Source organism: Rhinichthys klamathensis, unplaced genomic scaffold (assembly GCF_029890125.1).
Source record: "Rhinichthys klamathensis goyatoka isolate OS25496 unplaced genomic scaffold, OSU_Roscu_1.1 h1tg000184l_1, whole genome shotgun sequence".
Taxonomy (NCBI): Eukaryota; Metazoa; Chordata; class Actinopteri; order Cypriniformes; family Leuciscidae; genus Rhinichthys; species Rhinichthys klamathensis.
In genome coordinates, this window is record NW_026606712.1 from 2,714,273 (window position 1) to 2,858,451 (window position 144,179).

At 38.7% G+C, this 144,179-nt stretch overlaps 4 protein-coding genes across 8 annotated transcripts; 3 read left to right on the plus strand and 1 right to left on the minus strand.

Moving 5' to 3' along the window:
* Positions 1–3,915: 3,915 nt before the first annotated feature.
* mafk (v-maf avian musculoaponeurotic fibrosarcoma oncogene homolog K) lies at positions 3,916–15,424 on the minus strand. The gene is made up of 3 exons (XM_056261676.1): positions 15,262–15,424; positions 5,505–5,579; positions 3,916–4,870 (listed from the first exon to the last, which is right to left on the minus strand). The coding sequence occupies exons 2-3, from the start codon at positions 5,547–5,549 to the stop codon at positions 4,436–4,438; spliced, it is 480 nt and encodes a 159-aa protein (XP_056117651.1). The 5' UTR covers positions 5,550–5,579; positions 15,262–15,424; the 3' UTR covers positions 3,916–4,435.
* Positions 15,425–21,383: 5,959 nt separating this feature from the next.
* Positions 21,384–55,128, plus strand: ints1 (integrator complex subunit 1). 5 transcript variants are annotated; one of them, XM_056261680.1, is made up of 49 exons: positions 21,384–21,485; positions 21,890–21,981; positions 22,080–22,358; positions 23,371–23,567; positions 23,653–23,790; positions 23,869–24,028; positions 24,106–24,211; positions 24,999–25,185; positions 25,279–25,424; positions 26,955–27,096; positions 27,316–27,492; positions 27,597–27,705; positions 27,952–28,002; positions 28,479–28,599; positions 28,933–29,010; positions 29,109–29,266; positions 29,352–29,448; positions 29,680–29,771; positions 29,857–29,917; positions 29,998–30,195; positions 30,274–30,403; positions 30,479–30,658; positions 32,369–32,518; positions 32,600–32,779; positions 32,863–32,967; positions 33,050–33,217; positions 33,301–33,412; positions 33,498–33,656; positions 34,267–34,413; positions 34,505–34,603; positions 34,700–34,824; positions 36,075–36,329; positions 36,418–36,577; positions 36,730–36,861; positions 38,272–38,452; positions 39,893–40,016; positions 41,026–41,156; positions 41,239–41,326; positions 41,923–42,170; positions 45,139–45,268; positions 45,373–45,506; positions 46,692–46,884; positions 47,131–47,252; positions 51,487–51,596; positions 51,689–51,802; positions 53,654–53,724; positions 53,818–53,909; positions 53,997–54,106; positions 54,785–55,128. In XM_056261680.1, the coding sequence occupies exons 2-49, from the start codon at positions 21,927–21,929 to the stop codon at positions 54,898–54,900; spliced, it is 6,618 nt and encodes a 2,205-aa protein (XP_056117655.1). In that variant the 5' UTR covers positions 21,384–21,485; positions 21,890–21,926; the 3' UTR covers positions 54,901–55,128. The 5 variants fall into 5 exon arrangements, with proteins under 5 accessions (XP_056117655.1, XP_056117653.1, XP_056117656.1 ...); XM_056261678.1 differs by having other exon boundaries at positions 21,385–21,485; positions 51,686–51,802; XM_056261679.1 differs by lacking the exon at positions 21,384–21,485 and adding an exon at positions 21,638–21,716 and having other exon boundaries at positions 51,686–51,802.
* Positions 55,129–65,565: 10,437 nt separating this feature from the next.
* Positions 65,566–68,750, plus strand: si:dkey-43p13.5 (paired mesoderm homeobox protein 2). Its single transcript, XM_056261704.1, has 3 exons — positions 65,566–65,909; positions 67,223–67,380; positions 68,248–68,750. The coding sequence occupies exons 1-3, from the start codon at positions 65,684–65,686 to the stop codon at positions 68,650–68,652; spliced, it is 789 nt and encodes a 262-aa protein (XP_056117679.1). The 5' UTR covers positions 65,566–65,683; the 3' UTR covers positions 68,653–68,750.
* A 4,041-nt stretch (positions 68,751–72,791) lies between these two features.
* Positions 72,792–85,152, plus strand: micall2a (mical-like 2a). Its single transcript, XM_056261683.1, has 18 exons — positions 72,792–73,169; positions 74,032–74,080; positions 75,729–75,870; positions 77,397–77,725; positions 77,880–78,010; positions 78,205–78,708; positions 79,796–80,004; positions 80,337–80,415; positions 80,825–80,997; positions 81,090–81,185; positions 81,261–81,347; positions 81,730–81,791; positions 81,881–82,004; positions 82,870–82,972; positions 83,147–83,220; positions 84,136–84,250; positions 84,367–84,413; positions 84,521–85,152. Exons 1-18 carry the CDS (start codon positions 73,027–73,029, stop codon positions 84,604–84,606), a joined length of 2,553 nt encoding a protein of 850 aa, XP_056117658.1. The 5' UTR covers positions 72,792–73,026; the 3' UTR covers positions 84,607–85,152.
* Positions 85,153–144,179: the final 59,027 nt, after the last annotated feature.

The window sequence follows — 144,179 nt, forward strand, 5'->3', positions numbered from 1 at the left end:
AGTGCTTTCTAAACAGAACTTAAAGTCTTCAAAGGCCTGACTTTTGAAGTTTCTGAGTGCATACCTTGTTTTGACTGGATACAGAATTGTTTTCCAGATGTTGAATAATACTTACTAATCTACCTTTTGTTAACCTGGTAGTTCAACTGATTGTGTTTTGAAAATAATATCATCAAGCTTATGGACTTCAAAATGTAACCATGTTATGTGATTCAGTTCTATTCACTTTGTAGACAAAATAAATTGACCTGTTTTGTCTATAAATTAGCCATATAAGTCCTTTGTTAAACAATGGTTAGGAGGCAGCATTATGAGAGTATGAGTTGTGCCAATGGTTGCTGCCTTTTAACAGTGGGTGAAGAAAGTGATGTGTATATTGTATGATATCTAGACCTAGTCATCTCTCTGATATTTTAGCTTCCTGTACAGTTTATTGACTATCTGTTCTCTTAGGAAATAAATGAAAGGGAGTGAGATTTGTTTTTATGAGTTTCTTTTTTGATGTAACACCAAACAAGGCTTCAGATTCAAACAAGGTTACATGAGAAAAGCTTTATTTAAAAGTACAAAACAAACACTGCAGACTTTGTACAGGAATAATTTACCACCTTAAATTTAGCCAGAATGGGAAAAAAAAACAAAAAAAAACAGAATGATTTCATTTGTACATGAGGGTAGTTAATTGAAAAGAAAACAAATGAATGTAAATAAAATAATTTAGATGATGAGAATAAAAAAAAACAAAATAAATATCAGAGATCAATGTGATACAAGCAGATTAATGAGAATCATGAATGTGATTAATCTAAGCCTAGTTTTTGCTGCCTTTCATGGTGTCCGTATTTACAATCGCTATTTTATATATATACCACGACAGTTACGCCCACGAGAACGATCAAAACAGGCAAATCTGTTCAACGTGGTTGCGTATGGAAATATGATTTTACAAAACAACCACACCCATTCATACAGTACTTAAATGATGACAAGCTCAATATTAAAGGCACTATTTTAACTACAAATAACAGGACTACTCCTAATACCTTACAGTTTCATCTTAACAATGACAAATATAAAGTAATAATTTGGAGCAGCATACTTTATATGTCATGGAGTTACTATAAGATTCTTATAGGCAAGTGTGTTTTAAAGAGCACTGGTTAAAATTCCTATGTGCGTTCATGGTAAATAGCTTTAAGGACTGATTGAGCACATATTATATACTTTGAAAAATAGATATATTCATATGTAAAATATAGAATAATTTATCCTATTCAGCCCAAAAGGCCACATACAGCATACATAGAATTAAAAAAACAAGTACCCATTTAGTTTAAAGACCATCTTCACCATCTAACTGTGTTAGGAGGAACGTTTACTGCACTAAACTGCTTCAAAACAGGGATATGTCCACAGGCCTCAGTCACAAGATGACCTGTAATGCCTCTGTCACTACTGATTTTGCTAACTGGCCAAAAAAACACTGGCAACCCTGTGAAATGACAGAATAGTTTTGTGACAGCATGTCCTGTTCTTATTAGTCTGAATTCGGGCATTGCGGTCTGGTTACTGGAGGGTGTAGTTTTGTTTAACTCACAATACAAAATCAAAGAATATGAAGTGTATTTTAAAGAAAGCACATAGATGGGTTATGGCTTTGGTGGCAGCTGAAATGAACACAAAGCAAAACAGCAATGCCTCAATAGTCCAAGAAATGAAAGAGCAGATCTTGGTGTCATCAGCATTCAATCACAGCATTTTGAAGAAGAAAAAAAGGAAATACAGATCACCACTAGATGTCAGTGTAAAGCACAGAAAAAGCTGTTTTGTCAAGTTCTCCTTTTGTCAAAAAAAGTATACTCTGCTGTCACTGTATAGTCTAATTCAATAAAGAAGAAGAAGTGACATGTAGCATTTCCTATCAAGGGAACTGAATTCTGATAAATTCTAATATTATGTAATGTATTAGGTAGCTTAGAGGGAACAAAAGTTGGCCACAACAATTTCTGGCCTTTTTTTTTTTCACCCTCTAAACGGATTTGTGGCCTGAAGGGAAAGCAGAGACAGCAATTTAAAATAAAAATAAAAACATACGACCAGAAAAGAGGACCTGCCAACCGGAACTGTGGTCACATTTAAAACAACTGCACAGGACAAAAAAAAAAAAAAAAAAAAAAAAAAAAAAAAAAATCACCAAACAATGGCAGATAAATGATGAATACTGAAATTACATGTTCCTAAAATATGCACTCTCAAAATAAAAATAGCATCTGAATGCAACCATTCACCATAAAAACGAATAGTGTGTTGAGTTCATAAACTGACATTATGTACATAAAAATGGAAAATGTCCTGGAAACGTTTAAACTATAGAGACGGTGGGAAACATCAGATCTAGATCATGTTTGGGCATAAGGAGACCTATATAAAAAAATGCTAAGAGCCCAACAGTAGCCCAGAGAGCTGGGGATATTAGTGGGCTTCCCAGTAGCACAACATCCCTCTAATGTCATAGCCACTTAGGTAAGAGACAATCCTGATTTCAGCCATCTTACATTTACGACAGATCAGTTTTACTGAATATGAATGCTAAGTTAATTTTTTTTGAACAGGTTTAAGGACACCAGGATTCTCCTTACCCAAGAGTGCGTCGAAATAACGAATATTTGCATTTTGTATACATTTTATCAGGGTTACCAACACCGGCAGTGGCACCTTTCGTGAGGAATGCTTTCTGAGCGGACGGAATTTCATATACACAGTTGGGAGCTTAAATTTGATGTTTGATTTTGATGTTAACTCAGTTCTGTAATATACAGGTTATTGTTAAACTTTTTTTTTTTTTTTTTTTTTTGCAAGACAGCTCCTGTTATCACTACATCCAATATGGATTACCTACCATTTTATGGTGTCGTATAGAGACAGGTCAGGGAAAACGGTGTATCTTTGTGATAACGGACAACACAGATGTGCCGGATAATCAACATTATACTGACTAACCTCGCATAAAACAAATATAATAACTTTTTTAATAAAACCCACCATGAAGTGCCCTTTTCTAGAAACTCAGTTAATCTGTAATTTCAGTCTTGAATATTTACATGTGTTAGTCTGCTTTGCAAGTGCTTCATACTAGTATTAGACTGTAATTCAACAGTAACAATAAGTGCAGTTTTCCCATTTGGGATTTGTATGTTTAAACTGCCGACTAAGAGAGGATTGGCTCGTTTCCAATTGGATAATTTTCTCTGTTTATCAGTAATGTAACGCTTCAGGATAAGGATTTTCCCTTGATGTCGATAACATCTACTGTGCTGGTCCAACACAGTCTCATGAAAGTGCGTATCTATACCACGAATGTTATTTCTTGTGTCATTTATACGCCAAAACTGTTTTTTTGCGTGCATATGCTACGCACTGAAAACCCTTGGGTAGGATTAGGGGGGTGGGGGATGCGTGCGTATTACACGCCATAAAGTGCGTATCATATGCACGCGAAAACTGCGTAGCATATGCACGCAAAAACCAGTTTTGGCGTATAAATGGCACGAGAAACGCCTGACTTTTGTCCAGGATCAGAAACACTGCTCTTTCACAATGACTGATATTATTTCATAGTGATGTATTATGAGATTATGCCAATGTATTTCATGATGCAAGATGACATCACATAATCTTTCTAAAAAAATTTTTTTTTTTTTTTAGTTTGTGGTCGGTAAGATTTTTTAATGTTTTTCAAAGAAGTCTCTTCTGCTCACCAAGGCTGCATTTATTTGATCAAAAATACAGTAAAAACTGTAATATTGTGAAATGTTCTCAACATTTTAAATAACTTTTCTACTGTAATATTTTTTTTTTCAGGATCCAGAATATAAAGTTCAAAAGAACAGCATTTATTTGAAATAGAAATATTTTGTAACATTATGGACGTCTTTAACTGTTACTTCCCATCAATTGAATGCATCCTTGCTGAATAAAAGTATTGATTTCTTCAAAAGAAAAAAATATATATCTTATAATGATACTAAATATTTATTTTAGTTTCTGATGCATTTGCAATATGTCACGGGGCATCAGTGCTGCCATGGCAGGTTAAGTCAAGTACTATCTCACACTTTAACAAGTGCTCATCTCTGCTAAATCTCAGCCTGTGTCGAAGTGGAAAGAGCGGTCAGTGCGCCCTGCCGGTGCCGGAGTTTATAGCACAGTGCACAGACAAAAAAAGAAATGTTTTTGTATGTATGTGTGTTCAGTGAGTGTGTAAAAGAGAGATATGAAAATAGATGCAGCCTGTTGTAGTCACGCAGATTAAGGCCTCCACCCTCCCCTCAGTCTTACCACTGAGCTTCCTCTCAGTGTGGGTCGAGCGGAGGCCGGCGGGTCAGTCAAGGTTCAGAGCCGATTGGACCAAAAGGAGCTGGGCAGGCGCTGTCAATCAGCACTGCGAGTGTGCCGAAAAGGGGGCGGAGCTGGGGCTGTGATTGGCTGACTTGACAATTGTGATGACGCTGGTGGTGGCCACCTTACCGTGAGGCCCGCGGGTGACAGTCCGGGCGAAGCACTGCAGGGCCTCGTACTTAGCACGAAGCGCATCCAGCTCCAGTCGCATGCTGGCGTTTTCACGAGCCAGCTTGTCCACTTCTTGTTGCAGCTCTGTTTTTTGCCGTTCAAGCTCCTCCTTCTGCGTGACGCGCTTGATGCGGCAGCTGGCAGCATAGCCGCGGTTCTTTAGCGTGCGCCGCCGCTGCTTCAGCCGGACCATGTCTTCCTTGGTCAGCCCGCGCAGGTGCTGGTTGAGCTCCCGCACCGACATGCCCACCAGCTCGTCATCACTGAGCGCCGGCGCATTCTCACCCGCTTCCTTCTTTACCTGGACCACAGAACAGAGAGACAACAGAAAGTTTAAGCAAAGTCAAACTTTTTTGCTGTCAGTTTTCAACTTGCAAGTTAACAGTAGTATATTTACTGATTTTTTTTTTTTTTTCTCTGTTCAAAATGTTGGGCAATGTAAGATTTGTTTTTCTTTTAAATTAAGAAATTAATACTTTTATTCATCAAGGATGCATTAAATTGAACAAAAGTGACAGTAGAGACATGTATAATGGTACAAAAGATTTCAAATAAATGCTGTTCTTTTGAACTCTCTTCATAAAATAATCCTGAAAACAAAACACAAATCACAGTTTCCAAATGTGTGTGTGTCTTGAGCAGTAAATCATCATATTAGAATAATTTCTGAAGGATCATGTGACACTGAATTCGATTCCACAATTCGGTTAATGATATAGTGACTAGAAATAAATATGATTATTGAAGTGACTACTGAAAAATATGGCGTGACAGATGTGCAATACATGGGGGCATCCATATAAGGGTGATGAGAAGAAATATTTCTTACATCTTATATGTTTAGATAATAACCATCCAGATAATAATAGTTGAAATAACGTCCTATAGAGATATAGATCTCATTAAACCTAAGAACCACAGGGAAATGTTCTTACCTTTAAAGCTTTGCCCTCTGTAAAATGAGTCGTCATGCCCTGCATACAAGCAGCTAATCAGAACTCCTCAAAAATCTAAAAGAAAACCATAAAAATAAATTAACAAATAGAAACGCATGAAAGGTTGAATATTCTTTTTCAGTCACAGCACAGGGCACCTGTCATCATGTAGCCTACATTGCATTAAACTGCCGAGTTAAATGAAGTTACCAAGAGCGAGCAGCAGAGGTCAGTATAGAACTGTGTGCTGCAATATCATTCAGACAAGGGTTACCCTGTTTACTTGCTGATCTCGCGTTCTCACGATGTAGCTCACTAGAGCGTTGCAAGAGTGCAATAATAGAAGCAGGTCAGCTCTCTGCATGAGGCTTTGTCTGATCTCTCTGCTTAGCCGTTCATGCAAGACTACTTTGGCCACTGAGCTATTTTTAAAAAGGCCACTCTGTGAGTCGAGCTCACGGCCTCGAGACACCCACCACAGCCAAATTAGAAAAAGAAAAAACCGCGTGAAACACGCGCTCAACGGGTTCCATTTCAGGAGCATCAGAATCTGGTCAGAATACGTGAACTCTGTTCAAGACTGATGGAGTGGGAGAGTGTCACGTGACCAGAAAAATGGTAAACAAGCTTCATTCATGAGCTCGACGCACTGGAGGACCACTCTAAAAAAAAAAAAACTCAAGTGGCCCGTTTACAAAATTAGATAACTTTTAAAACACCTGAGACACTAAATAGACCAAATTAACAGGTATGGCGCATATATATATTTATATAAGTTACTAAAGCATTAAAAAGTGCTTGCTACTGATGCTACGTACCTACCTAATTATCTATCAGCTTGGATGTTTAAGCCATTTCAACTTAAATTACATTAAACTGACTTAAATTAGTTGAATCTTGTACAACTTATAAAAAAGTTGAAAATTGCTTAACTTATTTTGATGAGTTAAGGCAATGTAAAAACATGTTGTCATAACTTATTGGCCATATTTTTTTTTTAAAGTGTATGCATCTCTATTTATCAATCTATCCGTATGTCGGTCTATCTATTCGTCTGTCTGTCTGTCTGTCAGTCTCGCTGTCTGTCAAATTATTATGATTCCTTTTAAATATAAAAAAGTGGTAAAGACCACGAATGGAAACCTTTTTGAATGTAATGTTGAGTTTTAATCAAGTTAAGTCAGTCCTTTGCTCTTCGGTAAATGGAACATTCCAGGAGGCCAACAGTCACATGGGAATAGTTTCCCTTATACAGCCACTGTTATATTTGTGCTTTTAGACAATGTTCTTTATCAGGTTTAGAACTGTGGCTGAAAGACTGGATCCTGTTACACTAGGCTTTCCTGGTCTGTTTCATGTCCTTATTTAACTGTGCTTGTTATATTTAGCCCAGCATGCTGACACAAAACTCCAGTTGCCAGTGACACAATTCTGAGTGGAAATATTATAAGCAAATCATTAAGAAGTGGAATCCTAAAGCTACACTTTCTCCTGCAACACTCTCATGAGAATTATTATTCCGTTGGGCTATACTCTATTATTCCACGATGAAACGTGCATTCCATTCAGAATGCATTTCTTTGGAGCACAGATTGCCCATGTTCCCACTTCCGCACTTTATTTCTCCGGTCCAGTCATCTGGCCTTCAACCCTCTGCATACCTCAACCATTTTAAGTGATCGTTTTCTCTTACTAAGAATTCTTTAGTAATTGTTACAATAAGTATCTTTGACCAGTGAGCAGATTCACTCCCTTTGGCATGTTTGGTAAACTGAGTCATTCTTTTGATTTGGTCATAGTAAACCACACCAGACGTGCATTAGTTGCATGTTTAAATGTTTCCGTTATGACAGAACAAAAGTGTATAGATTGGGTATGAACTGAACAGTTGAAACCAAATACCATGAAAAAAAAATTTCACTCAAGGCTTGATTCATACCATCTGGCCCTTGATGTGAGGGCTACATTAAGGGCCCCTCAAGTCACTTTGCTCCAGTCAAACTGGCAACAAGAAAACTATGCAATATTCCTTTTTTATATTTAAAAAATATATAAGTGAAGTGCAAGTGCACTCTTTAAAATATGAATTGAATCAGAATCAATTGAATATCAAATCCCCACTGTCCCGAGCGTACACATTTAAAACTGTGGCAAACAAGGTCATCTCTGACAAGATGAGCTTTCCTAGACAGCAAGTTGGCTCAGCATGGGTGATTTAAAAATGTCTCTGACAGGGGAGGCCCTGCCTTTCTTTCCAATGAGGACCATGAATCCCTTTTTTTTTTTTTTTTAAATGCTTCCCTCTCTTTTCACGGGGCCTCCAGCCTTTCAGGTCTTTCTCACACACACACATTTCCCTGAAATTCCTTCAGCACATGGTCCCCCTTTCCATTTGTGCTGAGAACTGGGGTGAACTGACAGGGGGCCCCTCTTTCCTGCTCAGCCCTCACAGAGAGGAAAAGCCCTAATGTCCCAAGGCCAGAGCCGGGTTTTCATAGTTTCCTGGACATAAATTATAGGACTGAACACCGCCTTTGATGCTGAAGTCCATCTGAACACAGTCGTCTTATCATAGATTCTGAAGCCAGTGGGGAAAAAAATGTATCCATGTTAGAGCACAAAGCCCTGTGAAGGAAGCCACAAAGAGTGTGAAGTGTAGATAACCGAATAACTTTTCTCACACACTGACATTGAGAAAAGCAAAGGGGCCCCACTTTCCATTCAGAGAACCGCATACTTAATACTATATGCGTAATGATCTTACTACATGACTACAACAATCATCTAAATATAACCAGATTTACTCCATGTTATATTTAGTTTTACTTGCTAGTGTACTCACAGCAACAACACTGAAATAATAAATTAAAATGTCATAAATGCATGCGATTGATTTTGAAACAATCGGTGAGTAGTCAACTCAGAATATATAATTTGTTTTTTGTTGTTGTTTTTTCGTGCAATATTTCAATATTTAGCATTCACTGCCAAAATATGAGCATTCATAATAGTGCTACTGTACAAAATTATGTAAAACAAATCTAAATAAATCAATGAGTAAGTGTTAAACACAATAGGAAAACACAAGTTGCACCTTTATATTCATACCTTTGAGTGCCATGTACCCTTTTTAGGGGTAAATAAGATAGAACGATCTCCTATTGTGGGCACTGTCCCAGTGGAAAGCCCTCCGTTTTTTCAATGTACATATTTTTGTTCTGACAGTGCACTAAAATTGTGTAAAACAAGTCTATTCATGTCACGTTTTACTAAATTGACTAGTAAATAATACTTGAGCAAGTTTACTTCATTTCTGCAAGCATAGCATTTATAAAGATGCTTGTTGCAGTGTGGTAAAGCTAGATTACCTCATCAGATGGATGTAAGGGACATACCTGGAAGCCCCAACATCCACATCCTTTAGTGAGTCAAACAATACTGTGCAAAAACCTGCAGACATCTCTGACAGAGGCCGGTTAACGTGGTAGAGTTGCCTTATTATTTCACATCAACCATATAACGTTTTATCAAATGAATACGGCTTGCCTTATAATGACGTGCCTGATATGCACTGCGCTGTGTAATATACAAGCACAAACAGAACTGAAACTATTCAGTAATCACAAGTTGAAGCTGTTCAGACATGTCACTGGCATCATGTGGATGCTGGTCACGGTATTAAGCCCGTCAACAACCTTTCTGTTGAACTTCAAGGGTCAGCCTCCTCCACTATACATAATGTTAACTCAACTCTCAGTTACAATGGAAAGGATTGCCTGTGTCAAGGAGCTCCGCCAAATAGCGCAATCATTTTCCATGAATTACAAACCGTGATGTGAACTACAACGGGCCTCTGCGTCACATAACTTACGTTTCAATTAATTGCTTACATGACATCTGATCCCAATAAACCAAACGAGGCGGATTAGAACTGACTAAACCTCTGGCCCGCACGGACAATATCTGCTAGAGTATTGCATGCTTTGGCTGCTACAGCGATGACGTTCTTTCAAGGCTCCCTGAGTAATATGGCTGGGTAACCGCATATTTGAGTCTTGAGATTGTGAACTTTCTCAGAAACAACTCACAAAGGACCTCCCCTTTTATGGAATTTGACGCCAGCGTTGCCATGTTAATGCATGTGAGAATCTGAGATTCTCTTGTTTTGACCACTTATGAAAGGTAGAGAATTGAGACAAGGCCTTAGGCTAAGCCAAACACCACTTCAAAGCCATGTGTGCTTGTGTTCCCATGATAAATGGAGGCCTGGCTTGTTTTTCCTTTTTTTTGTGTGTTATTGCTCCACTAGTTAAGCAGCGAATGGCCAGCTGCTGCGTTCCTGGGCGAGTGAGCCGGAGAAGGCTTTGCTTCGAGTCTCTGTTTTGGTGGAGAACTCTGTCTCTTTAGGTCCCGGCCCACTCGTTTCCACAGCGCAGCGGCGTGTTCGCAGGGATATTATGTAAAGGAAATGGAGAGCATAGCAGAGCCGTTAGTCATGCTGTTTACTGGTAAGAGCGAGGACGATCGGCAGGGAATCACACCCTCCTGAACTGACGTTTCCTGGAAAATCCTGTTGTTTCGCAGGGGTGGAAGGAAAAGTATACGTGGAACCTTGGAAACGGTTGGCGGGACCGCCGGAACTTTCTGCGGATTGGGAAGAGAGGTAGCGAGCGCAAAGCTCCTTTCCAACTGGGGACACAGGAATTCCAAGGAATGTCAAGTATGTGCTAACCAAAGACAAACCCGCCCCAGTATGTACAACAGAGAAGCCAGTGCAACGTGGTTAATAAGTAATGAACAACAAGCACAATTCTTCACAGGAAAATCATGACATAACCAAATTTGTTATTACCGTCAACACTCATCCGAACACATATATGACGTAACATCAGTTCTCCAGCCTACGCTTACTATGCTTAACTAATGGTCTTCGGCAATTAGGACAGGCTTGAGGATTGCATCAACACATCATAGACATATAAACATCCAGTTACTCAAGCTCTTGAGAAATAAGTCCCAGACAGCTCTTCCACAGACCTGACCACAGTGTGGTGGTGAGGTCAGTCCTGTCCGAAGCAGAAACTGGTAAAGGGCACCACGAAAAGGGCAGGGTGTTTCTTTGTGGTCCAGACATCCCATAGGCCAATAAAGTCTGACTCTGTAATACATGGATCAATAACATGACCCTATTTTTTTTTTTTTGTCCGGGTTTGTTAATTTATTCAACAATAAATTAAAAATGTGGCCAGCCATTGTTTCCTCTACTGCACAGTGCATTAAAGGTGAAAAAAAATACAACTTAAAAAAGTAATAAAAACATTAAAATTCCAATTCATGTATAAACATGCATTTAATTTCTGAAATAAAATGTATTTAGATATTTGTGGCAAAAAAAAAAAATCAGGATGCCTGATATAATGGGAAAAAAGCCTTATGAAAGAAAACAATTACTGAAAAGAAAATATTAATTTGGATTGATCTTTTTTTTTATTCTTACGAAACATATAATGAAACATTTATATAAAGTATATACAATATGTATAATATTGTTAATATATTTAAATATATATGTGTATATATATATGAAAATCTTGAAAAATCTTGGTCCGTCATAAAAGTCATGTGGTGGAACCAATATGCAGAAACATGCAGTGGAAACAAAATAGGAAATGATATCACAGAAAAGACCCCTCATGACTCTGTAAAATGTCAGTCAATAATGTATCTTTTTATGAGATGGCAATAATAATAAAAACATGGTATTATGATATTTCTATGTATAAAAACGTTTTTAAAATAATGATTAAGATGGGTACACTAATGTATCCTAGGTGTAAGCGATATACGTGACTACTTTTAACCTTTTAAAATGGCATTTTTAGAATCATTAAACATGGTGTTAAAGTCAAAACCACAACACTGTAAATTTAAATAAAAATATAAATAAAGTTAATTGCTGCCTTCATTTTTTAATTAAGTCATTTCAACTTAAAGGAACAGTTCACTTAAAAATGAAAATTCTGTCATCATTTACTCGCACTCAAGTTGTTTCAAACCTGTATGCATTTCTTTCGACTGCTTCTTTCAATATTTTGAAGAATGTTGGTAACCAGACGTATGATGTACCCCATTGACTTCCATGGTATTTTCTTCTCTACTATAAAAGTCAGTGGGGCACATCAACTGTTTGGTTACCGACATTCTTCAAAATATCTTCTTTTGCGTTCAGCAGAAGAAAGAGATTCATACAGGTTTGAAACAACTTGAGGGTGAGTAAATGACGACATCATTTTCATTTTTAAGCGAACTATTCCTTTAAATTACATTAAACTAACTTTTAAAAAAATTAGTTGAATCATGTATAACATAAAAAAAGTTGAAAATTGCTCAAAATATTTTGATAAGTTAAAGCAATGTAAAAACATATGTTGTTTTTACTTATTCATCATATTTTTTTACAGTGTACAAAGAGTACATTTCTAAGCATATGTATTTAAACATTGGTCCACATCACACCACACATTTCCAAATTCTGGAAACGGCCAGATCAAACACAGGCTTTTTATTTAACTGCAATATTTCAAGTGGCAATGCAGTGAAATTGCATTTGATTCACTATGACTGTTGATAATGTTGCAGCCTATAGGTCAAGACGTGGTGCTCAAACGCTTGACGTGAGAATTGGTTTTGGAGTTCCCCTGTGTTTCATTTTGAGTCATTAACTCACCAACTACCGCTGTCTCATTCACTTTCAAACCCCACTGTCCTAACCACAAAGACTACTGTAAGAGTTCCGGTTCTCCAAACGCGCACTCTAAACCACAGGAATTTTTTTTTATTGCTATTTGCGTACGCTGGCTTTAGATGTGTGAGATAATCAATACTACAACTAATCCTAAACCATATATAACTCAAAATTGGCATCATGTGATTACTATAATACTGATTGTAAACTGTTTACTCATGGAGCATTGCTTAGTGACAGGCCACGAGTGCCTGTGATCCCACGTGTGTGTCTCATGACAGTACAGTGTGCGCAGTGCACTTCCCCTGGGTTTCTAAATGCAGCGAGCAGACAACGTACAACATGTGGGAGGCCATCGCCACAGATACTTCAGCAACTCTGAGTCAGACGAGGTCACACAACCCCACATACAGTGAATAAGGAGACATGACAAGGTTGCCCTCCTCCATGATTTTCCACATTGATCAAGATGGGACAAGAGAACACAATATATGCTCTATTCTCTGCGCCTTCTCCCGCAATACGCTCTTAAACCGATGGAACATATGAGAACACAAACATAATCTGACCCCAGCAACTGTTTCAGTGTAATGGCAGGCACTCAATGCTCTCAAGACTCTTTCTGGGCAATGACCAGTGCTGAATTAGCAGCCTCAACAACTGATCTTCTGCTGACTCTGGAAAAACAAAGCCAAATTATCAGATTTGACCACAGCGGCCCCTCAAACATGGATGGTGGCCTTTTTTATATTCTCCAGGGAATGAAATGAACACCCGCCACCAGCCAAATGCAGATGCTTTTTTACACACTGGTGGATATTTCTGTGGCACATGCCGTGTAAAATGTCTCTGAGTGCTATCTTGTAAAAAAGAAGAAAAAAAAAGAAAATGCACACATTCGATTTTATCTTGAGGAACAGATGAAAGACATGCTGTGACCGTGCATGCCTGATTTGCTGTTCGTCATGCAAGCTGCACGAGTGCTTTTCAAATACCACATGTGAATTTTCTCCTTACAACCACAAGATTTTTCCTTATATGTAAACACTCTAAATGAACAATCTCAAGAGGTGCTCCACAATTTAAATCTATGGTGTGGTTGTTATCAATTGAAAAAAAGAAAACACTTACAAACTCATAATCCTCCATTTTGCAACAAACTCTAATTTATATATAGCTCCTATAAGTATATCCAATTTTACAACATAGGACACACAACAGGGCTTATATAAAACAAATCTCAACTGCGTGATTGTTTATATCGTCATCAAAAGTAATCTATACTGTCATCCAGCTCTAAACTGCTAAATGTGGACAATTAGGTATTAACATTATAAAGCTCTGCTTTGAAACAATGTGTATTATGAAAAGCGCTTTAAGTAAATTGACTTGACTTGCTTTACTTATATCATGTAAACGTAAAGCTCTCCAAACTAACACTGTAATTTTAAGTACAAAGCTGCAACACAACACCAATGGGGTTAAAGTGAATTGCAAAAACAGTGTGAATGTAGGCCTACTTAGACCCCAACTAATGTGGAACAGTGTGAATACATTTCTGGTCCACTTAAAGGAGTTTAATATCTGATTTGTAAGCTGCAAAAAGTTAATTTCCCACCATGGGTGTCCTTACATGGTAACGTTACATACCAAATTAAGTCCAACTTCATACTCTGTTTGACAATTCCTCTAACAATGGATGGACTTCACTTTAATATAGTTTTATCACATTAAATTGGTTCAGGACAGCTATTTTATCACCCAATGTGGAAATGAATCACATTATCCAGTTATGACTCATTTTTCCTTTGAGGGCGTTGCTTTAGAGCTAACCTGCCAGAAGAGTGGACACAATCATTCCTAAACAATGAGTTAATAAATATTTCCAATCACCTACACATCACAGACACACACACATATAGGCTATTCCATTTAATAAGTGAGCTTCATAAAGAATATTCGATCACTAAACTTAATGTCTTATTAAATGTCCTAGGGTTTGGTAGACATCAAGGTGGCTCATGCTGCTTCATGACGAAGTTATTTCATATAGGCTTATATTCATCAATCACAGGTTTCTTGCACTGCGCAACGATAAAAAGCCTCAAAATATAGCAAATCTTTTGCAAGTAAGCCTTTTACTGAAGGTACAAAGCATTATTTTGATTAAAAGTAATATCCACCACACTGTGCGCGTTCACGCCGCCGTGCACTGAGAATCTGACATAACGTCACCCTATTCTTGAATCCTCGTGTTGATTAAAGAGCGCGAGAAAACGGAATCTTTCCGCGCGGCTCAGCTGACTCGGTATCATCATATTCATAACAGTCTTTAGGTCGCTTGCCGTTACTCCCAAAAGGGCTCGCCACACAAATATGCCCTTTGTCCCAGAATTCCTAAATGCCAACCACGTGTTATTTCCTTATGGCGTAATATTAATTCTTTTGAAACATGCTCGCTGTTAAAAGCGACAAAAAAGTTGGAATAGTATCGCCAAACTGTTTTAAAAGTTACGAGACGTCGCTGTTTAGTTTGTCAAAGATGCACTGTCTACGATAAACTTAGCCTAACGTTACTTATTCCCTTTAAAATGTAGGAAGCAATCTTGGAAACTTCCAATTTACACAACATTAAAGATAGTCAGTGAGATAAGTATGTTTATAAATGTGATTGTTTATATAAAAGCAACAAAATAAAACTAAAAAAATCCGAAAAGGCATTAGTAGGCTAAATTCCAAGTTGCAACCTTTAACACGTGTCCAAACCAGACCGCTATTTGTTTTTATAATCAAATATTTCACCATTAAATAACTTATGTTCCATCTTTATAGTAGCCTAAATTAATCCTAATTCTTTATACAACTTTAGAATTTTAAGAGAAGAATTTATTAAGCTATGCGTCGACTACATAAATACTACGGATAGGCGGAATTCTTGTCCGTCATCGTGAGAACATCAGCAATTTCGAGAGGAATTTCAAAACATCTCCCAGAAAAGCTCGCACACTTTACCTTGTGAGCGCGGAATCTCTGTCGGGGATGCGGAAAATCTGTGAGAAGTGTCCTGGAATCAACAGGCTGAGCCTCCTCGCGTCCTGCAACCGAAGCGAAATGTTTCTCTGAACTAAATTAACTACAAAACAACAACAATGTATCAACATTCCACTCTGTGCTTCCGCAAGCACTGACGTCACCGATTCCTCGTGACCGCCCCCTCCATTCATGAAAATAACTTAATGCTGACGTCAGTCAGGCGGGAAACTAGTGGAGGCCAGAAATAGACGCAACTGAAAACTTTTGCAAAGTTTATTGTATTAATTGCTAGAAATTAGCGTTTAAGGGTTAGATTATGCATACATACAACGACGAGTTATTTCAATGATCTTGAGCTTGACATTGACAAAAGGTCGAAGTGGTGTTTCAGCCTCCCAGAATATATCTGTGTGGTATGACGTGACTGTTATCAGAGCTCATACACACATTTACTTCATTTTTGGTCTTTCCGTAACGTCTAATTGTTTGTCATACATTTCTGAATTGCACATAATATCAGTGAAGGGACTCGAAAGCGCCCTCTGTCTGTCACAAAACACTGTTTAAAGCAGTCGCAAACACCGTCTTTGTGGTCACACCTCATTTACTGTACTACTTCCACATGGCAGGCAACTGCTGTGTCAAGTGATATGAGCTATAGACACTTTAGTTTAGATGTTTTAATTAATTATATGTATGTAGATTTCACAACATTGTTTTCAGTGGAGTAAAGGCAAAGTAGGCTACAATATAACATAATAGTATATAATATAATATATAGAGCAGGATTTGACTTTGCCCATGGGGAATTGATATGATGGTTGTGGTTTGCTATTGGTCGATCTCATGTGAGTGACAAGTTGCCCCGCCCTTGCAGTAAACATGTCATCAAAGAAGAGAAGACATGTCTCTGCAAGAGGGAGGGGAAGTTATCGTTGTTATTTTTTTTTTAAAAAGTGATCTTGACTAAAGATTACCAGGGCATATGAATAAATTTAAAAAAACGATGTGCACGAATAAATCAATTATAACTGCAAAAAAAAAAGAAAAAAAGAATTGTCCATTTTGATTTCATAGTGACTTTGATATAGGCTATATAAAAAATACACAATATAAAAAAATACACACACGTGTGTGTATTTTTTTTCTACATAATTATGTGGACTTTTGTTTATAGTTTAGTCCTCCTTATAGCAGTCATTCTCTCAGTCTCTACCAGTGACTCAACACAAATGCATTTACTCTGAAAGCATATGGGTTTAATATCAATGTTTGGGCTTCTGGCTTCTTGATTCTTTCATGCCTAGAATTCTGGGTGGTGTTTAATAACTTTTCTCTGTCAATCTGTTTTACCAAGTTTTACTGTATGTCAACTGAAAACATGCTTTTTGTTTGCATGAAATCTTATATGCTGAGATACTCACTGAGTGTCTGCATGCAGTGTACTAAAATCACTTCTATTCTCACAACACATTTTTCTAAAAATCTTTAAGAAATCTTTAAAATAAAGTAAATTATCTTAAATATTTACCTAAATTAATAGTCAATAAAAGTTTGATGAAAAATGTTCTCTGTCCACAGGTGAAAAATATCACTTTACAAAAAAAAAAAAAAAAAAAATCACACACACCTGATCTTTGGACCATTCTTATACACACCTCAAAAGAGAAAAAGACAAATGCAGCTCAAATAACATAAAAGAAGTGATGACCTGCCATTCTGCTTTCCTGTGGGACTTGTGGGAAACCACCATGTGGAAGTGAAAAAAGAGGAGATTTTAAGTGGAAACACATCCTCATGTTCTTAAGATCATGCCGGCTTAAGCCAAACATTAGACAGACCTGCTTGAATCTTCCAAAACTAAAAATATGTTTAAACTATGTTGTCTTTATATAAGAATGACAGTTTATTCATATTATACTATAAAGAGCCCTGATCATTTATTTAATTATAAATAGCCTACCTAAAATACTGTTGAAAAATACAGCAAAAAAGTTATTATTTTTCCAGATTTCCCCTGTGACATTAGATTTTTATTTGGAATAGTGAGTGTGCCATTGACATCATAAAAATATGGTTAATATGAAAAACACTTTATATAACAAGTGGGTAGTTTGGCGTGGCTAATGGTTTTGTATATTGACTTAGCTAAAACATTAATTAGGGAAGATGCAGGGAAGATTCTTTTAAAAGTCCAATCATCTTTGAGTTGTCTGGGTTTATGGAAACACATGGAATATTTTGTTCCACTCGCTACATTTTAGAAGTGGTATGCATATTTCATATCTGGAAGGCTTTCAGAATTAAGCGGCCATTCATTGTTCCTGTCAGAGAAGTATTTTTCAACAATACTTACAGCAACTGTAACCAGGCACATATGTCTATTTTCTCCATAGAGGTCCGATTACAAGCACATGTTGTTTTTGCTGAGTACCTTACAGTGTGTGTTCTCTGTGGTGTTCTTTTCTGGGTGAAAGTTCTGTTTTCTTTTGTCTGGCAGGCACAGTAATGTCTGTTTCCATGTCTGACATCATTTTCAAAGTGAAGATTCTTGGAAACATTATTCCTTGTATAGTCCCTAAACGCTCCATAGCAACAGTGCCACCCAGAGACATCTAATCACCCTGAGTATATGTGGCTCCCTTTCGAGAACATCCACTTCGTATTGCGTAGCTATGCGCAGTGGGAAAACTCCTTTTCTCGAGAATACTGAAGCCATTATTTTAAAACGCAGTGCAGCTGCACAGCGAGCACAGAGCAGAGCGTCAAGCTCGCTCATTGGCTGTGCTGCGGCAACTGCACAAACCTATGGCGAGGCGGCTGAGACGCGCAAACCAATCGGGTCACTTCGCGCCCAGGGCACGTCAGAACCCGCCAGAATGGGCGTGGCTTATGCCTATATAAGCAGACCATTTCGCCAAAGAATCAGATTTAATCTCCTTCAGTGAACACCTTCTTCACTGACCTCCGAGCCTTCGCCATAGATGAGCCTCTGTAGCGGCATTAGCGACCTCATCAGCGGACACGGCACCTTCAACTCGGCGCCGCCTTCCCCTGAATCGCCGCTAACCTGCGGCCATCAGGCGAAAGAAGCCTTATATCCTTTCTGCTTACTTCTGTGTTTTCGCCGTCACAACACTCTAGAAGCTTAAAAAGAAAGAGCAAATTTTCAACTATCGGCGTTGTTGCAAATGCCGCGTTCCGGATGTGCTTCATGCAGAGCCCGAGGAGGAAAGTGGTTTGAACAGATGCCTCCAACCTCGGTTGGGGGGCACTGTGCGAGGGCAGGCCAATCTCTGGCCTCTGGTCGAGCCCGGAGAAGCGCCTACATATCAACTGCCTCGAAATGAGAGCGGTTCATTTAGCCCTGAAAACCTTCCCTCCAGATCTGGCGGGACACCACGTCCTGGTCCGTACGGTCAACATGTCAGTGGTGTCCTATATAAATCGCCAGGGCGGCCTCAGATCGGCCAGCCAGGACGCCTGGAAACCCAGAGCTGGCGGAGCTGCTGAGTGCAGCTCCCTCGCACATACCGCTGAGGAAGAACCTCCTCACGCAGGCGAATGGGACAATCTGGCACCTCCGCCCAGATCTGTGGGCCCTACATGTATGGCCCCTCAATGGGTACCCAGGGACATCCCAGAAGGAGTCCAGAATACCATGATTGAAGCTAGAGCACCGTCTACCAGACGCCTCTATGCTCTCAATTGGTCGGCGTTCGCAAGCTGGTGTGCAGCGCGAGACGTAGACCCGCACGTGTGTGAAGTACCTCTAGTACTTTCCTTTCTTCAGGAGCTGCTGGATGCGGGCAGGACCCCCTCCATGCTCAAAGTATTTGTGGCGGCCATAGCGGCTTTTCACGCCCCTGTGGCTGCCCATTCCTTGGGGAAAAGCGACCTGGTCATTCGTTTCCTCAAGGGGGCTAGGAGGCTCAACCCTCCTCGGCCCCCCTCTGTGCCCGCCTAGGACCTATCTACGGTCCTCAGGGCCCTTAAGGGTCCCCCGTTTGAACCACTTCAGGCAGCTGACCTTAAACCCCTTTCACATTTAAAACCGCACTCCTGCAAGCACTGGCGTCGGTTAAAAGAGTAAGAGACTTGCAAGGGCTTTCCATAAGCACAGTATGCCTTGAGTTTGGGCCTGGCGACTCAAGAGTCGTGCTCAGACCAAGGCACGGCTATGTTCCTAAGGTGCTCTCAACCCCGTTTAGAGCCCAGGTGATATCAGCTCTTCCCTCGTCAGAAGATGATAATAACTTGGATCTGGTCACGAAACAGACTATTTAGGTGGATAGTAGACACTATTTCTCTAGCCTACACCTCCATGGGCCTTCAATGCCCCATAGGTGTTAGAGCTCATTCAACTAGAGGCACGGCATCCTCATGGGCTTGGTCCAGTTGTGTACCAATCGAAGACATATGTGCGGTGGCAGGCTGGTCCTCACCGTCCACATTGACTTTAGCCTGGAAACCACCCCGGAAAACACTTTTCAGACTGGATGGAGATATCCAGCTTTATGAATGAATGAATGAATGAATGAATGAGGCATTTATATAGCGCTTTCATAGGCCTGTATAGCCTACTAGGCCTACATTCAAAGCACTTTACAATCATATCAGAGAATCTCTCCTCAACCATCATTAGTGGTTATTAAATCTGAGGAAATCACGGGATCCGGCCAAATGATTGGATACAGAATGATGCCCTTAAAATGTATCCAGAACGTATTTACGGTGAAGAGGGAGACAGAGCGGTTACTGTTGTGTTCTCGACCCAGATAGTTGCCTAGACGAGCACAAAAACACCTCAAAAACACTGCCACATAAAGTTTGGACCAGATTGTGATACCTACTCCGGCGGCGTCTGTGCGCTCGTCTATAACGTCATGGTAATTCTTGTTGGTAGATTAGCACCTGTGTAGAAATTTTGTTGAAAGCCCAGATAAAAGTAAAAAGCTACTATTTTGTGTTGATCCATGGCAGTTCGACTTCACAAGTGCATTTCTTTACACACACACACACACACACACGCGCGCGCGCGCTCTGAGCCAGTGGACGCGCACTGTTATGAATGCACACACTTCTATGGAAGATGTATTATCGTAATGTTTTGACTTTATTCTCGAAATGTTTCGACTTTAATCTCGAAATGTTTCGACTTTAATATCGAAATGTTTCGACTTTAATATCGAAATGTTTCGACTTTAATCTCGAAATATTTCGACTTTATAATCTCGAAATATTTAATCTCGAAATATTTCGACTTTAATCTCGAAATGCTCGATTTTTTTATTATTTTTTTATAGATTTTTTTTTACGTTGCGGTTCAGGGCTTCCGTAGCCTACACTTTATAACCAAATGTCAAAAGATTTACTCGAAATGAACAGCATTAATAAAGCCCCAGTCTTACAGATCATTAACTAAAAAAGTTGTTTAAGGGGTAAGTTACCCTTTTACGATTATTTTTTATTATGACTTTGTTTTGTTTTGTTTTGTTTTTGGAAGGGTCTCAAAATGTATTTTCTATTAAAGCTCATAAAAGCGTAAGCCTATTATGTTTTTTTTTTATTTAATTTAATTTAATTTAATTTAATTTTATTTAATTTTATTTTATTTTATTTTATTTTATTTTATTTTATTTTATTTTATTTTATTTTATTTTATTTTATTTTATTTTATTTTATTTTATTTTATTTTATTTTATTTTATTTTATTATTTGTTTTTGGAATAGTCCCAAAAGGTCTTTTCAATTTCCTCAAAGCTCATAAAAGCTTACGTTTATCATGTTTCATTGTGTTTATTTATTTATTTGTAGAAAAGTCCTAAATGTATTTTTAATTTCTTCAAAGCTCATGAAACTTATCATAGTGCTTTTCTGCTGGTTTTTCTTCAGTAACTGTATATTTTATTTGCACATGATAAGAGGCAATCCAACACAGTACCAATTACACAGTGATTGTTTATTGTACAAAATATCCTTAACATAACGGATGAAAGTTTACTGTTATTATACCCTACTACACATATATTTTGCTTAGGCCCTACTAATTTGTTTTCGGTTATCCCGAAATTGCCACTGAGTCAGACTCCAGTGCTGTAGGAGGCGCTGTCGTTCTTTCAGGAAACTCTCCTACTGCAGCAAGAAGAAGTAGGGACATTTGTACACGGCAAATCATGTAGCAGCGCATTTGAAAGACTGAGGTAGTTTATAAATAATCTTTTCATATTCTGCTCTTACTATGTCATTAGATTAAATATATTTTACTGTTAGCACTAAATGGTATTTCTAAAAAGTACATTGCGTTAAGTGTGATGTTTTTTGCTAAGACATTAACATTAACGTTACCTGCCTCTGTTGAAAGACTCACAGACCAGATGCAGCTTGTAAACAAACACAGAAGACAAGTCGAATTGAATTAAGAGCTCTTAAAGGTAATAAAAGGCGTTTTAAATTCATTTTAGTGTTGCAATATCAATGTTACCATCTCCGAATATGCCTTATCAACAACATATCAGCAAGTATAGTTTACCTGAATGCAGCTTTTGTATGAATGACAATATCATTGTAATTCCTCTAATGTTTTTCAAAGTTTGTTGTGTTTAAGTCTCTTACAGTTACAGTAAGTTGGAAATTGTGTAACAATGAATCGACCAAAGCCAACAAGCATTAGGCGTCCTAGTAACACCAAACCATCAGGTAAGAGTGTTTAGCTGTGATTATGACAAATATATTTCATGTCAATTTTCGGACATTTCATGACAATTTTCGGACATGTCTTTATCATCCTGTGACAGGTCACCCACCTCCAGGGGATTTCATTGCTCTTGGAGCAAAGAGTCAAGGCAGTGAGCCCAAAGCAAACCCAGCTCTCTTGAAGCCACCGTCCACCGTTTTGCCCCCAGACCGCAAGAGAGAGGCATCTTCATCCCTGCCCTCTTCCTCCAGCCTGTCCAAGCGGCCCAAGCTCTCTAGTACTCCACCCAGTGCCCTCTCACGCCTCGCTGAGGTGGCTGCCGTTGACAAAAGATCAATATCCCCTTCAATCAAAGAGCCATCTGTAGTTCCTATTGAAGGTGAGATTCAGAAAAACTTTAATCTAATTTAGGGTTTCACAATGTCAGTATTTTCTAGTTGATACCTAGCCTGGGTTTCCCCATACTACCTTGCCGCAGCACGATTTTATTCACGCTGCTAGGTAGTCTGGATACCATGGACCAAATTTTCGCCTCATCTAGGGAACCAGTCACAGAACGGGGAGGGAGCAGCAAGACGATGACGACGTCGACATTTATGCGACAACAAATATTATTATACAATAGAACAAGTGCTTATGTAGCAGGAGGAACAAGTATTCCCTTTTGAAAAAGAATTGCGCTTAATTATATTTGAAGTCGACATGAAATGAAAATTCACTTTATTTTCTGAATGCATCTTATAGATCTTATTATGAACAGTTAATTACATAAAAAAAATAAGTTTTGACCTTGTAATATTAATTCAAACCGGACCTTCGGGACTTCTCCAATCATTTAGTCCACTTTATGTTGATTAACAAACTAAAGCACATGTAAAAGTACGTGATTATAATTTTAACTCTAGTGTGTTATTTGATATTACATTTCATCATTAGAAATGTGTAATTATATATATATATATATATATATATATATATATATATATATATATATATATATATATATATATATATATATATTTAAAACGTGCAAGTTTAAATAGGAAAAATATTAAAGTTGGTTTTAGTTTACCATAAATGCGTATACTTTTGACATTATTGCACTTAAATCATATTTAAAAGACAATAGAATTAATATTGAAACTACATATAAAGATGTACTTCAGTCGTACTTAAGTGGGTCAAAAACACTTAAATTTCAACTAATTGCATTATAAATGAGACTGCCATTTTTACCTGTTTTAAGTGCTTTTGACCATTTTACAGTAAATATTGAAGTATTTATGTGTTACTTTAGACATCCGTATTCCAAATCCAGTTTTCATATTTCCATAGACATTGTTTTTACAATCAATGTGAATTCACACAACATGTGATTGCTTGTTTTTCAGTGTCCCCTGCTGTTCTTCTGGATGAGATCGAGGCAGCGGAGGGAGAGGGTAATGATGACCGCATTGAGGGTGTTCTCTGCGGGGCTGTCAAACAGCTGAAGATGAACAGAGCCAAGCCTGACATGACGCTGTACCTCAGCCTCATGTTTCTGGCCAAAATCAAGCCCAATGTATTTGCTACAGAGGGTGTGATAGAGGTAGATCTCATCTCCTGTGCTATAGTACCGGAATTTACTGTTGCTTCTGGTGACGTAGCTTATTGTGTTGAACGTCTTTGATCAGGCTCTCTGCAGTTTGCTCCGCCGTGATGCCTCAATTAACTTTAAGGCCAAGGGGAACAACCTGGTGTCCGTGCTGGCCTGTAACCTGTTGATGGCCGCCTATGAGGAGGATGAAAACTGGCCTGAGATATTCGTCAAAGTAAGCAGTCAATCTGACCAGCTTTCCTGTCTCACAGTAATCATAGTACTGATACACTGTCATTGTGGTGTTCCCCAGGTCTACATTGAGGATTCTCTCGGTGAGAGGATCTGGGTGGACAGCTCGCACTGTAAAACATTTGTGGATAACATCCAAACTGCCTTCACAACAAAGATGCCTCCTAAGAGTATGCTGCTCCAGACGGAAACAGGGCGGTCAGGAGGCGACCTCAGTGCAGGTTGGTGGTCCAAGACTATATTCAGTCATGTGTAGGTTAGTAACAAATAGTGTAATTGATTCAAACTACTGTTTTAGGGAACAGCCCTCATCCTTCCACTCCAGATGAAGATGAAGGTCAGACTGAGCTTCTAATCGCTGAAGAGAAACTCAGTCCAGAGGATGATGGACAGGCCATGCCAAGGTATGGAACTACAGATACTCAAGACAATGTAGTAGTCTTTAATTATAAAGAACTGCATTACATTGAATAATTATGTTGAGAGCTTGAAGTAATATTTACTAAATTGAGAATGCTACATTGCATTGTTTTGACTTCAAAAGTTTTGGGTTGGTAAGAATCCATGTATTCAGCAATGATTCATTAATATGTTGATAAATTAACAGTAAATACTTTTACATCGATAAACGCTGTTCTTTTAAACTTTCTATTTATCAAAAATTATAAATTTCCACAAAAATGTTTTCAACAAGCAGCCAACTTTTCATCATTGATAATAATCAGAAATGAAATCGTCATATTTGAATTATTTCTGAAGGATCATGTGACACATGAAGACTGTAGAAAATTCAGCTTTGCATCACAGGAATAAATTACATTTTAAAATATATATGGCAAAAAGTTATTTGAAATTTAAATAATATTTCACAATATTACTGTTTTTACTTTATTTTTCTTAAAATAAATGAAGGATTGGATAAGATTTAATTTTCCAAAACTTAAAAGAATCTGGCAGACTCCAAACTTTTAAACAGTAGTGTATATGTAACTAATATGTTGTATAAATATGTTGTTAAATATTTAACAGAAGATATATAATTTTACATATAAATTAGTGTCTTTAACTTGAAATTATGCCCGCAATATGCACAGGTATTACATATTGTAAAAAAAAAAAAAAAAAAGACAAATCTGTAACTTGTAACATGGTTATGTGGATGTGTGTAACCATTATCTGCTTTGCCTCCAGGTACGAAGAGCTGGCTGAAAGTGTGGAGGAGTACGTGTTGGATGTTTTGAGGGACCAGCTGAACCGTCGCCAGCCCATGGACAATGTGTCCAGGAACCTTTTGCGTCTTCTCACGGCCACCTGTGGTTATAAAGAGGTCCGACTGATGGCCGTGCAGAGACTCGAGATGTGGTTACAGAATCCCAAGGTACAACAAGGTGGACAAAAGAGAGGAAGTGTCTTTGTCTGAGAGTGTGAAACCACATATCTAAAGGTTTGTTCTTGTTTGATGCGTTTCCAGCTGACTCGGCCAGCGCAGGATCTTCTCATGTCTCTGTGCATGAACTGTAATACACACGGCTCAGACGACATGGAGGTCATCTCGAACCTCATCAAGATCCGCCTCAAACCTAAAGTTCTACTCAACCACTACATGCTGTGTGTCAGGTCTGCATTACACCTTCAAACCTGAACTCTTGGGTTATTCTCCACAAGATTATAAGTTAGTAATTAAAAGTCTAGGGGTGTAACGGTTAGGGTTGGGTACCGAAACTCGGTGCCAATAGGGAACCGGTTCCGACGTAAACGGTAGTAACCAGACCGAATAAGAACGACAATTTCGGTGCCTGATTTCGGTGCCTGACTTAATTAGGCACGCACGCACACACACACACACGCACAGTCTCTTCTGTCTCGCATGCGCGCTGTTGCTCGCAAGGTTTGGCTGCATTTCACGTGTAAAATTACGCGTCAGAACGCCCTCTGGGTGTGCCGATAGTCTGAATCCATATAGAATCAAGCCAATTCATTGGCTGATGGCGCGGGCGCTGCCTCGACGCACTTACGTCGTCATATTATGTTGGCGCGCGCGCGCCATCTGCTCCTCAGATTTCTTTGCCGAAAAAGGAAGCTGGTCGGCTGCGCAAGGAGCTTGGCAGCGTCTCGTTCCCTATTGAGAGAACATAGGTTACACCAGTAACCAGAGATGTCCTCTTTCATAGGTTCACTCAACGCTGCGTAGCTAAGAAGCAGTGGATTTGTATTTGTAGGCTGCTGTATCACGTGCCGTTTGAACTGACGCGCTACAGCGATCTGTCACATTTCAAAGAGCCAAAACGTTATTGTGTGAATCTCGTAAAAATATTGACAGAATCTGACAGCTGTGGATTTGTTCCATATCAAAAGTAGCCTTGTCTGTCGGTGTCAGTGTCCTCTTTGTCCGCGATTTTTCTCTGCGTGAGAAAATGGATGTGTGGCGTGCGTGAGGGCGTGTGAAGGGTCAATTGCGTCTCACGGTCAATGCGTGAGTGTTGGCAGCTCTGCCTGCTAGTAATCTCTATTAATCTCCAGTATTATTACATTGTTTGATACAATATTGTTTTATTTGATATTATGTAAATGTAAATTTTTATTTTATATTGGTTTTATTATTATTTGTATTTATATTGTTTAAAGATTTAAGTTAATATTGTGTCCAGTTTGGCCCTGTAAATAAAAGGGTATTATTTTTTGATAAAGTGTGTGCGGTTTCGTTTTCTTAAGTACCGTTTCAAGAACCGTTTAAGCACCGGAACCGTTTAAAAAATACTGAGTAGGTACTGGTATCGGATAAAACCCAACCGATACCCAACCCTAGTAACGGTACACACTAATGATGGTTCGGTACGTATGTACTTGGATTGTGCACTTCTCCAATAGCAGCTCACTCTGTCTTTTGCTATTTTTCAAGATATGTTTTCAACATCAAAGTATATTGATACAAATGATATTGTCCCATCCTAAGGGGGAATCTACTGAGTTTGAAATTACTTTCCACATCCAGAGAAGTTCCTCACATGCAGTGGTTAAAACAACACTGTGTTCATTGTGCACTGCACCAAAAATATTCAGTATGAGTACATGTACCGTTACACCCCGAGTAAAGTCTAAATGCTTTTTTAATTTTATGTACCTTTTTGTCTTTTTCATATTTTGCAGGGAACTTCTAAATGCCCACAGAGATAATCTGGGCACCATGGTGAAGTTTGTGATCTTTAATGAGTTGTCAAATGCCAGAAATCCCAATAATATGCAAGTCCTCCATACTGTTCTGCAACATAGCCCAGAGCAGGCGCCCAAGGTGACTTTTCAAACAACATTGGTGGCTTCATGCACAATAACTGTATTCAGTGTTGCTTCCCAAGGCGATTGTAACTGTTAGTATTGCTCATACTTGTTTTCAAGATCCCTAACTCTCAGTATCAAACTTTGACCTGTTCCAGTTGTGGCATTAACATGAAAAGTATGGACCCGAAAAGTGTAATAACATTTATTTTGAGCCTTTTTGTCTTGTCCCTAGTTTCTGGCAATGGTGTTCCAGGACTTGCTGACCAATAAGGATGACTACCTGCGGGCATCAAGGGCCTTGCTTAGGGAAATCATTAAACAGACCAAACATGAGATCAACTTCCAGTCCTTCTGTTTAGGCCTCATGCAAGAGAGGAAAGAGGCCACTTATGTGGACATGGAGTTTAAAGTGAGGACTATATAGATGTATTTATTATGTGTAGTTTCATAAAAGAAAATGTTTTGATGTATTGCCTGACTGTACATAATAATTTTTTTTTTTATCCATCTCAGGAGCGTTTTGTCATCCAAGTGACAGATCTCTTGACGGTGTCCATGATGTTGGGGATCACGGCTCAGGTCAAAGAGGCCGGCATTGCGTGGGACAAAGGAGAGAAGAAGAGTAAGATGTTTTATTCTCTTAGTGCCTTATATCCAAGGACCTGTTTACACCTGATCACTTCATGGGTTTTTACTGATCTGATAGCTATCTGATTTGTTAAAACGGTTCCATTTACACTTGGCCACATAAATGTGTCTCCGCCAAACGAATATATATCCGATCTTCAATTCCCGCGCTATATGCAAATTTAACGGAGTTCACGTCAATGAAAGCAACGAATATGAGCTGCATTTTATTTATCATCAGCTAATTTCAAGACCAAAGGCCGCAATAGGAGAGAGAGCGGCATCAGCACCGGTAAGCTCATTTTGTCTCTCACTACTTTTAATGAAGATGATTGTGTGTTAAGCATCTGAGACTTACTTTCAGTTTTATTTGCTGCAGTTTGCGCGTTGGCTTGCTGAAGAGATACTCAGCTACTCATCTGCGGCAATGCGTGTTGCAGTAGCACTGTCATATCTGGCTATAACATGTCATAAATCCTATAACACGCTCTTACACATTTATTTTTTGTAACATTTTGGGAGGAGTAAAGTTTACATATGTGGTTTCAACAACCAGATGCATTTACACTTGTCCAGTTTTGTTTGGAATTAGTCTCAGACCACCTCCTGAAGTGGTTTGAGTGATCGTGTTTAAATACGTCTCAGAAGCATTTCGGAGGGCATTTACACCTGGTCTTTTCATGATCGGAAATGACCAGGTGTAAACAGACCCCAACATTCAAAACTGTTTTTTGTGATAATGAGGTTGCGAATGTGTCTGTATTTCAGATCTGGAAGCACTGAGGTCCTTTCAGAACCAGATCGCTGCCATCCAGCGAGATGCTGTGTGGTGGCTACACTCCGTGGTTCCCACCATCAGTAAAGTGGGAGCTAAAGACTATGTGCACTGGTATGGATAAGAGGGATGTAGGACCAGTTTTGTTATTGTTATAGGCACAATATGTAAAATAATAATAAAAAAATATGAGAAGAACATTTTTAGCGGTGCGAAGACCTTTATATGTCAAATTTGTCTTATATTCTCATGCCATGACCCCTTTAAAATGTGAGTCAAGTTTTTTGCACCAAGAACATCATTTATTTAATATTTCATGACCATTTAACATCCTCTTTGGAAGCTTTAAATTAAACTGTCACTTGTAACGCTGCATGTAAGACTATGCAAATACCTTTGCCTACAGCAGATTGTTATTTTGCTGATTGTTTAGTTGTGTTTCAACAGTCTTCACAAGGTGCTTTTCACAGAGCAGCCCGAGACCTATTACAAATGGGACAACTGGCCACCTGAGAGCGACAGAAAGTGAGATATCATCTCTGATTGAACATCATAGAGAAAGAGTGTTTTTTTTTTGTGTCCTTTTTTTTTATAGATGCTAAAACATTTCTCCTTTTTGTTAGTTTCTTTCTCCGGCTGTGCTCTGAGGTTCCTCTGCTGGAGGACACACTGATGCGCATCTTGGTGATCGGTCTCTCTCGTGATTTGCCCCTTGGCCCTGCTGACGCCATGGAGCTGGCCGATCACCTGGTGAAGAGAGCTGCAGGAGTTCAGTCTGATGGTAAGACAATGCTTTAGTAGTGATCTGGTCTGTTTTTAAAGCTGGCCATGTGATTATGTTTGTCTTCCTACATCATCAACTGTAGACTTGGATGTGTTGCGAGTCGAGAGGATCCAGCTCATTGATGCTGTGCTGAACCTTTGCACCTACCATCACCCAGAGAACATCCAGCTTCCTGCAGGGTACGGCCTTTACCCTTCACCGAGTTTATTCCCTCCTGTTTTTTCACTTCTGTTTTATTAGGCAGTGATTCATCAGCTTTATATTGCTAGATAATTATTGGGTGTCATGGACTATTTGCATTGAAAGTTTAAGCTACACTGTGGTCTGTCCGCTCCTGGAATCTGTCACTCTATTTGTGGGCTGTTTATTCGTCTGAGAGGTGAAATTCTTTATTAAATGTTCCATTATAGGTATCAACCTCCTAATCTGGCCATATCAACTCTTTACTGGAAGGCCTGGCTCCTGCTGCTTGTGGTCGCAGCATTCAACCCACAGAAAATCGGTGAGGCCAGATATGATGCAATACTTGCATTTCATAATAACATCTCATTAGAACGCCATTACATCGCTGTCACTGACGGTTTCAGGTTTGGCAGCATGGGATGGTTACCCCAGTCTGAAAATGCTCATGGAGATGGTTATGACAAAGTAAGTGTTCTGCATATTGTGTGGAAATGTGGATTTATGGATATTTCAGCACTTCACTCTTTCTTTTGCTCTCTTCTCAGTAACTACTCCTACCCTCCGTGCACGGTGGCCGACGAGGAGACCAAAACAGAAATGATCAATCGAGAGCTGCAGATCTCTCAGAAGGAGCGGCAGGAGATCCTGGCCTTTGAGAGCCACCTGGCAGCCGCCTCCACCAAGCAGACCATAACAGAGAACAACAGCCTTCTGCTGTCCCAGCTCACCAGCCTGGACCCCAAGTATGACTTCCCGTTTGTCACTGCATTAATAATCCAGTGTGTTTTTAAAGAAACTGACCCTGTCTTTGGTTCACTTAGGGGACCCCCACGTAGGCCACCTCCTCTTGTCCTGGATCAAGTGAAAACTCTGAACCAGTCTTTGCGCCTGGGCCATTTGCTCTGCCGCAGCCGCAACCCTGACTTCCTGCTCAATATCATCCAGAGACAAGTAAACTCTTTGCTATGCTGTTCTTAATAGCCATGTTTAAGGGACTCGCTAAATTTCATATTTCCCCCCGTCCAGGCCTCCTCTCAGTCTATGCCGTGGCTGGCTGATCTCGTTCAGTCTAGTGAAGGGTCGTTGGATGTGCTGCCCGTTCAGTGCCTGTGCGAATTCCTCCTCCACGATGCTGCTGATGACTCATCTTCCATTGATGATGAGGAAGAAGGAGAGAGCAAAGAGCAGAGAGTGAAGAAAAGACAGGTAAAGTACAGTCTCCATCTCACATGTCTCTTGTCTTCTCAAGGGGCCATATTTTATTTTCCTATACTTTTTTCATAAAGTATGTCATACTTTTTATCCCCCTGAAGTCATCTTGTAATGTTGTCTTAAACCAAAGTTTAGTTTTACATGACCGTTATTCCAATCCCCACTGTAGGAAAATTGTTAGGGTGGGCAAAGATGCTGAATATATACACTACCATTAAAACGTTGTTTTTATAATCTTACAAAAGATTTCCATTTCAAATAAATGCTGTTCTTTGCATCAAAGAATCCTGAAAAAAGGCATCTCGGATTCCATAAAAATATTAAGCAGCCGTTTTTAACATTGTTAATAATAAGTAGGGATGGGAATCGAGAACCGGTTCTTCTTCAGAACCGGTGCCCAGTGAACCAATTCCTTGGAACCGTTAGCATGCCTGCTTAACGATTCCGCTTATCGGTTCCGCTCGTTGCAAATGTGTCATGACGTCACACAAGCGCTGCGTTGTTTTGGTTCAGAACGCAGCAAACACGGCATCGAGGCAGAAGCGCTCTACAGTTTGGTTATATTTCACGCGAAAAGACGACAATATATGAGGGGCCGTCTAGAGCTTAATCAAACTTCATTCATTCACACATATGAAACACTTGCATACACTACTAGTCAAACATACATGTATACTGCTGAATGCGCTAACAAATATATATGAAATGCACAACGACACATCTAAAGTCGCTCACGCACATACTCTACGCAAACTCCACACACACGAGATGCGCGGAACTCTCCAGGCACATACTCATATGACGCGCGCGCACACACAAACTCTCCACGCACATACTCATATGAGACGCGAGCACACACGCACATACTCAACGAGAGTATGACGGCGCCTCATAACAATACGGTCACTTGCAACACGTGTAAAATTTCCATTTCGTCAAAGGGGGGAACTAACTCCAATATGCAGAAACATTTGACCACACAGCAACACGTGTAACATTATACACTGATGAATGAGCACTGCTTTTAAATGAACATTTTTTTTTAAACAAAATTTATTTTACAGAATTTCATTTTCTTAATGGCATAAACAGACTTTAGTCCCATGAAACTTAAACTGGAACTGTTTCTGTCACTGCGACTTCCCGAACAGGCGAACACACACACACACGCGCACCCATGCACACATCAGTTTTGAAGTAAAATTGAAAATTGATTATGCAGTGCATGTAATGCATCGAGATATCGAATTGAACTGAATCGATGACATGATAATCGTAATCGAAACGATCCGAACCGTGAGACCAGTGTAGGTTCAAACCCCTAATACTCTGTGCTGTGTCTTCTGATCATCAGATATTAAAGCGAGTTAATACAAACAAACAATTTGTACTTATTCCCTCACCCAATAAGGAATCGATAAGAGAATCGATAAGGAATCGAATCGATAATGGAATCGTAATTGTTAAATTCTTATCAACTCCCATCCCTAATAATAAGAAATGCTTCTTTAGCAGCAAATCATCATATTAGAATGATTTCTGAAGGATCATGTGACACTGAAGACTGGATTAATGATGCTGAAAATTCAGCTTTGATCGCATGAATAAATTACATTTTAAAATGTATTCAAATAGAAAACGGTTATTTTAATATTTCACAATATTATTGTCACTGTATTTTTCCCTCCTCATCTTTCCCATCAGAGGCAGCAGAAACAGAGGCAGCTTCTTGGGCGGCTGCAGGACCTTCTGCTGGGTCCTAAGGCTGATGAACAGACCACATGCGAGGTCTTGGACTACTTCCTGCGCCGTCTCAGTTCTTCTCAGGTGGCCTCTAGAGTGCTGGCAATGAAGGTGCGCAGTTAATTAACCATCCACCAGTGCTTGGTTCATTTAGGACGCTTTAATAAGATTGTTGATTGTGATGTGTGTCAGGGTTTGTCTCTGGTGCTGACGGAGGGAGGATTAAGAGATGGAGAGGAGAGGGATCAGCTCATGGAGGAGGACTCGGGAGATGCAGAGTTATTGCCAGGCTACCAGTGGCTCCTTCAGGACCTCCCCAAACTGCCTCTGTTTGACAGCGTGAGAGGCTTGACGGCCAGCGCCTTACAGCAGGTCAGTTTACCTACACAGTTACAAGAATATCAATATCGGTAACTTGATCAGCTTATGTTTGTGTGGTTTTCCTTTTTTGTCAGGCCATTCACATGGAGACCGATCCTCAAACCATCAGTGCATACCTGATTTACCTATCCCAGCATGCACCAGTGGAGGAGCAGTCCCTACACAATGACCTGGCCTTGGTTAGTCTAAACCTACAGCATTTTATCAGTCTGAGAAAAGCTCTAGTCTAACCTGTTTCGTCTCTCCTCTCTGGCTTCTCAGGATGTAGCTCGCCTGATAGTGGAACGCTCCACTATAATGAACTGCCTGTTCTCCAAGCACTCCTGCAGACCCGAGTCTGACGCCGTCCTCTCCGCTCTGATCACCATCTTCTCTGCCTACATCCGCCGTATGAGGAAGACAAAAGAGGGAGAGGACCTCTACAGCTGGGTAAGGAACGATTAACTGAACTGGAAATTCAAATTACTGCTTGCTTGTTCACATGATTAAAGACCAAATTTTAAACATCACAGTCAGAGTCTCAGGATCAAGTGTTCCTGCGATGGACCACAGGAGAAACAGCCACCATGCACATTCTGGTAGTCCATGCTATGGTCATCCTGCTCACGCTGGGACCTCCCAAAGGTGAGTGTCTCCTCTGTCGCAGTGTGTGGGGATTGACTCTGCCTGTACTTGGAGTAACAGCTACTGTGATTGTTTTTTTTTTTAGGGGAAAGTGAGTTCTATATACTGCTGGATATCTGGTTTCCTGATAAAAAGCCCCTTCCTACTGCATTCCTGGTTGACACGTCTGAGGAGGCCCTTCTTTTGCCTGATTGGCTGAAATTACGAATGATCCGTTCTGAGGTCGCCCGATTGGTTGATGCAGGTATAGATATCTTGTATTTAGGAATATGGATTTCAAAATACCAAATTTGATACTAAGGAAATACCAAGGTAGCATTTATTTGATTAAAATACAGTAAAAACAGTAATATTGTGAAATATTAATGATATAGATATAATAAAATGTGGATAATATATTGTGTTCCTATAAAATTTTAATATTTAATCTTTTAAAATGTAATTTATTCCTGTGCTGCAAAGCTGAATTTTCAGCATCATTACTCCAGTCTTCAGTGTCACATATCTATTTCTATAGCACTTTATACAATACAGATTTTCAAAGGAGCTTCACAGTAATAATCAGTAAAATAACAGAATCAATGATGCAAACTTCATCAAATTTGAGACAAATTAAATTTCAGCTATGAGCAGCTCTAAAAAGACAATGGTATCATTATTCACCTCTATTCAGTTTAGTCTTCTTGAGTTCATATGACTGTCATTATTCAGCTCAGTTCAAGTTTTCTTCACATCCAACAGTGTCAGTGCAGTCAAATCAATAATATTACTGAATATTAAGTATCTTTTAAACCCCGACGTCACACCCCGAAAGTTTGTTTACAAGTCTGAATGGGTTTCTCTGTCATTTGCAGCCCTACAGGATCTGGAGCCCACGCAGCTGCTGTTGTTCGTCCAGTCCTTCGGGATCCCCGTCTCCAGCATGAGCAAACTGCTGCAGTATCTGGACCAGGCCGTGTCCCATGATCCCCAGACACTGGAGCAGAACATCATGGACAAGAGTGAGGATCTTTCATTTGGTGTACTCTTTTTCTTCTAGCATTCAGTGTGTGTGAAATGATGCTAACATCATGGATGTTTTTTATCTGTTAGACTACATGGCTCATCTTGTAGAAGTCCAGCATGAGAGAGGAGCCACGGGAGGACACACGTTTCACAGTTTGCTCAGTGCTTCACTTCCTTCACGCAGAGGTCGGGATCGAATGCCTTACATCAAGGGTTAAGACAGCAGTGAATAATGGTGCTGTTTTTCTCAGTTGACTCCTTTGCTAATCTGATGTGTTACAGACAGCTCAGAGGTGAACAGGGCTAAGGTTACCGTTGAAACACCTCATGGCTCTGTAAAGATGAGAGCAGTTAGTCAGGTGCCAGCGATCGGCCCAGAGGATGATCTCACTGGGATCCTACTACAGGTACGACACCTCACTTTGAACTACTAATGCTGCTTTTTAGAGGGGTTTTTTTTTCTCCTGCCAAGATTTAATTCTACCATGTTTTTAATAATACTATGATAATCTGACATGGTCAGTCTTAGTCCAGCACGCAGTCTGTCCTGTTCACATTTTCCCTTTCTCTCACCAATTTCTGGGTCACTCTCTTCTAAGGCTAAGTATTGCCAACTACGTCATAACATGATGTAGATTTTTTTAGATGAATCTAGATTTTGTTGATGCTTTAATGCTGCCTTCCCAATCCATGCGATCGGAATTATCGTAAATACGAGTTTCCTAGTAGAGAATTGGACATATAGCCCCTCTCAAGTCGTATTTACTACTTGGAAACTCAGAGATAATATTGATAACCGAGTTTCCGAGTTGGGCGTGCCATAAACTTTGAACATGGCGGAGGGGAGAATGATTGCTGCTGTGAATGGTTTTCTTTTTTTTCACTACAGCTACATCTGTTACGACCTTGTCTTGTTGTTTAAGTAGTGCATATTTACATATATGAAAAATCATTTGAAGCATATTGTAAGGTTTATACGCAGTGAAAGTACCCTGTATTAAATTCCAGAATCGTCAGAAAGCTGACTAGATAGCAGGTGAATGTTTATATTGTTGTCAATGAGTCAATGAATGGGATGCTAAAAATCATTTCTGCTTTAATACGCTTTCCCCAATAATGCAAGAATAAGCCTGGTGTCCTCCATGATTCCTGTTTTTTTTCTGACAACAAAACACTTGAATGCGACAAGCTCGTAATTACAACTTCAGAAGTGGGAAGTATTAGGAAATTTCCAATAGTATGTGAAGGCGTTATAATACATCACTATATCCTTATTGGATTGTGATTAAAACTGTCGAATGTTTAAGAAATACTGAATCAGTTTTAAAAAGATAGTAAAAAAAAAAGAAGAAGAAAATTCTCACTCTCATGTTGTTCCAAAACCAAAAGACTTTCGTTCATCTTCAGAACACAAATAATATTTGAATGAAACCTGAGAGATTTCTGTCACTCCATTGAAAGTCCATTCCACTAAAAATGTTTAAAAAGTACATAAATACATTTCTAAAGTAATCCATATGAATTGAGCTGTTTCATCCAAGTCTTCTGAAGAGACATGGTGACTTAATATGATGAAGAGTTTTAGACTTTTAATTTAGACTTTTATTCATATATAAACATTGATCAGTGATGGTGACGATTCTCTTTCCCCATCTAGCTCTTCCCCCTGAAGGTGGATCCTCGCTGGCCTCCTCCTCCGGTCCGACCACTGTCATTATCTCTGCAGCAGACCCTGGCCCAGGAGGTTCTGCAGGCACGGCAGGGTCACATCCAGCAGGGTGGCGCTGCCGGACGACTCCTACAAGCCTTAGCAGCCCTTCTAAACTCCGCCCACGCTGGAGCCCTGGTCATGGCAATGCACCACAGCCATACGATCTCCTGTCCTCTACTGCGCCAACTCCATCTTTACCAGGCACCTAACCTACTCATACCTGCATATTCAATATCCTCACTGGTGCTTCCTTTCGCTTGCTCACTCTACTTCTCTTTTTCTCCTCTAGCGGTTGGTGTCTCAAGACGTTGGCTTCTCATCGCTGTTCTTCAACGCCGTTGTGCAGATGTTGACGTGGTTGGAGAACTCCGCGGTAGAGACGGGGCCACTCCACAGCCTGCTGAAATCTCTGGCAGCTCAGTACTCTCACAAACATCGCATCACAGATGGTGAGTCACTACTATTCCTGAATTTTAGCTGTTGCAGGTCACATTTGCAAGCTTATATTCAAACTAGCTGAATCAGGTCAGAAAATACAGTCATTTGATAGTTGTTAGTCCTAGCATGCTCTCCTGGTGTTGACTGTGTCCTGTGTTATCAGTTCGTACAGGATTTCTGCACTTGGCTGAATCACTGGCGTATAGACGAGACTCTGAAGTGGCAGCGAGGGGCATTATTGCCTCTCTGAGAGCTGGAGAAAAATGCAATGCTGAACCTGAACTCATACGAAAAGGTATTTAAGCTGTTCAGGGTCCTCCATTACTCACTTAAAGGGTCATATCTCAATTAATCAAACTCTTTTAAAATTAGAGCGTTCATTGTACTGTGAAAACGTACTAAAATGTTTCGAAATCAAAGCTTCCTCCCGAATCCAAGAAGTGCATTTATTGAAACTAAGCTGCCAAAACTACTCTTTCCAAACTGAATACATGAACATATGACCGTCCACATTTACACAGATTTTTTGGTGTTCAGAGGAAGTAGATTAGATGTTATTATTTCTAAATATCTGAAGAACTGAAGGCCAAATGAGGGAGAGTTCAGATTCTGACCTCAGTGGACTGAACAGAAGAAATGAACTGGAGAAGAGCAAGGCAGAGCCTCAGAGCCACACCTATCTATTACATCGCCACAGACCAATGGTAGTTTAAGGTGTTTACCACCCTAGAATTTTCCCAAAACGAGCATCAAACAAACTTTGTTTTAGCCTGTTTTTGTTCCAAATGACATTGCACCAGATTGTTTTTCAATTTCGCTTGGAAGTATACCCGGGGCCTTTTAGCATTTACCCAACGTTTATTATAAATAAGTTCATAAACATTTTATGCGTCAACTGCCTAGTTTCATTGCAGCTAGACTTACTGCCTCATGCGAGAGGTGTGAAACAGGCCTGAGAGTTAGAGAGGGTGCGTAAAACGGTCTTAAGAAACTAAATCATGACTGTTTGTGGCCTAGAAAAAAACTTTACGAACATAAATGGACATCAGGGGGGAAAAATATGATATCTCTTGAATGTTTTGTGCGGCCTACATTACACAGCACTCATCTCTGTATGATGTTTTTAACTTAAATTATAGCTCCTCTGGGAACCACGTAGTGTACTCTTATAGAAATGCTTTGGAAAATGTTTTTGAACTGGTTTGTGGCAAACGTAAGGCTAACAGGCGAGGAGCGAAGGGTAAGTCAGCTCTACAGAGGCAGTTAAGTTTCTGTGTGTTGGTGTTGGTGTTGGAGTGGTTGCCAGCATTAGTCAGTCTCTCCGGAGGGCTGCGTTTGACTCATGCACCAGCATCTCCACTCACGCTGTCTTTAATGTTTCTCTTTATGATTTTAACTTTCTGCTCTGAAACCTCACCAAAACAAAAACAACCTCACACAGGGCCACACATCCACTCCAGGGCTTGTTTACGTCCAGCGACGGCTCCAAAGGCCGGGGTGTACTTTTGAAATACTTACTCATGAAAGTTAGTGTGGTGGGGCTGGAGTTCTAGAGAAGCAGGGTTACTTAGAAGCAAAGTGTGTGGTAGTTCTCATTTTTGCGATGTGGGATTGGCTGCGATGGGTTGTTTTTCATTTTTTTGGACCTGTGTGTGTGTTACACAAGAGTGCCGATATTATAAAACAAACACTTTTTGTGCCTTAGTGTTGCAGGGCCTCATGGAGGTGAAGTCTCCATATCTAGAGGAGCTGTTATCCCTGCTTATGACCATCGGTACGGAGAATGGGACCCCAGGAAACACAGCTGGTCCCGTTGCCATGGTGATCTCTCTGCTGCTACAGGAAACAGAGGAACGAGGGGTGAAAATAGAGGTGGATTCCAAAATGTAAGCGCACCATGAGTCACTCTACGCTGCCTCATCACATATTTCCTTCCTTGTATGCTGGGGATACTGTTTCTAGGTGGGGAAGGAACACAGTAAAATTGGGTTAACACTTTTTTTTTATTCTTTTTTTATGTCCCTGTCGAACTGCCAAAGTTACCATAGTAAGTCACAGTGAGACCAAATACGCATCATACGCAGTGTGACTCTGATGTAAACTAGTGTTTCACAACTTTGTTTGGCTTTTGTAAAGATTCAAGTACCCCTTCATCAACAGCAAACCAGAAATGTGTTCCTTTTTACCCATATTATACTGGATAAATCACCATTATTACAGTGATAACGGGAAAGTAACATGAATGGTGACCCATGTTCGGAGTTTGTCCTCTGCATTCAACCCATCCAAGTTAGTGGACACATTAGGAGCAGAGTAGTAAACACACACACACAGTGCAAACCATGGACACACACACACCCAAGTATCAAGTTCATAACATTTGTACACTACCGACCAAAAGTTTGGAATAATTATGTTTTTTTATGTTTTTGAAAAAAGCCTTTTATGCTCAGCAAGGCTGCATTTATTTTATCAACAAAACTGTAAACACGATAATATTGTGAAAATATTATTGCAATTTAAAATGTTTTTTAAATAGAAAAATGTTCTATTTAAAAATATTTTAAAATCTCTATTCTATTCTAATTGGCTGATTTGGTGCTCAATAATTATCAATAATTATTGGTGCTCAAATATTAATGATGGTTTCATTATTATTATCAATGTTGAAAACTGTTTTTGCTGCTTAATATTTTTTGTGGAAACAGTGACACATTCCTAAAGTTCAAAAGAACAGCATTTATGTGAAATTGAAATCCATAAAGCATAAATGTCCTTACTGGCACTTGATCAATTTAGTGCATCCTTGCTGAATAAAAGTATGATTTCTTTTTTAATGTTTTTTTTTTTTTTTTTTTTTTACTTAACCCAAACTTTTGAATGGTAGTGTATCAGGGTTGCCACAAAAAGATAAAGCAGCACAACTGTTTTTAACATTGATAATAATAAGAAATGTTTCTTGAGCATCAAATCAGCATATTACAATTATTTCTGAAGGACCATGTGACACTGAAAACTGGAGTAATGATGGTGACAATTCAGCTTTGACTAAAATATATTCAAATAGAAATATTTTAAATTGTAATAATATTTTAACAGTATTACTGTTTTTTTCTGTATTTTTTAATCAAATAAATGCATTATTGGTGAGCATAAGAGACTTCTTTACAAAACATTAAAAAAAAGATCTTACCAGCCGCAAACGTTTAAGTGGGTAGTACACATGCCAGTGGTTGGGAATCACTGACTTAATTAGTGTATTATTTATTTTCCTGAAACACTGTGTATTTTCTGGGTTGATAACGGGTGTGTGTCCTCCCCTGCAGCACTGAGTCAAAGAAGCCTGGCTCGTGTTCAGGGCTGTTGGTGGACTGGCTGGAGTTGCTCGACCCAGAGGTGACCTCCGTGTGCTCGGATCTTCAGCAGAAGCTGCTTTTTGCTCAAAACAAGGTGAAATAGTTTCTCTCTAAACTGATCATGTGGGTGTGGCTACAGATTTAAATATGTACATGTGAGGGTGCAAATGACACGTAAAACATGTAAACGTCTTCCTCTCTGTTAGAGAGATAAAAAAAATAAGAAGCGTACCGCTAATATTCCTCTTTTTTTCTTAAATATGAAATACAGGCTAGTTCAATTAAATAAATGGTTTTAATGTTTTATGGCACAAGTAGTTTATTCATTCACTTATAAGCAGTGTTGGGGTAACGCATTGTACTTTATGTAATCAATTACTTTTGATTAAAATAATGCATTACTTTATAAATGTACATATTAATATTTAAGTTTGAGCACAATTGCACAGTACTTTTTGGTTTATTTAATTTGCTTAAACATGTTTAAAACTACTAAATTAAGTAGTCTCTTCTCCATAATGTGTGTGCGCAGGAATAGACAAAAAGTACAAAAGCAACAACTTTTTATATTCTGTTAAATTATAATAATATTATATATTCTAATTATATATAATAATATTCTTAATGTGTTTTTAAAAGAAAATGAGGGTGTATGTTATATTGTCTAAATTGTTGAATGCATTACTGTTTGCTTGCAAAAAAAGAAGGCCTGGAAGAGAGCGAACCTTAGCCAAGTGACAACAAGTAACACAACACATTACTTTCATTGAAAAGTAACCAAGTAACGTAGTTATTCACATTTTTAGGGAGTAACGCAATATTGTAATGCATTACTTTTAAAAGTAAATTCCCTCAACACTGCTCATGAGTACATTAATACAGTCTTTCTTGTACTTTTTTCAAATATTGAGATATTTCCCTTTAAAACAAATGTTTTGCTTTGCTCATGGCTTAATGGAATGTGAAATGCATACAGAGAAAAATGAATTTGAGAAATACTTCTGGATCCAAGGAAACTGAATACTGAAACAGTGGACAGTTGCTGTTGTGATCTATTGCTTCTTTATATGAGATGAGTGTGACTTTCTCATTGTCTGTCTCAGGTTAAAAGCAGCGGTGTAAGTGTGGCCCCCTCCTACAGGCCGTATCTGTTGGCCCTCCTTACACACCAGTCCAACTGGAGCACCTTACATCAGTGCATCAGCTCTCTGCTCAACAAACACAGAGAGCAGAGGTGAGCGGCTTTGTCAAACACGCTCCGCTCTTTTTGTTCTCACACCTCCTGCGTGCGTAACTGTGTTTCGTCTGATCTCCAGACTGGACCCAACCTCAGCTCTGGACTTCCTGTGGGCCTGCAGTCACATTCCCCGCATCTGGCAGGGGCGAGATCAGAAAACTCCTCAGGTTTGATCACAGTTAATATTGCATCGCAATTGTGAATATATTTACATATCAACACCTATTCAGCAGCTTGGCAAGATTGCTGTTTTTCACTTCACATATAGTTATTTTAGACAACCATAACAGGGATAGGGTTCCCACATTCTTGAAACAGCTGGGAATGTAATTTACCCGGTGATGCTCGACTTTAAATTATTTGAACTGCTAGACGTTTCTTTCGGGAATGCAATCTCTAGAAATAAGCATAAACGACTCATGTCATGGAAATATTTTTTTACAGAAATTAATTGGTCAAAAGGTGTGGGAAACCTGCAGATGTAATTTGTACATTCTTACATCTTTACATTCTTAAAGGTGTAGTAGCATCAACAGTTTTATTTTAAGGACCAGCAGGAGAGTAGACAATGGCCATGTCAAACCATGTGTTAGTCTTAAAGGGAGCATATTCTATTCTTGCACCATTTATATTGTTAACCAGTCCAAAGCTCAATTTGTAGTGGTCCTAAGGTCTAAAACTGTAATGTTTGGCTACAGATTGTATGTTTTGATCAGTTTATATTGGCTCTGAGTGTGTAAGATGGTGTTTTGTTTCTCTGCAGAAGCGCACCGAGCAGTTTGTGTTGAAGCTGTGTTCTGAGGAGCTCATAAGTCTGGTGGACCTCATCCTGTCTGAGTCAGAGCTGAGCTGTCGTGACTCAGCCACCTCTAAGAGCGCTCTGGACCAGGTCTCCTGCTCTCTTCTCCAGTCCCGCTTGCCCCTCCTGCACAGCTGTCTCCACTCAGACCTGGACAATGTAAAGAAGGTCTCTGAGTACCTCATCAGCTGTGTTAAGAAGTGGGGAGACAGGTACATCCTTCGAGTTTGTATTAGGAGTTGCACATGCTATCTGACTTTAATGCTCTGCCATGACACTTTAAGCTTGGCGTCGACTAGTCGCTGATCCTGCATGGCCTGTAGAGGGCGCAACAGGATAAGACATTTTTAAAGTACACTTTTTTTACTCTCCGTTCCCAACAGTTAAAATGGCAAATAAATGCATATTTCAAGACCTCCACAAGATATGTTTGATTATACCATCTGGATTGAATGCACGTTTTAAACAGCTAATTGTACACGTAAGTTAAAGGGATAGTTCACCCAATTTTATCATTACTTACTCACCCTCAAGTTGTTCCAAAACTGTATGAGTTTCTTTCTTCTGTTGAACACAAAAGAAGATATTTTGAAGAATGTTGGTAACCAGACAGTGAATAAATGCTGACAAATTAAAACATTTTGGGTGAACTATGCCTTTGATCGCTGTTCTAAACTAATGCGCTGCTGCATTGTGGCGCCCACACATACATACACAGCTTTGGAAAAAAAATAAGAGACCACTGCAAAATCAGCAGTTTCTCTGGATTTACTATTTATGTCTTTGAGTAAAATCAACATTTCTTCCAAATTTCAAGTAAAAAACATTCTCGTTTAGAGCATTTATTTGCAGAAGATGACAACTGGTGAAAAACACATGTTTTCAGACCTCAAATAATGCAAAGAAAACAATTTTATACATTTTTAAACAACACAATACTAAAGTTTTATCTTCAGAAGAGTTCAAAATATCGATATTTGGTGGAATAACCCTGATTTCCAATCACAGCTTTCATCAGTCAGTCACATGAAGCATTGTCCTGTGAGAAAAAACAATCCTTCGAAAACATTGTCTGAGCAGAAGGAAGCAGTTTTTTTTTCCCAGGTTAACCATGCGTACTTCATATAGAAGGATCTGCTCGATTCCAGCCTTACTAAAGAACCCCCAGATCAAATTTCACAGTGGGTGCAAGACACTCTGGGTTGTAGACCTCTCCAGGTCTCTGTCTAACCATTAGAGGACCAGGTGTTGAGCAAAGCTGAAAACTAGACTCATCAGAGAAGATCAGAATCAAGCAGATCCATCTTTGTGAAGGACGCATGACTCAAGCCATGTACAAGTTTATCCTGTAAGAAAACTTGCTGCCTTCTGCTCATGTTCCCAATGATCTATGAAAAAGTGGATGTAAAACAGCAAGGACAACAGTAGGTCAGGGTTTGTAACCAAACACTCGGCCACACTCACCACCATCGCAAAGCACTGAACTTCTTCTTTAAAAGCCCCCTTAAAGAGGCTGATAGATGTGCGTGATACCGTGCCGTTGCTTTACTTACAGCAGAAATGCGCTACATCAGGCACAAAAGCGGGAAGAGCTGTAATTAGTTCTTGTGGTGTGAAATGAGAGGCAGCTGAAGTCGTTCAGCGCTGTGATCTTCGAGAGAGCTCAGTGTAGTATAATGAATGCGTGAGGATTAAGGCTCCAGCTCTTCCTTTGGCTTCTGTTGTGAGTCGCAGCTCAGACTGGGGCTGTCAGAGAGATCAGACCGGGGCTCTTTGTGGTGGCAGCCCCCCTTCCTTTCATGAATTTGCCTTTGGTTATTAAACCCCCTTAATGAGGGGGAGAAAACTTTGGACAAGGTCAGACAAAAAATTACCCCCTGAAATACGATATTTTTAAGTCTAGCTAAGCTGTCTTATGGTCGAGAATGGGCTCGAGTAATACTGGCATGTAAAGCGTGTGTTTGGTGGGATAAACGCTCATGTGTTTGTTTGGCATTCTCCGTATCTGTTGCTTGTGAGCACAACAGCGGATTAGCAGGCATAAACCACAATTAAGCAACAAAGTTGTCGGTAAGAAGGCCTTTGCTTGATTGGACGAGCAGTTATGAGTTTGTTCTTCTGTTGGTAATAAAGTCTGTTATTGATACTGGCTGCTTTTTCTAGTTAGACCATTTTAATCTCTCTCGTTGACCAAAATACTTTTGGAAAGTTGACTTAATTATTTTTTTTACACAGTATTTTGCTTATTTTAAATGTATAATTATAATAATTGTTAAAATGGCCCAAAATATTTTATATTATAATTCTTATTTATTTAATACATCATTCTCAATACAATTATTATTAATATACTATAATTATTATATCATCAATATAAGTATGCATGAAGCAATTATGACGTCATGGTTTTGGACATGAAATACGAAATACTTTTGGAAAGCTGTCCTGCTGTGTGACATGCTTTTCTCGGTATTATAAACAGTATTTTGTGAATTAAATTAAGAAATATAATAGTTGTTAAAAAGTCAAAACACTATTTTTTTTAATAAATAATTATAATAATTGTTAAAATTACCCAAAAATGTAATATAATTAATATGTATTATACTTGTGTATTTAATACATAGTTGTCAATAATAATAATTAGTATTCATATTCAATATAAAAAATACATGAAGTTATGTCATAATTAATTTAGAAAGTTTTCCTGCTGTGTGGCATGCTATTCTTCGTCTAAAAGTATTTTTAATAGTATTTTGCTTATCTGTTAATAACAATAATAGATGTTTAATATAATTATCATTATAATATTTATATTTTAAGAATATTTTGATAATATAACCATTCTAATTGTTATTGCTTATTTAATAGTGGTTTTTAAATTATTTCAATTATAATTCATCTCTAATAGTATAGTTTTATGCATTAAAAAAGTATGTCTTCAAAGGGAACTTGTGGAGGCAGAAGTGATCAAAAATGGTGTAAAACTAAAAATAAAAAGAAGCCAGTCACAGGACCTTACACATTCATGTATATTTTAGCCTATACTCTTGATGTTGAAATTTTTTTTTTCATGTGTTAAGTACCCTTCTATGTACTTGACATTACTCATAGAGCCTCTCCTGGAACCATCTGATTTTTTTGCTTCTTATTTATTGTTTTCATGTGTGATATTTCCAGTATAATGAGTAAGAGGTGTCAGACGCTGCTGCTGCAGATCTACCTGCACTTCCCAGAGGTCATCCAGCACATCCGCCTACCAGAGGCCACCCTGAGTGCTGAGGGGGCAGCAGATGGCAGCACCTGCAAGGTAACCGCTGCAGCTTGGGACACCTCATGCCATGAGTTTCCTCTTAACAGCAGCTGAAAGACTAATACTCTGTTTATTTTCTGTGTTTATATGTGCACCTTCAGCTGGATGTTCTCGTGCATCGTCTCATCACTCTGCTAGCTGACACAGGAGACTCCAAATCAGCCGAGAACCGTGTGTCTGATGCCAATCTGGCCTGCAGGAAACTGGCCGTATCTCATCCGGTGCTTCTGCTCAGGTTTACTATGCAACAATTTTCTGTTCAGTCAAGTATTATATAATTGATTAATATTATTTTCCCTGCTCGCACAGCCTTGGTCATGTAGAAAAGTCATTTCTGAAATGGAGAAAATTATTACATTTAGATAAAAAAAAAAAAAAAAATGAAAACATTGTTTTAAAACATGTGGAAAAATTCTTCACATGCTTAAAGAGTTGGTTCACCCAAAAATGAAAATTCTGTCAGTAATTACTCACCCTAATGTCGTTCCAAACCCTTAAGACCTTCATTCATCTTCGTAACACAAATTAAAGGAACACTCCGACTTTTTGGGACTTTAGCCTATTCACCTTATCCCCCAGAGTTAGATAAGTTCATACATACCTTTTTCATCTCCGTGCGTGCTATAAGTCTGTTTGACGCACCCACCGCTAGCCTAGCTTAGCACAAAGACTGGATGTAAATGGTTGCAGCTAGCATACTAATCCAAATAAGTTACAAAATAGTGCAAACATTTTCCTATTTACATGTTGGGATTTGTATAGTCACAGAGTGTACAAAAAACAAAGTCACATGAGACACAGACATATTTTAACAGTATAAATACTGGGAACTATATTCTCTGAAGGCGAAGCACTGCTACTTGGGCGGAGTAATAACCGCAGCACCTGAGACTCTGGGGGATAAGGTGAATAGGCTAAAGTCCCAAAAAGTCGGAGTTTTCCTTTAAGATATTTTTGATGAAATCCGATGGTTTGGGGAGGGGGAGGGGGAGGGGGAGGGGGGAGGGAGGGGGGAGGGGGGGGGGGCTCCATTGATAGCTATTTAATTAACACTTTGAAGGCCCAAAAAGGTAGGAAAGACATCGTTAAAATAGTCCATGTGACTACAGTGGTTCAACCTTAGCGACGAGAATACCTTTTGTGCGCCAAAAAAACAAAAAAATCGACTTTATTTTGTAATTTCTTCTCTTCTGTATCAGTCTCCGACGCACGTTCAGGAGAGCACCACGACGCATGCGCGTGGTGATGACACACGAGCTGGCGTTCTGACATATGACCTACAAGCAGAGGAAGACGCACGCGAGGTCACGCATGCGTCGTGGTGCTCTCGTGAATGCGCGTCGGACAGTAAAATAAAAATAGTGACATTTATTAAGAAAGTAAATAGGGTTTACACACTAGAGCTGTTTGTGTTTTTCAGACACCTGTCCATGATCGCTGCACTCCTGCATGGGCGCATCCATCTGAACCTGCATGAGATCAGACAGCAGACCCATCTGACCTTCTTCGGTGATGTTCTGGCTGTCCTGGAGCTGCTGCAGCCGCTGGTTTTCCTCTCTGACCACCAGAGGGCACTGCAGGACTGTCTGCTGTCCTTTATCAAAGTACTGCAGGTATAAAGACCTCCTCTTGTAATGTACTATGCTGCACCACAGTTATCACTTCTTCTATTTAATATGCCATTAAGTTAAATACATAGTGACATTTAATTTTTGATAATGAAAATGTTCTTAGCACTATTGCAATCTCAAACTAATCTGCTAAATGAATATTAGTTTGTCATAATGAAACTGTACAAGCTAATTGGAAAGAATCTTGTGGGAATATTTTTTCAGCATTTTCATGTAACCTTCTTGCAGAACTTCAGAAGATCATCCCGTATGCCGATCATAAACAAATTTGTGCAGTTCATCCAAAAATACATAACCCATGATGCAGCATCCGCTGTGCCTTTCCTTCAGAAACACTCAGATGTGCTACAGTAAGAGCTTTTTTTTGGGGTTCACATCACTCTTTTCTGCTTCAGCAAATACTCACAGTTGGGTTTGGGCATTGTTTTAGATAATATTTGATCTATTCCGATTCCCATTCTAATGATCGATTCCGAGTTTTAGGTAAATAAACGTATTTATCAAACTTATTTATTCTGTCTTTTTGCAAGCTGCACCTGAATACCATGATATCAGTAGCCTACAGAATTAAAATTTAGGTTGGGTAGATTCTGGGTCTTAGCGCTAATTTGATAAACATTTTGTAAGCTTTATATTCTAATCACTGAACATTTGACACATTTTTGGCACATCCTTGCATTATTCTGGCTGAAGGTGACGCTCTAATGTTGATTGACGGGCACGCATAGAATGCTATCTTAGTGTTGCCTTAATGTAGTTTTTATTACCTCCGAATGTTATTTTAAAATTTTACAAGTTGTCGAGGAATTTTGGTGAGGAAAATAAAGTAATTTCTAATCTCATAACAAACATAAAGCAAACACAACAAAACTATATAAAGGCTATTCACATGGGCACATTTAAACTTGTATTAATCTGATACGAAGAATAGACATGGCGACTAGTTACTGACCTGATGCAGACTAATATAAACATAGCTAAAGCGGGTTAACCCCTTAAGTGTCACGGGCCCACCGGTGGGCCCAAATTCTTTACATTTTTAAAACAGTAATATCCTATACTAAACCTAAACTAATCTTGACAAACTATATATCATTTGAAAGCTTACAATCTCTAGTTTCCATATTTGGTGATTGATTTTCAAAATAAATTACAGAGGAGCCGTAATTTATCAATTTGCAACAATAATATTTTCATACTCTTAGACCTTTATTTTGAAATAGTGATGAACATGAAAAATCATGAAAGAAGGGTAGAAACCTCAGTTTGTTTTCATTCCAAGAGTTCAAAAGATAGCATCCATTCAATTATTAAAAAAAAAAAAGGTCTGAATTTTTTTTTTATATAAAGAAAAAAATTATATGATGTGGCAGGAAGCTAAAACGCACATGCGTGTTCTTTTTATGTTTCTTAGAGGTTGAAATCATATCAAAATCTGCCAAACTTCTCATATTACTTCTGAATAGGATGTCTACTTCATAAATTGTATGAAAATTGTGGAAATAATGGTTCATATCACTCAAAACACATATGGAAATGGAGGCGCCCTTATATGGGCAGTGATGGAGTCTGGTTGTCATCTAGTGAAAAAGTTTGGTACTGCGCCCAAACAAAATCTTACTGAAAGCTCATTTTTTGAGATATCAACCTACAATTTGAAACACAACTTGTTCAGATTTTTGGCTTTGATTTTTTTGCAGTTTTAGAGTCGCCCAGGTTTTGAAAATATATATTTTATATAAAATATGAATAATTAAAAATTTTACATTGTACATTTTCATAAACACAAACTTCTATAACTTTTTTTCTGTTTCACTTTCTTAATTTATTTCACTTCTACAAGAATCTGCCAAATGTCTTCTTTAAAACAAGACCAATCTTACGTCTATATTCCAAAGCATTCTTGAATTACAACCATTTAAGTTCGAAATGTGCATTTTCATGTATATTCAAAAAAAGGGGGGTGACACTTAAAGGGTTAATATCGTCTTGGTCTGGAGTGAGGTTTGAGGTAAGGTAACATGAACATAAGCGGGGCAGTTTGAAATCTGAGTGAGGGGAACTTAAATGTTTTTAATGTTTGTAAACATTTTGTTAGTACTGGTATTTTACATTATTTTTGAATGTAATAGCCTTATATATTGCCTAATTTATCAAAAAAATTCTCTCAACAATGATGTGACATACTCGGGTGCAACTTATTTTCTAAAAGGTAAATTATAAAATTGTGCTGTATTATAAAAAAGTGTTTTTACAGGGGAACATTTGCACCAATAAAGGCCAATTCACACCTCACAGACAAATGCCAACAAACACCAACAAATAATTGGCTTTTGAATTTTATGAAAAATATGTTGACACTGCCACAACAGACACCAACAAACACGGATTGAACATGGTCAGCCAGGTGAAAACAAACCCTGACCAACAGCATTGATCAGACAAAACCCAACTTTTGGTGGGTTGGTGTTTGTCTGTGCGGTGTGAATTGGCCTTATGACAAGCATATTGTCTTCATTACTCACCCACTTTTTGGGGCCAGGGGCCCCTTAAAGGGTAGAACATTTTCCAGGGACCCAGGGAAAATTATAACATCATTATGGAAAATGTTCTACCCTTTAAGGAGTCCCTGGCCCCGAAAAGTTTGAGAACCCCTGGCCTAAAGAACACTTGCACAATAACATTTTGCTTATGGTTTTCACAAAAATACAACAGACTGAACAAGAAATTGAAATTAGTGTAATCAAATGTAAAATAACACTGCATAGTTTTCTTTTTTTTATAAATAAAATATAGACGAATCCTTAATAAAGCTACAAAAGTTGTTCAGTCAAGATTTATTTTGTTCTTTAATTAAGATTAAGGACACAGACGACAAAGGAGTTACAAAGGTAACTCTGTAACAAAGGAGTTGATCATAGATTTTAATAAAAAGGGAATTGTAGTTCCACCCTCAAATATAAACGGGGTAGTGGTAGAGCGGGTCACAACATACACATATTTGGGTGTTGAAATAGATAATAAACTGACTTTTAATGAATGTGCACAAAATAAGTCCAAAAGGTTGCAGAAGAGGATGTTTTTTTTAAGGAAACTTAACCATTTTAGAATAGACAACTGTATTCTTCAGATGTTTTACAAAGCTCTCTTGCAGAGTGTCTTATCTTTCGGTCTTATTTGTGCCTTTGGTAACATGCACATTAAAGATCAGAATAAATTGCAACGAATCGTCAAAACAGCCAGCAAGATCATTGGAGTTGATCAAGTATCTGTAGCCCAATTGTACAATGACCTTAGTCTTAAAAAGACAGAACAAATTATAAATGATTCAACCCACCCTCTTCATCAGAATTTCTTAAGAAGTAACAGGTCAAGTGGTAGACTACTGCAAAGGAAAATTAGGACCACAAGGTACAGCAATTATTTTGTGCCTACAGCAATTAGACTGTACATTAATCAGCTAGCATTTAGCTAGTTTATTTATTCACACATGCTTGTCATGTTTCTATAATGTTTGTTGTTTTGTCCGTATTGTCTGTTTTTTTCTTCTTATGTTTTAATGTTTAAATGTTTTAATGCTTTTGTATTTATTGCTTTTGTGTTTATATTTGTATGCAGCAGGTTTTTTAACAGTGGAGCGTGTAATGGTGACCACATGAATTTCCTACTTGTGGATAATAAAGTTTACCTTGACAGCAGGGTTATTATGCTGCTGCCACTTTAAGACAAAATGCACAGATCCAATATACTGATACAAATGCGCTTTCTTTCTCAATTGTTTGCGTTCACTTTTGGGGTTCTCAGCTCTGGCCCTCAAGGTCCACTTTCCTGCAGAGTTTTTTTTTCAAACCCTAATCAAAACACACCTGAACAAGCTGATCAAGTTCTTTAGGATTACTAGAAAGCTACAGGCAGTTGAGTTTGATCAGGGTTGGAGCTAAACTCTACCGGAAAGAGTTGAGAACCCCTGACTCAAGACAAAACATATTGCATTTACAAGGATATTTTTGAATAATTTAGTGTGTATTTGTCTGTTTAAGCGCAAGAAGACATGAAAGAGAACTCAATGGGCTATATGCACGCATAACTTCCGCGTTTGATGCAAGGATGCTCTTGCGTTTCCGGTTGGGGATATTTAAAGCGGAGGAAAACAGAGGAAACTGGGATTATGGCAGAGTCTTCAAAATGTACTGTCCTCTCGTCTTTAAAACGAAACTTTAATACGTTTAGATGTGATTTTATATATAGTTGTGTTTATTTAATATAATAAACAAAGAAGCATAAACAAAAATGAGGGGTGTCTGTTTTTGTGACTAACGTTTCTTTAGTATAGCAATAGAGTATAAAAACCAATATAAATTCTCGGTATAGCATTGGACTCTACGATCGGCGGAAGTAATCCAGCATCCTTAGACCTTCACCGGAAATACCGCCGTGCATAGAGCCCATTCAGTATTCACGCTCTATATTCTGTGCGCCCGCTTTAAAGGTGTGCTCACAGTAAACAGTGGGAATTTACTTTCTTTTTGTAACTTATTTGTCTTGATTTAAAGAGTTTCCTTGTGTTTTTTTTCTCTCTCTCAGGGGACTATCCACTGAGAATCCAGACCTGGTGCAGCTCAAATCTTTGCTCGCTGGACTTACTCTGCCTGTGAGGTCTGGTTCCTCTGAGAGCGCTGCTGAGGACAGAGACGGTAGGGGCTCCAACACCTCACATCACAGGAGACAGAGTAACATGTGAGATGATCTTCACGAAGCCTGTCTCCCACTCTTTGTATTTCAGCAGAGGATTCGTCCTCAGGCTCCCTCTCTTTGGTCAACATCTCAGCCTCCATGCCTCTGACTGCAGCCGACATGACTAAATGCCTGAAGAAGATCTCCAAAGGAGAAGCAATTGAGGGTGAGAGAAATAAAACTGTTTCCAGACTACTTCCTGATACAATGTTCTTTAGCGGGGCTAACTTAAGATAGATAGGTCCATAGTAAACCAGTGCATGTTCTTCATCTTTTTATTTTATTTTTTATTTTGTGGCATATATTAAATAAAAATTGTTTAAATAAAAAAACTTTAATTAAAAGTAAATGTGCTATAGTGAGCAGAGAGTACTACACTAATGTTGGAAGCTCAAAGACAGTGTTTTTCAAAATAAAAAGGTTATCAAAGGTAATTCAATTAATAAAAAATGATAACAAACTCATTAAAATTTAGAAAGTTATGCAATCATTTTCTTATTATTATTTATAATTCCATCAATATTTATTATAACATCATTAAAATATAAATCTAAACATACAAAAAATAATATATATATATATTATATATATATATATGAATCCTTCCTTCAAAACTACAGTACTGTACAGCATTTGTACATTTTGTACAAGTGCCTAAAACTTTTCAAAGTGAGGATGATTTCAAAAATAATGTCATAAATAGATTTTATTTATCAATTAACTTCTATTAACTAAATCAAATCAATATCTGAAGAGTTTGGTTCCAAAACGCGATAAACGCCATTTTGAAAAAAAATTAGTTGCTGCAAAAATCAGTATTGTCTGTCTGGTTGGTATTGAAAAGTCAATGTTTAATTTTAAGTAAAATGCGATATCCGCTGTGTTATTCTGTCATGTTTTCTCCCTTTCTTTCCAAACCGCGAGAAACGCCAGTCTCCCTTCTCTGCAGAATGCGATATATCCGCTCTCAACCAATCACAACGCACCATTCCACGCAATGTAAACAGTAACGGAAGCGCTTTAAATACACCCGGCTTCCTAGTTTTTCTTATCTATTTTGTACTTTTCGATCAACAAACAAACAAAAAAATGAATAATTTTGAGGCATTGATGAACCTGTGGTTGTTTCTGCGGTGGGTAAGAAACGCAAGGCATCGAAATCGAATCATTTACGTGAGGAGATTAAGAAGATGAGGCACTCGGGAGGAGGAAAAATGTTTTCAATCTTCTTTACAGTTCTTAATAAAAATATTATACTAATAAACTTACGTTGTTGTGTATTTTCAACAGTTTCAATATGAAAAAAAAAACTTTTATATTGATTCAATGGATTAATTGCATTTTGATTTTTTTTTTTAATGGATTTATTGCATTTTGGGGAAAAAAATAATCCGTTTTTATAATAAATCTTTGAAAATCAAAACCTGGATTTTAATTTTTTTTTGTTATTATGACCTACAAATGCTATGTGAAAGTTTGAAACGGAAAATAGTGGTTTTTATCTTTCCACTTTCTTGGTAAAGAAAACACATTTTTACTCAAATTAATCTAAATGGATTTATTGCGTTTTGGAACCAAACTCTTCATTTGGTGTGACCACCCTTTGCGTTTTTTCGGGAGCTTTCCAGGAATGTTTCTTCAAGCGTCTTGGAGAAGTTGCTGCAGTTCTTTTGGATTTAGTCTGTCTCAGTTTTTTCTGTTTCTTCATGTAATCACAGATAGACTCGATGATGGTGAGATCAGATCTCTTTGTGGATATCTGTTTTCAGACTCCTTGTGCATACAAAAATCTCACTGGATTTAATATTGAATATATAATATTGCAATCAATGGCAAACTGTGACGCACTACATTAAAATATATAAATAACTGGCTCAAAACCTTTTTTGGGGGGGTGAAAAATACTAGCGTGCCTAAGATTTTGCACAGTACTGTGTGTGTATGTATATATATTATAAATATATATATAGTTTAGATTGAATGTATTCAATTATGTGCTGTTTTTCTTTTGTTCTAGATGTGTTTGACGGGTTGACTGAAGTGGATGAGAAATCCAAAAGAAATCCAGAAATCATTCAGTATTTTGTTGTAAGTACATTGCAAAATTGTACACAAAATTGCAAAAATGGACAAACATGAGCAAGATTCAACAAGTACAACCAACTTGTCATGTATTATCAGAATGATCTTCAGAGGTTGATGAGTTCCCCTGAGGAAGTGTGCCGCAACATGGCGTTCAGTCTGGCCCTGCGGTGCATCCAGAACATCCCCAGGTGAGATGCCTGCAGGGAAGTGTGTTACATATATTAAATCGAAATGTCATGTGCAAATACACTCACCATTACCTTTGTTAACTCTAGTATGGCTGCTGAATTCCTGCCAACGTTCATGTACTGTCTGGGCAGCGGCAACTTTGATGTAGTGCAGACGGCCCTGAGGAACCTGCCTGAATATGTGCTGCTCTGTCAAGGTACACAAATAGACGATGACCGTATTCATTAAGAAACCACTATAATTGTTTTTGTTGTTGTTGTTGTAATAATTATCATTTTTTGCAGGTTCAAAACGATTTTAAGCTCTATTGGCAGCATTTGTCACATGCTGTTGATTACCTTGAAAAATGTTTGACTCACCCCTCAGTTATTGACATATACGTTATTTAAAAACACTTACAGTGGAAGTCTTAAGGCACGTTCAAACCAAGAATGACAACTATAAAGGTAGCGGTAACTATAGTAGTGTCCACACCAACAGACGATATTGTTCTGTTTATTATAACCGCACGCTTCAGATTTGCCGTCTACCCCTTTAAATGCTCAAGCTCTTTAAAGCAGGAAGGATTCTGATTGGCTGTCAATGATCAGCTGAAAAAAACCTCATTCTTAAAGTGATTCCAACGATATCGTTCCCCTGTGCAGTTATCGTTACAGTTTTGATGTGGACTCTGCTATTCTTTTATATTTAGAAGCATTTTTAAGCACTTTTAAAACGATATCTTTATCGTTATCATTATCGTCCTTGGTGTGAACGGGCCTGTAATTTGGGTATGTGTGTGTAAATCTGTGATAATGGACTGCATGCTGCCATGGATGTTGTTATTAGTGCTCAACTTTAATTTAAGGAAATATCTCTGTTTTGTGTTTCCCAGAACATGCTGATATTCTCCTCCATAAGGCATTTTTAGTGGGCATCTACGGTCAGATTGACACCAGTTCCATGATAGCAGAATCCATGAAGGTCTTACGCATGGAGGCAACGACATAGATGTCACTTTAAACATGTTAGTACACAGTTTCGCTTTAAGTCAGAAGTGTCATGCACTGTTGATCCTGTTCAGATATAGCATTCCACGTTCACATTTCTTGAAATGCCTCAAATAATGCAAAGTAATTTAGTAATATTCATGTCTGCTGGGAGTAAAGCCTGTCATAATTAGTTTTGTCTTCTGCTTTGAATAATAAAACTATGACTTGTAGAAATGCTCAAATTGTTTTTAGTTTTGTTTTACTTCGTTTCCCTCTCTATTTCTCTTTTTTTTTGTAACACTTCATTGTAAAATAACTCTTTCCATAGCAGTATAGGGGAAGGCTGTGATCTTTCTCCTTTGCATGATTGCAAATGAGTGAGTCTGTGCTTTTTGCCCCCTCCTTCACATTTGATCCCTGACAGATCTCAGCTATGCTGTGAATGCTGTGATGGAAAGTCTATTTGCCATGAAAGTGCAAGTTGTTCTTGTCCAGTGTCACAGATTTCATCTGTATGGAGACGAGAAGAGAGAACAGCGCGCCGGCATGCCGGTGAGAGCCGATCTCAGCCACGGCTAAATTAACCGTGGCGGTAATTGTTCAATCACACAGACCGAAGATCCCTGTCTGAAGAGTGCATGAGGGCAGGCTCTTCAGAGCCCGGTCTGAGAGTGAGTGTGCGGGTGTCTGGTTACACTGGGGTCTGTGGAAGCGGGTTATCTGTGTTTTGTAGAGGGCGATCGGTGGACATGCCCGCACTGGTGGCTGGAGGACTGACAGGCTCTCAGCGAGCGCGGCAAAGTCCGCCTGATGAAAGGTGTGTTCAGTTTCATGCTCTCTGCTCTGCTTTTAACATGTCATAGAAGAGATGAAGATTCACAAATTCCACTTATTTGTTTTTAACTCTGCCTGGTATTTTCCACAAATAGGGTACAGGAAGGTTCCTCCCTCCCACATCCACTTAAGAACAGTGTACATTTACAGCTAAATTAGTTACATGTGAGTTTGGCATGTACAGGAGGATTATTAGTATTAACAGACAAACATTTGCCTAACTCATGCAGGCTTTCTGGGTCTTAAAAAGGCCTTAGTCTTAATTCACTCTTACTCAAATGAAGGCCTTTAAAGGGTCTTAAATTAGAGCGAAAAAAATTTGTGATTTTTAATCGTGTTTTCTGATACAAATATCTAAACATCTTGAAATCAATATGCATTTACTTGAGATGCAAATGTAAAATGAAGTCTTGAAAAACTGAACAAAATTAAGTGAGTTTATGGTTAAAACAAATCAAATATCTGAGTTGTGAAAACTTTATTTTAAATTAAGTTGATTTTTCTAAGCCCATTGGTAGATATTTGTTCTTGTTTTAATCTTAAACTCACTTCAGTTTGGCCAATTTCTCAGACTTCATATTTTATGTCATTTTGTATCTCAAGTAAATGTATCATTTAAGAATCTTTAGATATTTGACAAAAATACTGAGGAAGAACATCACTTTTTTTTGCAGTGCGATCAGAAAGTACAGTAAACGTTATTTCCATAATCTAATGGTTAAGAGCAGATTCAAGCTACTTTTTTGTAAAAAAAAAAAAAGTTACAGATATCTTTTGGAAGTCTTATTTCCAAGCTCTGAAATGTTGCTAACATAACTCATTGTGTTTCTCTACACTACATTTAGAAAACATATCGATGTATTGTTTTCTCTTTACTTTCCTAAATTTAACCTACAGAAACCCTGCTGTTGTAGCAAGTGCCAAAATTCGTAAAGTAGAGAAAATGTGACATTAATAAATGCTAAAATGCTATTTAATAATGACAGACAAATGAAATAGAATTACAGTAAAATAGAAGTCTTATGCAATAGATACGTCTGAATTGGTAAGTAATATTGTGAAGTATTATTGGGTTTCACTTTATTTCGATAGTCCACTTTAGATATTCTACTGACTATAAGTAACTTTTCAACTATATGTCATCTAACTGTCATTAGAGTATTAGTAGACTGTTAGGTTAGGGTTCGGGTTAGGAGAATAAGTTGACTTGGAGTTGCCAAGTTACTTATAGTCAGTGGAGTGTCTGTTGGAGGACCAACAAAATAAAGAGTTAGCAGATATTAAGCAGACAGTCTACTAATACTCTAATGACAGGTAGTTGACATGTAGCTGCAAAGTTACTTATAGTTATAGTTATTAATATACTCATTATTCCAGTGTTCAGTGTCACATGATCCTTCAGAAATAATTATTATATGCTGATTTAATGCTCAAGAAACATTTTTTCTTATTATCAATGTTGAAAACAGCGGTGCTGCCAATTTGTGTGGAACATTTTGTGATAGATTTTTTTCAGGATTATTTGATGAATAGAAAGTTCACAAGAACAGAATTATTTCAAAATATATTTCTTTTTTTAGAATTATTTCTTTACTCTCACTTTTGACCAGTTTAATGCATACTTGATAAATAAAAGTATTTATCTTACTATTATTAGTATTGGTATTAAAAATCTTACTGACCTTTTTTATTTTTGAACTATAGTGTATAACTACCCTTAATTAATAATTACGGGACATTTAATAAGGGTCTTACCCTCAGGGTCTCACTTTAAATTTGCATTGTAATAATAAAAAAATGTAAAGTTTAAAATGATATGCTAAATGAAATAAATGTCCGCAAGTCAACAAAGTAGTTAACAAATTGACATAACCTTTCATTTAACAAATAAAAGCACAGATCACTTTTACCTGATGACCGTTTTTAAGCGTATAAGCTTATCAATTACAAACCATAATTTGATCTGAAACCATCTCATTCCACCGGGTAAAAGCTTATTTTAGGCATTTTTGTTTTGACTTTTGTTTTGTTGTTTTCAAATTGCAAACCTTATTGAAAACAAATAGAAACAAGGTTGACAGTCAACATTTAATAAAGGATAAGCATCTCCTTTCATCGACTTGGAAAAAAATGTAGGCCCTATGTTTTACTCTAATCATACAAAGTGCCATCCCTTTGATTTGTTGTGCCAAAGAAAATTGCTGCCATTCATCTTAACCTTCACATTCTGTGATAAATTAGGCAAGAAAACACCTTACTGTCAGTTAATTGTCAGAACACTTGTTCAAATTTGTACTTTTTTGATTTGTGCGTAAAGGGTAGATGTCATAATTGTCTTTTCTGTGTTATGACTACTTAACGCTAATTTCCTTGGAGATGCTGTAGTCTATACACCATCATTTGTCTTGTGTTGGATGTGCTTGATCAGTCTTAATTGCACCTGTAAGGTGTCACGTAGCACAGGTTCCTTTCAGAAGAGCTGTTAGTGGAGTTTCATCGGCTCAAGACGCCATAACTGGCTGTGCTTTTGGTCAGATTCCCAGGCTGGCTCGCGCTGGGGCGGAACGGAGATGAGTGACAGCATGGGTGAGGTGTGACTGTGATGAGCCACTGACACATCGATAACCACAAACCTTTTCATCAGGCATGCCCTCGCTGCTCCGTAAAACAGCTGCACTGCAGTGTGTTGTGTGTTTTAACTTTGTTATAGTTTTTGTCAGGTATATGATGGTTCTCTGCTCCTGTAGCTCTAAAGTACACTCTTAAAAACAAAGATTCCAAAAAGGGTGTTTCCACCGCGGTGTCACAGAAGAACCATTTTTGGTTCCTCCAAACGAACCTTTTCAGTGGGAGAATTTTTTTTTTTTTTTACTGTGAAGAAACTTTTAATAATCTAAAGAACCCTTTTCAGCTATAAAGAACAGAATGGAAGGGTTCTATAGATTTTTAAGCTTCTTCATGAACATGCTAAACATTTTCTTAAGCTCTAACTTCACTTTTCGTACCCTAATGGTCCCAACAACACTGTTTTCAACTAAAATGAACACTTTTTGGTGTTCATTTACACGACTATGGCGTTTAGGGGGGCCTGAAAATGCAAACTTTTGAAAACAGGTTTCAAAGTGCATTGAAAACGGTAGCGTTATCGTCTCCATGTAAACTTCAAAAACACAAACTTGTGAAAACGGTGACGTCATGCGCATGCACATTACGTGTTCAGTCCCAAGGGGGTAATCCATCAACCGGAAGTTGAAGCCGGCCGGGTGCCGCCATCTTGTAGCAGAACTTCACTTGCGTTAGCAATTCCATTGACTCCCATTCATTTTGGCGTCACTTTGACAGCGAATAACTTTACATCTGAGGCGTTTAAAGACTCCATTTGTCCATTATCTATTTCTAAAGAAACACGACAATGTATAAAGGGCTCCATTATGGCCCTGTAGAAACAGTTTTTGTCAAAATAGGCAAACGATTGCGTCATAACCACTCGACTCTGTCGCGTTGTACAGAAATTACCGTACAGACAGGAGGAGAAGCTCGCAGGCAATCGGGGGGACGTCCCGTCAAGGGAGAAGCCCATAGATAATGAGTCCATAAAAGCAACGGAATTCTAACTCCTGCTCACTCACGCCAAATAACTCTTTGCTCAAGTTCCCCGTCTCTGCAAGATTAACGTTGGCAATTTTCACGCACAGCTACTAGAAGAGTAACGTCTGTCAGACAGGTTGCTCACGTCATCAAGCTAAGTTTGAGTCGGTTTGAGTCTGCGCGTCAGGAACGGAAGTGCTCAAAAATCGCTAAAAATGGGCTTCAACTGTCTCAACTGAGTTCCAATGAGATGGCTCTGTCCACTGTCTATAGGCGCGTAGTGTTTCTTTACAAAGTGACATCGCCAACTACTGGCCTGGCATGAATAATATAGCGTTTTTAATCGTTTTCACCGACGTATCCGTGTGAACGGGGATTGTTTTGACGATGTTGTCCCACTCTGTAACAAATTCCCAAACTTTTATTGTTGTGGCAGAAACTCTTTTTAACCATGATTTAATTAATTGTGCTGGTATAGCAACATCTCCACAAGTACCAGCAGGTGACCACTAATAAATGTAGAGAGCCACAGTGGAGCAGAGAGGAGTGAAGCACTGCTTGTGTCTCACCTTTGGGAGGGACAGAGATGTGCCAGTACCTGCCTGTGCACACCTGTCGGCTCTGTGTTCCTCAACAGCTCCTTCGCTTAGATCATCTCCTCTTCCTCCACGCATGAGTTGTGCCTGGCTAGCGTGGAAAAAATGTGGACCGGCTCTCGCCTCCCTTTTCCCTTGCGCTTTGAAGTGTAAAGTGTGATTGCTTTTGGATCGCGGCCGCTCCCCTTGAAGGTTTTGACATGAAAAGCAGCCTGGGCTCTCAGGTTTATCCCATTGCCAGTGATCCAGGACTAAAGCAATCAGCTCACTGCCTGGGAGATACAGTTACCAAAGATGACTAAAATATTCTTACCTATATATCAGTTTTTGTTGAGAATCACATGGTGATTTTTGTTTGAGTAGGTAAGATTACATTTTTTGGTTGCAATTGGCTCACCATAATAACCAGAAGCCATATCATGACTAATATAGTCTGGTATTTGTAAAGCATGTTTAATGAAGGGAACGACATCCTGTTGTAACTTTAGTGACTCAAATAATGGATACATTTTCACTTGCACTTTGGATTTGTATGAGTACAACAGCAGTTTTGTCTGTAAATTAAGGCATTTTCCCATGACTCGGGGACAGTCATCCATCATGTTTAGTGTTTCAGGTGTTGTGTATTCTTAAGTGTCACTCCAATGAGTATTAATGTTATTATGCATTGTTCCAAGAGCCTGTGCTGGCATATCCTCAGGAGAATTTGATCGCTTCAAAGCTGATATCAGAGGCTGTGGTTTGATATACGATGCAAAGGACACCAAGACTGCATTTATTTGGTTAAAAAATACTAACGTTTTTCTATTTGAGTATATTTTAAAATGTAATTTATTCCTGTCATTTTTATTACTCCAGTCTTCAGTGTCACATTATCCTTCAGAAATCATTCTAAAATTATGATATAATGCTCAAGAAACATTTCTGATTATTATCAATGCTGAAAACCGTTGGAAATGGCAATGAATTGTGTAACTGCAATAGTGTTTCTTGTGAGTTTTAAGAATGTTTTTTTAATTATTTGAAATAGAAATCTTCTTACTCCAAACTTTTGAATGGTATATTACTAAAGAAAAAAAATCCACATATTGTCCAAAGTAAACTCTCGGTCCTGAAGCAAAACTAGTTGAGAAACGTTTATATTCACTTCATTTTTTTGGATAGGATGCGAATAAAAAAATATGGTTATGGCATTTTCTTTAGCGAGTTACCTTTCTCTTTGAATTGTTAACAAGAAGTTCAATCCTGCCACATATTAATGCAGGAATCATTTCCAGTTGCTGTAGAAGCAATTAACCCCTCTAAATTATAAACCGCATCAGAAATATATCAATCAAGAGAATTTATGCCACATTAAGAAACACTTGAAATGGGAAGCGGTGTCTTGAATTAAGCCTATCAAATAGTATTTTCTGTTTATTGTTTGATGATGTTGGACGACCCATTCAGGAAGTCTATTTCCCATCTAATATTTCAGTGATTTGCTTTAATTAGGATTCCGTATTAAAACCACTGACTTTCGGGACTTCGCCCTCAATGGAATATTCACGCTCTTGTCTTGATTCCTCTGTCTGATTTAAAGAAAACTCAATCTCCTCGTATGTCTTCAGTAAAGCCCAGAAGCACTTTGAGCCATTGTTGATGCTGTGAGTTGTTGTTAAGCCCCTGTGTATTCAAATGACGGCACAGAGTCTCGGGACAAGTGTGAGTCGAAAAAAGATCAATACAGGCCTGCAAGATCTACTGCCATTGTTGCCCTAATGCCTCCTTCAATTAACTTGGAATGGCTCTGAAATCTCTTTGACTCCTTTTTTTTGGTTTCACATACAATTTGATTTAGGCCTAGTGGTTACAAGTGCTGGCAACTTGAAAGTTGTGGGTTCAACGGCAGCAAGGAGTGATTTCTAAGCTTTCACCATTGCGCCCCTTAGGAATGTAACCACAGGATGCCTCACGCTTCAGATAAAAGTGGCATTTCTATGTCTCCAGATGTATTTGAACCCGGCCAGATTGTTGGTGGAAAAGGATATGCAAGCATTTTCTAATAATTACCATTCTGAAAGAATGAGAAAAGCAGGTAGGTATTGGACTTCGATCCCTCGCTGTTTTGACAGCTGCATGAAGAGTTTTTGTCCTTCAGTGCTGCTGTGGCCTTAAAGTCAGTGACTCACTCAACCAAGATCGGCCCAGCTGTGTACCGTGGATGTCTGGATCTGATCAAAGTTAGCGCAGGATTAGCGGTTGACGCCGATGCTGGTGACAGCTCTTGAATCTCTCTGCAGTTTGATCTGATTAGCGGATAGAGGGTGGATAAAGATGATTGTGAGGTGAAATGTTCCTGGGAATTAATTCACACACCTGTGTTTTGTTCTCCGAGAGATCCTGACAACTCTTCGCACATCCATCAGCAACAGGGATGCAGATGTTCGGAGTGTGATGCTGTCTGCTTTCAGTACAAATGTCTGAAACAGGAAGAATTTATGTTATTCTAAGTTATCAGTGATCCACTAGCCTCTTTTTAAACGTTATTGTGTTGTGACAAGTCGTTTCTGTGCAAGTTCACCCACATATGACACTTCTGTCATCATTTATTCACGTCGTGTTGTTCTGAATCCATGACTTCTACACTGTAAAAGAGAAAAATATGATCAATAAGTTATGACAACATGTTTTTACATTGCTTAAAGCGATACTCCACTTTTTTTGGAAATAGGCTCATTTTACAACTCCCCCAGAGTTAAATTGTTGAGTTTTACCGTTTTTGAATCCAATCAGCCAATCTCCGGTTCTGGCGGTACCACTTTTAGCATAGCTTAGCATACATCATTGAAGTGGACAAGACTATTAGCATTTCAAAAAAAAGAGTTTCGATATTTTTCCTATTTAAAACTTGACTCTTCTGTAGTTACATCATGCCCTAACACCGACGGAAAATGTAAAGTTGCGATTTTCTAGGCTGATATGGCTAGGAACTATACTCTCATTCCTGCGTAATAATCAAGAAACTTTACTGCCGTACCATGAGTGCAGCAGGCGTAATGATATGACGCAGCGCCTGAAAATAGTTCCGTTGTGTTGACGGAAGGTAGCCTATTTTCAGGCGCTGCGTCATATCATTACGCCTGCTGCACTCATGGTACAGCAGTAAAGTTTCTTGATTATTACGCAGGAATGAGAGTATAGTTCCTAGCCATATCAGCCTAGAAAATCGCAACTTTACATTTTCCGTTGGTCTTAGTGCACGATGTAACTACAGAAGAGTCAAGTTTTAAATAGGAAAAATATCGAAACTCTTTGGTCATTTTTTTTTTTAGAAATGCTAATGGTCTTGTCCACTTCAATGATGTATGCTAAGCTATGCTAAAAGTGGTACCGCCAGAACCGGAGATCGGCTGAATAGATTCAAAAACGGTAAAACTCAACAGTTTAACTCTGGGGGAGTTGTAAAATGAGCCTATTTCCAAAAAAAGTGGAGTATCCCTTTAAACTCATCAAAATAAGTTAAGCAATTTACAACCTTTTTTATAAGTTATACAAGATTCAACATATTTTTTAAGTCATTTTAATGTAATTTAAGTTAAAATTACTTAAACATCCAAGTTGATTGTACTTAAAAATTAAGGCAGCGACTTTTTTTTTAACAGTGTATAGGACACTGTTACAATTTTAAAATAATGTATTGATTATTATGGCGATCTGGTCTGCCTGGAGTTTTTAAGATTCAAAAAAGACTGCAGGAAATTATCATAAAGTCCGTTTGACTTGTGCACCGTATTTTGAGTCTTCTGACGTGATTGCTATGTGTTATAAACAGATCACGTTTTTAGTTGTTATACACCGATGATTTTTATTTCCAGTGAACTGCTTACTAATACAACCTGATCATTGTCTTGACTTACATACTTTTGCCGCGATTCAGAATCTGGAAGAATCGACACTAGTTTGAAGATTTTGGGCAGGCGGAGTGTATGATAGGCACAGACTCAGATTTTTTATGATTCAGACTAAAGCAATATGGCTCATGTTTCTGCGTGAGCTTGTCGTGTTCTGAACGACTGTGTGATCATTGGTCTTTTATTGAATGATGGCCAGTTTTTCTTTCTGAAACCATTTACAAAGTTGCCAATTAGTGTATTAAAATCTGTTCCGATTTTAAGTTATGTAGTCCAGCATTTAAGAATCATTAATGCTAGTTTTGCAAATTGAATCACCGATTAATGCTCTGAGCTGATTCATTCATGACATCACTACTTTTCTCATGAACTCTTGAGTCATAAACCACTTTCATGATACTTTTTAAAAAAAAAAAATCAGTTTTGGATCTTGACACTCTCAATTCTCATCAAGTTTCATTCTACAGAAAAGAGGATATTCTTCAGAAATTCACCTTTTGTGTTTATGGCATTCAGTCAATACATGAGGGTGAGTAAATGTTGACAGAATCAATTTTGGGTGAACTATTCATTTAACAATTCTCTATTATCTACATGAAAAGTGTATAATTCTTTGACGTGCTGTAGTGAATAGTGTGGCATTCCTCTCTAAGTACAATTTGGTCTTAGTTGGGAAAGTGATCTGTTTTCAAAGACCGGAGATCCATGACCCAAAACCATTATTAGTGAACTCTGTCCTTAGCTCAGGACTGAACAATACACCTTGTTTAGACAGGTGATCTTATTCCTAATGTGAAGAAGGCTTTGAGTGAGATAACAGGCTTAGACGTCTTTAGAAACAAAGGCGATGGATTTTAATCTGACAGCAGAATTCCCAGTTGATGCCACACATTCTCCATTTCATAGGGAAAAACGCTTTCGCCAAAGACGAGCATGTTGATTATAAAAACTCATCAAAGCCTTTCCTGAAGGATTTTTTTCATTTAGTCATGTTGTATCGCAAATGAATGTCATACAAACACCCAAATGCTGCAAATGGACTTGTAAATGGATGTCAATTATGTGGGCCAATTAGTGTGATGTGTTTACTGTGTAAACAGAGGCTGTTTATTTGCCCTCTCTGCAGATTTCAACCAAAGCTCTGTTTGTATTGGGTTTTCTTACTGAACGTTTCTCAGCTGTGAACCTTTTGATTCTCCCTTAATGATTTAATATCCATCTGTTAAATCTAAACCTCGTACACGACTACAGCAAAGCTAGAGCGACAAACAGGTCTCGCTGGCGGTTGTACGTGTCTTTGAAAGTGTTTGCAGCTCAGGAATGGTGCTTTCCCCCCATTTTCTCACCACACTCCAATTCCAAATGTCTGCTTTGTCATATTAATAAGCGAACTAAGAAGCTGAAGAGTGCCCAAACTTGTCTATGGAATACTTCAGAATGACAGGTCTTTCCATATACTCCTCCCCGAATGGAACTGGGGGTTATTACTCATTTACTCCTTCAGCCAAGGTGTGGATTTGGAGGCATTAGGTGTCACTGTGGATGTCTCCTTAAGAGTGATGCTGAAGAAACCTCTTAAATCAAGCATGGAATCAATGGTGCCCTATGATTGGGTGCTTTCCTTCAAACCCGGCCCTGTTTTACTAGAATTAGTAGTCATAGGTGAGTCATGTGACTCAGGGAGAGGGTGGGACTCGCACCTGAATCAGCTGAGAAAAGTAGTCTTGACTCTGGAGCAGTTGGAAGTTCTCTTCCAACTGGATCTCTAGTTTGTTCTTCTGTAACCCTCCAACGCCTATAAAGACGACTGTTCATCACATACATAGCCTACATTAGACCGTCTATTTCTGGAATTCTCTCTGGACCAAAAGGACCTTGCTGAACCTGGGCCATGTTTGGCACTGGGCATTTGGTGTCTCCTCTGTCGTCTGCAGTCTTCCACTCTTCGGCTGCACACTTCTTCCCAGCGTTCCCCAGTAGGCTGAGTTCTCCGCAGATCCTCATCCCCGGGCCTCTGCTCAGCTACGAGCTCCTGCGCAGTTACCTGCAGCCTGAGCCCTGCAAACAGGCTCTGCTATTGGCCGCTCAGTCTGCAGGACACCATGCTGAGAACATCGGTGAGCTCAATGCAATTGGTCATTTATGTTGTAACATCTAATGACATCTTATATTTTATGTGAAGTTTTCATTTGAGTGTGTATATATATATATATTTAGGGCTGTCAAATGATTAATCACGATTAATCACATCCAAAATAAAAGTTTTTTTTACATAATATATGTGGGTGCACTGTGTATAATTATTTTATATATATAAATACACACACATGCTTGTATATATTTAAGAAATATTTTCATGTATATACTGTATATAGATTTATATATAATTTATATTATATATAAATATAAATATTTTATATATAAATAATATTTTTTTCTTAAATATACATGCATATGTGTGTATTTATATATATATATACAAAATAATTATACACAGTGCACCCACATATATTATATAAAAAAAACTTGTATTTTGGATGTGATTAATCGTGATTAATCATTTGACAGCCCTAATATATTTGTGTATGTATATATGTATGTATATATGCATGTATGTATGTATGTGTATATATATATATTATATATACATACTATACTAATCCACATACATATATATACATACATATACACATATACATATACACATACACAAATATATATATATATATATATATTTATTAGTGTACAATCTTCCTGTCATTATCACAAAATAAACCCTGTTACAAGGAGGGTTTACATTATTCCTCTTGCCACAAGATTAATAGATATGCACATGAAATATTTATTTTGCATTGAAATCACTTTATTATGTGCGACGAAAGAGGCCACAGTGATATGAGAGACATTTAGGAAATTGATTGCCTACAACAGCAATCCATTATACAGTTTAATACATATTTGACCACAGAACCATAACTGACTGATCAGAATCAAGTATTCCAGAGAGGTGTGTAATAAAATTATATAAATAATTTATGTGTAGTAAAATATGTAAATAAAACCTTTGAGATAAGATTGCTCCCTAATATAATGTGATGTATGGGGGGAAGCTTGATAGAAAAAGGTATATCTTTGGGTGTTGTATATTTATTTAGGTGATTTGCTCTTAATAATACATATGTGTAGCTTTTATTAAGAGAGGCCATTTGTGAATCAAATTCTCTCATAATTGTCCATCCTCATTTTACAGTATTTAATAGGATTCAAAATGTTTACAAAGGATTGGCTAACAGCTCGTAACTAACAATCAATTATCCGGCTCTGCTGAAGAGGGCTTAATGAACGCTGCGCTAATTATCCAATCTAGAGCCATTAGTTCCTTGTCAGCCTCTGGCAATTGTCTAATTGGTGGCTTCGATGTGGCTTCCAGATGAACCCCGGCCAGTGAAGCAGCGGCGAGCTCGGGCCAACTACAGCAGCTGGCAGCTGGAGGAGCTGGAGAAGGCCTTCGAGAGCACTCACTATCCAGACGTCTTCATGAGAGAAGCCCTGGCCCTCAGACTGGACCTGATTGAGGCCAGAGTGCAGGTCGCTTTTGCAATGCTCTCTTTGACTGTTGTGATGCAGATGTGATTATATGAATATTATAGCTAAACATTTTTCTGAACCACTGCTGAGATGACATTTTTAAGTGTCATTTCTTTATCGTTTTGTTTTAATTCCACAGAATTATAAGCATGCATTGTTCTTCTTTAACGTGCTTAGTTTTCCTCCTCGACATTTTCAGTGAGATGCAATGACATAACATAAACATGATTTATATATGTATTACACCATTTTTAATATATATATTAAAAATAGTTTAAAAAATATATATAAAAATGACTCAAAGTAAATTATATATATATATAATAATTTTCTTATTTTATCTACGTGTAAAATAAGAAAAATCTACTTGAGGGACAAAACTTGAAGTCTTTTTTTTAAATTTTCACAATGAGTTTTGTTTTGACTAATTTTCTTGAGTCATTTTTATATATGTTTTATATATATATAGCTATATATATATATATATGTTTTTTTATTATATATTTTTTTTAATGACTTAACTTTACATGACTTAAATCTACTTGAGAGACAAAACTGAAGAAAAAAAGGTATATATATATTTTTTTAATTGTGTTTTGGTTTTCCTAATGATTTTTTTATATGAGTCATGAGTCAGTTTGATCTATTTTCTACTAAATATTCTTAAAATACGAAAAAAAAACTTTAATTGTTTTATTTCAGTTTTTTACTGGAAAACTATAGGCAATATTAATATTGTGAATATTTGCTTAATTTAATATAGCTCATATAATCTAAAAAGAAAAAAAAGCACAATAAAAATGTCAATATCTTCTTTTTTTTTGTTGCTTTATTTAAATATATGTATTTTATCTATTCTTCCTCCAGGTGTGGTTCCAAAACCGCAGGGCTAAAATGCGCAGACAAATGAAGCTTCAAAGCCAGGCAGGGGAACAGTGCGGCCAGCACGACAGTGACGACAGACAGACCGAGTCGTCCAGCAGGAACACAGCTCCTGAACTCCACAGCAGCAACAGCCCATGCTGGGACAGGAAACAGGACAGAGGAAGCCCCACTTGGCCCAAACCCTCCTCATCAGTTATTCACAGCCCCGTGAGGGATCAGGACGGGTCAGAGGTGTCCAGTGCGGAGGACTTCCGCTGTTGTAGCATTGCCAAACTGAGGGCGAAGGCCAGGGACTATGAAGCAGAGATCCACAGCACTGTGGTCAAGGCCAGCAGAGAGAGGCAGATGAAGACACAGGTACCTGCCACAGTCCTGGACAGAGACTGAAGCAGATGTGGCCATCGTCCATTACCTCACGATGATCACACAGGACACATTAGGAATCCCAGTCAATTCATTATTTATTATAATGCACAATTACACACGCAATGAGGTTAACCAATGTGACTGAGAAAAGCAAATAGAAATGTAATCTCTATATTGTTTTGCTTCTCAGATTGTCAGGATCAGTGTTGGGGGGGGGGGAGGGGCAACGCGAGTTATGTAATCAGATTACTTTTTCAAGTAACGAGTAAAGTAGCGCATTTTAAATTTACAACAACAACATATCTGAGTTACTTTTTCCAAATAATTACCCCAAGTTACTTTAAATTCAAATGTATACTGACAGCTCTCCTGTCCCCATGTTGAGAGAATTTGTGTGTAAGTGCAGAGACGTTGTGTGCGCTGTATGATCATTATTATTCTAGTTCTAGAAGGAGCTGTTTACACGACACCGTTTTCAACTAAAAATGTACAACTTCTTATGCGTTTTGGTCGTTTGTTTTCACGACAACGGCGTTTTGGGTGGATGAAAACGCAAACTTTTGAAAATGGGTTTCAAAGTGCAAGTTTTTGAAAATGGTCTCCGTATAAACAACAAAAACGCGAATCTCTGAAGACGATGTCGTCATGCACATGCGCATTACATGTTCAGTCTATTGTGTTTCATCGCCATCTAATGGCCTGGAAGCAAAATACAGGTTTTTTAGTTGTTTTCGCGGATCCGTGTGAATCGGGATCGTTTTGGCAATGGTGTCGTCTGTAGCCTACGTGGAAAAAAAGGAAAAACTTTTCCATTCTAAGCATATCATTGTTGTGTAAATGTACCCTAAATGTGAACATGCATTTACTCATCTCACGTGAACAAAAACAGATTTAGTATACTTCAAAATATAGCCCTACTTTATGTATTTAATCTCACTTTATTAATCAATGTCTTTGCTGTTGACCTTCAATGATCCAGTTCATCCATACTAATATGCAAAAATGACTTTAGATAAACATCTCTGTTTCTATTTTAGTTTTTATTTCTATTTTAGTTTTTATTTCTATTTCAGTTTTTATTTCTGAAGTAAGAGTGTTAAACTTTCTTCTCCTGCATCTTATTCTTCTTTAATCCATAATGGCAGCAGAAAGGTTTGTTTTAACTGCGCCCTCTACTGTATAGGTATGAATTTGTGTTTCCTTCAGCCTGAGGCTTATTCATTTTACTTTTGGTGTGAAAGAACCTTTACATTTGCAATTTAAAAATAATTGGTATTAAAAAACAAACAACCAAGCCCAGCCCAGGAGAGAAAAAGTAACGCAAAAGTAATGTAACACATTACTTTCCATAATAACATAACTCAATTAGTTTTTTTTTTTTTAGAAAGTAACGCACAATTATAACACATTACTTTCAAAAGTAACTTTCCCCAACACTGGTCACAATGTCATGTATTATCTGTGAAGCCAATAATAACTCATCATAATACTTTTTGGTCAGTAGTTTTGCTAGTATTTTGTAAAAAGTGCAAATACAATGTCTATACACGTTTTGTTTTACATACAGACAAATGTGAGGTTGTTATATTCATTTTAGGTTGTTTTTTATTTCATATTTTTATTTGTAGTATTTTGAATGCTCTTTAATTGTTATGATTAGCAACAATTCATATACAGCCTTTAAATCTTTTTATGATGAGCCTTTGTTGCATTTTGTTTGCATCGCTTTATGCCTACATTTACAAAGGTAACCATGTTTTCTCCAATGTCGTTGGAGCGACAGCTAGTGAACAAGAGAAACTATAAGAGGAAACTCTTGGTGATCTCATCGATGGCCATCTCTGCCGTCAGCTATCCTGTTACCCTGTGAGGAAACACAGGATGTCTGCAAGCTGCCACAAGCCCTCCATAAACACAATGGGGATGACTGAAAAATGCCTGCCTTTTCTAACAAATGCTTTTTAAAGATCGGAACACACTTTTTTATGTATGAAGCAACAAAATATGCCATGGCACTCACATGGTTAAGCATAAAAGGCCTTTAATAAATTGGGTTTAACCATTAAAACTTTAACTTAACCATTAAAAAAATTAATCTACGCATTTCGGCCTGAGGGCATACACTGATTTATGTACTTTTCCCACCCACAATATATGTTGATTATTCTTATTTAATTATTGCATGCTTTTGGAAATCACTTTTATTTCATGCTTGGCATTTACATGCTTTTTAAGAAAATCTGCTATAATCCTGGGCAGTGTTTGATCAGAGCTTTGACCCTTGAGAACAATATAACTTCTGAACTGCAGGTCCCATGGTGGTATATTTGAAAATGTGGACACAGCACCTGTTCCATGTCGAATGAATTTAAAGGTCCTCAATAAGGGAATTTCCTGTGGGATCAGCAGAATCGCAGTCAGCTTCATGCAGTGTTTGTGCAGCCAAAGCCCTTGTTGAAGAGCCAGGAAATGCATTTGTCTTTAGGTCATTGGTTCTCTGAGCCAGTGTGGAGTAAGAGTGCCCTCCTCTGGGCAACAAGGTCCTCTTGAGTTTAAGAGCATATTGTCTTGAGATTAAGCAGGTCTGTTTAACCAGAACAGTCATTACTCTCTTACACCAATACAGTACGTCTATGCATGCATATGGGAGAGGATTTAAAATGTAACTAGCTCAGATTGTCACAGCTTCATCATACTCCAGTTTCTGTCGTTCTGAAGTTCTGTGTCAAGCTATAAATAATCCCATTGATTCTGTGCCCATCCACAACTTGAGATGCTCACCAGTCAAACTTAAAACCATCAGAGGAGGTGGATCATCTGAAATTACACTGAAAACAATCTCTTTCTCCCTGCCTCAGGACAGCTGAATGGTGTTGGTATTTCTGTCCACACAAGGATTATAACATCCTGGACATCAATATGAAAGAATTATAAATTGTAGATTATGTTTATGAAATGAGGTTTAGACCATTTTTAAGCAAATATATCTGTTTTAGTATATTTTAAAGGCAAACAAGCTCTCTTCGTCAGAGGGGGCTGAACGTTAAAGGGTTTTTGGTTTGTTTTTCAGGGTTTATATGCCTATGCAAATGAGATTGACAGTCTGACCTTGTTTAGAAGCCATTATAAACATTCCTATTCATGCTCCAAAAAATCTGAACTGATTTATGCTGATGGTTGTACACATCTTCTGCAGCACCCTGTGGTTTCATCCTAAACACATTCCACGTTGTTTACACTGCCTGTATTATAAAAAATATGGGTCATTCTTGTTATTAAGTAGTCTACTTCTGTAAATGAAACTGTGCTTTGTTGCAATTTAAGGAAATATTTTTATAAAGCATAGACTAGGCTTTCATATATATATATATATATATATATATATATATATATATATATATATATATATTATAGCCTATATATATATAGTCTGGTCGAGCTGAAGCACTGAAACTATTAATTATGACTTAATTATTTACACGGAATTATCAGGAAATGCAAAGGCTATAACATGGATTAAATTTAAAGCAGGTTGCAGATGTATGGCAATTAATTTAAAGAGTTTTAAGGCATTTCTTTTTTTCCAAAATCATTTATAAAAGCCACAAAACTTTAAAAAGCTACATTTAAACCTACCTAATTATAATCAAAATATTGTTTCATAAAATGTTTACCTTTTTGTTCCGCATAGAAACACCAAGCTTAACAAACTTTGTAAGTCAAAATAATAGTATATATTAATCATTTTGGTTTGAAACATTTACATTTAATTGTTTTTTTTTTACATATATAAATTGCCAGTTTTTCATGTTAGAAGTTAGCGAAATGATTTTTTTTATGACAAGAACAATTTCTGACCTTACAATTTTTATTTTAATACTTTGTCCAGTATAAACTGAACTGTAAAAAGTTGAAATGACTTAAACAGAAGTGTTTTTCATTTGATTACTGTAAGAGCATATCGTTTCTGGAATGGCATTTCATACCTTAATTTCATCACATAAAGACCATGCGTGTAGTTGTCATATTAAACAGATACATCAACGACCCAAAAAAAAAAAAAAAAAAAAATTCGAGAAAAAGGACAAATAAAGCAATTAGCGTTTAAGTATTGATGACTAGAAGCTCCTCCCCCTTGATTTCCTCTGTCTACTATTCCACAGGTGCCGCGCGCGCTCGCTGCTCTGCTGTCGTGAACAGCTCTGAGGAAACGCCGCTTTCTATTCACATAGCTTCAACTCTTTTTATTCTCTTTCACTGTGACTTCCCGCACTGTCTCCGCAGTCATTTTCTCCCATGCTTCGTCATTTCGTCGAACAAACGACGTCTTTCGTTTTCTGTCATTTAAAAAACACAATCTCCCGTGTGTTTTGGCAGTAAGGGCTTCTGGAGAGGATGGCGGCTATCAAGGCGCTCCACCAGTGGTGTAAGAATCAGTGCGATGGATATAGAGATGTGACCATCAACAACATGAGCACATCTTTCAAAGATGGACTGGCCTTCTGTGCTTTAATCCACAAGTTCAGACCGGACCTCATGTAAGAGACGTTTATTTATAAACGGTCGTTGATTAGGATGCAGAACTTGTTAACTAACTATGAGAGTAAAGTATACCAATATACCAAGAGTTTTAAAAGGAGTGTGGGATGTTTAAACTTTTTAGTGTGGTCTATAGCTACTATATGCAAAAAGTATTTGGACGTTTACATTTGAATCTATGTCTGGTCACTATTAAGACAAAGTATTTGGACACTTTCTGGAATATTCAGATCTGTGAACATGAGGAGAACTGACTTCATGCATCCATTTGAGTGGCAGACGAAAATGGCAAAGAAAAGTTAGTACACTCTAGCATCGTTTCTTTACAGGGTAAAATTAAGTGTTGATTATTAATTTTTCAGTGTGTAGCTGAATTGTCCAACTTTCAGAGGCCACTTTATCCTGCAATGGAATTATCATAGCAGATTAATAGTTGACATGCTGTGATCTTAAAATATTTTAAAAAGCGTTAAATGATTGTATAATTATTTTTGTAGCTTTATATCGTTAGACATATTTTAATGTAGTATGTGTATTTATAACATTTAGAAGAGAACTATTTAAAATGAAGTGAAGGCAACTAATTAAAAAAAAAATGGTGAAAACTGACTATTTAGGGGATCTGAGATACACTTTCTTTTGTACATTCAAATTACATACATTTGTCTTTTTCTGCATCCATTCGGTGTTATTTTTGCCATAGCCTCATTTGACCTATTGTAACACTATTGTTTAATTTACAGTTTGATGCATTTACACCCTGAAACCACCTTTCAGGATGCTTTAACTTATTTTAGCATCAACGTTGTAACACTTCTCAAAGTGTCTATCTGTTGAGTCATGTCCTTGTTTTTCTTTCAGAAACTTTGAGTCTCTCTCCAAAGACAATGTGTATTACAACAACCACTTGGTAAGTGATTCTGTTTGGCCTTAATCTTAGGAAACCATGACAGACATGCCTGATGCAGTGTGACTCATTGCTTGCATGTTTTACTGCCAATTTTAGCCATATCCTGTACAGATGTGTGTCTGCTACTGTCCTGTGGTAATGCGCACACACTATTGAACCTTCTTTGAAAGATTGTTTTGGAAACGTGATGGCTGGATGTTTGTTTGTGACCCAGCCTTGTGTAGTTTGCAACATCCATGGATCGTTTCTTCTCCTGAATAAGAGCGCTTGAGACCCTTTTCCCACTGCTTGTGAAATGCATGTGATCTAATTTTGCAGCAATCTCAAAAGAGACTAGTTGCTCAGTAAAAGAGTCTATTGATCGGTCGAGTCTTGCAGCAATATCTTTTGGCAGGATAAAGATATCTTTCAGTTCTGCAGAAAGTATCTTTTAGCGAAACTGTCTAAAGTTTCAGACTTGTCCTGTGGGAACTTGGGACAGAGGGAAGAAATCTATATTTTTTTATTATCCTAAGACCTAAGCCATCAAAATTGACTTAACAGGACTTGGTCTTCTTTTTCCCCATTGACTGAGTACTACACCCTCTTGATTGATTCAAAGATGTATTAATTCAACACTTTAAGCATTTTAACTATCACTGGCAACTTGTAATCTTCAATCTAATTCAAGAACAGTAGATATCCAATTAAAATGAGAGAATATGGTATATTGAAATTGTATTTACCCAGAAACTGGCTTCTGTTAATGTATGTCTTATATGGACAATTTAATTTGTGTTTGAGTGTAGGGACACTGTCCGACCAGGACCGATGACCTAATTATTTTTCTTCCCTATCAGGAAGTGCTCATGAGAATGAGGTGGCGAGACGTGCCACAACTGGGACTTTGTCACAATGATGAGCTCTTTCTCTGGTTGCTTCCTCAGGGACTGTAAATTATAGGCCACACACTCGGAGATCTGTTACAAACCCTCACCACTTCTATAGGAAGCACTCCGCTGTAGTTTTGAACCCGAGCCGCGTGGAGTCTGTCCAGTTAATGCATTATAAAGAAGGGTGACAGTCATCTACAGGGCACCTGATCCTCTCCGTCAAGATTAACTTACCTCTGTTCATATCAGCCTCTCAGTGCTGTTATACAAAAGATAAACAGGATGTTGCAGCTGCATCATGGAGGATGTGCCGCCCCTCCTCAGCTATCCTGTAAAATGATTGTGTTCAGGTCAGACCTAAACAATGCCATCGTATCGCCTCTTCTGTCCCCGTTCCCAGGCCGCGGCGTGCACAGGAAATGTGCTATTCATTATGCACTCCCCGCTCGGGCCATCTTGATGTGGTGCCAGATTGTGCTGCTTACTGGCCTATTCTATTTTTGACGACTCCTTTTTTTTTTGTGTGCCTTGTCTGCGTTTACAACTAATTGGCCAAGTTCATTTCCCCTAGAAAACCGTTGCCACAGCGTGATATTGGCGGCCTGAAACAATCATATGAGGCCATGTTGAATGAGGATGTTCAGTGGTTGTTATAAACAAAAGGGAGTTGTGTGTGTCTTTTTGTAGTTGTGGTTGTCTAATTGCTGTTTTCTTCTGTATGGATGATGTGGTGTTGTGAACTTAATGGCTGATTTCTGTCGCGTGATGTGCTCCAGGCGTTCCGTGTGGCTGAAGACCATCTGGGAATCCCAGCTCTTCTGGATGCAGAGGACATGGTGGCATTGCCCGTCCCAGACAGACTCAGCATCCTCACATATGTCTCGCAGTACTATAATTACTTCCACGGCCGCTCACCAAGTAAGACTGAGTTTTTCACCATTTTTATTAACTGTGTAAATGTCTTAGCTTGACTCATAACTTTATCCCACAATGCAATATTCTCATCTACTGGCAAGTTGGATCCAGTTTTCCTCTCAGGCTTGGTCTGTTAATCTGAGAATACTTATGAAAGCACATCCATTTCTCAATGTTTTGTCCTTTCCACAGTGAGACAGCTGTTTGAAAATTGAGCTTTTTGAAGACTTGAGGGTACGTTTACATGACAACGGTTTCAACTAAAAACTGAAAACTTACTGTATGTGTTTTTTTGGCCGTTCGTTATACGACAACGGTGTTTTGGGGTCTGAAAACAAACTTTTGGAAATGGGATTCAAGGTGCAAGTTTTTGAAAACGATATTGTTAACGTTTCTGTGTAAACTACAAAAACGTGAATTTGTAACAGTAGTGACAACATGCACTTGCGTATTACATGTTCAGTCTATAGGTGTGTACAGTGTTTCTTTTACAAAGTGACATCGCCAACTACTGACATGAATAATACAGCGTTTAGTCGTTTTCGCGGATCCTTGTGAAAGGAGATCGTTTTGACAATGTGGGTGTCTTTACACATGAAAAACGCAAAAGGATGCTTCTCTGTTTTTACTACATCGTCGTTGTGTGAACGTCCTCTAAGTGGATAAATTAAAAAAAAACACTGGGTCTCATTCTCCAAAAAATTGCGTAATAAAAATGTATTCTAAATTTACGAAAAATAAGAACTGAAACCACACGTGTGCAAAAAACCCCCACTTACTCTACAGCTTTATAATGCTATTAAGAAGTTATATTTCATCCTAACACACCTATAATTATATTGAAGTATGTTGCATTAATTGTATTATATAATTAAAATTACTACATTTAATTTCATCTTAGATTTTCTTACTTTTTAACTATGGAATGCATTTGTGTATTCGCTTCAGCTGAGAGGTTTCTCTGAATAAAGCAGATATATGCGTATGTACAGCTGGCTAATGAGAGGTCTGTTATTTGGCACTGTATAAGCAGTTTATTCTGAGAACTGGTTAGAATGGCACACTTGGCATTGCTCGTGGGTCGGGCGAGAGAGCGCCTGCAGACAGCGGTAAATTTGACGAGATTGGCGAAAGGCTGAAAGGAAAGCGCTTGCGGAAAGCGAAATTTGTGTGTGTGTTTTAGCATGTTTAGTGACACGTCTTGTACGTATAGATGTGAGCTTCTATTACTATTATCCATGCATAGTAAGATTTGTTTTCTGATGTTTTAGTATGAATGAGAAACTTTTTTTTTGGAAAGCACCTGCACGCCAATGTGGAGCGTTTTGAAAAGAGAATTTACCTGGATTAATGCAGACATAGCTTTAGTGTGGTCCGCTGTATACGGCACATTTTGACTCTATTCTATGCATACAAAAAGTTTGCATTGTATGCACAGTATACTGCAAAAATAATGGTAGTGCACGATTAGAAAAATGCAGTGTATTCATATTTCTAAGACTTTCTTCTCAATGGTCTCTTATTTTCAGTCGGGGGAGTTGGAGGTATCAAGCGGCATGCTGAGGACTCAAAGGAGGTGCCATCAGAGAAGAAGAATCTGCCTGTGGTTGCCAAAAACCACAATCTCAAAACAAATACAGAGAACCGTCCTCCTCATACCGAAATGCCAAAAAGTATCAGAGACAACCATCCTCCATCTCTTAGCATCCAGAAAAGTGCTCCAGAGAAGCACGTTCTAGCTGCTCCAGCTCGGCAGACTGGCACAGACTGGAAGAAATCTCCAGGGGCGAAATGTGTGCAGGCGCCCGTCGCACCACTCAGAGCGAGATCTCCACAACCACACAGAGCTGCTGAGAAGGTGTCAATTTGGCTTTCCCTTGATTATTCAACATAACAAAAAAAATGACTGGTCTTCAGACATAGTTATAAAAAGATGAGTTTTAATGATTCAGTCATGATTTGGAAAATTGATTTTTAGTTCGGAATGTTTTCATTCATCTGATCTTTTGTAGAAAACTGTTTTGGCGGAGAGCTCAAATAAAACCGGCACATTGAACAGTGAATGTGCAGTATGTGGAAATCACGTGCATTTGGTCCAGAGGCACCTGGTAGATGGGAAACTTTACCACCGGAGCTGCTTTAAGTGAGTTTTCATTGGTGGTGCTTGGGAAGCATGGCTATTATTGCTCATAAATATTGATAAGTATGGCAATTTGGCATGTACTGTAACTCATCCTGCACGGTTTAGTTATTTTATTGCAATGTACACTTCTAATTTAACACAAGTGGTAAAGTGCTGTAACTTTTTATTATTATTGATTTCTCTCTCTTAAACAGGTGTAGTGTATGCTATGGCACGCTGAAATCTGGGGCATATAAACTGGGAGCGGACACTGGCTCACTGGTCTGCACTATTCACCAACATGCCCAAAATGGCTTCAAGCCTGTGGTTAAGAGCAGTGGCTTTACGCTCGCTGATTTGGGACCCAAATCTGACCGTGGAGATCAGCCATCTTCACAGCGCTACACCTCTGTGTTATCTACACCCGTCAAGGCTGTGCCCAGACCAGTGGAGCTCAGTCTCGCTCCACAGTCATGGACGGCCTCTGCTCAGAGGACTCAGGCAGCCAGGCAGAAGTTCTTTCAGTCCTGTGGCCCAGCAGCAGAGCACCGGCCCACCGCAAAACAGCAGTCAGGCCCCTCAGAGTCCATCACCAATCAGAACGCCAGTCTGAAGGAGGAGAAAGACCGAACCAGTGCCCTGACAAACGGAAAACAACTACTTGAAGGAAACCGAAATAACAACAATGCGCTTAATAGTGACCCAGGAGCACACCGGCAGTGAGTGACTGACTCATTGCTGTCATAGTTTAAAGTATTATTGATAAGTGATCTACAATTTCTCAGGTGAAAAATTATCTATTTGGTTTTTCAAACCAGAAATGTACCCCTACATGATTTTTAAAGTCTGGGTTGTTTGTCACTGTTCATAAATCCTGGGTATTTTGGTTTCAGGATTTCTCGAACCCTGTGTTAATGTTCTTATTTGCATATTTACAAGGTTAATAACAGTGATTTAATAACATTGATTTGGCAAGTACAACACTGCATTTTTCAAAAAAGGTTCTAGACACCTTTAAAAATTACAAGTGTTAATATTTAACCTGGCCTTAAAGACAGACTGTAAAAGGCTTTAATCAATGGTTGGTGAGAAATGAGATCATGTTTTAAGTAGGCAAATAATTGCCATTCAGTTCACCGCCATTCAAATGTTTGGGATCTATACCTTATACCTTTTCTTTTTTTTTTGAAGTGTCTTTTATGCTCGCCAACGCTATTTAATCAAAAATAGTTAAAATTGTAATATTGTTAAATCACAATTTAAAGTAACTTTTCTATTTTAATATTTAAGATATTTATTCCTGTGGCAAAGCTGAATTTTCAGCATCATTACTCCAGTCTTCAGTGTCACATGATCCTTCAGAAATCATTCTAATATGATGATTTGCTGCTCAAGAAACATTTATTATCAATGTGTTGTGCTGCTTAATTTTTTTGTGGAAACTGTGTTAAGTTTAACACTAGTTTAATAACTTAATTTATTTTGTAATCAACTCAAAAGTGGCAGAATATCTATCATCTATTTATCTATCGTACAAAAGTTAATTTATTTCAGTAATTCAACTTAAAAGGTGAAATTAATATATTATATAGACTCAATACATGCAAAGTGAGATATTTCAAGCCTTTATTTGTTATAATTTTGATGATTATTGCTTACAGCTATGAAAACCTTTGGGGGTTTTCATAAGCTATTAGCCATCATCATCAAACATACTGAACCCAAACTTTTGAACGGTAGTGTCAGTATAGCTGGTTCATCTATTGTACGTATGATCATGGTGTGAATGCTGAATGTCTCTCACAGGATAAAAATCAGATGCTCTTCTGCTGAGGTGTCCAGCTGGAGGCAGGAGTTACACGGGCGAGATGCAACAGGAAGGAGCTTGCATCAGGCCACTCCATCCAGCCTTGCTATCAGCAGTAGCAGCATGAACAGCAAAGAATCCTTCTACCTCAGTGCCATCAGCAAGGAGCGCAGCAGACCTCCATCCCTGCTGCTTTCTACTGCCAAAGGTGGTGTTCGCTCACAGATGACCTTTGCTTATATGGATTGTGGTCTTTTTTTTAAATGGTTTCTAAAGGTCACATGGGAAATATTTCCATAAACATACGCAATAAGTACGAGATGAGAACATGGGCAGGAAAACGGTTAAATTAAGCCATGGGCTAGCATCCATTGTTTTTTTTTGTTTTTTTCTCCATGTAGTCAGGAAGATTGAATCGTAAGACTGATTTCTGCCCTGCAGTATTTTAATCCTTTCTGTTTGACGGCACGGCTTCAAATGGCATAATTTGATATTGAGACTCGTGCTTTTTGTTTGCCATAATTTTTCCCTCTGCTTCAGCCAAAGATATTCAGAGCTGCGACGCCCCAACCGACTGGAGATCAAAGCCAAAGGCAGCTCCAAATGGACCAAGACTAAAGTAAGTTCGATCAGCCTAGTTCTCCCTAATGCTTTCTAATCCACACGAGGGGAAGCAGGCAAAGTCACTCGGGTGTGAGCTGCAATGACACTTCAGAGCTAGAGTACTGACAGCGGGGCCTTTCATGTATCCATTCTCTAGCCGGCGGATGCCTACTGCCTCCCCCATAGTGTTCGACTGCCTCCGAGTGCATCCGCTCGCTCTATCCCCAATCCTCAGCAGTCCCAAGGAGTGCTGCGCCTAAACCAGCCCCCTCTGAAACACTAGACTCTTACTTTGAGTTCCTCTGATCATTCTTTTAGTTTTGTTTGCGTCTACTGTATCTAAGGTGAGCGTCGGCTTATGCTGGTTTGAAATGATGATTTTGAGTCTTAGTCCTGTTGTAGTGAAGTTATTTTACTTTTTGTAGATCTCATGGTAATGCCAAGGATGTCCCGTTGACTTGTGGAAAAAACAAAAGTGAACATTGTTTGAAGGTCCAAGATACTTCAAGAGCTCCAGCCTCCTCTATATCAAACAACTCTCATTGCTCCAACAATGTTGCCCTGAAAACTGAAAGGGAACAGCAGCAAGGGACCTGGGGTAAGCCAGTCACATCACCTTAAACGGCAAACCTCAAATACTAGATGTACATTGAACACTGCATGAAGTTTACCACTTTATTTCCCTCTCAGTCCAAAATGGAGCATGTACACCACCAGGTTCTTCTGCCCCTATCCAGCCATTCAGTCCTGTTGTCTCATGTTTGGGAGAGACTTGTCGTGGGCAGGGTAAGTCCAGGCCAGATCAGCTGCAGCATGGTATGATTTGCGTTTATGATGATCTTACTTTTCTTCTGACCACAGGTTTGAAACCCGACTGTGTCTTGCCCTCTCAGTCCTGTCACGAAGCTTCATCTCCAAAACAAACTCGCTGCAGGTCTGCGATGTCCAGTAAGCATTTTCTAAACTTATGGTAACAATTATTTTAATTTTTAAACCCTAACGGAATGGTTCACATGGTGCAATTCATTGCTTTTTATCTTATTATAGTTAGTGAATCACCATCTATACCACTTGTATAGAAAACAGAAGCATGGGCTAAGCTCTGTTTGTTGAATAAAAAAAAAAAAAAAAAATTTTTTTTTTTTTTACGTTTTGCAGTAATTTATCCATATTTCATGTCCATGTTTTGCGGAGTCCCTAAAAGGGACATGGTGATGGAAAAAAGTTTTGAGAAATATTTTTTCCACCACCATGTCTCTGGCCTCTCTAATGTTTAGCCTTCAACTTTTCATACCCCCCAAAAAGTTTTCTTCTTTTTAAATAATTTTAGGTTACGACAATGGAAATATTTCATCCAAAAATGGCTTGCTGCTTGAAACGAGGTCACCTTCTGTAAGTTTTTGCAAATGTTGTATACTGTCCTTTGCCAAATGATCAAATATCTCATCACCATGGTTTAATCATATTGTGTGTCTTTTCAGATAAAGCCTTGCCACATCACACCAGATCAGATCTCAAAAGAGCTGCAGGACATTGAGAACAATCTGAATGATTTGGAGAATGAAGGTGTGGAGTTGGAGATGAGACTTCGCGTTTATGAAGAAGGTATTAGATTAGTAGTTCATGTATTGGTTGTGTTCCTCATTTCTCTAAGTTGAAGTAACATTTGAAGATCCCTTTCAAGGTTGTTTAGGACAAAATAAGCTGTTTGGGATATCAGATGTTCCTTTTGGTGCTATTCAAGATTGTGTTTTACACGGCATGTTGCTGCACCTTGTGTGTGTGTGTGGGTGGTTCATTGAGTTCTGTGAGACGCGCACTCATTCCAAACCTGTTAGCTGAGCCCGTCCACCTGGGAGCCGGAATTTCGATGTAGCCTTTAGGGGAAGGCTGTGGCCAATAAAAGGCTCTCGATTCCAGCAGCCAGGGCCAAATGAGGCGAGGCGCAGAGGAAGCTCCCTCTCCTCCTGTGGGATGCTGGGATGAAAATGGAGAAGAGGCGGTGGGCTCCAATGAGAGGCTGCTAGCTGTGTGGGGCAAGGGCACTTGATTGGCTCTTTTCAAGGTCACCATGGCACAGTAATATCATCTCCAGTCACCTGTCCTGCTGCTAGCAGCCGGTGGGATTTCATAGAACCTGACTGCCTCTCGCTCCCACCAAGGCCAAAACCACCACTTGATGAAATTAAGTTTGTGTGTGCGTGTATGATTGTACTTGTATGTTTTTTTTTGTACCACCTCAAGGCAATGTCAATGGAAAACATGCTTTTTAGACCGTATTACAGTGCTCTATTAGGAGACAAATAGAATTCAATCAAAGCTCAAATAGAAGTTGAAAGTGAGTTTTTGGAGATGCTCGTCTCCAGAGCGCTTTAAATTGTGGCCTCAGGTGGGGTGTCTCTTATGTGGTTGGATGTGAACAGTGCATTTAGGACCCTGGTGTCCTTGGTAACTTTGGACTGTTTTACAGAGGGTCATGGGGACCTTCTGATGGATCCCTTGATGGTGGACTGGTTTAACCTGATTCGGAAAAAACAAAGCTACATCCGCAGGGAGTCAGAGTTGATGTACATGTAAGTGATCCCTTATACTGTATTCACCAATTGTAATTTCGTCTAGCTGTCTAATTTCTGGATGAAAACATTTCCAAAATTCTTAATATTGACTAATAAACAATTAGGGAGAAAAGCGGCTAGTGTGTCCGCTTGCTGTCAAATTTGGTTCTTACAGATATCAATCTCTTTCAGAGCAAGAACACAGGATCTGGAGGAGCAGCAGCCAGGAGTAGAAGGAGAGCTCAGGAGATTAATTAATAAACCAGGTAAAAATGAAGCCAGGTTAACTAGTGCAATGTACTGTAAATATCACTCGTCATGCTGGATTAATGTCAAACTGGAAATTTTTCATTTTGAACAAAAAAAAAAAAAAGGTGTGCAAACCGATTTTTTTAAAGTTCTCCCAAATTCATATTAGGGTAAATCAACTCTCCTGCAAGTACACTGTAAAAAAAATCTTGATCACTGTAAAAAAAAAAGTTGTGATAAATCATGAAAATAATTTCTTACAGTGAACATTAAGACCTTAAGTACTGTGAACTTATTTCATTGGAATCCATTTAAAATAATATTTTTTAATATAAAACTATATGGAAAATTGTATGACCCTCGTCTCAATCAGTGCAAACGGACTTGCATTGCACTCAAGGAATCCATTATTTACAATATGGTAAAATAAATAATAATGTTTTTTATAAAAAAAAAGGAAGAAAAAAAGGTTTTATTTTGGTTGCTATGGTAAGTCTGCATTTAGAAATGAGCACAAATTATAAATAAATCTTATTTATAGATCTCAATTAATTGTGATTTTAACAGTATTTGAAAAGTGATACAAAGTGAAATCAACGTGTCAACTATTCTATAAAAAAGGATAAAAGTAATAGCAGCAGTACTAGTTTAGTATGCTTGGTTGGTCTCATTTTGCATGTTTTACAAGACTGTGGAAAAGCCATTACGTGCGTGTTCCGGTATTCCCTACATTCTGGGGACATTTTTTTTTTTTGGTCCCCGTGAAAAAAGGTTTATAAATCATACTAAATGTTTTTTGAAAATCTAAAATGCTGAAAGCTTTCTGTGATGGGTAGGGTTAGTGTAAGGGGAAATAATATATAGTACGTACAGCATAAAAATCATTGAATGGTCCCCATAAAACATGGAAACCCAATTTGTTTGTGTGTTAGAACATCTCAAGACTCTGGATGAGAAGAGGAGGGAAACAGAGCTGTTGAACAGACTGATGAAGATCGTGAATGACAGGAACGCTATTGTTGAGGGGCTGGAGGAGGACAGGTTACGGTAAGTCCTGAAGAAACCACACTGCTTATGAAATGCTATACTTTCTGAGTGCTACTGCTAAAGTTGCACATTTGTAAATGCAATTTTGCCAAGTAAATGTAATGTCACATTTCAAGGGAGGAGGAGGAAGATCAACAGTTGAACGAAATGATGCAAAGACTAGGTGAGAACTTTTGCTCTCGTTGTTTTGATCTTGTCAAATCTACTCTGAGCTCGAATCGGCGGAGAACATTTAGATGAAAACGTTCTTTGTTTCTGTCTTGGGTGCAGGTCTTCAGAAGTTTAAAAACAAACGCAAGTCGTCCTTCTCCAAGTTATTTAGACGGAGAAGTAAAAAAGCTTCAATGGGAGAGTGAACTTCAGATCTACTGGAGTGCAGTGATCCAGATCCTGTACAGTGATCCAAGTCCAGATTTCACCTAAGAAGGTTTGGGACTAAGAATCACAACTCTCTCAGGCGGCTCAGTGAGGTAGTTTGAGTTCTTGGAGCAAAATTTTTCTTTAAAAACACTTTATTTTTTAAAATTATTATTCTGGTTATGTTCTGATAGTTTTCACTTATTTGATTTAGCTAATACTTGTTCTAATTATTTGCTTTAAGTGTTAAACATTGTTGGTCCTACAGTATTTGCTTATTTTTGCCTTCGTTTTTAAATGCGTGGGCTAGTTTGAATATTTGTTCAAAATGTACAATTCTTTTCTTTTTTTTCTTTTTCTTTTTTTCTTCTTCCACCCCCACTTGTTCAGACATAAATGGTAACTTATATTAGCAGATAAACAGATGTCCAAGATTGGCTGAAGCATGCTTCTTGACTGTGATCCAGGAATCTTTGGAGCATCTTAATTTAACTCTAACCTCCAAAAAAAAAAAAAAGTTGAACTGTGCCGCCTGCTAAATCTAGTGTCTTCAAGATGCAGTGCGTGCAGTGACCTGAAGGGGGCACTATGAGCTTGCATGCATTTCTATCATAGTTTTCCAGTTCATTTTATATTCCTGAGAATGCAAAATTCTGGAGAGGCGCGGATTATTGGTCTATTAAACCTAGCTCAATTAAAACTGTTCCTCATCTAACTAAAATATAGTCCGTCCAAAGATGTCTTTATGGTGTTTAAACCAAACTGTTTTGAAAAAACCCACTGACGAAATGTTTTAAGAAGTTTTTAAAGTTCTGTTGAGAGATGTTTTACAAATGGATGTGCTTATTTATTGTATATTTGACTTTTAAAATGAGTTATCCAATAAATCTTAATGAAGTTTCTTAGTGTATTGTACCAGCAACTGTTTTCATGCTCACAATCTCTGAATTTCAGATGTCCGCACGTGAATTGTGAGGCCTAAAAACGTTAAATGGAAAACCCCATCCATGCAGAAATGGTCAGAAGTGCACAATAACCAAAACGCCCGGTTTATCCCACACTTCCAGTCGGTTCCCTTCTCCGAAAATTAAAATGACACCACGCTCGCTGCAGCAACCATAATTGTTGTTCCTATCATTGCTCGTGCTGTAAAACGGCCGTTTATACAGCCATCATTTAATATGGGTTTTAGTAAAATGCATTAAGATAATTTACTCACATTTAATATCATGCCACTGCTTACAGGCCATCCATCCCCAATTTAAGATGCATGAAATTGTGATCATGAACTTGGAACACCATCTCTCTCTCTAGCTGAGAGGAGCCGAGGAGGATATTGGTGCAGAACGCCACGCGTGATGCGGGTGACAGTCGAGACTGAATACGTGTGATATTAGAGTTAATTAAAGCTTTGCGCCCCATCTCCTGCAAATGCTCGCACTCCTGCAATTAAGAATCAAAGGCGAGGGCTTAGTGTCAGGGGGGTGTCTAATACATGGTTTTAACAGGAATGGGACCTGATTTGCCAAGCTCCTAGCGACAAGCATTAACAACAGCCTCAAATTAGGCGGACATTAATATTCATAAGTAAAACAATTCGTCCTGTGAATGGCTGATGAAATGAAATTCTCCGAGGTGAATGCTCGCGTCCACGCCGCCCGTGTCCATCAAAAGATGCCATTACTGATCAAGTGCTTAATGTATATGAGCCGCCTGATGAAATTGAAGGGATAAAGGATGCCGGGGGTTTGACTTGTTTGTCACCAGCCTGGTATTTCAAAAATCGGTCCGCCAGCTCAAATGCACCATCGCTAACCTCAAGCATGCGCACACGCGTCTCTCTTTCGGCACATAACTGAATGACATTTACATATTTGCTTGATCAAGGCCAGCTAAACTGAGGTCACTAACACAAAATGGATTTGAAAATGGAGTGTACTTAAGCGTTTTTTTGTGTTTTCGCTGGAAAGTGCGCTAATGCGATGCACATGTCACATGGGCTGCGTGCGTCGCAAGCTTTCAGTCGAATGCGACGCGGTTTAATTGTTTAATTAAAAGCATACATTACACTTATCTGACGTACAGTTTATTCTAAAGGTCAAACTCTGTTTGTCCAGCGGTGGCCGCTGAGCTGTTTGTTCTCTTCCTGTAGGTGTGTGTGCGCGCGCGTGTTGCAGATATGGTGCTAGCGCTTCTGCCACTAGTCTGTAATTATGATCCTCAAGGTAATTTTATCAGCCTCATTAGCTCTGATGAGTAAACGAGAAGCGTGCTTCTAATTTATTAGCCATCCAGACTGGAGCCCTGGCTCTCATCAGACGGATCATAATGTTTGTATAGGGGAGCTGATATATTCCGTGTATCATCCGGCTGCAGGAAAGATTCAGAATTAGTAACCGCATCCTAAACGCTGGATAGCTTAGTTTGATTTAGAGCAGTGGTTCTCAACGTTTTTCACTCCAAGGCCCCCCATTGGCAAAGACAATATTTGGAGGCCACTCAAAATATTTCTTGTACTTCTCCTATAGGTCATTTATTTTGTTTGGCAATATATTAAAATAATTATTAATTCCAAAAGTTTTAAACTCCATGCTCTTCAGGGTATACACTTTACTGCCAATGGTTTTTCTGGTCATTTGTTATTTTTACAGGTTTTTATTTTAAACTCCCAAATAAAAAAAATTCTTCTCAAATTAAAATATTTTTGAGCTTGACATAACTAGATAAATTGTTAACACTTAAAGGGTTAGTTTACCCCAAAATGGAAATTCTGTCATTAATTACTCACCCTCATGTCGTTTCAAAACCCATAAGACTTTCGTTCATCTTCGGAACACAAATTAATATCTTTTTTGATGAAATCTGAGCGATTTCTGTCCCTCCTTTGACTGCTACACAACTACTGCTTTGATGCTTCATAAAGAGATCATAAAACGAATCCATATGAATCTCAGATTTCATCAGAAATATCTTAATTTTGTGTTCTAAAGATGAACGAAAGTCTTACGGGTTTGGAACGACATGAGGGTGAGTAAATAATGAAAGAATAATGAATTTCATTTTCGATTGAAATATCTCTTTAACAATAAGGTTACATTAGTTAACATTGACATGAACAATAAAAAACAATAATTTAAAATCAAGTTGATTCTGTTAATATTTAATATTGAACTAAAACTAACCTGATCTAAAATTGGACGTTTGTACTTTCGTTAACTAACATGTGCAAAGATTAATGCTGGAATACATTTATTGCTCATTGTTAATGCATTAACTAATGTGAACTAATTGGACCTTATTATAAAGTGTTAACGAAAAATGTATATTCATTGTAAAAAATAAAATAAAATAAAAAAACTTCCATGACTTTTCCAGGTCTAGAAATCAGAGTTTTAAAAATCCTCTCATATCCTGGGGCCTATATATTTTGTGCCAACTCTGGGCTTTTAGCACCGTGGTAACTTAACCTGCCCCGGAGCAGATTGTCTGGCTTTTAGCGATTATTTTCATTATTTTACGATTTATGTAATTATTATACCCCCTACGCAATTTTAGTTTGACAATTATTAAACATTTAGTTAAAATTAATATATTTATATACACACACACACACACACACACACACACACACACACACACACACACACACACACACACACACACACACACACACACAGTTATGTTATATAAATAAGATTTGGAATCAAATATATATTAGATTATACTGATATAGCAAGATATTTTCTTCTTGCTGTGCAAATGCATTTATGTACTTCATATTCTTCAATCTCTTAAAGAAATGAATCTTGCTGAATCTCTCACGACAAGTGAATTGCAGTTTTGCTAAGTTTCAAGGTAAGCGATTGGCTGTTTCGCTACTGATGTCACGCTTTCATGTGCACGCGCTCCATGAACTCGGAATCAAAACCCGAGTTGACAAAGTCAGCGTCAAGGTACTACCAACAAAGCCTGATTGAATTGGTTTGGTTTTGTCAACTAAAAACTAATCCTCTAACTTTGAGTTTGTTCAACTACTGTCATTATTTAGGCCCCAGGATTTCCAAGACCCTGAGAATACTGGTTCTTAAATACAAATGACTGTTAAGATACAATCTTTTTTCTTTTCTTTTTTTTTAATAATTGCACGCTATCTTGTAGCATCCCGAGGCCCCTTAGTGGGTCCCGCCCCCCTGGTTGAGGACCACTGTTGTATAGCTAAAAACTATAACAGATTTATCCACTGTTGCGCCACAACATATACAATATGTAAAAAGCTGATCACACTGTAAACTTCAATTACCCACCCAAAAATTTAATTTAGTTTCTGTGTCATTTGGTGTGTTTAAGGAGAGGAGGTAATGTGCTCACAATTTCACTGTGCGAACATTTGCATTGAGGGGAAAATATGCACTCTGGCTCCTGGGAATGAGATGGAAAGTGCATGACTGGGAGACTTGACAAGTGCAGCTTTTCATCCATCTCAAATGAATAATTTTCCCTTCCCTTAAACATCCCTAATCCAAGCATGTTATCAGCGCCAATGCAGGATTCTGCCCGACTCTGCTCAGCGGCAAGGCAACTTTTCCCTCTTTACACGTTCGCAAGAGCTCCTGCTCCTTACACTGGCACAGAGACTCGTCGCTTTATCCTTTCGGCTGGTTTTGTGGATCAGTGGAACCACAACAGAAGTGATACATATGGAAACTCTTCACAAATGCCAAAGTCTCTTTTCACCCACAATCTGAGCTGGCTCACTAGATGTCCAGCATTGGCACACAACTCCTGACAGAGATATCACAGCACTGCGCTGAACAGAAAAACTGTCATTCCATCTCGTATCGCATGTTCTGCGAATGCAAGTAAATGTTCAGCGTCTCAGTTTTGACGTGGTCCTGGTTTCTTTTCTTTTTTTTTGTGGGGGGGGGGGGTTCAGAGTTTCAAATGAATATTTTTAGCTTTCCAGTAAGCAGCTGAAATCCGTTGAAATGTATTAAGTTGAAATTCTCAGCATGGGCGCTCTTTCTTGTGACACTTTCCGGTGAATAAATGCTTTGATGCTGTACAATTGAATTGCTGTTGAGATCCCATGGCAAGATCTGTGATGGGTAATGAGACCGTCAACTGTTTTAATAACTCCAGTGCTCACTGCATGTTAACCTCATTTCCAGGTAACTTTCGGATGCCACAACAGCTCGTCTTATAACGCTAGAGGAAACTTCTAATTTGTCATTTAGTGACATTTTAAGCCTTTTAACTGAACCCAGACGGGGATTTACAGTTCCCTCTCAAGAAAAAATAATTTTGTCTTCTTCGTGGCAAAATGAAGGGAGAGATTAATGAACATGCTGTGTTAGAAGAGAATTTTATGCACGCTTCAATGCTTTAGGTGTACAATTCTGGTAGGCACATACTAAATGTCTGGAGGTGTGTAGCTGTACAAAGGAAACATTGCATTAGGGGCGTTTCCTCTGAGGAGGCAAGGGAAGGCAGTGCCTCAAAAAATGTGCTGAGAAAATAATCCATATTACAAAAAAAAAAAAAAAACATACATTACAAAATTTGACATTAAAAAGTGTGTAAATCACTTGTTTTTTTTAAAGTAACACTGTCCTACAGCGACACCAGCAGGTAAAGTTACAGCGGGACGCTTCACCTCTCTTGCCTCCCCTGAGCCCATTGAGTTTTAACGGACTCCCTAATGTGGTGGGGGGAAAGTGAGAGGAGGCAATGCCGCCATCGCGTTATGATTGGATTGGTTCGTTCAATAAAACCTGCCTCTTGTCAGTCTGAATAAACAATGATAGCATTAATGGGAACACTAATTAAAAAGCAAGTTGTTTTTTTTTAACCAGGAAAATGAGACCACTTTATATGGAAAGACTTTGCCTCCATTTCATAACACCCCTGCACACCAATGCATTGCGTTATGCTACCACATAGCTTTTCATTACTAACTCAATGTTATGATTTTAATATGATAAAAAATAATCAAAAAATCAATTTTTTAGAAACCAGCACCTATTTTTTTCAGTCCTTTTTCCAAAATCGACCAGTGGTTCCCAACCCTGGTCCTTGAGTAGCCCCAGCACTACACAGTTTAGGTATCTCCCTAACCCAACACATCTGATTCAAATCACCAGCTTGTTAGGAAAGACTCCTCAGATGGGTGTCAAATAAGAGAGACCTCAAAAATGTGAACAATGTGAAATGGACAATTTGGGAGCAGATGTCACAGTTGGACGCGCATTGTGGTGGCTGATAAACAGTGGTAACAAGTGGAGGGAAATGGACAAGATCATCAGAGGAAAAGGGAAAAAATGTATTCAACCATATTTTTTTGCATTTTAATTCTGACATCCAAAGTGAAAAATATTTTCAAATCATCAAGTGGATGGACTGTACTGATGAAATCTGCGACTATTACTCTACCATTAAAGCATGAGTTTGAGATATTCACATAATATGCAGTTCATAGGGGACATCATGTATTAGCCCTACAGTTACAGCATGACATTTTTAACACTTATCTCACAATTCTGTTTTTTTCTTCTTGCAATCGCGTGTTTATATCTCTCAATTTGGACTTCTGAGGAAAAAAAAAAAAATTAGATATAAGCTTTAATTACTTGAGTATTATTCTTTTACTCAATGGCTTCCATATACTGCTACGGCAGACCTGTCATTTTCAGCCACCAGGTTGGCTCCGCCCACAAAATACGCCGTCACTGTTAGCGAACACCCATATGGTCTTTATTCCTCAAACTTAAATGGGATACTGTATGCGTTTTTATCTTGTTTTCCATAAGATAAACACATGAACTGTTTTGTCAATGCCAGGGATAACACACAAGCTGTATACATTTTATTATTTGATATCAAAAAAATGTTATAGCATACCATAATCACAAATCCTTTATGTATTCTAGGGTTAACACGCTTCTGGTGCTTATAATGACAGACATACAAGCAGGCCTGATATGCTAAGGAGAGCTCATTGAGTGTTTTGCATGGGAGACTGTGTGTGTATGTGTGTGGCCGTGCTTATGTTTGATGGCCGCTGTGCGGTGGAGACTGTGTTGTCTTTTCTCTCTGTTGGCTGGCTTCTTTTGATGCTCTACCTCTCTTATCTTGAGCCTGGCAAGGTTAATGAAGTGCTAGAACTCTTGGAGGAAGTAAAAATGAACTGACTAGCAGAGACCAGAGGAAGCTTGGAGATGAAACGCACATCTTGGAGCGGCTCTAAGTGGCAATTTTGGTGAATTACTGAGACAATGAGAGGAGGAACGTCATCTTCTTAGACACAACGACACTGGGTATCAGGAATGGTCGATTGGATCTCTTTAAACCCGGCTCATGTGGAATTACATTAGCATTTTAGCCTTGCTTGTAATATGATCTGTCACACCTCTCCGCCAGCCAGTGGTGGAGGGGACGAGTGCTGTTTTTCTGGCATTGACAACCCACTCCTTCATTTTCTGGATTCTAGGCGAAGTATGTTGGCTAATTGATTGTGTGGGCTGAAATATTCAGCAATAAACATATAATGGGAATCTTTTGTTAAATTTGTTTTCACTGATCAACTTTAAAGATTTTTTTTGCACTTAACGGTATGGGTGACACCTTTGGCTTATATTAGCATTTAATGGGGTGGATGACGTGTTATCAGTCTTGTTAATTCGAACTATTAATCTTTTTTAGTTTGAGATTAAAATAAACATCCGATGAAAAATTTGAAATGTTTTGTCAACTAACTGCAATAAGTTAAACATCTACTAAAATTGAAATATAAATTAAAGCTAAATTAAAATGGTAATACAAACTTAATAAAAATGACAAAAAGCACAACAAAATTACAAAAATTTAAATTGAATATACTGTATATATACTGTTATTTATTTATTTATATATAAATGAAGTCTTGGTGAGCAGAAGAGACTTCTTTTAAAACAAAAAAAAATCTTACCATTCTAATCATTTTGGCCACCACTGTGTGTGTATATAATATAATATTATATAAATATATATATATATATATATAAAATTTACAATGCATATATGAGAGAGGGAAAAAACGGACGTTAAAATACACACACACACAATATATATATATACACACTTTTTTGGCTACTGATATGATTGATATTTCCTCTCAATTCTTTATTTTAGGGGTAAAACTCTTTTTAAAGATATGTATGTGTGTGTGTGTGTATGTGTATGTGTATGTGTATGTGTATGTGTATGTGTATGTGTATGTGTATGTGTGTGTGTGTGTGTGTGTGTGTGTGTGTGTGTGTGTGTGTGTGTGTGTGTGTGTGTGTGTGTGTGTGTGTGTGTGTGTGTGTAGCATTTAGGGATTTTTAGGCTGTGTCTTATTTGCTCTGCATGTTTTTGACTTTGCCACCATGTGTTCCTCAAAGTCAATTCAGGAAAATGGTCATTTATTGTATGACTTCCAGCTTGGCTCTTGGGTGCTGCTTAAGTAAAACAGAAATGGCTCATAATATGAGATTAATAGAAGGAAACATTGTGCTAATACTTCGTTGCCCACAGCTCCCCCTCCCCGTCCTTTCCATTTCCAATATTCTAATGTCCCTTCGCATCTATATGCACTAATAGGTAAACATGAATCTGGAAGGTCTACATTCCAATGAATTAGCATATAAATGACTTCATCTTATACAAATAGAGCTCTTTTGCCCATAAGTCCCAGTGCTAAGCAAAAGATTGTGTATGTAAAATATGTCAGGGGAAAATGTAAATTAATCTGTCCCACTCATCGTTCAGTCTAATGAGAAAATGGTTTTACCTTTAACCCGACTTTTCTATTTCCAACAGCTCGCTGACATCACTTTCACCGATACGCTCCATAATTGTTTCAAGCAAACGTGCAGCAGCTGTCAATAACAAGCTGGACTTTTTGGTACAAAGCTCGAATGCGAGAAACAAACAAAAGGTTCAGCATCGCGTTTCTATTTCATACTTTCGGAGCCAGTAAGTCTGTCACAGTCATGCCATTCTTCTGCTTAGAAATATATGGATGGTAATAGTCTCAGACACAATAACGTTCATACCACGCTGCCCGTCTCATTTAGCTTTTCATACTCACGGTTGTAATTAAGCCCGTACTTTTTACATGAATTCAAGCTATTTGTTACATAGCTAGAGCTAATATGTTAGAAGAGGCTTATCGAATTGGGTCAGCTAATTAAGCAATTAGCTTATTTCAGCTCAGTACTGACACTTTGCTAATCTAGGCCATTGTGCTCAGTGATATGCCAACACTGAGGCAGTGTTAGTCTCTACCACAGCAGGGCTCTCTCTACCCTTTTCAAAGCCTTCCCTCCGCCATCAGCTCGCACTTTGAATGACTACACACATCCTTCCACGTTAATACTCCCATTTCTCATGCAAATCCCTGGAATTGAATAGGTTGTTTATTGTGCAGTTAATATATTGAGACATTCATGCCGTGTTGTTGGAGTGTTTGCCTTCTACGTTTTTAGCTGTGTTAACACACGTGGAATCCCAGACAGATTACAGTGTGATAGCGTTAAAGCCCTGATGAACGTCTGCTTTCGCGTGAGGTTCGAGGCGACCGCAGGCTTCGCTGCGTGCTTCTAAAGTGTTCGAGCTTTTAATGATAAAAATCCAACGCCATCTCTAATTAGAAATGCATCTCTCAAGTCGCTTTTTCCACTTGGTCTGCTTTGGGTATCGCAGAGTTTTGTGGCTTTTGGAGGCATTTGGAGAGCAAACAAAGAGTCGGGATGCGTGTTAAGATTTGCTGTCCAAATAGTTTGATGGGAAAATGCTACACGACGCACTGTATTGTCGAACATTAACTTTAATTGGCCATGGCTCGCTGAAAAATGTTTTCTGTTCAGATGTCTATCATGGAAAGAATCCTGTGAAGCGGTGTTCGTTTAATGAATAAAAAGATTTGCAATTAGAGCCTATAGGCTAAGGAATGGGAGTCAAATCTTGGAAAGCCTGTAATTATATCGCAATAAGCATCTCCTAGCTGCATTCTTGTGTGAATGTGCAAAAGTGTGTTTGATATGAAAAATAATTGCACTTTCAAGTTCAAAGCACACTATTATACCTTTATCAATTGGATTTATTGCATGCAATGCTCCTTGTGAAGTCTCATGCGCATTTCTTTTTTTCGTATTTGTTGTTGTTGTTCTTCGTGTAAACACACAAATGCAGCTTAAACTCATTTTGGTGTTGAAAATACCTTGCTGAAGAGGCCAAGCAGCCTGTCTTGTTCAGTAAGGCTATTAAATCGTGGTATGTATTAGAGTGTGTGCTAATTACAAAAGAGCTTAACCTCTTCATAGAGGAGGATAATGTTTTTGAATATTAGTATTGGGTTTTCACAATTTCATAAAAAAAAAGAACTGAATATGCACAGCAAAACAGTTTAATTAGAATGTTTTGTTTTTCTGTAAAAAAAACAACAACATCCCAAAACAAACATTTAACAAATTTAAATATTTGAATAATTAACTTGATAAAGAAAAACAATATTAGGACTATATTTTGAGTTCCTTTTAAGACTGGAAAATTAGACAAATATAGTTATTGAGATTTTAGAGACCGTTCAAAAGTTTGAGTCAATAAAGGTGAAATAAATCAAATATTCTTAAAGGGTTAGTTGACCCAAAAATTCCTTCATTAATTACTCACGGGTTTGAAACTACATGAGAGTAAGGCTTTTGTTCATCTCCAGAACTCAAATCAAAAAGATCTCAGATCTCAGAACGCTTCAAAAAGTTCATAAAGAGATTGTAAAACAAATCCATATGAATTGAGCGATTTAGTCCACATTTTCTGAGGAGACTCGATTGCTTTATATGATGAACAGATTTAATTTAGGCCACTTTTATTCACATGTAAACATTGATCAGCGAACATAAACAGAAGCTCAACCGAACCTGCTTGACGTGCGAGAACAAACCTCTTGCTGAAGCTCAAATGTGCTGCGTAACACGAGAATGAACCTCATTGGTTGCTGCGTAACACGAGAATGAACCCCATTGGTTGCTGCGTAACACGAGGATGAACCTCATTGGTTGCTGCGTAACACGAGAATGAACCCCATTGGTTGCTGCGTAACACGAGGATGAACCTCATTGGTTGCTGCGTAACACGAGAATGAACCCCATTGGTTGCTGCGTAACACGAGAATGAACCCCATTGGTTGCTGCGTAACACGAGAATGAACCCCATTGGTTGCTGCGTAACACGAGAATGAACCTCATTGGTTGCTGCGTAACACGAGAATGAACCCCATTGGTTGCTGCGTGACACGAGAATGAACCCCATTGGTTGCTGCGTAACACGAGAATGAACCCCATTGGTTGCTGCGTAACACGAGAATGAACCTCATTGGTTGCTGCGTAACACGAGAATGAACCCCATTGGTTGCTGCGTAACACGAGAATGAACCCCATTGTGTGTAACACGAGCATGAACCCCATTGGTTGCTGCGTAACACGAGAATGAACCCCATTGGTTGCTGCGTAACACGAGAATGAACCCCATTGGTTGCTGCGTAACACGAGAATGAACCTCATTGGTTGCTGCGTAACACGAGAATGAACCTCATTGGTTGCTGCGTAACACGAGAATTAACCTCATTGGTTGCTGCGTAACACGAGAATGAACCCCATTGGTTGCTGCGTAACACGAGAATGAACCCCATTGGTTGCTGCGTAACACGAGAATGAACCCCATTGTGTGTAACACGAGAATGAACCCCATTGGTTGCTGCGTAACACGAGAATGAACCCCATTGGTTGCTGCGTAACACGAGAATGAACCCCATTGGTTGCTGCGTAACACGAGAATGAACCCCATTGGTTGTTGCGTAACACGAGAATGAACCCCATTGGTTGCTGCGTAACACGAGAATGAACCCCATTGGTTGCTGCGTAACACGAGAATGAACCTCATTGGTTGCTGCGTAACACGAGAATGAACCCCATTGGTTGCTGCGTAACACAAGAATGAACCTCATTGGTTGCTGCGTAACACGAGAATGAACCCCATTGGTTGCTGCGTAACACGAGAATGAACCTCATTGGTTGCTGCGTAACACGAGAATGAACCCCATTGGTTGCTGCGTAACACGAGAATGAACCCCATTGGTTGCTGCGTAACACGAGAATGAACCCCATTGGTTGCTGCGTAACACAAGAATGAACCTCATTGGTTGCTGCGTAACACGAGAATGAACCCCATTGGTTGCTGCGTAACACGAGAATGAACCTCATTGGTTCTCGAACGTCAAGCGAACATGTTTGAGCTTCCTTTTACCACAACTGATGTGTGAGTTGATGAATTAATCTGTTCATCATATAAAGCGATCGAGTCTCTTCAGAAAATTTGTACTAAACCTCTCAATTCGTATGGATTATTTTTACGATCTCTTTATGAACTTTTTGAAGCTTCAAATTGGTAGTTGAGTAGCTGAATTTTGGGTGAACTAACTCTTTAAGAAATGTCTTGAGCATCACACCAGCATATTAGAATGATTTCTGAAGGATCATGTGAAACTGAATACCGGAGTAATGATTTATTCCTCACAGGAATAAATTACATTTTAAAATGGCTAAAATATAGATTTTTTTTCACAACATTACTGTTTTTACTGTATTTTTTTTATTAAATAAATGCAGGCTTGGTGAACATCAGAGACTTCTTTCAAAAACCAAATCAGTCGGAAAAAAAACACCACCCACAAATATCTGAACCACCGCACAAGCCCTCAAAAGTGAAGCCAAAACGTCTCGATCGCCCCCCAGTGACCGGTCCTAGTATAGGTCATAAACCCCGCCTCCCCGTGTTATTCAACGGGACGCGAGACATTTACATTTACATTTACATTTATTCATTTAGCTGACGCTTTTATCCAAAGCGACTTACAATTGCTATACATGTCAGAGGTCGCACGCCTCTGGAGCAACTAGGGGTTAAGTGTCTTGCTCAGGGACACATTGGTGTCTCACAGTGGATTCGAACCCAGGTCTCTCACACCAAAGGCATGTGTCTTATCCACTGCGCCATCACCCCACCAGCTAAACAATTAAATTACACTTCACATATCTTTTTTCCAAAGATATTTTATGTCATTTACTGTAGTTTCTATCACGTTGATGTAATTTCAAGTGTTTGTTTTTAAAATAAGTTTGTTTTTAGTTAGTTATTTGATGCTATAAAAACGTTGCTGTGACATCATGATTGACAGGTTCTCTGTGCGAAGTAGTCACTGAAGCACCAACGGACTTTTTTTCATAATGTTGACTGTGTTTAGTAGTTGTATTTACCTTATTTTAACGAGGTACTGCAATCAGCAGACATCATTGGAGAGGTACGGAGCAGACAAGGCCACTTAAGAAAAGTGCAGGGCGTGTGCTTGCGATTGATTCAGCGAGAGTGAGGGCGGGGCCTTGATTTCGCGGCTTTACTTCCTGCTCACGACTGCGCATGACTGGTCCCGAAAACGCTACTGCGCAAACTCAAATTCCAATATGTCAGCGCCATATCGGGACACTGGCGGCTTCAGTTCTCTCCAATGGAAAAGAGCGAAGGGGCGTCGTCCATCTTTTTTTACAGTCTATGATCTGAACGGTATACAGTAAATTTAACATTTTTCAGCTGCAAGATAAGTCATCTTAATGAAATGACATTTATTTCCACTTTGTCCCTGGAAACACAAATATCTCAAAGTAGGTGAAACCTACACCAGTCCTCTTGTGTTTTTTACACCTGCTCTTTAATTTTTTTCCAGTGTCAGGGGTTTGATTTTTCCATACAGACCGTCGGAGGCAGCCTTCGTGGGGGGTAAGTAGCCACAGCTGATCACAGAGGTGCAGGAGGACGCCTGCAGCAGGGGTAATACATAATGCGGGTCATTGCTCTGAGGTGACATTTATCACATGCTGTGCAATGATCTCCTTTTTGAATATGAGAGAGCGAGCGCCTCAGTCACACAAGTATGGTAATGTGTCCAATATGATCCACTTATTTCCCAAAAGCAGAACCGAATCCAACATGGCTGACTCGTGCTTCTCTTGAAAGCATTGATTTGACATGGCAGAGCGGCGCAAAGCCCGGTGAATGGATCATGCTTAAACACACGTCTGGCAGCTCTGTTTGGCTATGCAGAAAAAAGGAGCGTACAGCATATTCTTTTGTACGAGTCAGGGGGAACGGTTGTTTCTGTACGAGGCCCAGAGCGCCATCTCTGTTCTCTCTTAAATCTCTCTGAGATTTCCGTACAGAGGCAACCTGATTTTTTTTTTTTTTTTGAAAGTTTCCAAATCGGTTGTGATGGATTAAGTCGTTCCAGGCGGATCCGACACCGTGTAGCGCTTGGCAATGCGTAACGGTCATTTTGATGATTAACAGCGGATTTTACTTCCCAAGGGACTGTGAACGCTGAGAAACCGGAGATATTCTGCTAGTGACCCTTTGACGGCTCACACTTTAAACACCATTATCATCAAAACTCCTCTCTTTTCCGCTCTCGTGGTACCCCGGCCTGCATTGTTAATATTATAATGCCAAAAATGATCCATTCTGGTATATATATGTAGGCCACTGTACCCCAAAGCCTAAGTGATAATAAGATTTTACAGACTAACCTGTGTGTTGTAGATATGAGATGTTCAATCATCTTGAAGTTGCTCTATTTAATAATCCATCTGCCAATTAAGCCAGTCAGTGGTGTTGAGGCCCACAAAAGGTTAATAAGCCTCAGCTGCAGTGTGGTTATCCTGGGTAAATGTCACTTAGATGAGGGGCACGCAGGGTCAAGATCTCCCTCCAGATCTAAATTTAATCACACCGCGTGTCCACTGGCCTCCTCTTCACCCTAATTAGTGTCTGGCCTGAGTCGGAGCGCGCGATCGGGTTCTCCTCACCCCTCCACACGCCTTGCACACGTGACCGGCTAACAAACTAGCGCTCAAAGTCAAGCGCAAAGCCACCGGTGCCTTAATTGCCTGTTCGGGCCGAGGTTGTGAGATCATCAGTGGGATTTCGAACCATATGAGGTGGTAAATCTTGTAAGTCGTTGTGTTAGAGGTTTGTTTAGTTTGAAATTCACGGTTGGACTCACTCGGCTAACTTCATTAAAGACTTTGTCAGGGTAGTTAACGCTGGGAGCAGGGGTTAATGCTGCCATATTGTTTGTTTGCTAGGGAGACGACGCCGCCGCATGTTTTTCCGCTCGCCGCGGCTGTGTGCTACAGAACGTTCTATATGCAATGTGGAGGAAACAGATGCTTAAGTATTTAATTTCAAATATTAATATAAATTAGACGCAAAATGGGTAATCATTCTCCTGCCCTACAGAAATGATTAACATAATTTGGATAAATAACCAGATGGCAGAATCACAGAATAGAGGTAGATTTATCTTAATTAATATCTTGAATCTACTTGGAGAAAGGTAAATGACTCCACCGGGGCCGGAGATGTGTGTTTATCCGTGAACCTCTCTTAAAGTGGGCCACATAGTGGCTGCCGGGAGAAATGAACACACTCTTCCTTGTTATGTATGAAACTGACACGTACACTCGCACAGATGTTCTCTTTCTCCATCTCCGGTTTTATAAGCCACACAACAGTGTCTGTTGAATAATTTCAGCCTAATGGAAAGGAGATTTAGTGTAAGAAATGTGCCGTGGAAACTTGCCCAGTAATCGCTGGCTTGTGCATACAGGTATATTAGAAGGTAAATCGTTTCGAATTGCGCAGAGGTCTTTATCCTATCAGTTATTCTCTTCCAACTCTCGTATAGCAACTTTCCGCACTTCCAGGCGGATGTGAAATTCCTTTATTCCGTCTCATTGAAGCTCGTTATTTAAAATGTTAATCATCTTATGTTAGAACCGCACAATAGAGCCTAAATAAATTGATGTATTGGCGTAGTTTTAAATTAATTCATTTGGTTTCCTACTGTGTTGCATAATTATACTTAAGTGCTTAATTACATATTTAAATGGTGCCTTCAATTACTCTGGCTTAATAAAATATCATTAGCGTGTCTCCCAAGTTATAAGCTTCAGAGACATATATTAGTCTAGCAGCCTAAAAAATATTTGATTATGGACAGACTGGAGTTTGGCAAAAACCCAGGTCCAATCTACAGCGAATCTCTGTTAACATAGAAGCCGCTGCTCACATCAAAAATTGACATCGGAGTTAACAAACAATGTGAAATTTACATATTAATTAGCACTGGGCACTGTGGGCTGAATTTGAATATCCGCTCTCAGTCTCCGTGAGGTATCCGTGTGAAGTCACACTGCCGCCGTGTGGAGGTGACTTCTGGATTTAATGGAGACAATACCCCGGCTTCACCTCCACTGTCATCATCCAACATCTGCATTTAAAATACCCAGCTTCACCCACTTGTATGTAAATGAATATTCACCACAGCCAGAACTGTCACCCTTCTTTTAAAACCGTTAAAGGTTTTCATTTTTCCACAAAATCCCAAAGAGAACCTTTTAACTTATTTTAAGCAGACATTTTTCAAAAAGAAAAAGAATAGGATCTGAATGATAGGGATATTGACTTATTAATATTACAAATATAACATGGTCTTGATTTTAACATCCTTGTAATTAATATAAAGCACATTAGTTTAATTAACTTTTTTTTTTATAAAATAATAATAAGTAAAATTGCGTCCAAAATCACATACTGTCAGAGTATTTACTACACACGTAATGTACAACATACTACATCCGTTACTTTGGCCTTGACATGTGACCTATGACCCCACCATTTACAAATACAATGCTGACTCTCCCATGGACACAACAGTAAAGTGCCCATCAGAAGCACTCTTCAAAATCACTGCAGATGTACTAGGTCATCTGGGTATAGTATTTTTCGCCTACTGTTTTATGAATATTGCATAATCTACCATACTATTCATTTCGCACACTGCTTTTTACGGTAGGCATATTTGGATCCCTGACATAAAGTATGTTGTTCCAAAAATAATGATCAAACGATCACAGTTGCAGTATAGTGGAGTTTAGAGCATTGTATTGACCAATTAGAAGCCAGGACTTTAATGGTCCTTTTTGTAGCGTAACTTAAACATACATTTTTTGGCTGAAAAAAAAACTTTAAGTGTACTTCACTACCGTTCCAGTGTTCAAACAAAGGTTTGGGATTGGGATAAAAAAAATTAAAAAAAATTAGTACTTTTATTATTTTGTTAATGCTTTTTATTCATGCATTAAATTATGACCGTAAAGATTTTACATGGTTACAAAATACTTCTATGTCAAATAACTGCCGTTGATTTGTACTTCCTATTCATCGAAATCCTTAGGATGCACAACCGTTTTCAACATTGGTAATAAAAAATGTTTCTTGAGCAACAAATGACTTCTGAAGGATCATGTGACACTGAGCACTGGAGTAATGTAGAAAATTCAGCCATTTAATGAATAAATTAAGTTTTTAAATTATATTAAAATAGAAAACTGCTGTTTTAATTTTAATACTATTTTGCAATATTACCGTTTTATAATATTTTGATCAAAAATAAATGCAGCCTTGCTGAGCATAAGAGATGACAAAAGATATTACTGACTCCAAACATCTAAAATTTACAAATAACATTTTGTATGTGTTTATTTTTCATTGGACATTGTGGGACAATGTAAAATACTCTGAAAAGATTGATTTTGATTATTGATTATTGTTTTTAGAGCCCCTGCTTCTCCTTCATGCAGTTTAGTGGTCGGTGAATAAATGCAGATTTTGCCTTTCAGGCTTTATTGTGATCATGAAATCTCACACCAGCATATTGGGAGAAAAACCTTGCCCTCTGCTCTCCTAATATTCACTAATATTCATTTAATTTATCACCCTCAAAGGTGCACAGAACTGTTGATTAATTTCCTCCAGTTATGGTGCAGAATGCTTATTAATCTGATTACAGCAGTTCCCACATATCTACATGTCTTTTCGTATGTTTAACATCTATACTCGTAGTAGACGATGAGGTTCTATAGCAATGGCCCCTGGGCAAATGGTTATAATTAGAATGCAGATCAATTGGGAAGCAGGTAATTTACCTTTAGGGAAGAAAGTCTAATTATTGCCTTTGAAAACCCAATTTAGCGTCAAACACTTCAGGTGTCTCATCGGCAAGAGGGGGGAAATCTATCCCGGAGCATCGCAGGAGCTCTCCGCTCTCCTTTGTGTCTCCAGTTGCCTTCGAGGACACCTGAGAAGCCCGCTGAAGAACGAGGCATGTTCTTCCTCATCTCCCACTCCATCTAGCTGTGAACGAGATCTGAGATGGGAGAAGGACTCGTCGCCTCTCAGTTAAATGCTCCTAGCAGGTAAGGCCGTACCTGACAGATGGTGTTTGTGAGTGATGCCCGTTCCCAGTCGATCAGGGCCCCAGGAAACGCTGGAGGAACGTCTCCACAGAGCGTCCCTCGCAGCCTGATGGCATATGCTCTGCAGTGGCCTACACCTGCTGAAGGATGGCGCTCACACCCACGTCCCTGGGCGGCCCAGCCAAGCCGGGGTGTTATTCACAGCTCAGCCCCTCTCTCAGACTGGTAAATAAAGCCGAATACGCTGCGGCGGGAGGGGCTGCCACCTGGACTCGGTGTGGGGAAACATCTGCATGAGCTCTTATTCTGTGGTCGTTCTCTCATGAACGTGAGCGTACGGCTCCGCTCTAGTCGTCAAATTCGCCAATCTGTGGATTGGAAGGTCACCAAGATGTCCTCAGCTGAAACAGTGAAGAATGCTCCAACTGTCTGCGGTTAGCCATGTCCAACTGGAAAGCGTTAAGGTGACAACACAGAAAGTGGCGATTAGGCCCCACTCGCCTGAGCCCGAGCCAATTCGGCAGTCTATGAAACCTCAGGCTAGGGAGTGCGATCTGGCGCTCTGTCACAGACTGAGTCGTGCCGGTTCCAGCTCCAGACCCACTCCACTTTCCAAACCATCTCCGTCTCAGCAGATCTTGGCCGTCTTCGGTCCCCGTGGGCCACTGGAAATATAATATGCTTTGTCTGTGTGTGTGTGTGCGCGCATGTGCGCCTCTCCCGAAGACAAATACGGCCTGCCTTCATGCTATAACAGCCATTACTTAATTGTGCCGGATTTTCCGAGCAGAGTGTTGCTTTAATTAAGCAGCTAATTGCAATGTAGTTCTTGATTAGCTTTGGGGGATGGGAACGTTCAGGCAAGGCTGATATGTTGTGCACACTTCAGAATCATTTACAGAAATTGAAGCTAATTTCACTCTCTGTGTCTATTGCTGCATTAATTTAATTTGGGTTGCTTTTAGCTCATTAACACTTCTAATTAATACGTTGACATCACCATTAAGATGTCTCTTTGAAATTGCTGTCTCCAGATAATCAGGATGGAGGAGGCTGACGGATGGCACAAGAGACCGAGAGGTTCGGGAAGGACAGGGACTCCCCCCGTACTCGTTTGTAAATCAGCAGCAGCGTATGATCATGGACTCTAATAGGGCTTTGTGGCAGGCGGCGAAATTGGAAATGAAAGGCAAGGTGATTGTTTTAGATTTGACGGAGGTTACAGTGTGTAGAGGTGTTTGTGGAGGAGACGGCTGAGCTTGGGGTTGCCGGTATGGGCCAGATGCTGTACACAGCTGAATCTCACGCTTGACTGGCTTTGTGTTTGGGTTTGTCACTTTAATGAGCAGAATTTAGTGACTGTGGGAGTATAATCCTCAGGGTGAGGATGCTATCCAGTTCATCACACTGTCATCACTTCCCGCTCTCTCCACACTCCACGCTCATTTCCACAGCCTCGGATCAAATAAATTTAGCTGTGTATTTGTATTTAATTTTCAATGCTCAAATATCTGTAAATGTTTGCTCTGTAAAGAAACCCCTTTAGCTGTAAGGAAACCCATTGGGTCTTTTTTCCCAGCTCCCATGGAGGCCTGGCCTTCAGAGGAATTATAGAAGTTCGCCAATGACTTATTTAATTAAAATCTGCCAGAGATTATTATATAAAAAGTGAACTTGTCACCCTCAACCCTCAGATGTGAAATTAAGTAGCTGTCAAATGCCAGGGTTTGTGACTGTGAGTGCTAGGCAGTCGTTTTATAAACAAAGAGTGCGGTAAAATTAGTGACGTTTCTGCGCGGTCCGTTTCTTTATGGCCTTGTTTTGTGTTTAATGTCAACAGCTGGAGTCTTAGTTTCATTCTGTGGATCGCGCGCTTTTAGCTGCCAGCAGATGTGCATAAACAGTCATTTTTATCATTCATGTGTATGCATTAAATAACAGCATAAGCAGCTTAGATGTTATGTTTTAGCATGCAAAATATATCTTTATTTGCACACATAGTAATGGTGTAAGTAAACCTGTGTAAAACGAAGGGGGGAGGGTAGGGAGGAAGGATTGACTTTTTTTTTTTTGCATCCAGCCCCCCCATCAGGAGCTGCAAATCAACAACATGGCAAAAAAAGCTCTTATTTAACGCGTAAATCAATGGTCATCCGCAGAGCTTTTTTCCTAAAAGCTCCTCTTTAGGTTTGTTTTGAAGCATTCTCCAAGAGACAAACCTACTGTAAAAAGCCTTCTGTCTAACACTTCATTAAAAAGTGCCTTGGAATAAGAGTCACAGGGGAGATGAACCCTGCGTCATGTGTAAAAGCTATCAACAGCTGCATCAATTAACCTCCCGGCCCCTCGGGGCCCATTAGCAGGAGAAACACCCTTTAAAATTGCATATGTTTCGGATTACACAGGAGCAACTAGCCCCATAAATGGCCGTATTTGCTTTTCCTATAGAGTTTGGTTTGTTAAACAGTTTCGTGCTAAGAAGACATCTTTATTACCAGTATGTGTGTGGGTGTGTGTACGTATGTTGGATGTGTAAATTTATCATGTCTTGCTCATTGCTTGTTATGCAGAAAAGGGACATGTTTCGCTAAGAGACAAAAGGACCCCAAAGACCGTGCACTGTGGTTGTAACTGACCTCTGACTCATTTGTGCCGTCACTATTAAGACTATTCTGAGCAACAAGCCAGTTTATTGTATTACTACTTTTAGTTACCTTGAAATCATCTGTTTGATGTTTCATTAAAGACTTGTTTGGATGTAGTTTTATGATTTAGAAGGTTTAGTATTACTCTTAAGCAGGACATGTATGTGGTGCTACGAAAGAAACGGTCTGTGCGATGAATTTTCCACAGTAAAATGTGCGATACACGCGTGCGATACAGTTTAGCATGTGAGCAGAGTTTGTTTGAAGTGAGAATTGTTGTGTGCTTGTGTGAGGTTAGTCTATGGCTGCACGATTGACTGAAATTAATCCAAAATCACAGTTTTTAAATGAATGAATATTTGCGCAGGTGAAGCGCCGCACTGTTTAGAGCGGATCGATCGGTTCGCAGTTAATGCTGCTCTATCTCTGCAAGCTTTTGAGTCATTTACAGTATAACGTGCATTTGAAAAAGCAACAGGCACCTAACATCTTTCCAAACTTCTAATGAGAAACGTTTACAAACCTGTTCAACAAGAGAACATTTAATCGAGTGTTTGAAAAACTTACTTATTCTGTTACTTATTCAGATTGCAAGAGTCAGAAATGATATAATTTTATAATATTCTGTACAGTGATAAAGGCTATGTCGGTTAGCATAGCATTGCATTATAAATATACTTTCAGGTTTCATCAGTCAAAACGTTTCTATCCGTTACAGCGATCGCTGGATGCCTTTGTCCACATTTCCTGGAACATCATGTGGGATTACAAATTTAAGATTCTGCATCATAAGATGTATTACTCCTATGAGTCTCACTTGTGGACTTTCTTTGCGAGGGCGCCCTCTGGCTACGAGTATGAATGAAACCGATATTACATTGTGTGTGTGTAGTACTCACTGAAGGCCCCGATATACTCACGGCAAAGTTCTTTTTCGTTTAGGGGTAAAACGAAGTTCGAAATACGTGAGCAGCGATATATTGTTATCGAAAATCCGACGCTGCCCACACTGCTGAGAGCGGTGTTTAACTTGGTGTAAATGTGCTGCGCTTTCCTCTCTCAATCATAAAATAAACGCACAACGAAATTGAGAAAACAGCAAGCATTTTTAATAAAACATTAGAAAAGCATATGTTAATAGCAACGTGGTTTGCACGTGCTCCACGACACTCCAGTAAAGTCATGTTTATTTACATATCACTTTATACAATAGATAGCTTAAAATCAAGCAGCTTTACTGTATTAAACATGAAAAACAGTGTCAGTGTCTCGTTTCATCAGAGGTACAACTGCATTTTTCTATTTTAAAGCAGCTCTCCACTGTGTTCATGTTTTCACTGGCGGATGTCTGACCGCGACCGACTGAACAGGCCAAGTGAACCAGAAAAGTTTTTCACGTGAAAGAAGGCGGAGCCTCCGCGCACGCCTACCTATTACGTAATAGCCATGGACCAATGGTAGTATGAAGGTGTTTAGCAGTTGGAGCGAACTTGGCAAGCTGTTTCGAACTCCCAAAACGAACTCCAAATGAACTTTGTTTCAGCCTGATTTTGTTCGAAATGACGTCACACATCAGTTCTTTCTTTGATTTCGCATGAAGTATATCGGCCCTTAATGCTCTCAACACCTTATTTTGGGTTAAAAATAGGAAAGGAATACATTTTTCTCTGGTGTAGAGAAGTGTACAGTAGTTTTTTTTTGCTTTCTCTCAGTGGATGCATAAGATTTCTTGACAAAATTAAGACATTTTTAAATTAGTCACAGATTTTTTTGTATCATAAGTTCATATTTTATAATAAAACCTGAGACCTTTCTATTTATTTACAGTTTTTTTGTAAACTATAATGATAATAATAATGGTTATTATTATATTTAGTTTTCAGAGATGGTAATAAATATGTACTACAAAACTTTCGACCACTGTTAGCACCAGTGCTAAGTGCAAAAAAAGTTAACGTGTGTACAGCCCTACTCTACCTCAAATTATTCGGCTTTTTGAGAAGACGCAATTGCTTTTCTAAGCATTTGGTTTAAGGATTTTTGCTTGGCAGACCATTAAATAGGGAAAAAAAATGGCTATTTTCACTAGGGTTATAGTTAGCACCACAGCGAACACCTGAACAGAATAGTAAGGTGCTAAAAACCACCCTCTTGCAACACCCTATATGACTATGGCGAGTTTTATCCTAGCACCACTTGCATTGCGTTTAGATAATACAAAAGTCTAGTTGTTGTTGTTCTCTGACATAGTTAACCAATCAAAAGAATCTTTTAAGGAGGTGATGGCGTTGAAGTACTGCATGTGTCAAGAGAGGCTTTACATTTTAAGAGTTATAACAGTCCTAATCCAGTGATTGGCCAATCTTTTAGCATGTTATTGAAATAGTAAATACTACAGAGCAGTGTGTCAGCTCTATGGGGAGCATGAGAATTTACTCCACTGTTTGCGCTTCCTGCTTCTCGGCTTTCACAGAAAGATTCAGAGTGGAAAATTAGCACTCTACAACTTGATTGTCTAATATCTGAATATATATATAGCTATATATTTAATGCTTAGCTTTTTTGACATAAAAGCGCTGAAAAACCAACTATATAAAGATCCATGAATACTGGCAGATGTTCCTTTTGATCCTTGAGCTTAAATATTCTTGATATTTTGGATGTAATTATTAGTCAGTTATTCGTCTTAATCCAAGGTGAAGCTCATTAATTCAACTTTATTTTTTTGCCTTGTAAAGTGATTTCTAAAGAAGAGGTAGTCTATTTTGAATGTTAATACTGTGACTTGCGCTAATGCAACAAGACGTTTTGAGGACACCTTGGTGTTTCTAGGGTGGGGTAGAAACTCAAAAACCTCAGACCATTTTAGATGAGGCATTAAAATGAAACGCCTCCATCTCAACCGTTTCTGCTTAATCCTGACTATTTTGTTTCTGCCGCATATTCGCGGCATAATTCAGGCAAGTTTTTAATGATTTCGAGTCTAAATCCACGGCTATCATCCGCGCTATTCTCCACCGGCTCTAGTGCTCAATTATAGTGTATTTTTAGAGGTGAGCAGCACACTTGTGTGTTTGGTTTGAATATTCCCATTACGTGTGGGATCTCAGGTGGGGGAGTGGTGTGTGAGGTGGGGATAAACGAACCCCCCTAGCATTCGTTGACGCGAGCATCCGACGGCGATGTTTACCCCTCAATTCGCTCTGACGACACAACCCAGATGCATTAGCAAACCCCAGACCAAATCAAGAGTAATAAAATCATTCATTTTGGTTAATGAGGATATTAACAGCAGCAGTTGTGTTTAAGCACAAACAAGAACAACAACATTAATAATTGCAACTCTCTAGCGCTTGGCTGATGTAAGCGTTTAATAATTAACAACTCTGTGTCTTATCCCCCAAAGGTTTGCCTCTTATTATCCAACTGAGTTACGAACGGGTAATTACTCTGCCACTGGATGGTCAAAACACTCGTCTCGAATGCATCCAGGTCTGCGGTATCAAACCCCTCATTCAATCAATTCTCTGTTCGTCTCGTGTTTATTGTTATAAAGTCGAGAACATGCCGTTTCGATTTATTTATCTCCTTTTTTTTTTGCTTTCACTGGAGGATTACTCTTTTACCTCCTGTGTTTACATATTAGTGCTAATCCAATTGAGTCAACAAGGGCACTTAGCATTGACTGAGGAACTGAAGGGCGGAGGGGTGGTTATTAATTTAAGACGTATTCCAGATTTTAAGCTTTCGGGGAAATAGTTCTGAAACATCTGTTCTGACAATCCCAGCAAATGGTGTGTTTTCTGGGTTAATGACTCAGCTGCGTGTCAGGGCCGTGTGCTTTTTGAAGCGTGCTTCCGTGACCGGCCTGTAGAGGGCACAGCTGAGCCTCCCTCACCCCTGGAGAAATAACATCAACTGTTGTTTTGACATTAGCACTGGGGGCATCAGGAATAAAGAACGGACAAACAAGCAGCGATGAAAGAGAAGATCTCTGGGAAAGGCTCTGTGTGGATGACAAACACGGGGCTGTGTGCGAGACAGTGGATGTCTGTGTTGCCAGGTTGATTTAAGGGCAAACGGATCGCTGTAATGAGGATTCTGATCCCTGAGCTCTGCCACGACCCTCCTCGCCATCATCCCCCTACAATCGGTCGGGACCTTTGACCTGAAGGACACGCCCTGTCAGCTGAAACTAATTAGAGTTTGATGACGTGTGACCGGAACGCTGTCTAATGGCAAAATGGGGCAGTTTAGAGAGAAAAAAGACATATGAAAACAAGGGAAGTGTCAAATGCTGTGAAGTAAAACGGACAGCACATACCTACCGATAAGAGGAAATACAGGTAAAATGGGGCACTTAATCCTCATGTTCGTTTGGGGTCTCAGAGGCCCCAAGGCCTTTTTAAAAAAAATATATATATAACTACAGTCAAAATAAAGTCTTATGACAACTGATTTTAAAGTTATTAACTAAATTGTAGCACGGTACTATGTGTGCAATATTTTGCATGTTGGATGTTTAGAGATCTCAGATATTGCCAGTGTGCTTGATCTCATTAATAATGGCAGGTATTTAGTAATACACTTTTATGTTCGCATAGACACAGAAACCATATCATTAACAATGATTAACATTGACAGCATCTAAGCATTTATTTTGTCTAAGCAACTTTTGTTTGCTTAAAGTTTATATAATCATTTTTGTTTAATTGAAAATATGAATACATTCTGTTCGATTTATATATATTTATTTCAAATTATTTTAACAAGTTCCACTGATCTAATTAAAACAGTTGGTTGAAGCTCTGTTTTCTGTTTCTTTCTCTTTTCTGACTATAAAGATATTTTAAGCACATATAACAGAGCTTCTACCAACTGTTTTGATTAGATCAGGAACTTGTTAAAATAATTGGAAAATATGAATAAAATAAGTTATATTCAATTAATTATCATTTTAACATGTACACTACCGTTCAAAAGTTTCGGGTCAGTAAGATTGTTGAAAAAAAGCATTCATTTTTTTTCAACAATGATGTAACAAATCAATGTTGTTTAAGTCAAAAGTGAAGCCATTTATGTTACTAATATTTCAAAAGATTTCTATCTCAAATAAGTGCTGTCCTTTTGAGTTTTCGATTGATCAAAATATCATTAAAAAGATTCGGTTCCCACAAAAATATTAAACAATGCTTAACATTGATGATACAAAAATGTTTCTTAAGCAGCAAATCATATTAGAATGATTTCCGAAGGATCAAATGACTGAAGACCAGAGTAATGATGCTGAAAATTCAGCTTTGACATCACAGGATTACATATTTTACTTTTGAATTGGTTGAACTGTCTCTTTAATGCTGGTTTTTAGTAATAAAAATAAACGCATAAATAATGATACAGATGATTGCGCTTTAATTTCCCACTTTACCTGTATTCACCTACTAAAACAAATCACTTCTATACAAATGTAACAATCATCATATGCAGCGTGTTGATGGATCTCGAATAAACAGACGCAATTAAACTGACTAGTATGGAAGTCTCATTTTACTATGCCACATAAATCTCTCTTATGTGAGGTTCCAGAAGATCAAGTAAATTCTCAATGAGAGCATTTAGCTGACAGATACCCTCATACAGCGTTTAGCGCAGGCACTAACAAGTCTTGAAACGCCTGTCTGACACCTCTCCATCTATCGCTGAATTTATGCCTCCTGCAGTCTATTGGCTCATCAGTGAACCAATATTTGTGTACTTCATCCATTTATCCTGCCCTAATTAGTCCCGGATCAATAGCCCAATTGATTTAGCAATACACTTAGTTTTAGAAGAGGTGTCATATACCGACGCGGTGTGCAGACTCGCCATTAGAGGCTTAATGCACTGAAATAGGAAGCAACATTTAAAAGGAGTGATCCTCGCTGTACTACACACGTGGACTCCACTGTGACATGTAGTGTTGTGTCAGCGGTTGTACTCAGATAGAGTTTTATCATTAATCATTAGTCGTTCTCTCTCGTTCTCCTACAGGGCTGGGCTGATTCTGGCTAATTAAGCAGTAGCGGGTGTCAGCAAGGCTGTGAGACTTCCTTCTCATAGCTGTGAAGCCATCCCAGCAAACATGGCCACGAACAGAGGGGCTTTCATCACGCCTGTGTCTGCACAGGCCCTTGCTGGGCCTCCACAACACGTAATGCCGCTTGAACAACAGCGATCAAAGCGACTTTTACACCCACTAATACATATAATAGCGCAAATTAAAAACATTGCAATTGTGCGCCGTTCCAAAACCTTTTGGGAGAAAGTAGGCAGCATCCCTTGGAAAGACCAAATAGGTGATCTTATTCCAGTGTGTGCGGCAATGACCTTGTTTAGCACTTTAATGGCATGCCGGTGTGATTGCAACCCACGATTACTTGAGCGAAATTGGGAGGATGGCGTCGGCGCGTAGAACGCCTTTTGTGCGAGGTAGGACCGCACTAGCAGAGTAACACCCATTAAAAGCTCATTTGCACGGGTAGGCAGTTCATTAATGCAAAGGATAGTGAAATCACACCAATAGAGCCAAGTGTAACCCCAGGGCACTGGCAGAGGCTGAGGTTCAGTGTGCCAGCACACTCACCATGATCATACCTCATTTACACTGGGAATCACAACTAGTCGGGCTATTTGCTTTTACTATTTACTCACATGTGAGCAGCTTCAGTTGGAGACGTTAGTCATTATTTTTCACACACAATTTGCATGATAACTTTGTTGACGTTCTGACAGTTTTGTGGTGGGCGAGCGAAACCACATGAGATTTTCCACTACTGCCTACAGGAAATATGAGGTTCTTTAATTCATTTTAATGCATTTTTATCAAACAAAAAATGTATACACTATACAACATTAGATCTTGTTATAATTGGGGTCTTATAATTGATTTCTAATATACTGACTTAAATTTAAAAAAAAATCTAAAATATATATTAAAATGATTTAACATGTCACCAAGTAATAATAATAGTGTAATATTTTAATGTTAAATGGAAATTATTATTAATAATAAGAGGAATTTGTTTATTTTTTTAAATATCTAAAATCACGTATAAATTCACTTATGTATATTACACTGTAAAAGAAATTGGTTGTTTCAACTTAAAGTAAGTGTTCATACTGCCTTAAAATTGCAAGTTTAGTCAACTCAAATATCCAAGTTGTCACTTAGTACAACTTCAAATTTCAAGTTGACTGAAATTTTCAGGTAGCACAAACACTTACTTTAAGTTTAAACATCTTTTTGTTTACAGTGTATTATAATTAATAAAGTCACATTCAAAACTGAAATTTAACATTTATTATTATTAATGATAATAGTAATAGTTTCTCCCAAGGTTTTTTTCTCCATTCTGTCACCTGATGGAGTTTTGGTTCCTTGCCACTGTTGCCTTGGATTTTGGCTTGCTTAGTTGGGGACATTTAACATTTAATATTCAATAATATTATTGATCTGCCTTACTTAAGGTGGACGTTGACGCAATTTCTTTTAGAAACAAACTTTGTTATATTGTTATATTGTTTTTGTTATATTGTTTTCATGTTATCACTGTGAAGCGCTTTGATACAATCTGTATTGTAAAAAGCGCTATATAAATAAAGGTGACTTTACTTGACTTGACTTAATGGTGTAATACTTGTGATGTACAATTTATATTATTAGTATTATTCTTGTTAAAAACTATTTTAATGGGGGTTTTTTTCAAGATATTTATATTATTAAACTTATATCTAAAGTATTTATAATATTAATAATAAATTCACATTTGACCCAAATTATTACACTATAAATAATAATATTATGGTGAATAAAAATGAGTGACTTTTGATAAAAAAATCAAATAAAAAAGAATAATTAAAACAAACATGTTTTTTGTTCGGTTTTTGTTTTTTGATGACATAACACTGCCTCCCAGATTTCCTTGACTCCTTCAGGACAGGTTGCAGTTCGGTTATCGTCCAGCAGATGCCAGATTCTCTCTCCTAGGCCCCCTCTCTCCCCAGCGGACCGTTCTGTCTCGGGTCTCAATGAATTTCCCTTTCTTTTCATCACTCGCTGATGTCCAGCTGCTCCTGTCAACACCTTCTTACAGCAGGCAATTCATCGCTACACACTGGCAGCTGAGACCCCCGTGATGAACTTCAATCTGCTATCCGCAGAGGGGGCTGCACTCCGAGTTGGGCTAATCAAGGGAAACACCCCTTCAAGGAGGAGGGGGTGGGGGCAGGCAGACAGATTGAGCCCAAGTTACCCCCGTAATTATCCTCTCATTGCCCCCGTGCCGCAAGCTGGTGCCTATGAATGTGGCGAACATTTACCCAACACCCCGCGCCATTGTTGTGCTCCCGTCCCATCCGCGTGGGCTGCCCATGCAAGTTCATGTGTTTCAAGCAGCTTTTGGTACGACGCGACCGTGCGGCAATTTTATTTATTTTTTTAAAGGGCTCTGATATGGTGAGGCATTTACTATGCTCTCTGCGATAACACGCCGCAAATGTCTCTTGCCGCGGGTTTTGATTATTTTCAAGTTGGTAGAAAACACCCCCTGGGGCCAGTTCTCGGGCCCTTCGAATTTTATTAAACCCTTTCTACAGCTGATTACTTGCAGCGAGGTGCACAGGTTGGCGCATTTTAGGAGTGGAGTGCAGGCCTGACAGGGTCATGTTTAACATGTCCACAGGCAATCAATTCACCTTAACCCCTCGTGGTACTTCAGCCTTCTCCACCTAAGCTGTCCTTAATAACCAGGCAATGGTGAATTTCTGATAAGGCGTTAAGGTCCCTGACCTATATATCCGTCGGAAAAATCCATCCAAGGGAGAAATGTACCTTTTTAAATGCATATCCTGAAATTAAATAATTTTACACAATGAAAATGGAGGGGGGAAAAAGGCATTTGGTGTCACAGTCTGTTAGCTGGATTTGAAAAAAAGTGTTAGTCACTCTTACATGTGTTCATAATTTTAAACAAAAACAGGACATTTGCAAACTCATTTATAATCTTATGTATTCTTTCTGCAAACCGAATGAGAAATTACAGATGCTTTTAGATTATAGCTCCACTCACTCCTAACACACGCACACACAAAAAAGATAAAAAGCACTTGTGTGAACGAGCACTTGGTGGGGTGTCTGATACCAAAATGTAGGTTCTCTGTAGGTAATTGAAAAATCTATATTTCAAAGTGAGCAGAGCTGCATTGCAAGAGGCAGTGACATTTATTTTGGACTGGTGTACTAGTGAAGTGTTTGATTATCGGAACAAACGGAGGACGGGTGATTCATAAGTGCCTGTTCTTAAAGGGTCACAACAGTGAACTATATTAAATAGAAGATGTAGATAATTTAAGACGCCACGTCATATACCGTCGCCTTTGTACAACAAAGCCAAGAGATAGCCAAGCGATCTTTTCAAAATGCAATATCTCGCCCAGTTCAAAATCCTTTTTTGACTACAAAAGCATGGGATGAAGCGTTCATTTTAATTATTTCCAAATACAACACTCCCTTTCGTCGTTCTTCCAGCAGTTGCAGAGGGATGTAGTCTGAGAATTCTGTGCTAAATTTCTTCATTGGTTATTTTGCAGTTAAAGAAAACCAGTGCCTTTTAAGCTTTAAGGAATAGTATTGTTCCCCCAATGAATCAGTGGGTAATGCTGTATTTTTCTTAGTGTCACTGACCTCTGTGTAGATTTTTACCTAACAAGCATGTAGAGAGTGCTACATTTGCCCCTATTTGACAGTGACTAATTGCTCAAAGAGTGCGTAGTGCTTGTTAGGCCGGTGGAAGTTTCACAGACTCCGCAGCCAAGCTAAATTCATTATCCTCTCTCCGCTATTCACTGCACCCCGTCAACTTACAGCAACCAAACCGGACTAATTTGAATAAGCCTACCAACTCCAATGCGATGAACCCAAGTTGCTGGTTGGGTTTGGAAAAAACATCAGATACTCTACGTGATGGCTTGCTTTTTCCGTGATTCTATTGAGTGGTGCGTGACGCAAATTCATAGACTGGAAACGAGGCTAAGCGCGTTTAACTCGTTTCCATATTTTAGCCTACAAATTTACATCATGCACCACTCTATAGAATCACGAAAAAAAACAAGCCATCATGTAGAGTATCTGATGTTTTTCCCAAACCCAACCAGCAACTTGGGTTTGTCGTATTGGAGTTGCTTATTCAAACGAGTCTGGTTTGGTTAGCAACCGCTTTTTTTTCCCAAGACATGTGACAGCTTAAAATTCCCGAGTGGGGTAATACAATGGCTGTCAGGAAACATTAAACGTAAACTCAGTGCGCTTTTATAGCCTCGTTATGCTTATAATTGTGTTCTTACAAACTGTTCTAAATAAAACGTTCAGGGAAAATGTTTTTAAATAAAAACTGAAGTAGTTGTCGGAAGCTTAGTGATGGTGACGTTAAATTCGTGGGACCGTGGTGTAGTTATAGCCAACGCATTCTCATCCCAAGGCGTCATAAACTGACGCTTTTGACATTTCGTCAAAATCCAACGCACATGGCACCCTTTAGCGGCAATATAGTTATGGGTTTAGGTCTGGGTTAGGGTTAGACCACTAGGAGGCGCCTTCTGTCCCATATATATCTGCGTCTCATATTGACGCTAAAGGGTGCCATGTGCGTTGGATTTAGACGAAATGTCAAAAGCGTCAGTTTATGACGCCTTGGGATGAGAGCGGGCTCTTAGAGCCTACCTTTAGCATTTAGGCTTCAAATTTCATCGAAGTTGTCTTCATCTTGATGGACAAAACGTGCAAGTATCATAAATTGTGTTGACCACAGAGCTTGTTTTGTTTTTTTGCGACAACCCAAAAGCCGATGGAAAAATCCTATTGGGTTTTTCTCGAGGGAACCAGTGTGGTGCTTACTGCTGATTGGCCTACAAAGGACATCATGCCTCCGCCACTCTAATTATAAACGCGTCCACTTGACCAATGCGTTTTTGAACTGTTCATGGTGGTTTGTTCATTTGCAGCCGGTCCATTATTTTAAACTGAGTTACCTGTGCAGCTGTCAAGGTCAGGCCCGATTGGCCAGTACGGGAGCAAATGCTGTAGCAAAACGGCTCAAAGAGAGGAAGTTCCCCTCATCAATCTCGTCTTCCGTCCCACCCTCTTATTACCTGCCTGCTGTTTGCTTATTTACATCCTCTGTTTAGCCAAAACACACATAGGGGGTACAGCAATTAAATCAGGGTGGGATCCAAGCTGTGGATGGTCGCTAGTGAGTTTAGCAGTGATGCTACGCGGTTTGACCCAGAAAGCGTCAATGAGGTGACGTAGCAGACAGATGGCAGGCTCCAAGAGGGTGGGAACGGAGACTCTGCCAGACTGTACCTGACAGGAGCGTCATAATGCGTGATGGGTGCCAACGCGCACCCTCAGCAAGACAAAAGCCGGCTTTCTTCTCCGTTTCAGTCCGTCCGACACGTCTCTCCTCCCCCCTCTCCGAACCTCAGTGCGTCCCTGGACAGGTTTCAGCGTTTAAATTTGAAAATGATTTGTCCTGCCCTCTTAATAATAGATGAGAGCACATAGTTGGGGTCCCTTCAATAAACTCCCTCCTCGCTTTAATTAGTGAACAAAAAGCCCAGCCTGCTGAGGACTCGGGCTCGGGCGCTGTGTTGGTAATTAAAACTGAAACCACCAAAAGGAGAGGAGGGGAAAGGCTCTATTTTTATCGCACAGGCTGTTTGGTGCTGAGTGCCCATGGAAGGTTTTGCAATAAAGAGTGATAATGAAGGTGTGAGACCTCTGGGGGCCAGCCGGGCGCTCGCTACAATGGTTGCTCTCACACCAGACTGAAATACAGGGAGCAATTAGTGAAGGCAGCACACAGACTGGTCACTGGAGATTAGTTAACACCTCAGGAGCTGCGCTTCAGGACGGGCACATGCTTGTTTTGCTTCCACACCATTTGCTTGTAAAGAATAAACTAACAGCATAATGAAGAGAGACTGTGTGTGTTTTTTTTTTCGCTTTGAAACAGTATTTTGTGTTGGAGAATCGCTGAGGTCAACGACGCCGACGGCTATCGCGCGTCTCGTTGTAATGCCATAGGTCTTTTAGATTTCGATCTGGAGTGGTCAAGTTTGCAAACGCTCTTTCAGGATTACGGTCTTGAGGAACATTTTTGAAGGCCTCTCTCACCGGATGCTCCTAAAATCTATGATGAGCTACAGCTCAGTGCCAGAAACCTTAAGCCCAGTCGCTAATCCAAAAGACATTGTTAATAGAGGCCACATACGAGCTGCTAAGCCTGTATGTTCATAATGTTATATAATTGAAGTCATAAAAAGCCAATTAACTTCACCTTCACTCGCGCACACATTTGCAAACCCGCTTAAGGGAGGGAGCAAAGCATATGTAGCCATTGAAACTTGCTGGTTCCGCATCGCCGGGCTTTACCCTTCAGATGGACACGTGTGAGGGGTCATTCTTTAAAACAGCTGCCATTTGTGTTCCTCTTATTAACATTCGAAAGAAATGATTTACACTTTCACTCTTAAAGATAAAGGTTCTTTACAGGCATAGTTCCATGAGGAACATTTAACATCCATGGAACCTTCACACTAAGAAAAAAAGAATTGTTCACTGAAGGTTCTTCTATGGCATTGCTGCAAAAGAAACCTTTTAGAACCTTTATTTTTAGGGGTTGAATATACTGTAAATGCAAAAGAATCGAAGTAATTAAGAGCTGAATTAAGAGCAAACTTTTACTAATGCTATATGGAAATAGTTGTAAACATTTCAGTGAAAACAAAAGTATACAACACTTTATTTGACAGTGTACTTGTAACGTTGTTATGCTTACTTACTACAGTAATAACAGTAAGTTATGCATAATTACAAGCAACTAACCCTTACTCCATAGGAAATACATGTTGTTATTTATTACTCAATACTTATTTGTGTATTTACACTGTAAAGAGGACACCTTAAACCTAACACCCAAGTGTAACCTTTTTTATTTTAATTTTATCTTGATGTTTTTTTTTTGGCCTGTTCCCAGCTCAATACTCTTTGCTCTATTAGCAAATATGCAATAATAAAACCAAACACTGCAATGTAAAGCTAGCATGCAGTCTTTATTATCCCTGCTTTTATTTTTAGATTTTAGTTGACATTACTCAAATCTATTATTATTAAAAAGATGGTACTTTTTATATCATAATATGTTGGATTTTTTAATGCAATGAACTATTCATAAATTAAATTCACAAAATACAAATATAAATAAACAAATAAAAATAGCTGCCATTATGGCATCATTATCCTTTCAAACAGTGAACTCTTATCTTCTTTATAAGGATGAAGGATGATCAAATTAAACTCCACAGCTCTTATAATGACATTGCTATCTTAAAATGTCAACTTTGTTACCATGATGTTGTAAACAGTTGATTTGAAATGTGTGGATATATCAACATTCAATTCTCTTTCTATAGAGGACAAAGCTCGTAATGTCAAATTTAACTGTAAAATGGTGTTACTGTCTGAAGGCGTAATTATGCACAGCACATTATTAATAGAATGTTTAAGTTTATACAAAAATGTTTGATAAAACCACCTTATCAAACTGGTAAAGCCACCCGTTTTTTCATAGAATGACCCAAAGGACATGTTACTGCGTGTTACCCAGATGCCTGTGGAAGAAAATGAATAAATCCACAAAACCTCACACAAAAAGACACGTGCTTTCTCTCTCCCTCTCATCCTCGTCTTCCTCCCGCCACCACCACTTAATTTTCTCACAAGAAAGGAATTTTGCCAAAATGTTTGCTTTAAGGAAAATAACAACAGTCAAACGCAATATTGGATCAGTCAAATTCAAGCCATTTAAATTTGAATGCGAGTGAAGTGGAGGAGGCAGCCGTTGTTAAATATGATGCTTGAATGAAAATCTAAACCTTCCAATACCTCTAAGCAATGTACCTCAATGAGATGAATTAACTGTAAATGGCTCCCTCTCTGTGTGAGTGTCTTCCAATTTAAAATCTCATTATTCGTAGAAGATCCAGAACAAGGTGACTCTTAGGATAGATCGAATAAGTGAAGATAATCTTACCGGCCAGTTTTATGCAAATAGGAGATGTATTGAATCAACTAAAAGAAGAATGGTGAATCAAATAAGCTAATAAAGCAAGGTTAGGTTAAAAACTCAGCATGAATTGCGGTTCTGACGGCGAGCACCTCGGCTCTCGGCTTTGTGCCATTGTGTGCCAAGTTGCAAAAGTGTATTACGCCTGTCGTTGAAGTTAGACTTCCACTATAGTACATTTAAAGTATTAGGGAAATCTCTACGTGAAGCCTAGGATGGATTTGAGTATGTTTTGGCACGAGAGAATCAGGAAACTCTGGTTTGTTGAAACATTCATTGAACATGCTTGGGACAGAAAGGTACATAACGTTGGATGCAATATCCCAGCTCTATAACTACATTAAGGAACTTGCAAGCAGAACTTGAAGTGGAAGGCCTCATGGCTCGGATCGAGTTTAAGTATATTCACCATTCACGTCATTAATAATGTAAGATTCATTACACGGAAATGTGAAGCTGCATTTCTTTTTTTTTTTTTTTTTTTTTTTTACCCAGCCTGAATATAAAGCTAAAATATTAAGTGGAGCAATTTGTTCTTGACCCAAAGCGTGAACTGAAGTTACATCATAACCTTCCCATATATCTACCCTGCAGACAAGGAAAATCATACAAGGCCACATGTTATGAAGTAGGCAGTTGTTATATTTATTAACTTGTGAAATTAACCTAGTCTCCTAAGAATATCCTATGCTGTGTATTTAAAGGAAGGCGACAATGACTCGTTCCTTGTTTTCTTTTTCTTTCTTACAATGGAAGTGAATGGGCAAAAATTTTGGAAGATTCAAAATCAGAATTGTGAAACTTGTAATTTGATATGAGCCTGTTGCTGTTTGAGCATAAACAACATCTGCACGCTCAAGTGACAAGTTACGACGACGTAACAAGTTACGACGCTCAAAGTTCAAAGCAAAGGGAGATATTTTCTTTTTAAGGACTACAACAAACGGCTGGTAGGGACTACAATGAGCTTCTACACAGTGACATCACTAACCCTGAAGTTTACATAAACCCCGGGAACGCATTTATAGATTATCATGACAGAATATGCAAATCAATGACTAGAAGATAGTTAACACCACATCAGCTACATAAATTCATCAACTAACCATTCTGAAATGTCCTGTTGCTACATGTTGTCACTTCTTGAGTCTCTTCATCCGACTTCGGTTTGAACATAAAAGGCAGAACAGTTTCTGACATTTTAGTGTGTGTCTGTGTGAGGTAATCGAAGATGCTAACACATGCAAGGGGGTAATCCATCGACCGGAAGTTGAAGCCGGCCGGGTGCCGCCATGTTGTAGCAGAACTTCACTTGCGTTAGCATTTCCATTGACTCCCAGTCATTTTGGCGTCACTTTGACAGCGAATAACTTTACATCTGAGGCGTTTAAAGACTCCATTTGTCCATTATTTATTTCTAAAGAAACACGACAATGTATAAAGGGCTCCATTACCTTCTATGTTACATTATATGGCCCCGTAGAAACAGATTTAGTAAAAATAGGCTAACAATTGCATCATAACCACTCGACTCTCTGTCGCGCTGTACAGAAATTACCGTACAGACAGGAGGAGAAGCTCGCAGGCAATCGGGGGGACGTCCCGTCAAGGGAGAAGCCCATAGATAATGAGTCCATAAAAGCAACGGAATACTTACTCCTGCTCACTCACGCCAAATAACTCTTTGCTCAAGTTCCCCGTCTCTGCAAGATTAACATTGGCAGTTTTCACGCACAGCTACTAGAAGATTAACGTCTGTCAGACAGGTTGCTCACGTCATCAAGCTTAGTTTGAGTCGGTCTGAGTCTGCGCGTCAGGAACGGAAGTTCTCAAAAATCGCTAAAAGTGGGCTTCAACTGTCTCAACTGAGTTCCAATGAGATCGCTCTGTCCATTTCTTTTACTGTCTATGAACACATGAGGTCTTGAAGCTCCGCCCTCTGTGCTGGGAGCAGCAGCTCATTTGCATTTAAAGGGACACACAAAAAGGCGCGTTTTTGCTCACCCTCAAAAAGTGATCATTTTAACATACTATAAAAAATATATCTGTGGGGTATTTTGAGCTAAAACTTCACATACACACTCTGGGGAGTCTTATTTTACATCTTGTGAAAAGGATATTATAAGACCCCTTTAAAATGTTTGTATTTGAGCTGTAAACCTTTCTTGTTTTTCTTTGATGTTTGTAATATTGGATATAATTTACAGAGAAAAGGTTAGAAAGCATATACTATAAACTCATGTTAACATTACTTTTTGAAGCATTATGCAACATGTGATGTTGATTGAGCTTGTATTGAACCTGGAAAATTATTTAAATTTGACTGTTCTTTTTTTTTTTTTTTATCTTTTTATTTACTGCATGCTTGCATCTTGTGGGTATAGCTTTGTTTATAAGGTCATTTGGATTTTCATTTTTGGCAGTCAGTTGACCGCACTTACATGGTCTAATTCAAACTAATTATCAATTTATTTCCACTGAGGCCTGAGATTTGCTAGCAAGTAAAGTTGAAGTCTTACAGCATTTTTTACACTTCAGCTAGCTTTTCAGAGATTTGGTAATACTGCACAAAGAATCCTCTGGAGAGACAGTTTTTTTTCTGTCTTTTTTTTTTTGTACTGTGGATTTACAAGATTTATTGCAAAGACAGCTGTGTGTCAACCACTTTGAGCTCCTGCAGGCCTCCCATCATTCCACATTACAACTCCTTTGAACATTAGTGTACTTCACTCTGAGCTGCTGACATGCCGTGTGAATCTGAGGATGTAAAATTATACACATTTAAGCACAACTGCTCGGCATTAGGTGTGAGATGAGAGGCTGTAAAGATGCATTGTGGAGTTTGCTGAATATCAAGAGCTGCGTGATTCACCACGGTTTTGAAGGTGCAATGCTGGTGTCTCCTCCTCGTTGATGTGCCTGAAACTTATGATCTCTTACCACGCAAACTCATGTCAGTCACAAAGAATGATAGTCTTTATTAAAGTGAACTTTAAGAAGATATCTAAAAAAAAATTACACAAAACTAATATAAAAGTCAGTATAAGGATAATTTTACATAAAGATTATATAATTAATTCTTAAATATAAAGGTTACATATAAGGATTTTACAGCCTGATGCCATGAGACATTTTTAAGCTCCTGAATGGCATTGATTAACATTAAAGGAAAAAAATTTGTATGCTCCTATGATGTCATAGATTGTTTTTAGGATCCTATGACATAATTTGGAGAATATATCAAGCTCCTAATGCCATTGAAGAGCATTGGCATTGTAAGATAACATTTGTAAGCTCTTATGATATCATCAGAGGACATTTTTTCAAGCTCCAATTATGTCATTGGAGAACATGTTTAAGCTCCTATGATGTCATAGAACATTTTAAGTTCCATAGGAGAACATGTTTAAGCTCCGATGATATCATAGTAGAACATTTATTTAGCCCCATAGGATAACATAATTTAAGCTCATATGATGTCATAGTAGAACATTTTTAAGCTCCTAGGAGAACGTTTAAGCTTATATGAGTCATAGTAGAATATTTTAAGCTCCTACGAAAATGTTTAAGCTCCTATATGTCATAGTAGAACATTTTTAAACTCGTAGAAGAAAATTTTTAAGCTCCTATGTTGTCATAGTAGAACATTTTTAAGCTCCTACGTTTAAGCTTCTATGATGTCATACTAGAACCTTTTTAAGATTCTATGATGTCATAGTAGAACATTTTTAATCTCATAGGAGAACTCGTTTAAGATCCTATGATGTCATAGTAGAACATTTTTAAGCTCATATGAGAACATGTTTAAGCTCCTATGATGTCATAGTAGAACATTTTAAGCTAGGAGAACATGTTCAAGCTCCTATGATGTCATAGTAGAACATTTTTAAGCTCCTATAGGAGAACGTTTAAGCTTATATGAGTCATAGTAGAATATTTTAAGCTCCTACGAAAACGTTTAAGCTTCTATGATGTCATAGTAGAACATTTTTAAGCTTCTAGGAGAACATACTGTATTTAAGCTCCTATATGTCATAGTAGAACATTTTTAAACTCGTAGAAGAAAATTTTTAAGCTCCTATGTTGTCATAGTAGAACATTTTTAAGCTCCTACGTTTAAGCTTCTATGATGTCATACTAGAACCTTTTTAAGATTCTATGATGTCATAGTAGAACATTTTTAATCTCATAGGAGAACTCGTTTAAGATCCTATGATGTCATAGTAGAACATTTTTAAGCTCATATGAGAACATGTTTAAGCTCCTATGATGTCATAGTAGAACATTTTAAGCTAGGAGAACATGTTCAAGCTCCTATGATGTCATAGTAGAACATTTTTAAGCTCCTATAGGAGAACGTTTAAGCTTATATGAGTCATAGTAGAATATTTTAAGCTCCTACGAAAACGTTTAAGCTTCTATGATGTCATAGTAGAACATTTTTAAGCTTCTAGGAGAACATACTGTATTTAAGCTCCTATATGTCATAGTAGAACATTTTTAAACTCGTAGAAGAAAATTTTTAAGCTCCTATGTTGTCATAGTAGAACATTTTTAAGCTCCTACGTTTAAGCTTCTATGATGTCATACTAGAACCTTTTTAAGATTCTATGATGTCATAGTAGAACATTTTTAATCTCATAGGAGAACTCGTTTAAGATCCTATGATGTCATAGTAGAACATTTTTAAGCTCATATGAGAACATGTTTAAGCTCCTATGATGTCATAGTAGAACATTTTAAGCTAGGAGAGCATGTTCAAGCTCCTATGATGTCATAGTAGAACATTTTTAAGCTCCTAGGAGAACGTTTAAGCTTATATGAGTCATAGTAGAATATTTTAAGCTCCTATGAAAACGTTTAAGCTTCTATGATGTCATAGTAGAAAATTTTTAAGCTTCTAGGAGAACATACTGTATTTAAGCTCCTATATGTCATAGTAGAACATTTTTAAACTCGTAGAAGAAAATTTTTAAGCTCCTATGTTGTCATAGTAGAACATTTTTAAGCTCCTACGTTTAAGATTCTATGATGTCATACTAGAACCTTTTTAAGATTCTATGATGTCATAGTAGAACATTTTTAATCTCATAGGAGAACTCGTTTAAGATCCTATGATGTCATAGTAGAACATTTTTAAGCTCATATGAGAACATGTTTAAGCTCCTATGATGTCATAGTAGAACATGTTTAAGCTCCTATGATGTCATAGTAGAACATTTTAAGCAAGGAGAACATGTTCAAGCTCCTATGATGTCATAGTAGAACATTTTTAAGCTCCTACGAGTACATGTTTAGGCTCCTATGATGTCATAGTAGAACATGTTTAAGCTCCTAGGATAACATTTGTAAGCTCATATGACATCATAAAAAAACATGTTTAAGCTCCTATGATGTCATAGAAGAAAATGTGTAAGATCCTATGATGCCATAGGAGAATATTTTATGCTCCTTCTGCCATTAAGGGACATTGGCATCAGGAGCTTAAAACTTTTCTCTTATGATGTCACACACGGGTGAACAACTCTTGAGAGCGATGATGTTGTAAGGCATTTTAGGCTCCTATGATGTCGTTCAATATCACAGAAGCTCAAACATTTCCAAATCAATGACCACATTGGACTTGCATTGACATTTTAAGACATCTCCTTTATCTAAATCTCCTTTAGAGTGTACTGGTGCTTCAAAAAAACTTGTTAGAGCTATAACAAATGATTCCGAAAACCAATACACTGACCCCATGTCATAAAGATTTTTAAGAACCATATTACAAAGTCAAAACTCTTAAATACAATAGCAAAAAACTATTCCTGACATTAAAAGGGTTTATTTTTTAACTTAAGATGCTCTAAAGACCCATTAAAAAGTAGGTGCAGAGAGGGGAAGAACCAGCAACATGATTGATTCTTCAAGCCTGTCAGCACATTAGTTGGGATGAAAACAAATCCAGGGTCGGAGTTGTATGGCGAGCCGTGAAGAATCTTCTCTTCCTCTTCCTCCTGCAGTTCCTGCCAGGGAGTGGATCAAAGCTGCAGCGGCGGCTCCGTGACTGCACCGTCCTCCGTCAGCTGAGCGTATATGTCAGCCGTGATGAAAAGTCATGATTTTATGGGTGAAAGTTAGATTTATGAATGTGTTCATTGTGAAATATGTTCTTGTGCATTTGTGAGTTACAGTAGATGTGAATTTGGCAGAGTGGGTTGGATCTGTGAGGAGAAGCCAAAAACAATGACAGTAACATGGAAGGAATTTGGTTCAAATAATCCTCTTTTTTTATCTGGCTGCTGCATCCTACAAAACTGAAACAGATTACGAAATGTACAGAGTATGAGCACAACACTCTGCCCCTCTGAATGGCTATCCTGTTTGATTTGGCAGGATATTAATCATTTGTGTCAATAAAAAGCGTAGTGAATGCAAATATCCGGGCTAGCCGTCAATAAGTAACCATGAAACCAGTGCAAATTAACCTCTAAATGTCATGGGAAAACCCAATACCAAATCCATTATCCACTGATAGGTAGAAAATTCTCATATTACTGTTACTCCAGAGATGGAAGAAGAAAAAGACCCCTTCAGTGCCTCAGAGAAGAGATTTGTTCAGATTCCACTGAAGCTTTAGAAACGGCACCGGAAACTGCTGCTTTCATTACTTACGTCAACATGATGAAACTATGGGCAAGTGCAAAAAACCAGCAGCGCAATCACTTCGGTGCATCACCAGATATCTTTTAAAGGGGACCTATTATGCCCCTTTTTACAAGATGTTGAGTCTCAGTTGTCCCCAGAATGTTTCTGTGAAGTTTCAGCTCAAAATACACCACAGATCATTTATTATACCATGTTGCAAATGCCCATTTTTGAGTGGAAGAAAAACATGCAATTTTCGTGCATGTATCTTTAAATGCAAATGAGCTGCTGCTCCCCACCCCACTTTCCAGAAGAGGGCGGAGCCTGTCCCGTGAGTATAATACTAAGTTCTCTTTCACGTCTTATTGCGCTTAAACCTGTCAAATACACACGGTTATGTCAAAACACAAAGTTCACGTTAACACAGTCGGTTATGTCTGTGAACGTAAACAACAAGAAAATAAATCACATGTGTATATTAGAACTGTGTATTAAAGTGAAAACAGCGTAATATACAGTACCTACTGCTATATATGCTGCTAATATCAATTAAGCAACAAACGAAAAACAGAAAATCACTCACTGCTCTTGATTGAATAACTTTAGTAGCTTTAATACGAATATATTTCTTACTTGAATGCTGCTGTTCAATCTGGTGAGGAGATAAACATGGGGGACTGTGTACAGCTCACTCAGGGCGGGGTATATGCTAATAGGGCAGAGTCCGTCAGCAGTCGTGGGCGGGGTCTAAGCATATGTGACATCACAAAAGCTACAATCTGCAAACGACTTGTTCTGAGACACTGCTTATGATTTATGGGGATTAAAAATGAGGAGTGGGTGGATTTTTATCATTATAGGGTGGTTGTGTACACGCACTGCCGACACGCATTTATGTTCAAAAACCATGTAAAAGTGAATTTTTCATTAAACATCCCATTTAAAACGAGAAATTCACTAATCATAGTATGCAGAACAAAATGCAAATAGAGTAAGAAAATTAAACATAATTCGCATTATATTCTCCCAAAATAAATCTTAAAGGGATAGTTCACCCTGAAATAAAAATTCTGTCATTCACTCATCTTCATGTCATTCCAAACTCTTATGAATGAGCCAAGCAGTCATACTCAATTTCAGCAACAAAAAAACTTACATTTCGGTCTGTTTTGCATGGCTCCAGAGCACTTGGAAAATAGCATATTGCACTATAAGGGGGCATTCACACAGGATGCATTGTATTTGCATTAAAAATGTGAAATACATGCTAGTGGAATGGAAAAAGGTCTCAAGATGCTCTTTTTACAAGTTTAACTACTTTATAAGCCTGTACACTTCAAGGATGATCACTATAGTGTTATCTATAAAGTTTTAATAATCGTTCTACATCTGTGAGAATAGGGAAGTCACTATAATGATAACGGCACAGAGGAACAATATAGTTGGAATCACTTCTGATGAACAGCTGATGAACTATAAAAACATTGACAGCCAATCAGAATCCATCTTGCCTCAAAGAGCTCGGGCATTTAAAAGCAGACGATGAAACTGCAGCATGAACTTATAATAAACAGAACATTATTGTGCATTAGTGTGGAGGCTAATATAAAAACGCTCGAATGCCTGTAAAGTTGCTTTGAATTCATTTGTATTATATTAAGCCCTATATAACCGAACATGATTTGACATAAAAGTCGCGTGGACCTCTTTTATGCTGCTTTTGTGTCCTTTTTGAGTCCCAGTTCAGTGTAATTTGCATGGCAATGAGCTGCCAGCACAGTCTTCAGAGTATCTTCAATCATGCTCCACAGAAAAAAAGAAAGTCATGCGGGTTTGGGTTTGGAACAACATTGAGGATGAGTAAATGATGACAGAACATTAATTTCCGGATTGAACTATCTGTTTAATATGCTATGCGATTTTGCTTCTTAAGACCAAACAACTGATTAAGAAAATGTTTTTTCTCTTGACTTTCTGCCATGGACGTATACTGTACTAGGAGAGTTTTCCCACCAAAAGTAACGTGTGTAAAGTTTGGCTGTTATCCTCTACTTTCAGGCCGTTACTCTGGCAGACACCTCTCTAACGTGGAGTCTATTTACGAGCACACCCTCTAATCCATTAAAAGGGATTCATGCGCAAACTAATGTTTCTCTGCATAATTTTAATGGCACAAAGCTCTTCAGTGTTAACCTTACTAGCCAAGCTTTATTATAAAGCAGGTTAGAGCGTTATCCCATCAAGAATATTTTTATGGAAATTGTGTAATTTAGAAATCCAGCTAATATTAAAAGTAATGTCACACACCAAGGTCCTAATATTCATAAGCGCTTGTTTCATCTGTCTCGTTAAGTGTTTATATTGTGTTGCGTCTGTGAACTGAATAACTCCAAAGTCTTTGATAAGGTCACTCAGCTTTAACAGTGTTGGTGCTGTCGCATTTTCACAGTGACTTTGTTTGGAAACCAGGGATGCGTTTCCCGAAAGCGTCATTAGCCAACTATGGTCGCAAGTTCCGTCGTTACCAATAGAGTTCAATGGAAATTGCGACCAACTTGCCACCATAGTTGGCTAACGATGCTTTCGGGAAACGCACCCCAGATCCGAACATTTTTGGTAAGCTGCAGTGAGTCAACAACGACGGGCCATCTTAAAAATAAAAAATTTGATGATAAGCTTTGGGAGAAAAAAAACAGTGCAAATTCATGTCACTGCTGCTGTTCTCTTCAATGACAATATAAACACAAATGTCAACACTGAGGTGGACCGAGATGCCTGAGTAAAATGTGACATGGGCGGTCTGGCGTTTGCTGAGCCGCTCGGCTTTGTTATTATCCAGCTGGGCTTCTAGACCACTCCATTGGCCATTCTGACTATGGAGGGGTCGCATGTACATATATGCTTTGTTTGGATGCATAATGCTCAATATATTCATTGCTGTTTTTGCGCCTGTGCGTCTCGCTGCTCCAAACTTCTGAATTTATTTCTCTGTGACATTTCAAGATTGATCCCTTGTTTCTTCTCTATATGTCTCTTCCTGAGTTATTAAAGACATATGAGTCTCTATTTAAAATGAAGAGGCTGCGTTATGCTCTTTGGAATTATATTTCATTATAGTCCATATGAGAAATTCAGTGTTTGTTTGCGAAGACGGTGAAGCTCTTGAGCAATACAGAATTCTTTTGCATATATTACTCAAGGGTATTACCCAGCAAGCCAAAATATACTTCCTCACCATTCAAACCGGCTTACTCTCCCTCAGCCACTTAAAGGAATTATGACAGATGAGCTGTTCCAGAACAACATAATTTGTGTGTTTATGTGTGTATTGTCTAAGACATGCAAATTGTTTGCTTCCCATTGGTTTCGTCTGTGTGGTGTAAAAGGCTTCCAGCGCCTGTGTTTTAAAAGCCTCGCCTGGATCGCGTAGTTTCCGAGTTGTCTTTGGCTCACTCGTGTGCATTTTTCATGTGTAGATAACATTGACGTACTTGTTTGCCTTCTCGTGATAAGATTCTCTTTGGAGTATTTGGCAAATAAAGAAAATATATACTTGATGTTTTCAAACCATGCAAATGGTGCCTCGGCATATCAGTGGCAAGCTTTTCATATTACTCACTAAAGCTTAAGTAAAGAATATATTATTAGAGCAGATCCATTAATTCCTGCATGTAGACACGGGGCTTGTGCAGAAAACATTGCCAGGCTCATTTGTTCTATTTCTCTAGTTTCACATTCAGCTCTCTCTGCACAAGTGTCTCTGGTATACTGCAGTGAAATGCATCCTGACATTTCACAAATCTATTTGTTATGAGAAAGGTTATTTAGTTTCCTTGTTGTTCGGCTCATTGAACCGCACAGGGGCCACACGCTCAAACCAGACGAGTGTTGTCTAACCACCTCACAAGCTTTTCATATTCCCATTGGCTGCACTTTGAGATGGCTGATTGATATGTTCAAACAAGACACTGGCCATTTATTGTACTCTTGGCTCATGTGGTACCAAAAAAAAAGAAAACATTATAGCGGCAGAGCTTCTCTGGTGTCCCATGAAGAATTCCACATTGTCTGCAATTGGACTAGCTAATTAAAAAAAAAAACATAATAATTATTAAATAAATAAATAAAGGCAGATTAAGATCAACCAAACATAATGTCAAATTAAAATTAATGAATTAAAATAAATATACACCACAGTTCAAATATTTTTGGGGGATATTTTATTCAGCAAGGATACATTAAATTGATCAAAAGTGGCAGTAAAGACATTTACAGTAATGTCTTTTTTAAACGATATATGTTGTTTTCCACAAAAATATTAGGCAGCAAAACTGTTTGCAACATTGGAAATATTCAGGATCATGTGACACTTGGAGTAATGATGCTGAAAATTTAACTTTGATATCACAGGAATAAATGTATTTTAATATACATTAAAATGGAAAACAGTGATTTTAAGTCGTAAGAATATTTCATAATGTTACTGTTTTTAGTGTATTTTTGATCAAATAAATACAGCCATGGAGAGCATAATTTAATGAAAGAATTTTCTTTTCCAAACTTTTGAATGGTAATGTAAATGCTGTAAATACCAAAACGGTTACACTTCATTTTGATAGTCCACTTTAGACATTCTACTGACTATAAGTAACTTTTCAACTACATGTCATCTAACTGTCATTAGAGTATCAGTAGACTGTCAGTAGACTGTTAGCTTGGGTTAGGTGTTAGGGTTCGGGTTAGGAGAATAAGTTGACTTGGAGTTGCCAAGTTACTTATAGTCAGTGGAGTGTCTGTTGGGGGACCAACAAAATAAAGAGTTAGCAGATATTAAGCAGACAGTCTCTAATGACAGGTAGTTGACATGTAGTTGCAAAGTTACTTATAGTTAGTAGAATGTCTAAAGTGGACTATCGAAATAAAGTGTTACCAATAAGATAGTTGTTATTATTCATAAATCTTATAGACAAAAACACCAACTTTAAAACAGCAACTAAATGGTCAACTGATCAACATTTGTTTAAAAAACGTTTCATATTTTTATCTTTTCAGTAATATAGCTCGTAGTCCAGCTCCTGGTGCATTCAGTATTTAGATCAATAAACAGTTGGCTATTTCAGGTTAAGTAGTGCAATGCCCGTGCAAAATCTGTTTTTGAGTGTTTTTAGTAATTGTTGGTTTGGTATGTTTGAGTTGCTGAATAGCCTAGGCTACTATTACACAGGAGCCTAAAGAAAACGATAACGTTAAGCGCACCAGAATCAAATATAATATTCAGAATTAAACAGTGTAGCTGACTTACAGATTCAGTTAACATCCACAAATGAATAAGCGCGACGATTTAGGGGAGGTTCAGACCTTGGCTGGAGCAGCTAGACAGACACACAGACAAACAGACGTTCCTGTAATTTATAGATAGAGAGATTAGCTAAAAACAGTAATCTAGCAAATTTTATTAAAACAGTTAAAATCAAGACAGCATAGTCTTGCATAGTTATCATTTGTCAGTGGATCTAATGACATTTAGGGTGTCAGGTGGTCCGCTTTTCTATTTTAATGTTGAAGTGGTCCGCCACTGGAAAAAAAAAAACCTTTGAGAACCACTGCAGTAAAGTAAAGTTTTCTGGACATGTTGGATTTATCATGGAGCCCCTGTGGCGGGACCGGTCAGAGGTGGGAATATTTAACACAGGGAGGGATTTCTCCCTTTGAGAGTGCTAATTACTAACTGAGGACAACTCTGTCCCCATCACTCACTCTGTCACTCAATATTAATACGGCCGCTCATTGATGTCTGGCAAGCTGTCTAGACATCACCTGAGCCATTAATCAGAGTTGTGCTAAAGCAGAAACGCATCTAACTACCGCTAGATAACCAGAACAAGTCTCCATAGCACAACCACTGACTGACTAATACAGCCCCGATCAGCCCGCTTAAAGTCCTGTGTTAACATTTTAAATCTACGGGCTCATAAAAGGTGAGTGCAAGGAAACGTTGCACTAGCATTTCCCCAAATCACACACTCCTTGATTTGCAATTCCAAAAAACCTGGTACATAAATAGAGCTTCACGGCCACGGCGTGAAACCAACTAAAAAAACCTTGAATAGATTGTGAATTTTAAAGTCAAGATCAAATGAAAATCGCACAAAGGAGGCAGCAAGTGGAATTGAAAGTGTGATACAGAAGAGGGGGGTGTGGATAAATACAGGATTAGACTCCGCAGGCCTGGTTCCCACAGATTGCCTGAAATGGGGGTTACAGATTTAAAGCAGGTACTGGTTGTTGACAGGTTCAGTTGTGCGCACCCCAAACCCCCATTTTCTGCATGTCTTGCACATTAAAGCAGACCCATGTCAAAACCTGTTTACATGTAATCAAAAAGGACTGTAACATGTTCTAGTCTGGTGGGATGATGTGACAGCTCGACTCTCTTTGTTTCTGGATGGGTTGCGGCGAGGACAACTGACAGTGCTGACAGAGTTCTCATTTGTTCTAAAATGATAGAACTAAACAAATGCAAGCTCCTGTTTTTAGTTTTCACACTTTTTCTCGAACTCTTTTTTGCTTTCATTTCTTTACATACCATAACAGGTTAGGGCTTGCTTTCCTGTGCGTCAGCAAGTTTAGCAGCTCCGTGTTTAATGGGATAAGGAGGGACATGTGGCTCACGTCAATCCCAGGCCAATTGAGTGTTTTTAATGCAATTTGTGGACTAGCCTCTGCTAGTAGGATTTGTTCCATATGTTAGATGTGGAGTCAATTACACAGTATCTCTGGAGTGAATTTAGAGGAATTGCTCATCTAGCTAAAGATACTTATGGCTAGTATTGAATATGTGAGCTTGACATGGCGGTTTGAAGTCTCTACTTCAAACTATTTCTAGGGGAGAGCGGGACTGTTGTGTCACTTCACATCTTCTTCAACATCTGTTTTTTGGTGCTATGAATAATAAAAGAATATCATATAATCTCAATAATATTCTTATATATATATATGTCTTTCTAAACTATATAAATTAATGTCAGAAACACATGAACATCAGTTTAAATTTTGTGTATTAATTTGATGATCAAACTTACTTGATAGATTCCATTCTTATTAAATAAAAAAAATTAAAAATATCAAACATATAAAACAAGCAATTCAAAACTGCAAAGAAACTACAAAGATATATTTTTAATTAAATATAATAAATCAGTCACTTTCGTAAGAGTATGTTATGGCCATATATCATATATCGGCTGCAGGCTTTTATTAAAAAAAAAAAAAGTTTAACAAACAACAATTTGATATTCACTAACTTACGTTTTAGACGCAATATTGCAACACATGCTCATTGGAAAAACGTACCTGTGGCAACATTTTTGCAAAATGCAAAATACGTACCAATTTGTACATATCACTGCAGTTTCCAACAGAATTGAACACTTAAGGCAGTAAAACAGCAAGCACTTTTAATCGTTTTCACACAAAATTATGATTACAGAAGCAGATTATGGATAAATAAAGACTTGTTTTCACGTGGCACCATGCACAATTATGTTATGACCTCAAAACACTTTTTTACCATAGTGTATGATTTGTAAACGAATATATTTGTGAGTTTGCGTCACTTAACCAGCTCCATATGGTCAGTTTTACTGACATACCAAGCTTGCTCAGTAGCTCAGCTGGTACAGAATTGTACTTGTGATGTGGAAAGCTCGGGTGCGAGTCACAAAGAAAGACGAGTCACAAAAAAAGAGCTCATAAACAAGAGTTCAAACACAAGCTAAAATGCAGTGGTTACGATTGTGTTTTTATTTCACATTTGCTTTTGTTAAAGTGTAGGCTTAAGTGTAGGTGTACGTTATTTTAAAATGAAGCATTAAGCTTTTGGCGCCAGTCACCAGATATTTCAATTCAGAACTGCGGTGAAACGTACAAACTCGTATAAAACGTTGCAATATTCATGTTCATCTCTTCTGGAAAAAGCTAAACACGCCTTTAGTGCCACTCACTGGTAGCCTGACGTCGTCATACTCAGATGCTAGTCAGAATGTGAGTCTGATACTGCTCCATTGGGCTGTGATTATGGGGCGTGTTTCAACCGAACCAGGAAATAAAATGCTTCTGCACTCAATTGGCTAGACCTACAACTAATCAGAGCAACGGAGTAAGTGACGTATGTTGAATCCCGTAGGAAGGACGGCAAAAACATCTTTCCGATCGACAAATGCCTTGTCATCACATCTCAATTCTCCAGTGGCAGCCACCTTTGTTGTAAACGAATTCAACCCAAGCGCTCTTTGGTGACGTGGATGATTACGTTACTGTTGATCATCTGTCCATCATCGTATAAAGCCCACCCTGACAATTTGATTGGTCCGAACAGCTCTGGTTCGAGCATAGTTGCTCCACAACGGATCAAGTCCAGACTCAAATGTTGTGGGCGGGGCTAAGTTCGGCTGGCATCCAGGCTAACTCACTGGACATTTCACTTTGAAACTGTCTCAAAACGTGCACGACACAACGTATTTTGCGTTTTTTTTAAAATGTTGCCACAGGTACGTTTTTCTAATGAGCCTGGGCTGCAATATTGGCAGTTACTTTGCCTGTTTTTGGTCCGCCAACGAATTTATTCCAAACCAAGCCACTGAAGAACCACTGCAACGCATGTAGCCCTGTTTCGGCCCTGGATTGTGTATTTTTGAATGAACCTGAGTGATTCACTCATAAACACTTGTTTCATTCCTGAATAATTCTGTATTTTTGAACAAATCAGTTGAGTGATTAATTCAACGATACACCCCAAAAGACGCTTAGGGTTAATGACAAGCATCAAGCACAATGATACTGTTGGACTGTTATATAAACACTCCTGAAACGCTGCTCGAAAGTTTTGTCTATATGTACACATGAATAAAATGAATATGAACAATAGGGTTAATTACAGTAACTGCTGCTCTACAACATACTTGTATATGGCTATATGTTGTTCATAGGCCTATATGTTGAACACTGTATCGTGTGATGGTGTTAGTTTCGTGTTTTGGCTTTTTGATTGTGCTGTTTATCTTCACAGCAAGTGCATGCCCTGTAAAACGTTCTGCCTGTGTGTTTGTTTTGTGGAGAAGAGGTTCCCTAGTGCCCTAAGTGTTATATCACACACATCTTACACCCCCAGCTGGAGCTCCATACATTAATGTATAAACTGCTTGTGCAGACTCAGCTATTGTTTGTTTGTAAGCTAGAGGCCATATCAGTGGGGAGCACTACAAGCATGCAGGTCCACATTCAGATGGAGGTGTATACATGCATTATGCGACATCAAATCGTCCTTTTTGTGTCCACATTTTGATTAAAAATTAGTGTGTAATGTTGTTCCATGCATCATGCTTTATGCTGTTTTTTTATGCATTCTGTTAAAATGCAGATGTACTTAAAATGTAAATATATGTTTAGATTTTCTATGGATTATTGAATTTTCCAAAACAAAACGGGAAAAGAGCCGTAAAAACCACGCATTTGAGCTCCGGCCAGGGAGAGAAAATGAGCCTGAGGAATGTGCATGAATCACCATCAGAATCAAGGCACTTATTCGCTAAACGAGGGACTACTTTGTTTAGACCCAGCAGTAAATAGAAAGCCTTCACTCCTTAATATCGTTATTATTGAAAATGTTCTATATGATTAATCATAGATTTGAAGCACCCCCAATGACTTACCGGATAATGTTAACAAATAATTCTCCCTCGAGGGGTTCTATTAATAATTTTCATATTCTTTCCAAATATTATTCCACCCACCTGCTGGGTGAGAATCTTTTTTTTTTTCTTTTTTTTTTCTCTTTCGTTTTGTGATCATACATTATTTAGTCCCGTGCCACATCTAATAAATGATGTTGACATATGCTCTAGGAGGGAGCAGAGCCTGGAAATGTTGGATGATAAGCTTCTTTGCATTCACACTGGATCCAATTTTGTCCTATCAGTGCGTGTGTGTAGGGCTGCAGACATAGTCCACTAGGCCCTGAGATGTCCTGGGGCTTGTGATTAGTGAAAGCAGTGCAGAGGAATCAGCAAGGGACTTGAAAAACAGAGCCCACGAAACTGTCCTATCACAACTGCTATCAGCTGTCACAGTAATGTTCTCCCATTGCTGCCGAGTGCTTGATTTCCAATTTCCTTTCAATATCTGCGTATATTTTTGTATTTCATCATGCCTTCTCCTATCTCGTGTTTCTGTTTTTATTTACCCGTGGGAGGTTATTGCATTGATCTGGTATTCCTGCTGTTTGTGTTCAATCGATTCACACTTGCCAAGAAATAATCATTATTATTTATGTATGTAATTAGTCTCTTACAGTCTTTAAAAAAAAAAAAAAGGAATTATACTAGTATAAAAGTAATAATATAATATAAAAGTAGATAACAATCTGAAATATGCTTACACATATTTGAGATCTTACATGTTACAATTTAAAAAATAAGATAAATTTAACGTAATACAGTATACAGATATAAACTATATGTATATATATATCATGTGACACTGAAGATTGGAGTAATGAAGCTGAAAATTCAGCTGAATAAATTATGTTTTAAAAATATATTCAAATAGAAAACACACACACACACACACACACACACACACACACACACACACACACACACACACACACACACACACACACACACACACGTATATATATATATATATATATATATATATAAACTGTATATACACGTGTATACACATAATGTGAACATATGTGACCACGTTTAATGGCTTTTGAGCTTTTCTATATCAGTTTAATGAACCTTTGGTCATTTCAGTTTAAAGTTTTTCAAAAGAACCGTGTATAAACTGAGCTGTGTTTCCCTTGAATGTGCAAATGTTTTCAAAGATGTTCAGGGAATTTGGTTTCAAAAGCCTCGCCGGCAAATCAATTCAATCAATTCCTCTCCACCAATTGTTTGTTATTTTTCTGCTGACCACACTGCAAGGATTAATATTTGATTAGCCTTTAGGAGAAGTGGAAAGTACTTATTAACCTTATTTGTCAATCTGTCAGTGCCACTCTGTGTATTGGCCCTTGCTGCAGGCGGAGGGATAGGGAACAGGAGGAGGACCGTTTTAATTTCGTCTGATGGCTCGCAGGGTAGCTCGCAGGTATCTCACAGGGCAGCGCCAACATAATTAGCCACTTAGGCTTGAACATGCATGCATTTGCTATCAGTGTTCCATGATTGTAATCTGATCTTTTAAAGCAGCTTGCCTGCTGTGGTGTTTGAGATCAACAAATTAGATGCACGCGTAATTATGCACCGGTAACAGACATTAACACATGGCGCTTGGTGCAACGCTAAAGGTGTTTTTGGGTGTATGAAATCCGAATGTTAGTTTTTCATATGGATGGTATAGTACGAGTCAGTATTAGAACAAATGAAGCTCTCTCCAGGGACTCGGCCTCTAACAGTTTTCAGAGTTGTTGTGTGGTGTACACACCATTTCTTCCACATGGGATCAAAGTGATGTGGAATGAATACACATTGATCCAGACTAATGAGGAAATCCTCAGCCCACACACGGATCCAACAGCCTCCGAGACCCGAGCGCCCTACTGTCTCAAAGAGTAGTAATATTCAAGAGCCAACAACTTTACCTCCGAATCTGATCATATAGACCTCAAACAGCTTGTGTTAGGTGCAATGGGAAAGAATACCGAGTCTAAAAAGCCCTTACAGTGCATGTGAGGGAATTTGTGTAGCGTAATGAATAATTGTTTTCATTTTCACTCATTATATAGTTCTGATATATTTGAATTGGGCCTGTGGGTTCTATAATTAATAATACCTTTAATGTTTCCATTTATTTGTAAATAAATCATGCTTTATTGCAAGTAAGGTCATTTTCATTACCTTGCCAAAGTAGGAAGGCAAAACATTTCAATTCCCTTATTTGAAAATTGATAAGTACGGCTCCTTGTGAAGACTCGCTCATTTTTCATTACTAATTTTAATTAAGTCGTCTGCACAACATAGAAATTGACTGTTTGTATAATTGTTCATTATGGGTCTTGTTTTCCTCAATGGGTAGATTAAAATTCCCCTAAATAGAAGAATTTAAGAAATGATTAGTCTTTTCATCCCAAATATATAATTGCCTGCTCCAAGAGCAAAGGCATTGTGAAATGAGAATAAATTAAAGATATTGATAGCTGTGGCTAGACAAAAACCAAAAATGAAATCTGATACAGCAAAATATGGATTCTGCAAATTGCTTCTCCACACTTATAATGAGACATTGTTCCCCATTAGTGACAAAGGAAGAGATTCCACCAATACATATTCAGCAGTGTGAAGAGTTGCGGTTTAATGCTCTAATTATTCCCACTGTGCTGTTGTGGAAGTTTGCTAAAGAAGGTGTAAGAGAGGAAAACGTGTCCACTCGTGTCCGTGACCAGCTATCGTGAACGGTGTCCCAGGTGCTTTTTTTTATTTATCTGAACCCTGGAATATTCTTCACATCACGATAAGCTCTTCTCTCCTCCCCTGAGCTCATCTGCTCATCCGAGTTTTATCAGGGATCATCCACCCCCATGCCATAGCATCAGGCTAAAGACCGTCCCACAGTTAGCCGTCTTAATTACAGATCCTTTGATGTGATAGAGCACAGCCCTGTTGAGATTGATTACTGTTAGAGCTAAGTTGTCTACCAATTACTTAGACAATTAGCCAACTAATTAAAATACTTACCCGGTGCATTTGAAAAGGAAGAGGAGCGGCGCTATGAGAAGCTCCCATGACAGATGAGCTGCCTGGGATTCTCACTATAGCTCTCTTATACAGACAGAAGTCAACAGAGGGCTATGATGTGTTTATTCACCACACTAGCGCTAGCAACAAGCTCTCTTCCAAAACATACTATTCTAATTGAAATGGAACTGCATTTGTAATTGATTCGGAACACTGTGGAACTATGTGCGTCATAGAAATAGAACTCTGTATGTGAAGCACATGATTGATTTCTACACAAGCAACACAAGAGAAACAGTGTGATACCTTACATGCATGTAGCACATGCAAATTTGAATGTTTTATTAGATGATTTATTTTATTAATAAAATAATAATATTTAAATAACATAAACATTTCTATTCATTTAATTGTTTTATTGTAGTAATATTAAAATTGTATTTAATTATTTGATTTGATTCATAATTGATTCTTATATAGGTAACGTCTAATCAAACTTACTAAAGTCTCTCCCGATCTCATTTGCATAATAAATATTGTTTATTTTTTATGTTTAGCGTGGCAAAACTCGGCGCATTTATAATAAAATCACTTCAATATTACTATATATGGAGTTACACAGAGTGTGAATGTTTACTATAAAAAAACGAGAATGCAATTAAATTACAGAAAGTAATAATCCTTTACTTTACTTTTTCAAGGGACAAGTAATTAAATTACTTAGTAATGCATTACACCCAACACTGTATACGGTATAGCACACTTACATGTGTTATTATTAGTTATTTTATAAAAATATATATTTTATTTTTATTACTGTATTACTATAATATAATTTTTTAAAGAAAATACAATATATATATTTTTTATTATTGGTATTTTTCAGTATTGATTAAGTGTATTATATTGTAATTTAAGCGTGTAATCAACTTTTTTCGTGTTTAGTTTTCATCTTTTCTATGATAGTGCCTCCTAAGAAAAGTGCTCAATCAGATGTTTAATCAGGTGGAAGCGTCTTATAAGACAGAATGTAATGCAAACAGAATTTGGACATGTCTTGATGTTTTCATCTACTGCCATTTTTCCGGTTTTAGACAGTCATAGACCTGTCAAAAGCTGCAGCTTGTCTGAAACATTGTGCAGCTGACAGTCTGTCAAACTTCATTGTGCAGAGATTGTTGTTGAAGTTGGGTATCAAGTACAGGTTAAGTAGCATTAAGGTCCTTTTATATGAGTCCATGCACTGTGTTTATGTACTGTGATAAAAAGGCTATAACATAAACATTTTTGATTATTATTTAATTTAATTTAATTTATTTTTACTTTACTTTTATTACAAAAGGAGCAAAAGGTGAACAGCATAAGGAAATGTTGCAAGCAGTGCCATCTGCATGAGCACTAAGGCAAGTGTGAAATTACGGTAACACTTTACAATAAGGTTCGTTAGTTGACATTAGTTAACTACATTAGTTAACATGAACTAATAATGAACTGCACGTATACAGCATTTATTAATCTTTGTTAATGTTAATTTTAACATTTGCTAATACTTTATTAAAATCTTGTTAACATTAGTTAATGCACTGTGAACATACATGAAATAACAATGAACAGCTGTATTTTTTATTAACTAACGTCAACAAAGATGAACAAATACAGTAACAAATGGATTGCTCATGGTTAATTCATGTTAGTTAATACATTAACTAATGTTAACTAATGAACCTTATTGTGAAGTGTTACTGAAATTACTTTTAAAAGAGATTTTAAGATTTTCCTGGTGGATGGTAAAAACATTATCTTAAAGGGTCACTCCACCCATTTGCATTAAGAGATCCATTGTTAGACAACCAGTCATACTATTGAATGGTCGTGCAACATTCTTTCATTTTCCCCTGAGACGAGAGAAATCTACTATTTACCTTTTTCACTTCCTCCTACAATGACGCAAAAATCGTCATTTGACGTCATTGTAGGAGGAAGTGTAAAAAGGGGGGATTTCTGTATAGACTACAAGCACAAATTCCCACCCTTTCAAACCCGCCCATAGGGGGTTGTGCCTAATGCGCTAACAGAGCTATCACAGATCAGTGGGTGGGACTTCACTTGCAGATACTGAAAGCAATATCAGCCATCTTGTTTATAAGCTAAGCTAACAAGCGCTGTGGAGATAGGAAGTTACGACAATGACGGAAGAAACTAAACATGATATGGAAGTAGAGGATTTTGAAATTCTGCTGCTCGAATCCGCTGTTCGTGGCTATCTTTACGAGCCGCAATATAGTGAAGAGCAGCTGAGGCTGATGGAGGATCAGGAGGCGGCTGCCTGTCGCGGACGAGGAGCCCGGACTGGGTCGAGCTGAGGCGGGCTGCTGGTGCGTGTGCTCTCGCTGTGCGCTACGGACACAGATAGAGTCCGTCTGCTCCAGAGAATTTCAACGATCGCAATTTCTCCTGGACGAAATCTCTGAATCAGACGACCACACGGACGTTTGTGTTGTGATGTGAACCATCCTAGTTTCGCCTGACTGAACATCCAGGTAACATGCAATAATTCACCATATAGAAAGAAATACAAACGAGTAATTCACTAATGAGTTTGCCAATGTAACGGGGTTCGTTGTTGTGGGAAGAAGGAGGCTGGAACCGGCGAACATTTAAACGTTTTAATAGTAAAATAAACAAATACAAAACAAAAGTATAAGCCAGCTGGCCACACACAACAGAAACAAAACATAAAATCAGGCCTGTTCCTTTTGTGCTTCCGCTCCTCCGTGAGAGATATGAGACCGCTGCACAGGTGTCATTCATTATCACTCGCGTCGTCCTCTCACGTCCCTCGCCCTCGTCCTGCTCGCCACAGCCAACTAACTAGACATTTTTTGTGAAATGAATTTCAAACTCATTTGGCAGCTAGCCTTCTTGTAGACGGAAGAGTGATTTCTCTGATGTTTGCGCTGTTCTGGATTAACGTAGTGGGAGTGGCTTGCGGAGCTGTGCAACGTGGTGCATTGTGGGAGTTGTTGTCTTACATACAAATGCGCCCCAAAGTTATTTTCTGTCTTTTCTCGGTCAAGAGGGCACCAAATTCAAAATTCCTTTTACATTTCGACTACATATATAACCCACTTTCAATAAAGATTAATGTTGAAATGGGTGGAGTGACCTTTTAAGAAATCTAGTTGATGAAATATTTGTTCCCTTTTAAGGGAACTCGAGCTGCGTCGAAACGCTGTGGGAACGCCTCTGCGTGATTGCGTCATGAAGCACGTATGAAACCAGTCCAATGGCGTGACGGAACGTAAAGCACACCTGAACCAAACAGCGTCAGCTTCTGTGTCTTCAGCAAGCACACGGGTGGGGATACACATGTATTGTGTGTTGTTGGTTTGGTAGCGCAGCGGCTACTGCTAGTAGCGCTGTTCTGGCCGGCCCGAGTATGGGAACCTAGTCTCTCCTCGACAGCTCTCCTCTGGAGATTCCGATCAGGAGGGATCTACTCTCTCAGGTGAGTGGGACGATCCTTCACCCCCGCCTAGAACTGTGGAAACTGTGGGCTTGCCCTCTGAGGGGGCCCAGCTCATAAGTTCTGGTCTTTCAACCGAGGTTGTTGAGACCATTCTCCACTCCAGAGCTCCATCCTCAAGGAAACTGTATGCCTTGAAGTGGAGACTTTTCACTTCCTGGTGTGGAGAGTACCAGCTGGACCCGGTTAACTGCCCAGTGGGTGCAGTTCTGGAGTTCCTGCAGGAGCGCTTCTACGCAGGGTTATCCCTCTTCACACTGAAGGTGTATTTGGCGGCACTAGCTGCTTACCACGTCCCTTTGAGTGGAGTATCTTTGGGGAGACACCCACTAATAACTCGTTTCCTTTGTGGCACTTTGAGGCTGAGGCCAGCAGTCCGCACGAGGGTGCCGACATGGGACTTGGCTGTTGTACTAGAAGGCCTCTCCTTAGCTCCATTCGAGACCATTGAGGAAGTTTCTGAGAATATCTATAAAGAATGTCTTTCTCCTCGCTATTTCGTCTCTCAAGAGAATTGGAGACATTCAAGCACTTTCGGTATCTCCCTTGTGCATGGAATTTGCGCCTGGTATGGTGTAACGAGGTTCAGTTGTTATGGGAAGAAGGAGGCGGGAACCGGCGAACATTCAACAAGTTAAATAAATAAATAAACACATACAAAAATGAAAGTATAAGCCAGCAGCCCCTCACAGACGACTGCTGGCCACACAAAACACAACATAAAATCCAGGCCTGGCCTCTCTCGATCTCCACTGTCATCGCTCCTCCTTTATGCCTCCGCTCCTCCGTGAGAGATACGAGACCGGTGCCTCTCACAGGTGTCGCTCATCAGCAATCACGCCACCGGCCTCGCCCCACTCTCGCACGGCCCTCGGCCTCGTCCTGCTCTCCACATACCCCCATCGCCCCTCGCAGGCCGGGGGGTACCCACGAGACTGCGCTCTACTCCCCCCCCCCCACCCTCCGGGGGGACCGTTCATGGTGGTCGCGGCACCTAGGGGTATGGATAGACGAGGCGAGAGAAAAGGAGACGGAAGCATGAGGAGCAACAGAGACAAGAGAGGGGAGAGAGGACAAAAAATCTTGGTCCGGTTCCCACAACGCGCTGCCATCTGGTCCTTCACCAGCTGGGCGATCTTCTCCACGGTGCCTGGCGCTGGATAGCCCTCGGTGGACGGCTCGACACTCCTCCGCCGCCTGGTGGACGGTGACGGCTCCTCCGGGATCGGACAGACGGCAGGAGTCCCCCAGTTCCCTGCTCATCCCCTTCATGGCGGATGGCAGCAAGCTCCGGCCCACGGCGAACGGCGCCGACTCCTCCGCTCCCTCACAGACGGCAGCCGCCCCTCCAGCACCCAGACAGCCGGCCGCAAGCTCGACCGTCCCCCCGCCAACTCACTCGAGCGCACCGTCTCGAGCGTCCATGGTGATGGAATCTGCCCACCATGCTCAATGGCACCGCGGGTTTTCCCACAGCGGCGAG

Coding starts and splice junctions, on each gene's coding strand:
- mafk (XM_056261676.1), bottom strand. CDS start 5,549: ATGCAGGGCATGACGACTCATTTTACAGAGGGCAAAGCTTTAAAG. Junction 4,871..5,504: donor CAGAGGGCAAAGCTTTAAAG/GTAAGAACATTT, acceptor TCTGTGGTCCAG/GTAAAGAAGGAAGCGGGTGA.
- ints1 (XM_056261678.1), top strand. CDS start 21,927: ATGAATCGACCAAAGCCAACAAGCATTAGGCGTCCTAGTAACACCAAA. Junction 30,196..30,273: donor CTCACCAGCCTGGACCCCAA/GTATGACTTCCC, acceptor TGGTTCACTTAG/GGGACCCCCACGTAGGCCAC. Junction 32,968..33,049: donor TACACAATGACCTGGCCTTG/GTTAGTCTAAAC, acceptor CTGGCTTCTCAG/GATGTAGCTCGCCTGATAGT.
- si:dkey-43p13.5 (XM_056261704.1), top strand. CDS start 65,684: ATGTTTGGCACTGGGCATTTGGTGTCTCCTCTGTCGTCTGCAGTCTTC. Junction 65,910..67,222: donor ACACCATGCTGAGAACATCG/GTGAGCTCAATG, acceptor TGTGGCTTCCAG/ATGAACCCCGGCCAGTGAAG. Junction 67,381..68,247: donor TGATTGAGGCCAGAGTGCAG/GTCGCTTTTGCA, acceptor TTCTTCCTCCAG/GTGTGGTTCCAAAACCGCAG.
- micall2a (XM_056261683.1), top strand. CDS start 73,027: ATGGCGGCTATCAAGGCGCTCCACCAGTGGTGTAAGAATCAGTGCGAT. Junction 78,011..78,204: donor TACCACCGGAGCTGCTTTAA/GTGAGTTTTCAT, acceptor TCTCTTAAACAG/GTGTAGTGTATGCTATGGCA. Junction 84,414..84,520: donor CGAAATGATGCAAAGACTAG/GTGAGAACTTTT, acceptor TCTTGGGTGCAG/GTCTTCAGAAGTTTAAAAAC.